Source organism: Schistocerca cancellata, chromosome 10 (assembly GCF_023864275.1).
Source record: "Schistocerca cancellata isolate TAMUIC-IGC-003103 chromosome 10, iqSchCanc2.1, whole genome shotgun sequence".
In the NCBI taxonomy this organism is placed as follows: domain Eukaryota; kingdom Metazoa; phylum Arthropoda; class Insecta; order Orthoptera; family Acrididae; genus Schistocerca; species Schistocerca cancellata.
Genome location: NC_064635.1, coordinates 139965917 through 140110095, shown reverse-complemented (window position 1 = coordinate 140110095; position 144179 = coordinate 139965917). Strand labels below are relative to the sequence as shown.

General features: G+C 41.2%; 1 protein-coding gene across 1 annotated transcript; it reads left to right on the top strand.

The window, feature by feature from the left end:
• Positions 1 to 47097: 47097 nt before the first annotated feature.
• On the top strand, positions 47098 to 136117 carry LOC126106387 (uncharacterized). Its single transcript, XM_049912653.1, has 8 exons — positions 47098 to 47205; positions 55037 to 55407; positions 91431 to 91599; positions 103860 to 104179; positions 113698 to 113886; positions 118248 to 118421; positions 129267 to 129491; positions 135705 to 136117. Exons 2-8 carry the CDS (start codon positions 55040 to 55042, stop codon positions 135874 to 135876), a joined length of 1617 nt encoding a protein of 538 aa, XP_049768610.1. The 5' UTR covers positions 47098 to 47205; positions 55037 to 55039; the 3' UTR covers positions 135877 to 136117.
• Positions 136118 to 144179: the final 8062 nt, after the last annotated feature.

The window sequence follows — 144179 nt, the reverse complement described above, 5'->3', positions numbered from 1 at the left end:
ATTCGCAGATAGGCACAACAGAAAGATTTTCACACTTAAAGCTTTCAGCCAATGCCCTTTGCCAATGTAAGAGGAACACAGGAAAGAAGAGACAAAGCTTTAAGTGTGAAAATCTTTTTGTTGTGTCTATCTGTGACTCAGCATCTCTACTATATGGTGAGTAGCAACTTTCCTTCTAAGAAATTGTTTTTAGTATTGCATTTTATGTGAGTTATGTTAACATATTTTATTTCAATTCAGAGATGCTGCTGTTGACTTAAATGATTGCACTGTCAAATGACCTCATTTCTACTACATTTTGCAAGTATATTTTCCAACATACTAACTGAAAATCAACTTACAAATCAATTCATTCAATAAATCATTCATTCATCATGTTCCATAGATCTCATCCTTCAAGGATATGGAATGAGGGGGGAAAAAAGAGAAAATCATATAAAATTAATCTGTGTACTGAATAACAATAAGTGGCCACTCTGCTACTTGATGCTATGCTCATTCTATATGAATTTAATCTAGTACAGTGGAAAATAACTCAAACAGTTGTTGCCTGCTAAGTTCTTTTCTATTGGTGGTTCAATATTTACTCAATTACTCTAATTTTTCAGAGAAAACAATTACTCACATCTGTAGCAACTGAGCTTCTATAACAGTACATCACTAACTGCCATGAAGCTTTACATCAAACACTACCAGGCAGATACCATAGCTTTTCAATTACTGAATCTAGATACTCAGACAATTTGTAGAAAGAGGGGCAAATCAGCTACATTTTTAATTTTCTTTTGAACTGATATGGATTCCCAACTCCTCACTTTATTTGGACTGCAGCTTGTTGAACATCTTAGCACCGTGGTACATTGCTCCTCGCTGAACCCTAAACCAGTCCTTATAGAAACTATTTCTGTCTGAAACCAATTGTGGTACAATAAGAGATGGTCAGCAGAGTTCTAACATTGCACACTGCTTATTATTCCCTTATCCCTTTAAACAGTTGAAACATAACCCCATCAGCATTAACTACATGCTTCTCAAAGTGCTCCTACCTGGGACTGCTTCATCTCCGAGATGGAGTCAGTTTGACAAGCAGTTACTCAAGAATGTATAAGTTACACATTCCTGAAAGTACTGTGTATCAATAAACTGCTTACACTAGTTTACTTCGCGTCATTGAAAGTATGGCATCTTGGCTCACACTTATAACTGCATGCACAAGTCCACCAGTTCACCTATACTTGTTCTGTTAACTGCCAGAATGTTGCACCAATACAGCATTGATCAATCATGTTTTGTAAAACCTTTTATGTTAAGTACTTACATGTTTTCTGTTGCTTTGAGGCAAGTTACTGAAATGTTTGCTCATTATGTTCAATTGTATGACATAATTTTGTTTAATATAATTAGAAACTTGCTGCACATCAAGCCATATTCACTAACAAGTTTTTAAATTGAGCTTCTGGACTACAGCAGTGTTAATCTGTGGACAAGAGAAATTTGTGATGTGGACCTCATATTGTTAACACGGAGGGGTAACCGAGTGTTTATCACTGGATACACTATGAAAGCATGCACTGTACCTACTTAATAATAGAATGGAGAATGGAAGCAGTTGTAAAATTTTCATTACTGTTTTTGTTCTTCAAATCCATGCCCTTTACTTGCACCCCTGAAATATAGTAACCACTATTCAGCAGTTTATTTTCTTCTTCCTCCAGTGCCTACCTATTACCAACGTTGATGGCCATCGATACCATACCACTTTTGCTTGCATGAAAAAGTTTCCCACTTGTATGTGAAGTTCGTGTCCTCAAATTTCTGATTCAAGATGACGTTCTTTTTTGAGGTGTCTATCATTGAAGAATGTTTTACAGATTTGATATCTGGTACCACTTCTCATTACACAGTTGAGACATTGTGGTTTTCTGCATTTTGATGTGTCCTCATTAGTTCCATGCAAGTAGGAGTTGTGGAGGAAATAAGCACAATTACTCAAACCTACTGAAACTATGTTTCTTAACCACCAAACATGCCTGGTATATCCAGTGTACATAACAGAGAGTGTAGTATGAGATTTTTACACATTGCTTTGTTGTCAGGTGGATAACTTCCAGATACATGCAAATATATTCTATGACAACATTTTTTGCATTTTTGACACTGTATGAAAAGATGATAAAAAATACTGCGAACTGAAGCTATAACACAGATGGAAATTTCTAGAGCCCAGAGCCATGTGGCATTTTTAGTTGCAAAGAGGACAGCAGTCAAAGGAGAAATAGTTTCAAGGTTTGCGCCAAACTCTTCTGTGTGCACTTGCTAGTACTAAACAATGCACATGACATTTTCTGGCTTTCTTCAAACTGATACACATGTCTGTGAGGTGGGGCACAGTGTGAGTTCAGTTTGTGTACATCATAATGAGTAGGTTCTGGGTGGCAGTATTGTGAAACATTATTCATCTTGAATTATCTTCCTTTAAATATATTCCTTATTATTATTGTACTCTTCTGTATACTTGAAACAATTATTCACAGGATTGGATAACTGTGTACATTTATTACATACACTTATACATCATGCTGCTGTGTGGATATCTCACTACAGCTTTCAATACTAGAACCAAGTTTTGGTGTATAGTTATCACTGCGAATCCTCATTCAAAGACAACCCTTTCATCATCTGCACGGACTTGGAAGCTCTGTGCTGTACCTACTGTGATGCAAGGCATCTGCTGACAAACTTCAAACGTCGCATGTTGTTCTCTCACAGTAACGTGTTTCCCTTAAGCGAGGGCAGTGTTGGGTTTAGGCACCTGCCCTCCCCTGACAGTTGCTGCGTATGATCCCAACGGGAGTAGTGATGACAAAATATCATCATTTTCATTTGCCTTGGATGTTCACAGTGTCAGACAAAGTGGTCTTTCAGTTTAGCGAGTGACCACAGGAAAATGTCCACAGTTTTGTGAAGGTATATCATGTTCTTTATTGCAAAATTAAAATAAAAGTAATTAATCACCATAACCAAACTTTGTCGTGTGCCGTGGACGAAAGCCGATACTCATCTGTCAGTTGAAATACACAGATCTGCCACTGAACTGTATCAAACTTATTAAACTCTATTTCAAGACAAAAGTATTAAACAAAAAGAACTAAGGGGCCTATTTCCAAAGATTACTTATTCTGCACAATTAAAAATTTATTTACTTGCAAGATAGAATACGGTATCCAGAGAGATCATTTTATAAGAAATTAGTGTTTTTGACAGTTCTTCATTCTTCTGCATCATACAACTGTTCAAATGTTCACAAAAAGAAAGGACATAAAGAACTCGAAAAGTGTACTTAAGAGATTAATTTCAGTGTCAAGATGTCCTGCACCTTATAGCAATGAAGTTCATTACTTGCATGATCACTGAAGCTCCAAAACCCAATATTCAATATAAATACATAAGGAGAGAATGAATATTGAATCAGCTGACAGAAACATGGTACACTTCATAACTTCCTGCCGGGTTAAAATTGTCTGCCAGATTGCTACTCGAACCCTCATCCCGCCCTTTCCCTATCTGGGTATGACTTGTGATTCGAGACCTCCCCTCACAGCTTCACTCCCTCCAGCACTTCATCTCCTAATTTTCAGATTTCACAGAAGCACTCCTGTATAATTTCTGAGACTGGAAAGGTTTCTATCATGTGGCTAAGCCATTTCTCTGCAACATTCTTTCTTTCAGGGCTGCTAGTCCCACAAAGTATGCAGGGCAGTTTGTGGACTTGCAAAGTAGGGACAAGTCCTGTTGGAAGTGAATTTGTAAGTACAGGTCGTGAATTGTGCCCAGGGAGCTCTGTCGGTAATGGCACTGCCCACAAAAGGTGAGGTTCTGGGTTCGAGTTCAGCTCTGGTGCACAGTTTTAATCTGTCAGAAAGTTCCAAAACAGCACAGACTCTGTAGAAAATTTTCTGTGTTTCGAATGCAACAAACTGCAATTAAAACTCAAGCTTTCAAAGAGTCACACAGTCTTCTTTGTCTGCTGCACAATCACGGCCCAGTGGGGGAGGGATGGGCTTACTGACGCATTACCAATTTTCCGCATTTGTGCATGTGACTCCTGCTCTCTAGGTGATGTCACGCTACTGATAACAGAAGGTATAAAAGGGCAGTGCATTGGCAGAGCTGTCATTTGTACTATGGTGATTGGCATGAAAAGTTTTCCAAAATGGTTATGGCCGTACGACAGGAATTAACAGACTCAGAACGTGGAAGGATACTTGGAGCTAGACAAGTGGGTCATTCCATTTTGGAAATCAGGATAATCTATATTCCATGAGCCATAACGTCAAGAGCGTGCTGAGAATACCAAATTTCAGAAATTACCTCTCACTGTGGAAAACACAGTGGCTGACAGCGTTCACTTAATGACCAACAGTAGTGGCATTTGCACAGAATTATCAGTGCTAACAGACCACCAGCACCGTGAGAAACAACCACAGAAAACAATGTGGGACATATAAAAAATATACCCGTTACGACAGTGTGGCCAAGTTTGGCATTAATGGGCTATGTCAGTAGAAAACCAACGTGAGTACCTTCTGCTAACAGCACATCATCACCTGCAGCACCTCTCTGGACTTTCGACCATGTCAGCTGGACCCTAAATGACTGGCAAATTGTGACCTGGTCAGATGAGTCTCAATTTCAGCTGGTACTAGCTGATGGTATGGTTTGAGTGTGGGCAAATCCATGAAGCCATGGACCAAGGTTGTCTCTGAGGCACTGTGCACGCTAGTGGTAGTTTCATAATGGTTTGAGCTGTGTTTACAGGGAATGGACGGCACCTCTGGTACAACTGGACCAACCATTGACTGCAAACGGTTATGTTTGGTTACTTGGAGACCATCTGAATCCATTCATGGACTTCACTTCCCAAACAAAAAATGTCATCTCACCACACCACAATTGTTCACAATGGTTTGAAGAACATTCTGGACAATTCAAATTATTTATTTAGCTGCCGAGATCATCCAGCACCAATCACACTGAACACACATGGGTCGTAATCAATAGGTCAGTCTGTGCACAAAATCCTACACTGGAAGCACACTCGCAATTATGGATGGCTGCAGAGACAGAATATCTCAATATTTCTGCAAAGGGCTTCCAATAAGTTGAGTCTATGCCTCATTGAATTTCTGCATTGCACCAGGCATAAGGAGGTCTGACACCATATTAGCAGGTTCCCCTGACATTTCTCACATCAGTGTCAAGTGTGTTAATGCAGGGCTGAGGATAATGCCTATGGTGGCTGACTTGGGGCCCACTGCATTGGTACCAGATGGTCTACTGACAGGTGGCACTAGATTAGGCTGGGCCTACAACTGAACAGGACTGCATGGGGACGATGGTTGAGCTAATTAGACAGAGTATAGTAGATTGGGCTCGCACCACACGTTGCCACTGTTTGGAGGACTATGTCTTTTTTATAATAAACCAACACAGCTGTTGTCCCTGCTTAAAAAATTTCCCCAATAATGTAAAAACTACTAATTAGCTCACAAATGATAGGATCTACCACAGCAAAAAGCTTGCTTATTATGCTTCAGAGTCAGAAAGAAGACACAAGGGTAAGTAACACTGGAATTCAAGTGGCTCTAACAGTCTTTCCTCAAAATATTCGGTCAACAAAAAAATAAAATACTGCTATTTAAAATTGAACTTCAGTCCTTAAAATGTACAATAACTTCCATCACATAGCAAGAGATACAGAAATCCAACAAGTAATGTCATCCTCACATGAAAGGATATGCTCTTACTAATACTTTCTTGAAGGGGAGAGGATCATGCATGTACCTCAAAATGGGTTCACAGACATGACCTTACCAGTGTTAGTGATGAGAGACATCTTAAAATATCAGTTATCAAAGCAATAGATATTTGTGTTTCCAAAAAAAGTAGTAATCATACTCTGTATGAACTCATCACCTAATGGAAATACAGACACGATTTATCATAAGTTAACTGAGACTGTCGACAAAGTGCCATTTCCCAGGGGTGTGGAGGCATACAGGTGCATTTCCAGTAACAGATTGGTTAACAGCACAACGAGGGTGACAGAAAACTCAGCACCAGTAAACAATCATGCTGTTACAAGCATAGACAGAGAACACTGTGTTGTACATGTATCTTTTGGGTCACCAGTCTTCTGACTGGTTTGATACAGCCTGCCATAAATTCCTCTCCTGTGCCAACCTCCTCAGCTCAGAGTGACACTTGCAATCTATGTCCTCAGTTATTTCCTGGATGTTTTCAAATCTCTGTTTTCCCTTACAGTTTTTAGTCTTTACAGCTCCCTGTAGTATCAAGGAAGTTGTTTTACGATGGCTTAACAGATGTCTTACCATTCTGTCCCTTCTACTTGTCAGTGTTTTCTGTACTCCCTCCTTCGCCAATTCTCCAGAGAACCTCCTCATTCTTACCTAATCAGTCCACCCAATTTTTAAGATTCTTCTGTAGCACCACATCTCAAGTGCTTCTATCTCTTCTATTCCAGTTTCCCCACAGTCCATGTTTCAATACCAAACAGTGCTGTTCTCCAAATGTTTGTTCTCAGATATTTCTTCCTCAAATGAAGACCCAAGTTTGATACTGTACTATGATCACTTAAAGGTACTGGTAAAATAGCTTCTTTGAAGCAACTGTCAGACATAAGATTAATGCAAAAATATTTTCCATGGTCTCACAAACCACCTGTGGATACTTACTGGTTAAGAGGTTAAAGTGATCTTCATTTCTAGTATTGAGTGTGAGTAGGCCAGGGCACACATTTTGTTTCAATGTTGACAACTGTCACCCAAACATACTATTAAAAAAAAATTATTTATCTGCTGCAAACTGTACATTGTAAATCACAAGTGTGCTACTGCCATCACCAGCAGTCAACATGCAGCTACTGAAAGGCAAAAATCAACACACAGTGTTGCAATCATGTGATAAAGTGACACCTGTCACCCACACAATTGATTTAAGGTTTAACATCAACAAGTGTGGGTGGATGAGCTAAAGTTCCTTGTGCATAATACCTAATTTTCACAGAAACATTTTATAAATAAATAATAGGATTGTTCAATATTTAAGTTTACACTACATGCCACTTAGAAAATTTTGTCATTCTTAGTTAACTGTGCACAGCTAATCTGGCTACAATGGCGTTTCGAAAATTGTTAAACTAATTTGGTTTCGGATTCTCAACTCTAATGTTTCGGTGTTGTAATTATTGGAACTGTGGGGGGATATGTTAGTTTGTAAACTACTGGCACTGACTTCAGAATAGTGATACATCAATGTCAAGTTAGTTTAAGTCCTTGTTCAACATTTACATTAAATTCAATTAGTGTAAACTTGCCGGCTGTTATCTTACCATGGGCTATAACAGCAAACCATCTAGAAATACTTTATACCGCCTTGTACAAGTATTCACTGCGCTGGAAAATGGGGTTTCTGCTAACATATACGTCATAGTTTGCAGTAATAATTTCCCCTCAATCACCAAGCTGTGTACAGCCCGCCTCCCATTCCCACCCACGTAATAAAGTTGACACTTTTGGCACCGTGGTTGATGAGAGCGACTGATAGGTAATGCCTGTAAGGTCGTTCTCATTAGCCACCGCGCCGAGTGTCAACTGTGTTTGTTCGTGTAGAACGAATTCGATGGTTGTAGCAAAAGGCTGAGAGTCAATCACGATTTAGACCAAAGTGGTCGACTGACATTAAAGACCTGTGTAAGGTGGTGTAATTTTGATGCAGTTATCTTTCGCATAAATTATCTATTTTCTTGGCACACAAAAGTGCATTGTGTTTTCTCGAGAAATGTCAGTAATCTTGCTTTATTGTTTTATGAACAAAACGATCTATATGATATTTTTATTTAACTGTTATTACAGTGACATCATGATCTAGACAGTTTGACATTAGTAACGCGAGCAATGGAGAATGTGATTGGAATTCAGTCAGCCCATGTCCAAGTATATCAGCTGGACGTGAAAACATAGATATACTTCTCAAAGCATATTTTTTACTGCACAGTTGTTTGTGAAAGCATTCAATTAGGTATACTACAAATCGTTGTGCTGACTACGAAGGTACTTTTTAGCGTCTGACACTTCGACCATAGATATTATATGGTCGAAGGTCTGATATGACAAGTGATACACGCTACCGCGAAAAAGTGAACTAGTGAAGGGCTGACGTAGTGCCTGATTGCATGTATGTGCAACGTCGCGTGAAGCGTGGTGTAGCAGGCGAATAGCGGCTGTCAGTGCAGTTCCACACCGGCCGCTAGAGGCGATGTGCTTTCACGTGTATAACGTGAATCACTGCTGTCAAATAGTTTCGTGCTCCGCCGCCAGGGGCGCTTGCATTTTATTGTTTTCACTGTGCTCGCGCCTTCTCAATGCGCTATGGTTATTCCTGTTCTCCATGTTTTTATGTTCTGTACCGCCGCATTGGGTTACAATTCAATTAACTCCCCACTCTCATTGCGCAAGGAATTTCCTTTTAAGCATAATCGTGTGGCGTCAGATCAATCAGTATTATTAAGCCGATCAGTGGTCATCCCGGCATGGTCCTCTAGCTGAAGGAACTGTACTATATCCGTTTTTTCTGTTGCGCTCAGGAGATGTCGGAAGAACGCACCTATCGAGAGTAGCGGTCCGTCTGCCGCCGTTTTGGCCCGATAATCCTGTCTCATGCTTTGCGTAAGTGGAAGCAAGTTTTTATGGTGCCAGAATTACGGCCGATACCACGAAAATTGACTCGCTGTAAGCCAGATGGACCACCTTTCGCGACCGACGTGCAAGACCTCATCACTGTTTCCCAAGCGGCGGATTCCCACGACAAACTCAAAGCGGAAGTAATACATACAGTCGCTGCTCTCCAGAAAGATCGAATTCGCCAAGTTCTTACGCGAGAAGACGTCGGCGATTGTAAGCTGCTTCAATATCTGAGGCATCTGTGCAGTAAAGTTGACACTATCACCATTCCAGATATCTTACTATGTACTCTGGGGACCATTAGATTACTGCTGCAAATTAAGGCAGTTGTGGAATCACAGACTAACATGCCATTGGCCGTTGTGGCCGAGTTGGCACACCGAATACGGGAAGTCATCACATCTGCCCAGATTAGGGCGTTGCGACGCAAAGGAGCAGTAAAACAGCCCCAGCTACGGTCGCACACGCGATTACAAGTCGCTCGCAGCAAACTTGGCATGATATGCGCACAGGATCGCGCATTGTTGTCACAAGGCGGCACCAAAACCAACAGTGGGCGTTACCGCAAACGTTCGAGGAGCCGATCTTCAAGCAACTCTACGTCTTCGCAAGGTGAGTAACCTGTGTGTTGATACCACCGTTGATTTGGAGAGAATGTCCGAAAATGTACTTCACTGTGCTTCCACCCAAATGCCGGCGGTGGTCGGTAATAGGAGCAACTGGCTGCCAATCACCAACCAGACACCTGTTCATTAGCGACGGAAGTTCTGGCCTGAAATTCCTCGTGGACACAGGTTCTGACCTCAGTATCCTGCTACCGTCTTCGTTGCATTGCTATAGGCCACCAACTGCCTTCCAAGAGTGGCCAATAATTCGACTATTGCGACCTGTGGAACCCATTGAATGGAGCTGAACATAGGTCTACGTCCGTTCATGTGGAATTTCACTGATGCAGACATCACGAATGCAATCATCAGTGTAGATCTCCTGACACATTACAACTTCTTTCCGGATGTGACGAACACCCGATTTGTGGACAGTGTTACTGGTTAAATGTCACTGGTTTTCATATCAATACAATCATCCATAGCGCAAAGCTCGTGCCGGCACCTGAGGACGAATTTCCGAATTTGACCAGTCCTCCCGGTGCACTTAAAGAGATTTTGCACAATACGATGCATCAGACTGAGACAAGGATCGACCACCAGTGTCGTGCCGACCTACGCATTTAGTACCGAGTAGTGAAAGCTGAATTTGACAGTATGCTGTAAGGGGGCATTATTAGACTGTCAAACAATCCATGGCCCACTGCCCTACATCTGGTGCTGGAAAAAGGTGGGGTTTGGCTCTGTGCAGAGATTATAGTGCACTGAATTAGAGAACAATGTCCGACCAATATCCTGTGCCATTACCAAAAGACGAAAACTACGCGTTACACGATGTGACAATTTTCAGCGTCTTAGATGGTGCTAAGGCCTGTGGCTAAATAGGACACTCCAATTATAACACTATTCGGCTTGTTGTACGTATATGACCATCGAATTACGAAACCTAGTGCAGATGTGGCAAAGATTCATCAACTCTGGTCCTCAAGGCCTCTGGTTCTGTTTTGCATAGCTGTACAATGTGCTCGTGTTCTCGAAAACTGAGGAACAACACTGACAACATCGACAGGAGGTGGTGCTTAAGAATTTGGAGCGTTATGGAGTCGTGTTGAACGTCACCAAGTGTGTTTTCGTACAATCTGAAACCACCTTCTTGGGACATAGAATGTATGATGTGGGCTTCCTACCTCTGAAAGAGAAGGTTGACGCAATTTTACAATTATCTAGGCCAACCAAAATCAAAGAGTTGCATCGATTCCTTGGTATGCTGAATTTTTATCATTGCCACTTACCACATGCAGCAGAATTGCAGGAACCATTGACTGCGGCACTGACTAGTCCTAAGACGAAAAGCAGCTCCCCAATGCAGTGAACTGAGGCAACATCTCCCGCATCTGAGGCCACGAAACAGAGCATGCTCATCCTAAGCTCGCACTTCTAGTTCACCCTCAGCTCGACCCACCTCTTCTGTTAGTAGTGGATATAAGCCAGGCAGCTATCAGTACACCGCTACAGCTGTGGTCAGACACTTCATGGATTCCAATAGCTTACTTTTCTCGAAAACTGTCACCATCTCATAGAAAGTGCAGTGCCTATGACTGGAAGGTTCTGGCTGTGTGTGAAGCAGTGAAGTACTTCCACCCTCAAGTCGATGCACGAGTGTTCACGACATTCACAGACCATAAACTGCTGACTTTTGCATTCAAGCAGGACAATGCCAATTGCTCTCCTCGCCAGTTCAACTCTCACAGTTCATAGCTCAGTTCACTACTGACATCAAACACATCTCAGGAATCGAGAATTTTGTGGCTGACTGTCTTTCACATCTCAGCAATTCCATAAGTCCTATAGACTTTTCTTCACTGGGTCGACCACAACAAGAAGACAAAGACCTCTAGACATTCGTCGACAACGACACGTTAGCATTACAATTGCACATCATTGACATTCCAGAAGAATGTGTCAGGCTCTACTGTGAAGTCCCTAGGGGTGACTTCTCCTGTTCCTTGCACAAGCTTTCAGAAGACAAACTTTCCACAGCACCCACAACTTGCTCCATACAGGAGTACGTCCCACATTTCGACTCGTCTCATAACGTTTTGTGTAGCTAGACATGAAAAACGACTGTCAACAATGGACAAGGACATGTCTGCAAAGCCAAAGCTGTAAAGTGTCTTGCCACTTACATGCTCCGATCAGTTTTTCCAGATACAACTGTATGTTTCGTCCATGTACATCTGTATGTTGTGGGACCCCCTTCTCCATCAAATGACCAATGTTACTTTTTCACAATGATAGATCGTTTTACCCACTGGCCAGAGGCATTTCCAATTGATTATATTACTGCCAAAACGTTAAACTCTACCTTTGCATCAGTGTGGTTAGTGAGATTTGGGTGCTCACAGCATATCACTGACGACTATGGACGGCAGTTTGAGTCAGACTTGTTCACGCAACTTGACAAGTTTTGTGGGTAATGTCCACCAGTTACCATCCTGCTAGCAACGACATGGTCGAACACTGGAATCATCCCTTGAAGGGGGCACTCATGTGCCATCAAAACACATGGAGTTCGGCTCCTCTGATGGTTCTACATGATCTATGAACAACTTATAAACTCTTCAGTCACAGAGTTAGTCAATGGAGGGATACTGTGTCTGTGTGGTGAATTCGTCGATGCCAATACACTGCAAAGCTCCTTGCAAGACCAGCTGGTTTTATTACAACAGCTGTGAAACTACGTCTCACAGGTCCATCATTTAAGGGCTTCATGCACAGCATATCACTTTGTTAAGTATGTCAGCACCTGGATCACTGTCACATGTCATGCTCCACACCAGAGGCGTCTGATCACTCTTAAAACTTCTGTACAACGGGCTGTACCACAATTTACAGAGAAATACAAAGATTATGGACATATTGGTGAATGTAAAGTCAAAGAACAGTCAAGCGTGTGTACACTTCTCAAGAGGTATCCCTGTCTGCTACCCAGTATTGTACTGTATTGTATGTTAACCGGGGACCTAGAAACGATGGAGAGGCTGTGTCCCCGCCGCAGCCACAGTGGTCCACAACCCCACAATGACTACCACAGTCCACTTCACCCCTCTGCCGCCCCACACCGAACCCAGGGTTATTGTGCAAAAGGTCCCTGGTGGACCCCCCCCCCTCCCCCGGGAATGCCTCACACCAGACGAGTGTAACCCCTATGTTTGCGTGGTAGAGTAATGGTGGTGTACACGTATGTGGAGAACTTGTTTGTGCAGCAATCGCTGACATAGTATAACTGAGACAGAATAAGGGGAACCAGTCCGCATTCGCTGAGGCAGATGGAATACCAACTAAAAACCATCCACAGACTGGCCAGTTCACCGGACCTCGACACAAATCCGTCGGGCGGATTCGTGCCGGGGACCAGGTGCACCTTCCTACCCAGAAAGCCGTGTGATAGACTGCATGGCCAACCGGGTGGGCCGCTACCCAGTGCAGACGTCTGTCTGAACAAGATGCCAAGCTGCAAGCATCACGCTGTGCCCTCTTCCCTGCCCGTTTCCTCAATACCAATGCTCTACTTCCATCAAGGCGGCTGATATAGTAACCAACATGACAGCTGCTATGCACTAGTGTATGTATGTGCAGTGTTGCATTGTGTCGAAGCTGAAGTGCGGCTGTCAAGGTAGTTCCGTGCTGGTAGCAGAGGTGCTGTGCTTTCACATGTAACAAGTGGATCACAGCAGTCAAAAGAATTCTGCACCTGGACACCATGGCTGCTGGATTTTTAATTTTTCGTGTGTGCTTGTGCCATCTCCATGTGTGATGTTTATTGCTGTTTTTATATTCCATGTTTTTATATTTCATGTTCTGTACTGTCGCTCTAGATTAAAATGCAATTAGCCTCCTTTTCTCATTGTATAAAGAGTTTCCTGTCAAGCATAATCCCTTAGCATTGGATGCATAAGTGTTATTAACTCAATCAGACAGATTTATGCTGATTCCTATATGGAGAACAAGTTTTGACAGTGGCGGAAATGGTGATAAAATTAGAACGTTGACGAGATTTTGGCAAAATTATTTGTTAGATTGAGGAAGGAGGAGAAAGTAAAAATCATGACAGTTGCTTTGAAAAATATGATTCCAAATTTATTGATAGATTTCATTTGTTGAAGGATGACTCAGTTTGTCTTTTCGATTTCGTCCATGAGAAACTCAAGCGTTGACTGAAAGGTGAGAATATTTCACTGTTACCTAGTATGTACTGCATATATAGTGATACACATTTGATATCAGTACTGTGCGAATAATATACTGTTATGTTATTTATATAAACTAAGTGACAAAATGATAATTCGTCCCAAATTAGTTTCATTTATCTGGCATCTGTTAAAGTTGCTGCAGTATTAGAAAAAAACTACTTTCTTTTATTCAGCACATGAATTCAAAATAGAACCAATCAAATCAAGAAACCATTCCAGTCTTGAGTGGTACGTGTATTAACATATTTTTCAGTATTATACAAGAATATTATGATTTCTTAATGCAACAAAAATTTTATTCTATCCTAATGTCCCAAGTTCACTCAGTCACATCTACAGCAAACAGTACTGTTCACTCTCATATCCAATAAGAGCAACAACTTTCCATCATTTAGTGGATGCTTCAGAGCAACAAAATTATCTCCAACATAGTATTATTTCCATAAACATTTGAATTATTTGTGCTCATCCAAGCCAAGTTTAACACAGAAAAATCAACAGGAAAGCCAGTACGTTTTCTATCCTATAGATATAGCTGTTGTGTTCCCCAGTTATTTGTGTTATCCACACAATCAAAGCCATATTTATCATAAAAACGGTATTACCTGTGTTCTGTAAGAGTATAGGTACTTGTCACTCAGGTAACAATAATCTTTAGTTATTGAATCTACATAATTACAAAAGTGGAAGGAGTGTCTGGTGAGTTACGTTTTTAAATTTCTCTTGAATTGTCACACAAATTGTACCATGCCATTCTTTTCTTTCTTTCAGAAATGACTCTATTCCACCAATGAACCAGCTTCTGCTGACAATCAGATATTTGCCTCTGGTGATTTTCTTCTGCATATTGGAGACTTCATTGTTAGGATTATTAAAAATATGTGTATAACACTGCACAACAAGCATAAGAGACAGTTTTGCTACTTATTTTAGTTCTCTGATGTAATTCAATAAAAATAAAATAAATGTATGTGTATAGATTAATATATTTTATTCTGAAAGTTTTTGTTTTAATTGTTATTTTCTGATCCCAGTTTTCACCTTTACACCCAGGGACTCCTCAACTGTTGTCACCTCCACTGAACAGGAATTCTATTCCAGGAGTAACTAACCGGGGGATAAAATTGCATCATGCAAAATGTTGCCCAAGTTAACGTGTGGCTAGGAAATTCCTCAATTAACTATCCCTGATTTATCCCAAGATTGTGCAATTGGCCCTTATCTAGATGTTACAGTGAACTAATAAAAAAGAAATATATCCACACTTTAAAGTTTTGTTGAAAAATGATGTTGTGACGGGTCGTATACCATACTTATGGATGAGAGCACTGAGATTTTTGTGTCAGTTACAGTAAAAGTCTGCACCGACAAAAACAAGGAAGGAGAGAAATTGCAATGTCCAGTAGCAGGAATCCAAAATTATCTGTACATCAAAGTCTAAAATTAATATAACACGTTATTTCTAAAACTGAAATAAACTTAACTTCTCTTGATTCCTGTGCTTCCTACATACAAGTACTTTGGACTGTCAAAGTACTTGTATGTAGGAAGCATGTCTTGCGAGTAGTAATAGACTGTTATTACTACTCGCAAGACACAGGCTAAGTAACGTCTTCCTATTACTCAGTACTGATGCTCTTGGAGACTGCGACTGAACTGGTGCTGACGAACGATGGATGACTGGTTAAGGGGAGCCGGAGGTGGTCAAATCCAAAAAATTACGATTTTCTTTTTTGCTACCGAAAATTAATTGGAACATTCCTCTTTAATGTAAACTTTGAATTATTGTTCTACTCCCCCTAGAAGTGGAGTTATTACCATTTTCCCCCACGCCTGCAGAGGAAATGGGCGGCCGCTGAATGCATCTAACACCCTCTCGTGACTTCCTGGCGAACTGCTTGGGATTTTCTCGGCCTGTTACGCATACAGCGCCTTATGTTACGCATACAGCGAGTGTGCAAGGGTTGGCTACATTGTTTTCTGTGACAAATGAAGCGCTAAGAGCGCGGAACATCGTCTCTTTGCTGTTTACCGTTTCGAATTAGTTCAGTGTTGCGCCTGTTGTTGGTGGTATTATACTTCTTGTGCAAAACGTAGTTCTGGTTACGATGCCACGTTTTAGTAATCATGTATATAAGAAGAGGAAGAACGTAGGGAAAAGAAAATTAACACTAATACCAAGTTGCGATACTACAATTACTTAAACAGTGCGTTCTTCTGCTAAGCAACACATGGCCGGCCATAGCCCTGTGACATCTTCAAGCAAATACTACCTTGGGGATGGTGACTCCAAAGGTTTCAAGACTATAGAGGAACTGAAACCATATGGAAATGAATTTGTAGTTGAAAAGTTGGAATGCATTGGGCATGTGCAAAAGCGTATGGGTGCACGGCTTCGAAGGCTCAAACAAACTTTGGGTTCAAGTAAGCTCAGTGATAGAAAGACAATAGGAGGGAGAGGCAGGCTTACTGATGAGGTGATTGAACGTCTACAGAGATACTATGGGTATGCTATAAGGCAAAATACTAGTAATGTTAGTGACATGCGAAAAGCAGTCTGGGCATTGTTCCTTCATACTGCCTCTTCCAATGAATACCATCAACACAGCCTGTGCCCAAAAGATTCCTGGTGCAAATATAATGCAAGAAAGGACTATGATCACAAACATGGTTTGCCAGCAGCTGTGATAAATGCAATAAAACCAGTTTTTCATGACTTAGCACAGCCAGAATTGTTACACAAATGTCTACACAGAAAGACGCAGAATCCTAATGAGAGCGTAAACAATTTGATTTGGAAAGTGATTCCTCAAAGAGTGTTTGTAAGCATAAAAACACTGCACTTTGGCATTTATGATGCAATAGCAACCTACAACCAAGGGGACAGTGTGAAGTTCTGAAGGCATTAGGATTTACAGCTGGGGTGAACACTGTACGAGCATTAAGAAATATTGACAGAGGAAGGATAAGAGGAGCAGAAAGAAGAGAAAGGCATATGAAGTATGATGGAACAACAGGCCAGAAAAGAAGACAGAAGAGGAAGCTTTTGGAGGATGAAGAAGAAGACCCTGATAATCCATCCTATAGTGCAGGAATGTATTGAGAAACTTTGATAGCCATTTCCCGTAAATTAGAATTTTTCGAATATAAGGAACATTTTCTCAAAATCCACTCAAGCTAAAGAGATAAAATTTTTATACAGCACTCCTAGTGGTCAAACATTGTAACACAGCCATTTGGCAATATGTTCAGTAGTTTCATTTCAGTTTAATTATAAAGCAATTATTTGTAAAAAAATTTGGTTCATAAATAAAAAAAATAATTGGAAGGAAACTAGAAAAGATACTCCAAAATCCCTCTGTCATAACTGCAATACTAAACCACTCTACATGTAAAAAAAAATTCAAATTTTTCTATTTGGTAGTTTATTCATAAATGTTCCTCAAACTTAGTGATTTTAACATGGGCAGCATAGGCACCTCCGGCTCCCCTTAAGTCAGCGTTGACAGGGGGCGATGAACTCTGTCGTCCTGGAGATGTGGCGCTGCCCACTCTCTCCACTGACGTGAAATTCAGAGCCTTCTTTATGCCGTTTCATGGTGCTGCACTGGTCGGTGTGCAGTCGATGCTTTAGGACGGCGCAGAGATTATTATTACAAAACAGTGTGGTGTTTCTGTTTTGTATTTCTCAGAAAACAGAGGGTGTGTAGTTTCAACATTTTCGAAGCTGTTAGAGACTGACTGAAAAAAAGAATTGTTGAAGGCGTGAAAGTTACATCTGCAGACTTTGAACTGAATTTGCAGAAAATACGTGCTATAGACACAGATAATGCATCTGTTGTGATCGGCAGAGTCAAGAGAGTTTATGCTTTCCTTAAATGGGAAATTTCACATGTAGTCCTATACGACGTCCTTGTCACTCCATCCAGTTGGCCCTCTCTCACTCTTGTAAAGAAGAATTACCAGTCCATTTAAAATTCATTTTTTGAAAAACACAAAATTACTTTCACCGCACCTCTATAAGGCAAAAGATCTACAATGATCTGCATAATACATTGCTTGATGATGATACCTTGGAGATAACTGCAAATCATCAGTACACAATGGATCTCAATCGAGCCCCTGTGTGAAAGTGTAATTAATCAGTGAGAGGCTCTAACAGAGTACTTCAGTGAAGCTTCAGTGAATGAACCCCTCAGACACTAATAAAATTTATAAAGACAATAACATCAATTATATTTCTCCAACCAATTCTGTGAGAGTGCAATGCAGTAGTAGGCACTCCAGTCTAGATCTGCCGACACCACCAAATTGTTGCAAGGTCTCACTGTTTTTATAGGAACACTTGCACAAATGAGGTGAAAAGGACTGCTTTTTGCAAATGTTAAGAACTTCCTTAATCGCAAGCCACATTTTCATTCCACTTTTCAGTAAGCAGGAATTTGTGGACCAGCGGTAGAATGATTGGCTATACTGATATGCAAATTCGGAAAATTTGCATTAACTTTGTTGTACACCTTGTTGCCAGTAAGCTCCAATACTGAAGAATGTTGAAGTGCTACGCAAGGTATCATCTAGCCCTAGAAAACGGTTTAAGACGATAAAAGGACAGCATCACGTCATTAGCTTTGGAAAAAGGTATCACACTGGCCATCCTGTCTGACTTAGAACTCCAGCGTCAGAAAATCAACTTTGTGGAGTGGGAGGATTGCACAGACACAGCTGGATTTTCGTTTGAAGCATCAAAATATGAGGCTGCAAGTAAACAGAAGCCTTTTAGTGAACTTTGCAATTTGTCAAAGATACTTGCAGTACTTGTTTGGTGGACAGCAGAAGTAGAGAGGTGCTTTAATGAAATGACTATTGCTAACCGTTCGTGTAGGATCAGAATGGGGAATGCCATACTCCATTCTACTCCAACAATTTGTGGTGGCCTTCAGCACCTGGGAATGTGCTGCCACAACTCTCAGTTTGCAGATGAAGTTCTGAAGAAAGAGGGAAGGTATGATATAATTGAGTAACATCCTAAATTTATAAATATTCCAAGTTTTCTATACAACCATGCTTTACAAAAGATATATTGTTTATTCATGGGCATCATTCAAGCCTAGGGCGAGAGTAATGGGGTTAGTAGTGACAACGAAGGACCCTCTCCATTAACACACCCCATGGAAGAAGAAGTGAGTGAGCCTGAAATATCTGACATTCAAAAGCAGCGAATTGTCCCATTCTAAATTCACGTGTCTACTTAGGAAAAATATTATCGTGATATGGAAGTGTTAATGTTCAGTACTCTAAAGGTAGACATATTTTGCAAATAAATGAACAGAATGCCTCTATATACAGGGTGTTACGAAAAGGTACGGCCAAACTTTCAGGAAACATTCCACACACACAAATAAAGAAAAGATGTTATGTGGACATGTGTCCAGAAACACTTAATTTCCATGTTAGAGCTCATTTTAGTTTCGTCAGTATGTACTGTACTTCCTCGATCACTGCCATGATTTCAACTACATCTACATCTATACTCCGCAGGCCACCCAACGGTGTGTGGCGGAGGGCACTTTACGTGCCACTGTCATTACCTCCCTTTCCTGTTCCAGTCGCGTATGGTTCGCGGGAAGAACGACTGTCTGAAAGCCTCCGTGCGCGCTCTAATCTCTCTAATTTTACATTTGTGATCTCCTCGGGAGGTATAAGTAGGGGGAAGCAATATATTCCATACCTCATCCAGAAACGCACCCTCTCGAAACCTGGCGAGCAAGCTACACCGCGATGCAGAGCGCCTCTCTTGCAGAGTCTGCCACTTGAGTGTGTTAAACATCTCCGTAACGCTATCACGGTTACCAAATAACCCTGTGACGAAACGCGCCGCTCTCCTTTGGATCTTCTCTATCTCCTCCGTCAACCCGATCTGGTACGGATTCCACACTGATGCGCAATACTCAAATATAGGTCGAACGAGTGTTTTGTAAGCCACCTCCTTTGTTGATGGACTACATTTTCTAAGGACTCTCCCAATGAATCTCAACCTGGTACCCGCCTTACCAACAATTAATTTTATATGATCATTCCACTTCAAATCTTTCCGCACACATACTCCCAGATATTTTACAGAAGTAACTGCTACCAGTGTTTGTTCTGCTATCATATAATCATACAATAAAGGATCCTTCTTTCTACGTATTCGCAATACATTACATTTGTCTATGTTAAGGGTCAGTTGCCACTCCCTGCACCAAGTGCCTATCCGCTGCAGATCTTTCTGCATTTCGCTACAATTTCCTAATGCTGCAACTTTTGTGTATTTTACAGCATCATCCGTGAAAAGCCGCATGGAACTTCCGACACTATCTACTAGGTCATTTATATATATTGTGAAAAGCAATGGTCCCATAACACTCCCCTGTGGCTCGCCAGAGGTTACTTTAACGTCTGTAGACGTCTCTCCATTGGTAACAACATGCTGTGTTCTGTTTGCTAAAAACTCTTCAATCCAGCCACACAGCCGGTCTGATATTCCGTAGGCTCTTACTTTGTTTATCAAGTGACAGTGCGGAACTGTATCGAACGCCTTCCGGAAGTCAAGGAAAATAGCATCTACCTGGGAGCCTGTATCTAATATTTTCTGGGTCTCATGAATAAATAAAGCTAGTTGGGTCTCACACGATCGCTGTTTCCGGAATCCATGTTGATTCCTACATAGTAGATATCGGGTTTCCAAAAACGACATGATACTCGAGCAAAAAACATGTTCTAAAATTCTACAACAGATCGACGTCAGAGATATAGGTCTATAGTTTCGCGCATCTGCTCGACGACCCTTCTTGAAGACTGGGACTACCTGTGCTCTTTTCCCATCATTTGGAACCTTCCGTTCCTCTAGAGACTTGCGGTACACAGCTGTTAGAAGGGGGGCAAGTTCTTTCGCGTACTCTGTGTAGAATCGAATTGGTATCCCGTCAGGTCCAGTGGACTTTCCTCTGTTGAGTGATTCCAGTTGCTTTTCTATTCCTTGGACACTTATTTCGATGTCAGCCATTTTTTCGTTTGTGCGAGGATTTAGAGAAGGAACTGCAGTGCGGTCTTCCTCTGTGAAACAGCTTTGGAAAAAGGTGTTTAGTATTTCAGTTTTACGCGTGTCATCCTCTGTTTCAATGCCTTCATCATCCCGGAGTGTCTGGATATGCTGTTTCGATCCACTTACTGATTTAACGTAAGACCAGAACTTCCTAGGATTTTCTGTCAAGTCGGTACACAGAATTTTACTTTCGAATTCACTGAACGCTTCACGCATAGCCCTCCTTACGCTAACTTTGACATCGTTTAGCTTATGTTTGTCTGAGAGGTTTTGGCTGCGTTTAAACTTGGATTGAAGCTCTCTTTGCTTTCGCAGTAGTTTCCTAACTTTGTTGTTGTACCACGGTGGGTTTTTCCCGTCCCTCACAGTTTTACTCGGCACGTACCTGTCTAAAACGCATTTTACGATTGCCTTGAACTTTTTCCATAAACACTCAACATTGTCAGTGTCGGAACAGAAATTTTCGTTTTGATCTGTTAGGTAGTCTGAAATCTGCCTTCTATTACTCTTGCTAAACAGATAAACCTTCTTCCCTTTTTTTATATTCCTATTTACTTCCATATTCAGGGATGCTGCAACGGCCTTATGATCACTGATTCCCTATTCTGCGCTTACAGAGTCGAAAAGTTCGGGTCTGTTTGTTATCAGTAGGTCCAAGATGTTATCTCCACGAGTCGGTTCTCTGTTTAATTGCTCGAGGTAATTTTCGGATAGTGCACTCAGTATAATGTCACTCGATGCTCTGTCCTTACCACCCGTCCTAAACATCTGAGTGTCCCAGTCTATATCTGGTAAATTGAAATCTCCACCTAAGACTATAACATGCTGAGAAAATTTATGTGAAATGTATTCCAAATTTTCTCTCAGTTGTTCTGCCACTAATGCTGCTGAGTCGGGAGGTCGGTAAAAGGAGCCAATTATTAACCTAGCTCGGTTGTTGAGTGTAACCTCCACCCATAATAATTCACAGGAACTATCCACTTCTACTTCACTACAGGATAAAATACTACTAACAGCGACGAACACTCCACCACAGGTTGCATGCAATCTATCCTTTCTAAACACCATCTGTACCTTTGTAAAAATTTCGGCAGAATTTATCTCTGGCTTCAGCCAGCTTTCTGTACCTATAACGATTTCAGCTTCGGTGCTTTCTATCAGCGCTTGAAGTTCCGGTACTTTACCAACGCAGCTTCGACAGTTTACAATTACAATACCGATTGCTGCTTGGTCCCCGCATGTCCTGACTTTGCCCCCCACCCGTTGAGGCTGTTGCCCTTTCTGTACTTGCCCAAGGCCATCTAACCTAAAAAACCACCCAGCCCACGCCACACAACCCCTGCTACCCGTGTAGCCGCTTGTTGCGTGTAGTGGACTCCTGACCTATCCAGCGGAACCCGAAACCCCACCACCCTATGGCGCAAGTCGAGGAATCTGCAGCCCACACAGTCGCAGAAGCGTCTCAGCCTCTGATTCAGACCCTCCACTCGGCTCTGTACCAAAGGTCCGCAGTCAGTCCTGTCGACGATGCTGCAGATGGTGAGCTCTGCTTTCATCCCGCTAGCGAGACTGGCAGTCTTCACCCAATCAGATAGCCGCCGGATGCCAGAGAGGATTTCCTCTGATCCATAGCGACACACATCATTGGTGCCGACATGAGCGACCACCTGCAGATGGGTGCACCTTGTACCCTTCATGGCATCCGGAAGGACCCTTTCCACATCTGGAATGACTCCCCCCGGTATGCACACGGAGTGCACATTGGTTTTCTTCCCCTCTCTTGCTGCCATATCCCTAAGGGGCCCCATTACGCGCCTGACGTTGGAGCTCCCAACTACCAGTAAGCCCACCCTCTGCGACCGCCCGGATCTTGCAGACTGAGGGGCAACCTCTGGAACAGGACAAGCAGCCATGTCAGGCCGAAGATCAGTATCAGCCTGAGACAGAGCCTGAAACTGGTTCGTCAGACAAACTGGAGAGGCCTTCCGTTCAGCCCTCCGGAATGTCTTTCGCCCCCTGCCACACCTTGAGACGACCTCCCACTCTACCACAGGTGAGGGATCAGCCTCAATGCGGGCAGTATCCTGGGCAACCACAGTCGTAGTCCGATCGGGGGATGTGTGGGACGAGCTGGCCGTCCCCGACAAACCCCCATCCGGCCCCCACAGTGTTGCCCATTGGCAACAGCCTCAAGCTGTGTGACCGAAGCCAACACTGCCTGAAGCTAGGAGCGAAGGGATGCCAACTCAGCCTGCATCCGAACACAGCAGTTGCAGTCCCTATCCATGCTAAAAACTGTTGTGCAAAGAACGTCTGAACTAATCTACAGAGAGCGCAAACAAATCGACACAAAATTTAAACGGTTATTAAAATACAAGATTGCCTAGTAAATGCAGTAATGCTGCTACTTGCGCACTGCTGACACACTGCTCGGCGGCGGAAGGAGACTACGCAATTTTATACTATTCGGGTACTAAAACGCGATGCTACAACTCTCAAATACTATAATACGCCCGAAATTTATGAATTTAACAATGCAAGTACCAAAAACACGCAAAGAAATTAAGAATTAAACTATGTAACAAATGAGTGAGCTAGGAGTATACGACTTGCTGCTGCAGCTGCTTATCCAACGGCGGCAGGGAGCACACTCACTGTGACCAACCGACACTGGCCGTTCAAAACAAAAACAGAAGACAGACGACTACGTGAATTTACACTACTCAGGTACTAAAACGCGATGCTACAACTCTCAAATACTATAATACGCCCGAAATTTATGAATTAAACAATGTAAGTACCAAAAACACGCAAAGAAATTAAGAATTAAACTATGTAACAAATGAGTGAGCTAGGAGTATACGACTTGCTGCTGCAGCTGCTTATCCAACAGTGGCAGGGATACTCTACCTGTACTGCTAGAACATGTGCCTTTACAAGTATGACACAACGTGTGGTTCATGCACAATGGAGCTCCTGCACATTTCAGTCGAAGTGTTCGTACGCTTCTCAACAACATTTTCGGTGACCGATGGATTGGCAGAGGCGGACCAATTCCATGGCCTCCACGCTCTCCTGACCTCAACCCTCTTGACTTTCAGTTATGGGAGCATTTGCAAGGTTTCGTCTACGCAACCCCGGTACAAAATGTAGGTACTCTTCATGATCGTATTGTGGACAGATGTGATACAATACGCCATTCTCCAGGGCTGCATCAGCGCATCAGGGATTCCATGCAATGGAGAGTGGATGCATGTATCCTCGCTAACTGAGGAGATTTTGAAATTTCCTGTACCAAAGTGTTTAAAGTCACGCCGGTTCATTATGTTGCTGTGTGTTTCCATTCCATGATTAACGTGATTTGAAGCGAAGTAATAAAATGAGCTCTAACATGGAAAGTAAGCGTTTCCGGAAACATGTCCACATAACATATTTTCTTTCTTTGTGTGTGAGGAATGTTTCCTGAAAGTTTGGCCGTACCTTTTTGTAACACCCTGTATATAGCGAGCGAGGTGGCGCAGTGGTTACCACACTGGACTCACATTCGGGAGGACGACAGTTCAATCCTGCATCCGGCCATCCTGATTTAGGTTTTCTGTGATTTCCCTAAATCGCTCCAGGCAAATGCCGGGATGGTTCCTTTGAAAGGGCACGGCCGACTTCCTTCCCCGTCCTTTCCTAATCCGATGAGACCGATGACCTCACAGTTTGGTCTCTTCCTCCAAAAATAAAGGGAAAAATTCCACGCGGGAAAAATATATTTAAAAACAAAGATGATGTGACTTACTGTACGAAAGTGCTGGCAGGGGTCGATAGATACACAAACAAACACATACATACACACAAAATTCAAGCTTTCGCAACCAACGGTTGCTTCGTCAGGAAAGAGAGAAGGGGAGGGAAAGACGATAGGATGTGGATTTTAAGGGAGAGGGTAAGGAGTCATTCCAATCCCGGGAGCAGAAAGACTTACCTTAGGGGGAAAAAAGGACAGGTATATCCTCGCACACACACACACACACACACACACACACACACACACACACAGTGTGTGCTGCATTGAAAGTTTTGATCATTTACCCACTGATATAAAATGTCTGAAAGACAACAATGCAAAATCCCTCCTATTTTGCAGAAGATCGTCTGTTACTGTAATGTGTAAATGGTGATGGGTAGGAATTATGACTGTCTTTAATTAAAAAACGTAAAAACTAATAAATGATGAGCAGGGAGGCACATTTACAAAAAAAAGGTTAATATATAATGACACATTTGATATGGTTACAATTTATTGTGCAAATGATACACAGAACATTAAAATAACTATTAGAATTTCATAAAGCATCATATAGGCTTGTACACTCTGCAAACATCAAAGTGAAATTCAAAAATAAAATCGAGCGGACGATCATAGTAGGCTTTCATTCCTATAGTACTAGGTTTGGTTATTTCTGAAAAACTGACAGAGTTACTGCCGAGAAATATTAAGGAAAAAGAAGTCAATACTAAATGAATACACTTATGTACATGTTACAGCAAAATATCTATTTTATGGTGTCTTAACCGTTTTAGACCATTTCGTTAATCACATTTGTAACATTCCACAAAGCCAGAAGATGCTTAAGAAAAAATATCTTTCTTTACACTGTAAATTGCTATTATTGACCACACACTGAATGACATATCATAGGTTAGATTTTAAACTGAGAAGATGGGTAAATGACAGTAATACGATAGCATGCCTTGTTTCTTTCCTCACTGCACACTTTTATGAGCTAACAAAGAACATGTAGATCAGTCTTTTTGCAAATGTAAACATTAAAAATGTTGTGCATACGAGTTGAAAATGTAACGAACACGAAGCAGCCAATACGCAAATCGTTAAATTTTTATATATCGGTATCACACTTTCAGGCCCTGTAGCACAACAAGCAGAGAAAAAAGGAGGTCCCTAGGCTATATTTATAATGTGCTGTAGCATTTAAACTGCATATTTGCGCAGAAAGCAAGTATAAATATGAAATCCAATAGATATGGCACGATAGTTTCGGAAACTGAGAAATTGAGCCTGTGGTTAACGATTGTGCATTTGTCTTCTAATTACATTATTATTAATATCAGCCAGCTACGCTGCTCTTTAAATGGTTTTTATTTTATAAATCACTCATGATGAACTCATCTCAGCATATTGCCCCTACCAAGTTCTCTACGATAGTCTTAGTGTAACGGTCTGTAATTTTGATCAGGAAAGTTATATACAGTTTTTTGGAGTTTGTACCTTACATGTATCATCGTTGCTGCCCTTTTTTAAATAGAATTACTAGTTTTTCCTTAAATGAATGTGGGAGATATCTACACTCCTGGAAATTGAAATAAGAACACCGTGAATTCATTGTCCCAGGAAGGGGAAACTTTATTGACACATTCCTGGGGTCAGATACATCACATGATCACACTGACAGAACCACAGGCACATAGACACAGGCAACAGAGCATGCACAATGTCGGCACTAGTACAGTGTATATCCACCTTTCGCAGCAATGCAGGCTGCTATTCTCCCATGGAGACGATCGTAGAGATGCTGGATGTAGTCCTGTGGAACGGCTTGCCATGCCATTTCCACCTGGCGCCTCAGTTGGACCAGCGTTCGTGCTGGACGTGCAGACCGCGTGAGACGACGCCTCATCCAGTCCCAAACATGCTCAATGGGGGACAGATCCGGAGATCTTGCTGGCCAGGGTAGTTGACTTACACCTTCTAGAGCACGTTGGGTGGCACGGGATACATGCGGACGTGCATTGTCCTGTTGGAACAGCAAGTTCCCTTGCCGGTCTAGGAATGGTAGAACGATGGGTTCGATGACGGTTTGGATGTACCGTGCACTATTCAGTGTCCCCTCGACGATCACCAGTGGTGTACGGCCAGTGTAGGAGATCGCTCCCCACACCATGATGCCGGGTGTTGGCCCTGTGTGCCTCGGTCGTATGCAGTCCTGATTGTGGCGCTCACCTGCACGGCGCCAAACACGCATACGACCATCATTGGCACCAAGGCGGAAGCGACTCTCATCGCTGAAGACGACACGTTTCCATTCGTCCCTCCATTCACGCCTGTCGCGACACCACTGGAGGCGGGCTGCACGATGTTGGGGCGTGAGCGGAAGACGGCCTAACGGTGTGCGGGACCGTAGCCCAGCTTCATGGAGACGGTTGCGAATGGTCCTCGCCGATACCCCAGAAGCAACAGTGTCCCTAATTTGCTGGGAAGTGGCGGTGCGGTCCCCTACGGCACTGCGTAGGATCCTACGGTCTTGGCGTGCATCCGTGCGTCGCTGCGGTCCGGTCCCAGGTCGACGGGCACGTGCACCTTCCGCCGACCACTGGCGACAACATCGATGTACTGTGGAGACCTCACGCCCCACGTGTTGAGCAATTCGGCGGTACGTCCACCCGGCCTCCCGCATGCCCACTATACGCCCTCGCTCAAAGTCCGTCAACTGCACATACGGTTCACGTCCACGCTGTCGCGGCATGCTACCAGTGTTTAAAGACTGCGATGGAGCTCCGTATGCCGCGGCAAACTGGCTGACACTGACGGCGGCGGTGCACAAATGCTGCGCAGCTAGCGCCATTCGACGGCCAACACCGCGGTTCCTGGTGTGTCCGCTGTGCCGTGCGTGTGATCATTGCTTGTACAGCCCTCTCGCAGTGTCCGGAGCAGGTATGGTGGGTCTGACACACAAGTGTCAATGTGTTCTTTTTTCCATTTCCAGGAGTGTATTTGACAGTAGTCGGTTTATCATGTATGCTACTTTTCTGTTGATAGCTTGGATGTCAGTGGATCAGCGATATTACATATTTACATAGTTACCATTATAAGTAAGTGATTTGTGAGAATTTGTTGATTGTTATCATTTTTAAAGGTTTGGTTCTAATTATATATTTGCCTGGAACTCGTTTGATAAATTCTAAAGTTCGATTCCACCCATCAGCTATGACCATAAGGAAAAGATGCTGCATATCATCAGTCTATGAAAGGAATGGATCATAATCGTAAACAAGCAAATATAGTATGCGATAAAATAATTAATGCGATTATTATTTACACACGAATTACATGTAAACGAGTTGAAAATACCGGAAATAAATAAGAACAGGAGTGTAAGAAATTTGTGTCTAATTAGAATTATTATCGTAATTTATTTCTCTGCCCAACAACAGATTCTACAGACCCCAATACCCCTCCATAGTACTGGTACATGCTCCCATCTTGTAATCTTTAAACTGAATATTGTCATTCATGACCAAATGATGATAACCGCTTTCACTCAACCCCTTGTATGAAGCAAACCCATCTGACATGAGTATGGAACCTTCTTCCACATATTCTTCCATTAAAGATGTCAACACTTCCTTTGTACAATCTGGTACGACCCTAAATACAACATCAAACACAATCCCATCCAGAAATTACTACTCCAAAAACCCAAAGCCCAAGAACCTCATGCCCCCTTTTGTACTTTCTCTTTCCAAAATGTGACTCGTCTACTTCAACTGTAACCCCTGCTTCCCCCCTTATGAATCCCCTATACTTTATAAATTCCTTGCAGACTTCTAACTTCTCTACTAAATGAAAGCCAGCCAAATACTACCACACGAAACCCCTGCTTCGTGCAAAACAGATTTGCAAGACTATTGATAGCAAAAATAGTAGATTAACATGACTATTACTTCCTGATTTGATTCAGCCTCAGTCCTTCGAACCACGTCCCCCTGCGTTTGGATCTCCAAATATTACTTTTTCTGCGCCTTCACATATATTCATTGGAAGTTTGTGATAATGTAACCTTTGTCAAACCATATAAATTCCACAAATACTACACTTGCAAAATTCTGCAATAACGCCCAATGATTGCAAAAATCTTATAGTTGATTTTCGGTCAGTCATTTTCTGAAGGTGAATTTTTGCTGTAAACACAACTGACTCATACGTAACAAAAAGCAATTGCGTGAGAAATCAAGATCTTATAAATCACGACTACTTTCATTGACAGAAGATGCTGAAAACAAATTACGATTTGAAAGCAAAACAATCTACATCGAATTTATAATATACGCATGTAACAAGGAAATCCAGAGAAATCATTTAACGTTCATTGACACCATGGAGGTTAAGAATAAAGGGAGACGCCGTGACGTCACAGCTGCGAAGCCATCTCAATCCGACCAAAACATTGCTGCTGTAAGCTTGTGTGCAAAGGCTTGTCGCTCGCTTTTGGAAGGATTTTGCGCTATTATCGTGACTTGTGTGGTGTTCGGATGTACAAATCGTTCTGATTGTGATGCAAAATCAAAGGGAATAACATTTCATGTGCAAGCTGTCTCGTTAAGTGTGATTTTACAACTTCATTGTGAATGAACGTGTGCGGAAATATAGAAGCGTCCGATCTTACCCGTCGGCTTTGACCCATGACGTCACAAATACCGCGGAAACGACTATAAACAATTCCAATATGGCGGATATAAAAACATCGCATACGTATTGTAAACACTGAAATACACAAGTTTCACAAAAAGCCTAATGACTGTAACGGGACAAGCGTGGGAAATTAGGGGTTTTTGGGTGCGGAGAAACTAAATATACAGAAATGTAGCCACCGACCGCCATTCAAAACCACGCAAAACAACGAAATAAATCAACATCACAAAACTGACCAAATACCAAAAAACACATTCCTATCCATAATCGGACACTTCCCTTAACCTATATAGCTCAACAGAACCTACCGATCACATCCCCCAATAGAAAACTAAGAAACGAAAGCTTCCCTTACACCTACATACATCGGCACTTATGCAGTTTAGCAGGTACGGAAAAAATTTTTCATTTTTTTTCAAAATTTGATCATCATGTGTCGTTATGCGGTGGGGGGAGTCTGCAGTGCCCCCCCATCCCCCCACAGGCTTCATTAGTGTTAAATCAATATTTTCGAATCATAGGCGGCCGCTGCCGCGGCCGCATTCCAAAAAAAAACTCCCAACCTAACCTCAACTGGGCTACGCTACAGATCAATATGTTCATCAAATTGCTTCATATTACGTATACATGTTCATTAGTGTCAAATCAATATTTTCGAATCATAGGCGGCCGCTGCCGCGGCCGCATTCCAAAAAAAAAACTCCCAACCTAACCTCAAGTGGGCTACGCTACAGATCAATATGTTCATCAAATTGCTTCATATTACGTATACATGTTCATTAGTGTCAAATCAATATTTTCGAATCATAGGCGGCCGCTGCCGCGGCCGCATTCCAAAAAAAAACTCCCAACCTAACCTCGTATTCAGGGCTACGCTACAGATCAATGTGTAGGTCCCTTACGTCACGGGTCAAAGCCGACGCGTGAGATCGGATGTTTCCAACCTATACCCAATACACAAAACATACATAAATAACCAAAAAAAAAAACGGAACTTACCTCAAAAAAGTTCCAGCTCCACAAACTAGATTGGCCACCACAATCACACACAAATGCACACACGCACGCACGCACACACACACACACACACACACACACACACACACACATACAAAAACACACACACACACACCAACGAAAAAATACTGAACTAAAATAAAAACCCAACCCACCCAAACGTCAACCCCCTCCCCCACAACTCCAAAATACAACACACAAACACTATACAACAAAATAAACCACCCACCCACCTACCCAGCCCACCCTAACTAACCACTTTCGGTCTATACATTTTACCCACAGCCCTTAAAAAAACCCGAAGAATGCAATAGCCCTCTGGGACACTCTTCCGCCAACAGTACTCATCTAAATGAGACTGAAGGTTGGAAGAGCGCCTCTTCCCCCTCCCAAGAACTGACTTAACCGCTCCCCACATCCCCTCAATTGTGTTAGTGCAAGCCCCAGTATCATAATTCTTAAACTCTAGACTGTGGTTCACTACTAAATGATTAAATCCCCTCTCACCCAACCCCCTATATGAAGAAAACGCATCTGAAACTACTGTGGACCCCGGCTCTACATACTCCTCAATTAACCCCACTAATTCAGGCTTCGACCTCCCCTCCACAACCCTAAAAACACATTCAGTACCCCCACCCCCCTGAACAACAGCCCCCCACACCCAAAGACCAGCCACAGACTTCCCCCTCCCATACTTCCTTTTACCAAACTGCGACTCATCCACCTCCACAACCACCCCATGCCCACCCAACTTACCCCTGTACTTAATAAATTCGGAACACACCTCACGACAAAAGGAATACCAGTCTAAAACAGTCCTCTCACTCACACCAGTCTCAAACGCGCAAAAACTCTGCCCGCAACTATAACAAAAATAATACGTAATAAGCACAATCTCACGCATGGCCAATCTAGACTTCTCGAACCAGGTACCACGCCTTACAGAACGCCATACGCCATCTTTCCGGCAACACCACATGTATCCGTCCCTGGTCCGAGAGTCCGGAACTTTAACCAATTTCATAGGTTCACGGCACACACCGCACTTCACGACCTCGGCAATTAAGCCAAATAGCTGAAGAAATTTAATCAGCTCTAAAGCTGTCTCCCCCATCATCGCCTTCAACCGAACACTGTTAAGGCGGTCTTTCATATCCATTCCTGAACAAAAAACCACAACCAAATACACTCAATAACAAACTCACCCGACGTACAGCAATGAGCATTAAATTAACCATTAACTCACTAATAGAAATTCCGCTTCAAATCCAACACCTGAGCAACAGAAAACTGACCCCACCACACGAAACAAACGAAACAAACGAAAACCATGAACACACCACCAGAGAGCACGACAAACAAAAACAAGACATCTACAAACACGCCACAATCGCAAATCAAACTCCGCGCCGTAATGACGTCACACACCACAACACGCTTACGTCACGGGTCAAAGCCGACGGGTAAGATCGGACGCTTCTGTTGACCCACGTGTGCTACATCGGTACTTGTACTATAGCGTGTTTTTCTCCCGTATGATTTTAGATTTCCTAAAAATGAAAGTCGGAAAGCTCTGTGAGAGAATGCCGTGAGGAGGAAGAATTGGCGTGCGTCTAAATGGAGCACTATATTTTCTCAGCATTTCTGAGAAGAGGACATAGACCGAACTTCCCTTTCAACAGTAAGGCTCCGAGAAAATGCTGTACCATCAGTTTTCCCTACACACCCAAAACATTTGCAAAAGGTACGTTAATTCAAAGAATTCAATTCTTAGTTTTCAAGTTCACGTTTCAGTATAATACGTACGTATCGTCAATAATCGAAGTGTTGTGTAACTCACTTTGTCTTCATCATGTACCAAATTAAAAGCTAACACTACATTAACTGGCGTAAAGTATAGGCCTAAACAGGACACTCTGTAGAGTTGCCATTCTATGTACCATATTTCAGTAAATATTGGTGGTATGACACAGTGTTTCCCAGTAGTGTAACGTAACTGAAATGTCCCAGTACGTATTACAAACAAGATTTATTTATGGGGCTTTGGAGGGAGGGTATAGCTAACTTAGTTTTCAGTTTCTATTATTTAGTTTGTGATACACGTTTATTACTGAATTAACAAAATTGTATCGTTTGCATTGAAGACTATCTATTCGTAATATTACATTAAAAACTATTTTTAATCAGAAGAAACGCGGAATTTCGCCTTTACAAGATTTTATTTTAAACAAAAACTTTGAAACAACCAATCTGATGACGTTACATGCGTATATGGTGCAATTAGCGACTGTAATACACGCAGCGCTGTAGCACACTGGCAATGTTTTGGTCACAGTGTCATGGCAGCGAGCCACGCCCCCATGGCTTCAAAACGTAGTACGACTGGGATACGTAGCGCCATCTCCCCTTATTCTTACCTCCATGATTGACGCAAATCTGCGCCACAAACAAAATAACATCACACATTATGTCATTAGTCAAAGCCGACAGATGGAATCGGACACTAGAACTGACTCAAATTCGTTTTTGTGTTTGTTGAGCTTTATTTATATTTTTAATTTTTTCGTAATAATTTTGTTATTGAAACTTCCTGGCAGATTAAAACTGTGTGCCCGACCGAGACTCAAACTCGGGACCTTTGCCTTTCGTGGGCAAGTGCTCTACCAACTGAGCTACCGAAGCACGACTCACGCCCGGTCTCACAGCTTTACTTCTGTGAAGTTTGGAAAGTAGGAGACGAGATACTGGCAGAAGTAAAGCTGTGAGACCCGGTGTGAGTCGTGCTTTGGTAGCTCAGTTGGTAGAGCACTTGCCCGCGAAAGGCAAAGGTTCCGAGTTCAAGTCTCGGTCGGGCACACAGTTTTAATCTGCCAGGAAGTTTCATATCAGCGCACACTCCGCTGCAGAGTGAAAATCTCATTCTGGAATTTTGTTATTGTCTATGATTTGTGGTGTTTTCTTGGTGTTATGTGTTTGAATTATACTCTCCAGGTTTTACATTGTGTTTTTCTGTTTGTAGATGTTGAAAAAATGTGGATGGGTTGTTTTCCTTTCTGTGGTGTGCTCGTTATATCTGATGAAGTTTTTACCAGTTTGCCGTATGTAGAATTTGTGGCAAAATGACCTCAAGCACAAAAAGTAGGTGGAATGGATAAAGTAATAAATATGACTCCCTAAATAACACATATCCATTGTACTAGCGATAACAACATTAAGAGAATATAAAAACCGTAACATCAAGAAAGCACTGTAAATCATAGAAAATATCAAAATTATTACCAAAAAATAAAAATGTAACAAAAAATTCAACAAAGCTGAAACTAATTGCAGATAAAAACGTAATTGAAAACAAATCTATAAAAATGATAACAAACAACCGAATTTCCACAAATCACTTATTTATAATGTTTCTAAAAAATGGCAGGACAAGACAGCAACGATAATACATGTAAGGTACAAACACCAAACAAATGTATTATATCTTTTCTGATCATAATTACACATCATTATATTAAGACCTGGCTGATATTCACAATAATCATGCCATTAGAAGACATATTTTGCACTGCGGGCCCCAGAGAACAAAAGAAGTGCTCAGGACATGTGATCCAGTTAGATTATTACAGTGAGCACAGTAGACGTGATCTGTTCAGCCAATTACAACGTGACTATGTCCTAGCGCGTGCACAGAAATTAATACACATACAGTACACGAATAAGTACAGCGACGGCTTTATAGATAATTTTGATTGTCCTTGTTTTGTTGGTCAGAGATGTGGCTAGACTTGGTTGTAACATGATATCTTAAATCGATTCCAATGAAACAGTGACATTGCTCCTTTTATTCTGAATATGTCGTTGTTTCCATATCGCGAAATCCGAGGTTATTGTGCCGCTTGCGCCTAACAACAGAACTTAACAGTAAGTGGGGTGGGATGGAGGGGACATTGTGACATTGTTGCTAAACCATCGCAAATTTTATATTAAAAGGAAGTCATAAGTTATAGTTTATGCATTAGTTAATTACAATTATAAGGTCTCCAGTGATATGTCACATACAAAAAAAAAAAAAAAAAATACAAAATGCCCTGGTTTACACCCTACACTGACAACTGTACTGCTCAAAATGTTGGCAGGAACCACGAATTGGTACCAACTGCAATCGTAGATTCTAGGAGCGTTTGGTAATCTAGGGTTAAATTCCTGGGAGTGAAAAGCAGTGACTTTTATATTCTTTGTTGTTACAAATGCTTGGCTGTCATTCTACGAAAAGGTAGTGATTTCCAAGTGTGAGGGAAACCTTTTATCGGCTTTAAATGGCAGAAAAAATCTGGTTGTGGTGACAGAGCGATCTGTAGCGTAGCCAGAGCTCTAGGCTAGATTTGAATGCGACAGTTTTGTTGCGACTTGTTGAAGCCAACGAATGTGATGGAAAAAATGTGACAGTGGTGACAGACTGATTTGTAGCGCAGCCAGAGGTCTAAGTTAGGGTGGAATACGACAGTTTGGTAGCGAGTTGGTGGAGCGAAAATTGGGCAAAGGAAACACAACAAAAGCAGTGAAATCGCAGGAAATTCGGTGTTCAGAGGAATTCTGCGAGGATCGAAAAAAGTCCCCTTCAACCCACTGAATTGCGGACCAAGGGAATTTTGTTTAGAACAATAAAACGAAAAAACCTTCTTGGGGCGAAGATCATTAGTGAATGCTTCAGTTCATACAACACTGGGATAACGATAATTAGTAACTGCTCGGATCATACAACGCAGTAGTTACTGAAGGTTTTCAGCACCTTAGAGTGAACAGCAGTATGAACTTCATATATACGAATGATCTTTCCGTTCACTCACACAATGTGGACAGAATGTGGCGGTTCGTGAGAGTTGCCACCCCGCGATATTTGCGGGTTACCTTGCTGGATGTTCCATCGAGGACATTGCCAGAAAGAAATATTACATCTGTTTTTTGGTGAAGCGGATAGAGTGTACGCACCCGACGGTACTGTGATAGAATATTTCTTTCAAAGAATGTTGCAAGCAAGATTAGCGACTACAATTTCGCGCATTTCGGTGAAATTATAAGTATTGCTTGGTACAGTGTATTTGTACATTACTATGTAATATATACGTTGTTCGTATAGTAAAAGACAGATTGCTACATATGGTAAAGAAGGCAGGTTACGCTGGAGACAGACACAATTGACAGATACTTACACGTACCAGTCTACAACTGAACGTCTCTTCATCATGGTAAGTAGGCATCTGTCGTTTCCTACATTGTCGGTATTTTTACCTGCAGTTTTCACTGTATGTTTTACTTTATTCCTCTTTCGTGCTTCTGTGTTCACGCATGTGTTCATGTGATGATCTGATTGGATAATAGCATAACGTGTAATGTGCTCTAATTTTGTTTTCTGATTGGCTAAGCAGATCGTACAGCGCAATCTCGATTTCACTAATTCCGAAGCTATCTTGCCATATTTGGTGGATTTCGTGTTTATACTTACTTATTGCGCAAATATGCAGTTTCATTGCTACAGCATATCTGTCCTAGAGACGTCCTTTTTTTCTCAGTTTGTTGTGCAATAGTGTCTGAAAGTGCGACACCGATATATAAAAATTCTACCACGCAGACGTGCATGATTTTCGGAGTTCCAGCTTCATTTGCTATCGATAAAAATGTGGGAAAAGTGGAATAAATTACATTTGCAAAAGCATCCTTTTCACGTCACATCCTTCTCTTCCTTGGTATCGAAGTATATCGACCAAAACAACTTACATTAAAGAGGCCAAATGTATCGTATTACTAGAGCAAAATACACATTCAGCAGCAGAAAAACGTTCTAAATTGCCATTCTTGCACTATGTTATTCACATAAGCAATGTAATTTTTAGTATTTAAAACAGCCGTTGCGTGCATACGGCAGAAATAATTGAGAAGAAGCAATCGGAACATTATTCTGCTAACGTTTTGGGCCATTTAAGATGGCGGTTGGCTCCGCCTACTCTGGCTGATTAACTGTTGTAGTTTATGTAGGTTAACGCAGCTAAATGACAGGTAACACGATTTAAGGGACAAATTAAATTTTTGTTTTATTCGCACAACACGTATTAATACATCTGACTACCAAATTATATTCCGTTGCCCCAACAACAAACACAAAACATGTATATTCCACCGAGTCTAACGCACTCTGCACATCATATCTTGTGCGCCACTATGCATGCTGGAAAATGTTTGTTCACATATCCCCAACACTCCCCCTTGAACAAATATTTTTCAGCTACTCAGCACTATACATCCCAAGTTAAACCATAATGTTTCACCAGCTTCTGAAATTTGTCCTTACTGAGAGGCTTGGTTAGGAGGTCAGATAACATTTCTTCCATGCATAGATAACTGAGTATTATATTCCCCTGTTCCACATGATGCCTTACAAAGTGATGCCTTATGTCAATATATTTGGATCTTACACTGGTGATATTATTTTTTGCTAGTTTAATAGCTTCCATATTGCCACAGAATATTACAGTTGGCTTCATTGTATGAGGAGATTCTATTTCACTCATCACTGTATGGATCCAAAGACCTTCTTGGATAGTGGAGGACAAGGCCATATACTCAGCTTCTACAGTACTCAAAGCAACAGTTCTTTGTCTCTTACATGACCATGATATCAATCTTCCCTTTAGTCTAAAACAGCTTCCAGTGATGGAGTGTCTGCTTTCCAACTCATTTTCCCAGTCTGCATCACTGTATCCTTTCAAATTTACATTTCCAGTTTTAAAATATTTTAACTTATAATCAGCAGTTCCATTTAAATATCTGAATATTCTGTTGACTGCCATCCAGTGCTTTTCTCTCAGATCACTGCAAAACTTGCTTAATGCATTTGTGGCAAATGCAATGTCTAGTCTGGAAGTCTGTGCTAAGTACAGCTTCCTACAGCTTCCAAATAGGGTACACTTTCCTTACATTTCTTGTCATAATCAGTTATTAACAGTTTTGCATTGTTTCCCATAGGAGTAGAAATAGGTTTACAATTTTCCATATTGAACTTTTCTAAGATCTTCCTTGTGTACAGAGACTGATCAATCCATAATTCTTCTCTGTTGGCACTTCTTAGAATCTTCATGCCTAAGTATGGATTAATTTCCCCTAAATCATGCATATTAAATTCTGACCATAACTGTTCTTTAAAAAAGTCCATCCGGCTTTCACTATTGGTTAAAATAAAAAAAAAATCATCTACCCATATGGCCATGATTGCAATTTCTTCATTGCTCCTTTTATGATATATACTGGGATCTGCCTTTGACTGTAACATGCCTAGTTTTATCAAACTATTATGCAAACATTTATTGCAGCAATGACCACTCTGCTTTAATCCATATATGTCTTTCTTCAAATGCCAAATTCTCCTTTTCCCTTGATAAGGTCGCTTAACTTCATCAGATGGAATCACATATATTTCCTCTTCCAGTCTTCCATTCAGGTAGGCTGTTTTCACATCTATTTGATGAATTAATATGTCTTCATTTACAGCCAGAGCTAAAAGGTATCTTAATGATGAATACTTCACCACTGGTGAGAAAGTTTCATTGTAATCTATTCCTTATTTCTGGGAACATCCTTTAACTACCAATCTGGCTTTGAATTTTGGTATTGAACTCTCACGATTTTTAATACTAAACACCCATCTTGTTCTTAGTGGCTTTTTATTTTCAGGCATGTCAACCCATTCATATGGATCATTATCCACAAAAGATTGCAGTTCCTTTTCAATAGCTTTTTTCCAATCTTGAGCATTTGAACTTGCTAAAGCTTCCTCAACTGTGACTGTTTCCTTGCTGATTGTTTGGGCTACATACATTTCATAATCTGGATATTCTTTCGGTTTTTCTATATGTGAAGACCGCCTAAAACTGACTTCCTCTGTTGAATCTTTTTCCTCAATTTGATTCTCGGGTAGCACTCAGCTTCCTCTTTATTCTCATCTTCCTCTGTTTCAGTTTCCATCTCTGTTTCAGCACTATCACACATTATGCTTGGCTGCATTACTGTGTCATTTTGACTACTTTCCTTTATTTTAGGTCTATAATCCTCCAAAAATACTACATCACTACTACTTATTATCTTCTTATTCACAGGATTACAAAATCTGTAGCCTTTTGAATCCTCACAGTAGCCAACAAAAATATGTTTTTGAGATTTTGCACCCCACTTTCCTCTTAATGATTTTGGAATCTGAACCATGGCTTTACATCCAAAGACCTTTAAGTCCTTTAGATCCGGTTTCTTCCCAGTCCATACTTCATAAGGTGTCTTGTGTCTCACAGCTTTGGTAGGTGATCTGTTAATTAAATTCACTGCTGTTGACACAGCCGCTGCCCAAAAACACTTAGGTAGTTCAGCATCGCTTAACATACTTCTTGCCTTTTCTACAATTGTTCTGTTGGCTCGTTCTGCAACTCCATTCTGAGAAGGACTGTAGCGAATGGTAGTCTGATGCCTAATACTCATTCCATTCAACTATTCCTTAAACCATCTGTTTACATATTCTGATCCATTGTCTGATCTAATGATTTTAATTTTCTTCCCAGTCTGTCTTTCGACCATTTTGCAATAAACAACAAATACGTCACTCACTTGATCCTTGCTACTTATAAAATAAATATGCACGTATCTAGATAAATCATCTATGAACGTCAGGAAATAGAAACTACCTCCTAAGGATTCATTCTCCATAGGTCCACAGAGATCTAAATGTATGAGTTGCAATACTTCAGTATATCTGCTTTGATTCTATCTAAATGGCAATCTAGCCTGCTTCCCTTGCAAACACACCTCACATTGAACATTATTCATTGCATAATTTTCCACCCCAGTTGCCGTATTCGTCAGTAAAGGCATACTTTTCCTATTCAAATGTCCAAGTCTCCTATGCCACAAGAAACCTTTTGCAGCATAAACAGAGTGATTTCCTGTTTCAGCAGTATTTTGAACTGTATTCACTTTGTAAATACCTCTAACATTACTTGCAGTAGCTAAAATGTCACCACAAGAGTCTATCACTTTGGCTCCCTCTGTATCATACAAACCAGACGGAGCTTTGGCAATGTGCACAGATGCTCCTGAATCTAGGAACCATTGTGCATGATCGTCACTCGCTTCATTAAAAGAGTAAAAAACAGAAAATGCGTTACCTTTATCGGTAGTCTTTCTCTCAGGACTACTAGAATTAACTTACTTCTTTTCTTTTATACTTAACTTTTCGTTACACTTTGAAGCAATATGTCCAATTTTCTGGCATCTGAAACATCTTATTGGCTTCTTCTTCTTCTTGTACTTGGAGTATAAAGCCGACGCTGTTTCTTTTTCTGAAGCATTAGAATCTAGTTCATTCTTCACGTCCTGTAGAATCTTTACCTTAACACTATCTGCTGTAATGGATATTCCCGAACTTTCCAAACCCATAATCATTGGCGAATATTTCTCAGGTAGTCCAGCTAAGAATATAGTTCCACACCATTCATCCGCAATTTCAAAACCAATATTCCTCAGACGATTGGAGATTGAAATTATTTTATTCACATATTCATCGACGCTTTTACACTTATTCAACCTTGTGGTTATCAGCTCACGAAGTACTCCTACTTTTCTGGTTAAACCACCATCTTCAAATGCGTTTTTCAGTTTGTCCCACAGCTCTTTTGCTGACGTAGCCTTTTCTATGTGACCATAATTCACTGGATCAATCAAAAGGATTAGTTTTGAATTCGCCTTACGATCCTTAGTAGCAAAACATGATTTCGTAGGTGCCAATTTACTGTTTACGACATTCCATAAGCCATCCATGTGTAAATACCCCTCAACGGCAAATTTCCAGGTCGCGTAATTTTCGCGCCCTACAAGCCGCTCTATTTGCGGAATCTGTGTTGTACCCATTGTACAGTTACTTCCTTCTTCGTATAGCGTACACCATCCAAGTTTATACGAACTTCCGCGCACCTTATGCGCAAATACACGTCACCTTAAAGCTTATTATTTCTTTAATCCAGTACCTGGGCCCATAACATCTTGTATTTTATGCAGGTTAACGCAGCTAAATGACAGGTGACACGATTTAAGGGACAAAATAAATTTATGTTTTATTCGCACAACACATATTAATACATCTGACCACCAAATTATATTCCGTTGCCCCAACAACAAACACGAAACATCTATATTCCATACAGTCTAATGCACTCTGCTCATCATATCTTGTGCGCCACTATGCACGCTGGAAAATGTTTGTTCACAAATGCCCAACATAAACAACGTGCGATCGCGTAGAAGCTGTCCCCTTCTTATTTTACATCCATAACAGAACTGCTACACGTATTTTGTCTAACGCTTGGTTTTGAAAGCTGGTTAGCCGAAATACGTGTGGCAGAGTTTGCGACACTGATTAGCTCTGTAGTCTGTATCAAGGTTTGCAGTTCCAAAAGATATTAACTTTTGACGTGCCTGGAGGTAACGTGTGTCTCGCGGGCCCCGAGGAATCGCTTCACGACGTCATGAAGGCTAAAAGCATAACAGCGCTTCCTGGTGACTAGTCCTGTAAACAGCTCTGTTGACGTAAGTGACGTCACACGTTGGCCACAGTGTTTATACAGACTTGCTTTCAGCTGTTTTGGAACGTCAAATCTATCCATATTGTTTGAATGCGAATAATCTAGGATTGTGGTGACATAATAATCCGCAGCTTAGTCAAAGTTACATATTAGAGTCTTACGTGATTGATTGAAGCCAACTGATTACAAATTATTGATCGAAAGGCATAGTGATTTATAGCAAAACACATATTACGCATTGAGGACACTGTATGTTTTTAACGCGTTAACTGCAGCTTACTAATGTAGGCTAACTGCCACAGACGTTTGCAGCACTAATTCGTCTTTGAACCCATACCAGCAGTAGCAAATGCGGAAAAACGAATCAAATATGGTTAAGGGATACGTAGTGGAACGCCCATTGCATTTTTCCAGTTTGTGTACGATATCTGTACGTAATATGCATCAAAACACGTCGGATGCTTGTTCATTTTCTAATATATGTTTTTTGGGGACGACCTAGTAGTTTTATTTTTTTATTATTATGAGAAATGCGTTAAATGTGGGAAAGTGCATTTAAATATGCCGCAAACAAATGTTAGCCAAAGCTACACGTCTGTCTGTTTCCACAACCTTTATTTCTCATTCGCTGTGTTCCACAACTGTCAACGAAATTATCGTTTTTCAACCCAATGTAGACCTCAGACTATGCTACAAATAAACTTATTACTCCAGCCAAGGTTTCTAGGGAAAAGGGGGGGAGGTGGCGAAATCCAGTATAGTGCTCTAGCCCAGTGTGTGTTACCCATATGCTTAAATTTTGATCGTTGTTTTTCTGTAAACAAACAGCTATATGCCAATCACAACTTCCCGTATGTAATTTCTCAAAAATCCAGTCTATGTGATCTTTCCATAAAAAAAGCTCAATGAGGGAATATTAATAGATCTAAACAATACTGACATCTCCAAATTCCAAGACTGCTAAAGATGCAAGTCACTGATTGCCAGAGTGTATCAGTGGGACAAAACATTTTAAGTAACTCATGAAGCTGTAGGTTAGTTCAACTATTACTTGTTAATGTAGTAGGCAGTCACAATTTTCTTACATATTTTGATGTATATACATACTACACAAGCAACCAAATGGTATCTGGTGGAGGGTACTTTGTACCACTACAAATCATTTTCTTTCCCATTCCACTCGCAAATAGAGAGAGGGAAGAAAGGCTATCTACCATACGAGCCCTGGTTTCTCATGACTTCTAAATTTTCTCAATAGTGTTATACAAAAGAACATTGTTTTCCCTCCAGGGATTCTCACACGAATTTGCCAAGCATCTTCATAATACTTGCACATAGTTTGAAACTACTGGTAACCTATCTAGCATCCAGCCTTTGAGTTGCTTCAGTGTGTTGCTTAAATCTGACCTGGATCTCAAACATTGGAGCAGTACTCGTGAATGTGTCACATAAGTGTTCTATACGGGTGGTCTAAGTGATGTTCCCCTCATTTCCAGTCACAAAACATATTCATCTTCCCAGAGGAAGGAAGTAATGACCCTGAAAGCTAGAAATGTTTTTTTATTCAAGTGCTGTTTTTCTCTCATACTTCGTACAAAGAATTTCATAATTTTATAATGAGTACTGTCAGCCCTACATATAATGGTAACATTAAAATCCTGTTCATTTGAACCTCAGTGGTAACCAGCATATGCATCCTTGAGTCGAAACATTACATTTAATTATAATTATAGAAGGAGAGGCTAATAAAATATTTTTTTCCTTTGTATTTTTTTAATATCTTAGGATTTTCAGTTTTCTGCCTGATGTCTAGCAGCAACCTGTTAAAGGCTTTCGATCAGAATGTGAAATTCCATTTTGAATCTTAGGCAGGGATGTATAGTCCACAAGGACATTGTTTTTACTTCCAGTATTTTGCAAGTTCATTTCACTTAACAGAGTAAAATTACCCCTATTAGGAACAACAAATACTATTACGGAGTAAATATGTTGAATATAAGTGAAAGACTCCGAAGGGCCCTGAGGAGACTTCTGTAAGAAGGTGCGCTATTGATTTTACACAATAATTTTACTCACATGGACAAAAAGTTCTGTTAACTTGCCATATCAGATTTGAATAAAATTGCAAGCTTTTCATAACTGCCTCCATCACCAGTAATGGTACTGTTATGGTGTACTGTAGCAGCACATTAAAAGTGTTTCAATTAAATTGATTCTACATTATTTCTCTTCCCCATGTCCTTAACATTAATGCTACCAAGTTATGTTGTTGTACGTTAATTAGTTTCCATGTTATAACATGCCTAATATAGAAAGCTTAACTGTAACCGAGCAGTAGTTTTCTTTGGTGACAATATTAGTTCCAGTGCACAACTGAATTTCAAAATCTGTCTTGTGGGGTTAAAATCCATTACTGCTGCTATCTTGTGCTGACAATGATATGACTTTCATAGAAATACTGAATTATTTCATTTGTAATACAGTTTTATAGTTTTTGTAGTTGCTCATGATCTTTACACTTGCATGCAATGGGTGTAGCATCAGCATACAGAACTATCCTTGAATTTGGGGAGCAGTATTTTATCATTTACATAAATCAACAAAAGAAAGTATCCCAGTACAAAGTCCTGAGTACCCTGTATTACATATCAGTAATGTTAGACCTGTGTGTGCCACTCGCCATTCTTAAGAGTGAAAACTGATTTGTGTTAGATAAGGTTTTATTAAACTGTGAAGAATTATCAGCATAATTACCCAGCCGTTTTCCCAGAGTATTTACTATCTCTCTCTACAAGCAATTGATAGAGATTAGCTGAAAAAAATATCTGTACTTTCAGATGTAGGTCTATCTAAAATTGTTTTCTTTCCCATTTATAGCTTATCGCAGAAAGTTCAGTAACACCTTCAACACTTAAGGAATTACATCTTTGAGCACCAATTATTGCCATTTTTTTGCAACATCACCATAAGGTTTGATATCACTACCGAAAGATGGGCAGAAATTTTTTATTAATAGGTGCATAATAAGATTCTTTTTTGGTATACCAGTGCTCACTAATGACTGAAACATCTGGTTTATTAAAACGTGCTATTATGTCCAAATCATTGTGCTCATTTCCTAGGCTCGTAAAGTTTTGGAGGATGATTTTGGTTTGCAGGTTGCATTGTCACCACTTTTTTTTTTAACCATAAATACCCTCATTAAGCAAATCAGATATACTTGTCAAACTGGGAAGAGGACTCAAAAAGGCCACACATGTACAAAATAATAATAAAAGGAAAGATTCCAAAAGAGTTCGTGACAGCAAAACGTGAAACTTAATTGTTTTTTGATATATTTCTTACTCATATCCTTCATTTAAAAACTTAAGAAGGCTGTTAGTTTAGTGTCTTCAAGGCATAATGCTGTTTCATTGAGAATCAGAACAATCAAGCCTGAGATAGCAGTGTACTATGATGCTACCTGTGAAGAAATTAATGCATTGTATGTGAAGTGCACAGTTTAGTCTACCCAACAGGTGTTCCAGAAGATGGACCTGCACTGTTGTATACCACCATGAATATTTGTGTGGTATATACATTAGTGATATATTCATCACTGACAGAAAATTGAATAATCACATTTTTGCTTCAAGTTTCTGAAATGGCAGTTGATATCTGAAGAGACAGCTATCAACCCACACTTTCAGCATGAGGTAGGACTAGCAATTACCAGAATTCTGAAATGTGGATCTTGTAAACCTAGAATTGCTCTAGGAACGTAAGATGTGACACGCGTCCCAGATCAAAGATGAGAAAATAAAAGGTTGCTGTATTAGTTATAGCACACAAATAAGCAGTGACTAAGAAGTGTTCAAAGCTATGTAGACTTGTTTAATTCGTGGTTTAAGTAACTCACATTATTTCATTGCTGTGTTTCCTGCTGCCATCCATACCAGAATGTCAACTACTACTTTGTTACTTTAAAATCTTCAACATGTTGACTGTGGCTGACACGAAGGTCAATAAGGGCTACTAGCCACGAGCTTTTAAGTGTCAGCCGCAGTGAATGTGCAAAACAAGAAAATTTTTTCAATTTAATTTAAAGTCCTATTCAGCTTCCTTTTTCAGGCGTGTTTATTTTTAAATATTAAAACTGATGAGAGTTTCATTACAAGACCCCTAATTTTGAAATCTGGATGACATCATCCCAGCACTGCAACAAAATGTGCACCATACATAACAGGTTCAATGCAATCTCTCCTCTCCACAAATTTGCACCTCGGATGTGTTATATGTCATATAATACTACAGTTAATTTTCCATATATCTGAGCAAAACGAGTTATTGTGTGTCCATGTTTATCTCATCTAGGCATTGCATCTTTCCCTTAACTTTTGTGTGCTTTACATGAAAAGTTTTCTGTGTAAATTACCTATTCTACATCTACAGCTAATGCTTGTGTAACCCAGTGTGCCATTCAGGTGGGTCTACTTGTGTGTCAATATAATTGTCAGGTTTGGTTTGAAAGGGTTTCTTGAAATATATTCCCACATAACTTTTTAAGTATCTATTCTCAGTTGCAAAATATATTACACACTGTCAGTGCAGTTTCAATGCAAAAATTTTAAATCAAGCTAGGGAATATACCAATAACACAGTTCCAGCATGCCTCAGAAATTTAATTTTAGTTGCTTCAACCAATGACAATTACGGACCAAGTCTTGCACTGCCCTGTTTTGCGTATTAACCCGTTGGCTGACATGAAGGTGCTGGTGGTCACAGCAGATCGCTCTGCTGGGGCCAGCAGGTATCAGCAATTTTACACTTTAATCTTACTGAGGAAAAATATTTACTTATATTTGATATCCTTTACCATTTCCAGGCGATTTTTCGGTTTGCGGTATTTTTATTTAAATATCTTACAAAACCAAATGATTAAATGACTACAAAGTTATTCATGAATTCAGTTTTAGATACATATTTAACATAAGATATTTAACTGTGTAAAGGATAATTCCTGAAACAGTAATTAGCATTCTAGCTGTATCTTTTTAGCCAAGGCTGTACAGATGCACATACTTCACACTAGTTCCTAAATGACTGCTTAACACATTGACTACCATGCTGCAGACAGCAGAGCAGCACACTTAATGCTGTATGCCACACCTGGTGGTGAAACATCAATCACTAATCATGTCAGGGCCAAGAAATGCAGAAGATAACCTCTCAGGGAGTACTATAATCTCATAATGTAAAATTATAACCAAAAAGGCCATTTCCAATTATGTCTACCAAGCAAATTATGCTTTGAATCAGTGATTTCTTTTTCCATAACTGACTAGTGAACACACATACCAGAGGATGGTGGATATTTATACTTTGCCTGTGAGAAGGAGCTATGCACATAGTCCAATTTACGTTGAAATTATCACCTGGGTATTTTAATTAAATTTGGTCTACTATAAGCAACATGATAAAGGAATCAAAAGAAAGACACACACAGAATTAATTTCTTTATTAACAATGCTCGGATTTCCACATCACCATAGAGGTACCAAGCTGGATGCGTTACTCGTTTTTTTACATGGCGAGTTTCCCCAGTAGGCCTATAAACCATGAAACAGACAAAAAATGCTACTTCTCGTTGTCTTCTCTTCCTTGGACTTTCACTTCAGAAACTCTGAAACAAACACATTACACCACTCACAAATCTGGATTCAGTCACTGCAATTCGTATCTATTTTACTGTCAAAAATACTGACTATGATCAATGATTAATTGTGAACATTCAAAAGTTTTCAAATTTGCCGGTTACTGAAGTTAGAATACAGTTACTACACAATTTTGATCAGGAACAAGTTACGATGATTGCAACTTAAATACCGAAGCCATTTGTTATGAGAATACGCCGTTACCACCAATAATCCACATAGATGCATTGAAAGAAATTTTACTGAGTAACATAATGCATCAGAATACTATAGGCACAAAGAATGAAATTTCTGTAGATTTACCATATTTTACTTTTCTTGCGCATGATAAGATTGCTAACGGAAGTTACTTACCGTCCATTGTCTGGAATATAAACTATCCTTTTCCTCTGCAAACATGTGCTTTTGCAGCAAGTATTATCAATTTTTTTCCGTGATTGAAAAGCTTCAACGCACACAAATCCCGCCATCATACACAAATCCACACGGCGTCAGTATGTCATGTTCAAAGAATATCCGCGTTTCGAAATCTACCAGCGATATTGGCTAGCATGAGAGAGACGTCATGCCATGATATGACGTCATGATTCCTCAGGGCCCGCGAGACACAACAAGGGGAACTTATTTCTGCGAAAATATGACGTATGTGATAAAACGAACTTCATTTTCCAGCACAGTGAAAAATTTTGCAAGGTGGCGCAACGTATTTGTAGACAGTTTCAAGTTATATTCCGTCGTAAGATAGTAGTCGGCTAGTGTGTACTGATAAGTTTAATGTGAATGTTGAACGAGATGTCGCACCATAGTTACATTAAATACAACGCCTGAACACTGAAAGGTTAGCTGACAATCCGAAACTAGTTTCAGAATTTTCATAATGTTGTGGTAGTCACATTAGCGCCGTCTTAGTTAAGTAACAATGCTGCGAGGAGGCATATAGTATAAACTTAAATCCAGTCCTGTTAGTTATTTAAAAATGTTTCCATAAAAATTGGGTATTATGCATAGGAAACTTTGACGCATTTTCCCAAACTTTCAGATGTCAAACCCTAAATCAAGGTAACAGGTGTAACGTTACCACCAGTTTATAACACTGTGTGTTGGGTTTTGGGGTCATGCCTTTCGGAAGCTGAATGTTTGCCGTTGGTGCTTGTTGGGTCGGCAGTAGCACGCTTCTGTTTACCGTCTATAGTTAGCAAGAAATAAATTCTCTTAGTAGTAGTAGTATGTTTGGGTGACATTTCTCAACACTAAAATAAAATGTTAACTCCGATGTACTCGCACTCAGAACTAGAAACGAACATAACTTTATTCTCCTTAAGCTATAGATGTACACTATATGAAGCAACCCTTCTTATGCAGGGCTGACGCTTGCCAACAGTATGCAAATTTCAGTGACATCTCTCACCAGTGCAAAATTTATGGGCAGCCAAAGGATAAAATTGACTGTCAGCCCACACTAGTCACTAGATAAGTGTCTCAGTGTTGCACATACCAATGAAAATTTTATATGTGCCTTACAGTTGTATCTTAATGTCACTTAATAACATTGCGTAGCATAAATTTTTGTTTCATCCAGAGAGAGAGAGAGAGGATGTATGTAAAAAATGGAGTAGGCTAGGTTCCTAGCACTTAAGATCGTAAAATAGTATGTGGAACAACTCTTTCTAAAGATCGATAAAGCAGCTGCTGACAGCTTTTATAAGGTTACGCAAATATAACTGGAGCATCACTGTTCATGGAAAGTTAAATGATGAATTTCTGTCGGATAGTTCTGATCATGAACATGAGGCATTAGTAAATTCCCTGTGAGGATTAAAGGATATAGTGCAAAAGCCATAGAAGGAAGGATAGATTAGGATTTAATGTCCTGTTTACATTGGGGTCATTGAAACGAAGCACACTTTCTGAAAGTTTTAAGGATGGACAAGGAATTTGGCTGTGACCTTCCTAAGGAACCATCCCAGCATTTTTCTGGACTGATTTAAGAAAAACAGAAAAAACACCCATACAGGATTTGTATTTAGACTCACAAAGTCCATGGTTTATCTGACTGTGATGGGCAAATGTAAACTGTAAAATATGTCTAATAGCTAAGTATAGATCACCGAATGAAAATCTGATACCCCAGGATCATGAACAGTGATGCAATCATGGTTGTTGGAGAGAAATTACACATACCAGTATATTGAATGGATTATTCCTATGGTTGAAGCCTATTGTTTAAGAAGAGACCACTACCTGGTTCTGTGGCAATGCTGTAGCGTGTAATTCAAACTCTATTACCATCAGTATTCTGAACTCCTCCAACCTATTTTTTTTTTATGTGAAACAGACGTAATGCAAAAAAATAAAAATACGAAATGTGACTGCAGCAGTGGTGAATATTATTAAGTAATAAACCATCAAACCTAGCTGTCCTAATGAACTTCAGTGTTCAAAAAATAGCTCTGACAGAAATCATGGCACTTTCAAATCATTTGCCACCAACTTCAGTTAGTACTTCTTCAGTGTGGTGGCAAACAGAGCACCCACTAATAAACAACAAAATACAGATGCATTGGGTTTACTCCTGCAGACACTGCATGTATTGCCAGCAAATTTTAGTTTAAAAGATACAACCCTTAAAGTGACTGCAGAGTTCACCAGATCCCAAATGGTTTTAATTATGCTGACTCTGATGGTGTTTGGAACAGAATATTGAAAATCTTATCCCGACTTCGCAGGATTGCCCGTAGGCTATCTTCATTATCAGTCGGTGACTTGGGGCGACACTGGCACTGTAAACACATCTAAAAGTTATGGCCACTGATAAATTTTGTTATTCTCAAGATTAAAAAACTGTTATAGAAGTGATAATTGTTTGGAAGTTTTGTTTTAATGCCTCCTTGGGTGTAAAAATGTTAACATGTGTATTCACAGGGAATAGTTTGAATTTTAGGGGAAAAAAGAAGAAGAAAAGGTAAGTACTTGCTGCAGTATTCTTGTAAACAGCATTCAGTGACAACAATAGCTTTTTGCATTACTATATTGAACTTGCCACATGTAATTGCAAGGTGTAGGTATGATAAAAAACAATGTGCATAGGCCTATATTATTCCAGTTTTCACAGACACCGTCAATCTGTCTTGTGTTAGTACATATCCTGCTGAATGAAATCAAAGTTTATTAATCATTACCCAGGGATCTTAACCAAAATTACCAGGCAGCTTAGCATATTACACACAGTATTTGAGCCTCAGAGTGCATCGTTTGTGAACAGCTGACAGATTATCCTAAAACGTGCACGATAAATATGAAGCAGGTTCCTGAAGAGAGCATAGTAAATAAACTGCATTAATCAATGTGACTGACATCAAACATACTGTCGACAGATGTGAAGCAACCATTTTAACACTTTGATTGCCAACTGCATAAAATATAACTTCACAAAATTTTATCTGTGTGCCACATTAACCCATGTGAGAGTCCACAGCATGCTTTGTATACATGCAAAGAGTAGCTGGCTTTGTTACCATGGTAAACATCTACGAGTAAACTCTCAGTTAAGTCTTGGTTTAATTAAACAGTGGTGAAATAAACTTACATAATATTAGTTAAAGCACTTTTTAGCTAAACAATAATGAAATAAACTTTTGTTGTCTCTCTGTTGCCACAGACAGGTGTTAACCCACAGTAACAATCCATTTGAAACACTAAACAGCACAGTTGCATCAGATCCCAGCCAACCACTCATTCAGTTATTAATTATGTCGTAGACAACCGCCAAATTGTGGGATTGTGCTGTTAGCTCATAACCTGGATCATTTTCTTGAACAGAATGTACATTTTTTCTCATGTAGCTCATTATTTATTTTACATTACTGCTGTTCATTTGGGCATATGACAACACAATTTATCACTTTGTTAGCTGAACCAAATGAAGGAATAGGCATGGGCTTGCCATTGCAAAACAACAATGAAATAGTGCAAAACATTTTTATTTATGGTTGGCATACTTTGTACATACTGGTCGAAAGTTAAGTAAATACAATTCGCAGATATATTTTCATTTAAAAGCTCTGTGAAATGAAATTGCCGAAGGCCTCGATAACCCCAAAATGCCATGACAGCTGGTCTGCTGCTTGACTTCAGGAAAGTCTTTGATGCTGTTCACTTCAGTGTATTACTTATGAAAATAAAACAGTTGAGTTTATGAAAGACTGCAATACTGTGGTTTGACGAATGTCAGTAAATCATCAGTGAGTCAGAGAAGATGTCATGGGAACATGCTCACTGAATTCCTCAGGGTTCCGTTCTTGTTGCATTTCTTTCCGTAGTGTGCATCAATCACTTTGTATCTGTGCAACATTATTGTAATTACTACTTCTGTGCTGACAACATCTAGTAATATCTTTAGGCAGTCATAAGAACATTGTTGATGGTCTATCAATTACGAAACATTACTGTTATTTATTTTTGCAGTGGGCACAAAACTTTTCCGTAAACTAAATGCTAAGAAGTTGCAGGCAGTCCTCATATGACAACAAAAGTTTGTTAAGTGATTACTCCAATAATCTTTGATAGCCAGTCACCGTATGCAAAACAGTAAAAGTTCTTGACATAATCTTTGATGAGCATCTGCATCAAGAAGAGCAAACTATCACCCTGTGCAAGACATCATTTTCTTGTCTACGGTAGTCTGGCTGGGTTTCCCTTATGGAACAGATGTATTCCATGGTAAGGGAGGAATTTCCTATACCTGCTGTTATTTACTTGTTTTTATTGGTCATTGCTGCTGATGTGGATACTTTCTAAAATGATTGCTCAGAGTTGAGTTTAAGTATTGTACAGAACTTAAGGAATTTCACATCTGCAGTGTTTTCTGTATAAACTTTAGCCTAGATTTGGTCTAAGGGTGCTCTTGAAAAATGTTGATTTTGGCTTGAAAAGATGATCTTTTGTACCAGTGTAGTCTGATGGGCTTATGCGAGACAGCTTTTATTTGTATTAATTGCCAAAAATGATCAGTGTGCAAAATGTTCTACATGTACAACACAGCGTCTGCTCTCTCTCCTTGTAACTTACAACAGCACAATTGAGTACTGGTGCTGAGTTCTGCCACCCTTTTTGTGCTGTTGACCAATGTGTTACTGGAAATGTAACAGAACTATGAAGAATGTATGAGACTGCTACTGCTTCCATTCACAATGTGTGCATTTATATTTATGCCTTCACATTCATACTTGGGCATTGGAACATAGTTCCAGTATCTGATAGTTCGATACCTGAAATTTGGAAATGTCTCTCATTACTAACACCGGTAAGGTCATGTCTAAGTTTAAACTATGAACCCTTTCAAGAAAGTCATATAATAAGCACTTATCCTTTCATGTGAGGATGACATTACTTGTTGGATTTCTGTATCTCTTGCTCTGTAGTGCAAGTTATTGTATGTTTTAAGGACTGCTGTACAATTTTTTTTTTTTTTTTTTTTTTTTTTTTTTTTTTTTTTTTTCTGAACATTTTGAGGAAAGATTGTTAGAGCCATATGAATTCCATTGTTACTTATCCTTGTTTATTGTTTCTGACCCTGAAGCGTAATAAGCAAGCTTTCTGCTGTGATACAATCTATCTTTTGTGAACCGATTAATAGTTTTTACATTAATGGGCAAATTTTTTAAGCAGGGGCAGCAGCTGTATGGGTTTATTATAAAAATACATAGTCCTCAAACAGTGATATGTGTGGCCCTAGCCCCACCTACTATGCTCTGCCTAATTAGCCCAACCATCATCCCCATGCAGTCCTGTTCAGCTGTAGTCCCATTCTCATGAGGTACCACCTGTCAGCAGGCCAGCTGGTACCAATGCAGTGGGCCCAAAGTCAGCCACCATAGAAGTTATCCTCTGCCCTGCATTAACACATTTTACACTGATGTGAGAAAAATCAGGGGATCTGCTAATATGGTGTCGGACCTCCTTATGCCCAGAGCAATGCAGAAACTCAATGAGGAAAAGGCTCAAGTTTTTGAAAGCCCCATGCAGAAAAATTGAGCCATTCTGTCTCTGCAGCCATCCATAATTGCGAGATTGTTGCCGGTGTAGGCTTTTGTGTGCAAACTGACGTATTGATTATGTCCTGTATATGTTCAGTGGGGTTGGTGCTGGATGATCCCGGTGGCCAAACGATTAACTTGAACTGTCCAGAATGTTCTTCAAACGATTGCGAATAATTGTGGCTTGGTGACATGACATTGTTATTTGGGAAATAAAGTCCATGAATAGATGCAGATGATCTCCAGGTAACCAGAAATAACTGTTTGCAGTCAATGGTTGGTCCAGTTGCACCAGAAGAGCCAGTCCATTCTCTGTAAACACAGCCCAAACAATTATAAAGCCACCACTAGCTTGCACAGTGCCTTGGAGACACTCTTAGTCCATGGCTTCATAGAGTTTGCTCCATGCTCAAATCATACCATCAGCTAGTACCAGCTCAAATTGGGACTCATCTGACCAGATCACAATTTACCAGTCATCTAGGGTCCTACTGATATCATCGCAAGCCCAGGGAGGTACTGCAGGTGATGATGTACTGTTAGCAAACTCACTCATGTTGGTTTTCTGCTGACATAGCCCATTAATGCCAAATTTGGCCACACTGTTATAAGGGGTATGTTCATTGTACATCCCACATTCATTTCTGCGATTGTTTCAAGCAGTGTTGCTGATCTTTTAGCATCGATAATTCTGTCCAAATACCACAACTTTTGGTTTTTAAGTGAATGCTGTTGGCCACTGTGTTTTCCACGGTGAGAGGTAATTTCTGAAATTTGGTATTCTCAGCATGCTCTTGACATTGTGGATCTTAGAATATAGATTTCCCTGATGATTTCCAAAATGGAATGACTCTCACGTCTAGCTCCAAGTACCCTTCCGCGTTCTGAGTCTGTTTATTCCTGTGGTATGGCCATAACCACTTTGGAAACCTTTTCACGTGAATCACCTTAGTACAAATGACAGCTCTGCCAATGCACTGCCCTTTTCGCAGCACTGGAACAGTTCAGCAAAGTGCACAGTGGCACCACTATTTCTGTTTTCTTCTTGCTGTGTCATCTCCAAGCATTCCCTATTATTTCTCATTCTTTCTCTGTTACTGAATTCCTACAGTGCTGCTGCCGTAAATTTGTTAGTCATTATTGACATTTTACAAGAACATAATCAGAAAAACCAACACAATGTTAATAAGACTGGAATTTCTGGAATTCCATATAATCATTATTATTACTATTTTTATATACTGATCACGTGTTACACGTATTGTATTGCTAACACATGTTGTGACTGGATGACTGTTCAGATAGTAGTGAGGGCATGAAGGCCCCAGCCTAGCCTGGTGTGAAAAATACATTAGTGAATAAATATGTAAATGAAATAAGGGCAAGAGTCCTGGCATATTTTGTGTATTTTCTCCTCCTTGCTATCTTAAGAGATTATCTTATGGGATGGTATTTCTGAAGTAAATATAGTATGTTTTCAGCAGATGCTAACAGTAAGATTATGGTGTGGAGTAGATAACCTCACATCTGCAGAAGCCTATTGAAGGAAGTTGGAATTATTGCACTCACTTCCCAGTGTATTCACTCATTAACAGCTGTTTGTAACATTAAATACAAATTTTAGCAGAAATGAGATTTACAGTACAAAAATAATTTTCATCTAGAGTTTGCTTCCTGATATAGGATTCATGCCATGTTTGCACTGGTGGTGGAGAATCATCAAGTCCCCATCTAACACAAGGGAATAAATTGGAAATAGCAACAAATTCAAAAGAAAATTACAAGTACACCGTATTCATCACATTTTTTTTATAATGTGGGATAGAATGTTCCAGTTGCTGTACGGCAAGCAGTAATGACTGTAAAGGTGCATGATAAGAAGTATTGTAAATCTGACTGATTATTTATGGATTAGATGACTATATTCCTCAGAAATGCTGGTGTAATGTGATAACTGTTAAGCTAGAGATATTTGTCTATAAATAAGGAGGCAGCAGCTTCTTTCAGAGTAGAGCTTTCTTGCTAATTTATGTAATCAAATGTAGCTGGTGTCAGCATGAACAGCAGTAAACAGGGAAGTGATAGTCTGCTGTTAACAGTAAACAGATTAAGTTTCTACAATTTCCTTGTCTTTTGTTGGTATGTACCCTGACTCATTCCACATATGTGGAAGTTCACCTTTTTTGATGAGATCTACAGAACACAATGAATGAATGAACTGAATGCCCAGGATCATAGTCTCACAGCAAATATTAACCAAGCTTTTATGTTTTGTAAGTAGATCAACTTTGGAGATAAATTATGCTTTCACCGTTAAGTCCTTGATGTATGACAGGAAGAAAAATGGTGTCTTCTACAATGGTAATCAGTAACGCTGCATATTTGTTTTGAACGGATTAAACACCACCTCATTTGCAACTGTGCTTGTTCGTACATTTTAAATATGAAGGTATTTGACACATTTGTGAAATATGTTTTGGTTGTTACAGGTCATGGCCATGAGCTCTCCTGGTATACCTTTGAGAACATCAGAGGATGCCGATACAGTTTTTAACAGCAGTGTCTTTCCCACATCTACTGCAGATGGGGATAACATATCAGGTGTGCCACTGGTTTCAGACCTCGAACTGAATGACAGAAGACATTCAGAAGGAGATGGTCCTTTACGAGCAGCCAGCAGCACTTCGAAACAGGGCTGCAGAGGCACCACTGTAGATGACCTGCCAGATGAACTGATGCTGGAGATTTTCTCGTATGTGAGCTTCAGTGAAAACATTAAAGTTTTACAGAACGTGTGTACTCGCTGGAGAATTCTGGCCCAGGATGCTCATTTGTGGCTTCACGAGAAGTACATTGTTAGGTAAGAAGCTACGATTCAGTGTCACTTGCAGACAGCGCTGAGGAGTTCAGAATGAGCCTTGTGCAGCTGAGTCTGTGCTATGACATTGAGGTCTTTTGTGGTGGCATCTCTGTATCAAATCACCTCACTGTTCAGACTGCATCAGATTGGAGTTAAAATTTGAGTTTTAAAGATTGACACTGTCTTCTTTGTCAGGAGAGGACTCTCTGCTGAGAGCAATGTCCACTTCCTTTATTGCATTTGTTCTGAACTCCTCTTCGGCTGGGTGATGTCTCCCAGAGAACAGGAGTCGTGTGCGCAAATGCAGGAAATTGGTAATGTGGCGGTGCACCTACCTTCAACAGGCCGTGATTAAGGAACTGACAAAGAAGACTGTGTGACTTTTTGGAAGCTCAAGTTGTAACTCCAATTTGGTGCAGTCTGAGCACCGAGAAGATTTTCTAGAGAGTCTGTCTTGTTTTGGAGCTTCCTGGCAGATTAAAACTATGCACCAGAATTGAACCCAGAACCTCACTTTTGTGGGCAGTTCCCTTACCGACTGAGCTACCGGGACATCTCTCATAACCTGTCCCTACAACTTCACTGTGAACAAGACCTTTCCCAACCGGTGTCCATAACATCACTTCCAACAGGACTTCTCCCCTAATATGCAAGTCCACAAAACTGCCCTGCATGTCCCACAGAAGTGTCTTAGCCACAGGATAGGGGGAATGTTTCCGGTCCCAAAAGTTATGTAGCAGGGCTATTGTGAACTCTGGAAATTAGGAGATGAGATGCTGGTGAGACTAAAGCTGTGAGGGGCAAGTCGAGAGCCACGAGTCGTGCCTAGATGGGAAAGACTGGGACAATGGTTCGAGTAGCAATGAGGCAGAAAATTTTAATCTGGCAGGAGGTTTAAAAATTAAGGTTAACATGTTTCCATCAACTGAATAAACATTAATTCTCTAGTTATGTGTTTATATTGAATTAATATTGGTTTTTGGAGCATCAGTGATCATGTATATAATTAACTACTCCACTGCTATAAGCTGTGCAGGGTATCTCAACACTGAGATTAATATCTCTGAAATAAATTGTTGTACGTTCTTTGTGTTCTTTCTGTTAGTGGGCATTTGACCTGTTGTTTGATGTAGAAGAAAGAAAATTTCTGAAAAAGACTTTTTTCTTATAATGTGGTCTTTTTGGATAACTATATCTGAAAAAGTTCAGATCACTCATTTTATATAAGTTCCAGTACAGAGAATTGCTATCAGAAATGTTAATATAGTTCAGTGACAGATTTGTATGTTTCAATTGACAGGTGAGTATCGGCTTTTCCCCATTGCACACAACAAAGTTTGTTTACAATGAATATGTTTTTTTATTTAATTTTGCAATAAAGAACTCAAGATTGTTGTTGTTGTGGTCTTCAGTCCTGAGACTGGTTTGATGCAGCTCTCCATGCTACTCTATCCTGTGCAAGCTACTTCATCTCCCAGTACCTACTGCAGCCTACATCCTTCTGAATCTGCTTAGTGTATTCATCTCTTGGTCTCCCTCTATGAGTTTTACCCTCCACACTGCCCTCCAATACTAAAGTGGTGATCCCTTGATGCCTCAGAACATGTCCTACCAACCGATCCCGTCTTCTAGTCATGTTGTGCCTCAACCTCCTCTTCTCCCCAATTCTGTTCAATACCTCCTCATTAGTTATGTGACCTACCCATCTAATCTTCAGCATTCTTCTGTAGCACCACATTTTGAAAGCTTCTATTCTTTTCTTGTCTGAACTATTTATCATCCATTTTTCACTTCCATACACTCTGTACAAATACTCTCAGAAATGACTTCCTGACACTTAAATCTATACTTGATGTTAACAAATTTTTCTTCTTCAGAAACACTTTCCTTGCCATTGTCAGTCTACATTTTATATCCTCTCTACTTCGACCATCATCAGTTATCTTGCTCCCCAAACAGCAAAACTCCTTTACTACTTTAAGTGTCTCATTCCCTAATCTAATTCCCTCAGCATCACCCGAGTTAACTCGACTACATTCCATTATCCTCATTTTGCTTTTGTTGATGTTCATCTTATATATCCTCCTTTCAAGACGCTGTCCATTCCATTCAACTGCTCTTCCAAGTCCTTTGCTGTCTCTGACAGAATTACAATGTCATCGGCTAACCTTAAAGTTTTTATTTCTTCTCCATGGATTTTAATACCTACTCCAAATTTTTCTTTTGTTTCCTTTATTGCTTGCTCAATATACAGATTGAATAATATCGGGGAGAGGCTACAACCCTGTCTCACTCCCTTCCCAACCACTGCTTCCCTTTCATATCCCTCGACTCTTATAACTGCCGTCTGGTTTCTGTACAAATTGTAAATAGCCTTTCGCTCTGTGTATTTTGAAAGAGAGTATTCCAGTCAACATTGTCGAAAGCTTTCTCTAAGTCTACAAATGCTAGAAACGTTGGTTTGCCTTTTCTTAATCTAGCTTCTAAGATAAGTCGTAGGGTCAGTATTGCCTCACGTGTTCCAATATTTCTACGGAATCCAAACTGATCTTTCCCGAGGTCAGCTTCTACCAGTTTTTCCATTCATCTGTAAAGAATTTGCATTAGTATTTTGAAGCTGTGACTTATTAAACTGATAGTTCAGTAATTTTCACATCTGTCAACACCTGCTTTCTTTGGGATTGGAATTATTATATTCTTCTTGAAGTCTGAGGGTATTTTGCCTGTCTCATACATTTTGCTCACCAGATGGTAGAGTTTTGTCAGGACTAGCTCTCCCAAGGCTGTCAGGAGTTCTAATGGAATGTTGTCTACTCCTGGGGCCTTATTTCGACATAGATTTTTCAGTGCTCTGTCAGACTCTTCACGCAGTACCATATCTCCCATTTCATCTTAATCTACATCCTCTTCCATTTCCTCGAGTACCTCTATATATACTCCTTCCACCTTTCTGCTTTCTCTTCTTTGCTTAGAACTGGGCTTCCATCTGAGGTCTTGATATTCATGCAAGTGGTTCTCTTTTCTCCAAAGGTCTCTCTAATTTTCCTGTAGGCAGTCTCTATCTTATCCCTTGTGAGATAAGCCTCTACATCCTTACATTTGTCCTCTAGCCATGCCTGCTTAGCCATTTTGCACTTCCTGTCAATCTCATTTTTGAGACGATTGTATTCCTTTTTGCCTGTTTCATTTACTGCATTTTTATATTTTCTCCTTTCGTCAATTAAATTCAATATTTCTTCTGTCACCCAAGGATTTCTACTAGCCTTTGTCTTTTTACCTACTTTATCCTCTGCTGCCTTCAGTACTTCATCCCTCAAAGCTACCTATTCTTCTTCTACTGTATTTCTTTCCCCCATTCTTGTCAACTGTTTCCCTATGCTCTCCCTGAAACTCTGTACAACCTCTGGTTTAGATAGTTTATCCAGGTCCCATCTCCTTAAATTCCCACCTTTTTGCAGTTTCGTCAGTTTTAATCTACAGTTCATAACCAATAGATTGTGGTCAGAGTCCACATCTGCCCCTGGAAATGTCTTACAATTTAAAACCTGGTTCCTAAATCTCCGTCTTACCATTATATAATCTATCTGAAACCTTCCAGTATCTCCAGGCTTCTTCCATGTATACAACCTTCTTTTATGATTCTTGAACCATGTGTTAGCTATGATTAAGTTATGCTCTGTGCAAAATTCTACCAGGCCGCTTCCTCTTTCATTTCTTAACCCCATTCCATATTCACCTACTACGCTTCCTTCTCTTCCTTTTCCTACTATTAAATTCCAGTCACCCATGACTATTAAATTTTCATTTCCCTTCACTATCTGAAGAATTTGTTTTATCTCATCATACGTTTCTTCAATTTCTTCATCATCTGCAGAGCTAGTAGGCATATAAACTTGTAGTACTGTAGTAGGCTTGGGCTTTGTGTCTATCTTGGCCAGAATAATGTGTTCACTATGCTGTTTGTAGTAGCTTACCCACACTCCTATTTTTTATTCATTATTAAACCTACTCCTGCATTACCCTATTTGATTTTGTATTTATAACCCTGTATTCACCTGACCAAAAGTCTTGTTCCTCGTGCCATCGAACTTCACTAATTCCCCCTATATCTAACTTTAACCTATCCTTTTCCCTTTTTAAATTTTCTAACCTACCTGCCCGATTAATGCTTCTGACATTCCACGCTACGATCCGTAGAACGCCTGTTTTCTTTCTCCTGATAACGACGTCCTCTTGAGTAGTCCCCACCCGGAGATCCGAATGGGGGACTATTTTACCTCTGGAATATTTTACCCAAGAGGATGTCATCATCATTTAACAATACAGTAAAGTTGCATGCTCTTGGGAAAAATTACAGCTGTAGTTTCTCCTTGCTTTCAGCCGTTCAGAGTACCAGCACAGCAAGGCCATTTTGGTTAGTGTTACAAGGCCAGATCAGTCAATCATCCAGACTGTTGCCCCTGCAACTACTGAAAGGGCTGCTACCAGTCTTCAGGAATCACACGTTTGTCTGGCCTCTCAACAGATACCCCTCCGTTGTGGTTGCACCTACGGTACGGCTATCTGTACCGCTGAGGCACGCAAGCCTCCCCACCAACGGCAAGGTCTATGGATCATGGGGCCGTCACTAAACAGTAGATATTTTGCTGCCGTCACTTTCTGTTGACTGAAAGATCACTTTGTCTGACACTGCAAAGGTCTGAGTTGAATGAAAATGGTGATACTTTATCATTACTACTTCCATACAGACTGTATCTGAAATCATCAGGGAAGTGCAGGTGTTAAGTCCCTGCACTCCCAGGAAAAACACATTACTCTGAGAGCACAGTGAGCGATGTCTGAAGTCAGTAGACGCCTTTACATCACAGCAAGCAAGGCACAGACACAGACATCGTAAGTAGTTTCTCCGAATAAGAGATATCCAATATCGCCAATGAAAACTATATGCAAAAATTTGCCTTTACTATTGAAAGCTGTACTGAGATGTACACAGAGCAGCAGGTCGTGGAAGTTCATGTAATAAATGTACAGTGTTATTCAATCCTGTGAATAATTATTCCAACCATACGGAAAGTTACAATAATAATAATAAGGAATATATTTAAAAGTAAGATACTTGAAGTAGAGTAATGTTTCACAATCTTGCCACCCAGAACCCTCTCTTTATGATATTCACAAACTGAACTCGCATTTTTCCCCACCTCACAGACAGGTGTATAGGTCTGAAGAAAGCCAGAAAACGTACTGTACACCGTCTAGTAGTAGCAACTGTACCTACACGAATTCGGTATGAAACCTTGGAACTATTTCACTGTTAATGGCTGTCCTTGTAATTGAAAATTCGACATGTCTACACATTCTAAAAGTTTCCATTAATGTTATGACTTCAATTTACAGTGTTTTTATTGTTTCCAGACAAAAAATGCAAAAAAAGTGGATACAGAATATATTTGCATTCATTTGAAAGTTACCCAGCTGAAAACAATATAATGACTAAAAACTACACACAGTCAATTATGTGCGTTGGAGGTGAGAGTTATGTGTTATAAAGTCCTAGTATCAGTATGTTTGGTGAGCAATAAACAGTTTCAGTAGGTTTGAGTAACTGAGCTTTGTTTCCATCACCTCTTTCACTTTCATGAAACTAATGAGGGCACAGCGGAATGCAGAAAACCACACTGTCTGAACTACGTAATGAGAATTGGAAGCTGGTATAAACTTCTACAGAATGTTCTTCAAGGAGTGACACCTGGTAAAAGATCATCATCTTGGCTCAGATACATAGTGGCATGGGTTTCTTGTATGACTTGGCAACTTTTTTGAGCAGGTAGAAGTGATGTAGTTATGGCGGTCACTGGTATCCAGAATAGGTAGGCACTGGAAGAAGAAAAAAATGGCCAGAGAAAGAATGGTTACAATATGACAAGGGGGTGCTAGTAAAGGGCATGGCTTTGAAGAAAAAAAGAAAGCTGTTATGATAGTTTCATAGCTGCTTTCGTTCCTCATTCCATTATTAAGTAGGTATACTGCATGCTTCAAGTGTGTATCCAGTTATACACATTCGGTTACCCCTTCTTGTGGACACTTTGAGGTCCATATCTCAAATTTCCCTTGTCTGTTATCTCCTAACCACAGACTCATACTGATATAGTCCAGATGCTCTATTTAAATACTTGTCAGTGAATGGGGTTGATGTGCAGCAAGTTTTAAATGGTGTTAAAAATTATGTTATACAATTGAACATTACTGTAACTTGCCTCAAAGCAACAAGGAACAATCAAGTTTTTAACATAAAGAGTTCTACAAAGCATGATTGATCAAGGATGTACTGTTGCAAAACTTTAACATGTAACAGGACAACTGAAGGAGTTTCTTTGTGCAGTGATAAGTGCAATCTTTGATGCCATAATTTCAGTAACGAGAAATAATTTGGTGCAAGCATTTTACCCATACACATTGTTTCTTGGGAGTGGATAAATTTTACATTCTTGAGTAACCAGTTGCCGAACTTACTCCATCTCAGAGAGGCAGAAGTCCTAAGTGGAAGTACATCACAATGCACATAGTTAATGCTGCTATGCTTGTTTCAGCCATTTAAAGTCGTAAGTAAGCAGTGTGTAGTGCCAGAACTCGGCTGCACATCTTCTATTGGACTGCAGTTGGTTTCAGACAGAAATACTTCCCATGTAGACTTTGCTTCCTCATCTAGTATTCAGAAAGGAGTCACATGCCCCGGTGGTAAGACGTTTGATAAGCTCCAGTCCAGCATACAGCCAGTAGTTGGGAGTCCTTACCAGTTCAAAAGAACATTAAAAACATACCTCATTAGTCAACCCGCGTCTGTGGCCGATGTCACTAACGCACTCAACACGGGGGTAAGCTGGTTCAAATTCTGGTGCTGGAAAAAATGTTCACTGCCAGTATTTGGTCCAGAATGGGAGGAGAGGTGTTGGTGTAAAGTTTATGATTACCATACTTTGTGCCAACATCCTGATTTAAACACCAAACCTCTCCCCACAGTGTCTCATAGAGTGAGGCCATGTGATACTATTGACGGTGATGTGTCGGTCGGATAGGGACATTAAGCTCAGCAGCTCCCTTGCTGCGATTTGCGAGGAGCAGGCTGTGTTACAAATAAATAAACAATCAGCAATGTACCTCATTAACCACTCTTCCTACAGATCATCGTAACACTCTGCCATCCGGCGGCACCAGAGTGGTGTCATGCACGAAATAGTGGTCAATGGCCGGCGACACCACAGTGGTATCGTGAGCATAGTATTGTGCACTGGTCAGTGACAGCACTTCAGTACCTTTTGCATTCAGTTGGTGTTTCGTTTAGGTAGCAAGAAGTTCTACATATTAACAAGTTTTTTGTTTTTAGAAGTACTTGTGCCCTTTCATCATGGCAGACAAAAGAGACAATACGATTATTTATGATTAATGCGCCGACGTCTTGTCTGACGTTCGCACAACTTGGCCAGTTGGAAAGAAGACATTGGACATCTAAAAATTAAAGTGAAGTGGAATTGCCAGAAGAGAGTGAAATACGTCCAAGAAGAATTCAGCGAATACTACGGTTGTTAACTGATTCAGATGAATCAGATGAAGAAGACAGTGCACAATGGTCAGACTTTGATTTATTGAGGACCAATAATAAATTTGAAGGATCTCTGGGTCCAAACATATTTCCGAAAGATACATAGAGCATCAAGGATATTGTAGAATTGTATATTGGTAATGATCTATTTGAATATATTAGCAACGTAACCAACAAGTACTACAGTCAAAATTGCAACAGAAGGAAACTGGATAAAAAATTATGCCGAATTTGTTGATTGTGAAAAAAACAAGGATAGATGATTATTGGCCAACAAATCCATTGATAGACACACCGATATTTCGCAAAACAGTGTCCCGGGTCCAATTCAGACAAATATTATCATTTTTACATTTTTATGACAACAACAATAAACTGGATGATGCCGACTGGCTTTTCAAAGTGCAATTCGTAATTGATTTTTTTTCCAGAAAGTGTAAAGAAACTAAAGTCAAAACATCTGAATTGATGAAGGGATGGCACTGTGGCGTGGATGGTTAAATTTTAAAGTTTACAATCCGTTGAAAATTATGAAATATCGCATACTCATTCGGATGCTGTGTAGTTTGAGTATGTGATACATTTACTCATTCGAGATATATTCCGGCGCTGGACAGCCTTTAGCAAAAACAGTAATGGAAGAATTTACTCCTTCCTATAGAAAGTGGCATCACCTCTACATGGGTTATTATAACAGTGAAGAACTTGCAGAGAAGTTACTTGAAAAGAAAATTTGAGTTTGTGGAATGATATTGCTAAGTAGAGGATTTCCGGAAAAAGTAAAGCGCTCAAAGGTCAATATGTTTTATGCTTGTCATCTACGGGAAGGAGAAGTACTCGCGCAGGTATGGAGAGCTTCAAAAACTAAAATGATCTGAATGACCTCTACAGTACATAATGCCACTTTGACACTCAAAGAAAATGTAGAAAAACCAATTACTCAATTAAAAAAACCTGAAAGTATATTAGACTACAACAAATACATGAAAGGAGTAGATCGGGCAGAACAATATTTGAGTTATTACTCTATACAGAAAAACTATAAAATGGTCAAAAAAGGTTTGCATGTACCTCTTTAATTGCACATTATTTGATGCATTCTGTACATGTCAGTATTTCAATATGGAATGCAAGAGTCTCTGATTTTACAATTTTTTATTGAAAGTGTCTGATTCATGGATAAAAGACCATGTACCCACTTCTGAGCAAAACGTGGAGGTTGCCACTACATCACGTACATCCCATCATGATCTGGTTGACAGACTTTCTGGTCACATAAAGCAACACCAACTAATATTTATTTCCGAAACGAAGAAACTGCCATGTATGTTCCAAAAACAAAAAAAGAACAACAAACAAACTTAATCTGCACGTCTTGTGCAGTTGCGTTACATCTTGGAGACTGTTTTGCTGCATATCATACGAAAGAGAAATATTAAGTACCAAAGACAATGCAAATAAACAAATATATGAATCAAACAAATTTTGTATTTATTTACATATGTAAATCTTCGAAATTTCATGAAAGTGGGGGAACAGGGTTGATAATTTATGAGATTAGTAAAACTTAACTATTTATACTCTCCTGATAACGTCAAGAACAGCCAACGACAAGCCAAGTAATCCGAATTAGCGCTGCCAGTGTCAAGCGAATATATTCGTACGAGATGTGCGGATGGCAAAGTGTTAATATCTAGATTCAATGATTGGAAAGTTCTATTATCTACATGGCCATGTTTGTTGTAAAGTTTCATGACAAGTAGTAATGTACTGTAAAAAAGACTCTGTTGCTACAAATGTGGGTAACTGTTTTCTTTGAAAATTACCAGTGAATCAGGTAAATATTCAGGTAGCAATAGGAGATAAATGACAGCTACTTGTTATAACTGAGTAGGCAACAGCCATAGTAGTGGCTTTCTTTACAATTTATTTGATTAAATTCACTTTGCATAATCATGTGTAGCATTAAGTAGCTGAATAGCAGCTTAAAGTTATTCGTTCACAGATTGGTTTTCTCTGATTTTTTGTTGTCTGTCTCTTTTTTTCCCCCTTGTTCCTCATTCCTGAAGGTTAAACTTCATGGTAAGATGCACAGAATGTAATGGATGAATGATTTATTCAATGAAATGACCTACATGTTGATTTTCAAGTGGTATGTTTTGAAAACTCACTTGCAAAATGTAGAAGAAATGAAGTCATTTTACCATGCAGTTAGTTAAGCCATCAGCAGCGTAACTGATTTGAAATAAAACGGATTAACATAACTCACATAGTATGCAATACTAAAAACCAGTTAGTTGTAGGAGATACATTGGAAGGACCCTGTAATGTACCAAGGAATAGGCAAGAACTTGTTTATGAAGTGTTCGATAACAGACTATTGCATGTTATATTTGTTGACATAAAGTAAATGATTCATTTAGAACTGGCAATAGTTAACGTAAACATTTCTTTCAGTTATTATTTTGCACAATACATAAGTAAAATACTTTCTGGAAAAAGTTTTGTCATCACATCATTTATATTTAAAATGAAAAACCAAAAAGAATGCTGTTCTAACGTCAAGTTGAAGAAATATTTTGTAGGACGACACAATACATGTAAGTCACAGAGCAAGTAAACAAGGTAAGACGAATGTACACTGTAACAGTCAAATAAGCACTGAGTCCAAGTCTAGCGGCCGCTGGCTGGCTGGCCGCTTAGGTGGCGCGGCTGCTGCATCGCTGGCATACAGAGCCGCATGTAGAGGATGCACATAACTGCGCGGCGGCACTTTGAAAGATCGGCGAGTCACAAGAAATGCTTCATTTAACTGTTTTACATTCCAAATTATGTTTATAGAAACTGCAAATTTTGCAGTTGAAAATGTTCACTTAAAATATATTGCAAATAGAAATGTACTATTCATGGTTACATGAATGAAATATGATAACTAAACAATGGAAAATCCAGGGGCTGTGACATGCATGACGCCATGACGGGCACAAAAATCTGCAAATTCGGAAGAGGCAAATTGCGGACCATTATCAGTAACAAGAGTAGAGGGAAGGCCTTCCAAAGAGAAAATGCGAGCTAGAGCATTTGTGGTTGCCGCGGTGGTAGGTGACGTGCAACGGACAATGAAAGGAAAGTTAGAGTAGGCGTCAATTACGAGTAGCCAATAACTACCTAAAAAGGTCCCGCGAAGTCAGCATGAATACGCTCCCAGGGCTTCTCAGGCGGAGGCCACGGTGACAAAGATGACTTCGGGGTGCCGGCCTGTGACGCACAAGGGCCGCAGGCAGCGACCATGTGTGCAATTTCAGAGTCGATGACGGGCAAGTACACATGACGGCGCGCCAGAGATTTTGTGCGAGAGACACCCCAGTGCCCTTGGTGAAGGAGGCGCAAGACTGAAGCACGCAAAGACGCAGGTACCACAACACGCGGCGAAGCATTGTCGATGGAAAGGAGGATAACACCATCCCTAGCTGTGAGGCGGTAGCGCAAAACATAGTAGTTCTGCAATGGATCCGAAGTCTTAGTGGACGGGCAATCTGGCCAACCCTTCTGAATACAGCGTAAGACCCAGAAGAGGGTAGGATCAGAACCCGTAGCAGCCGTCAGCCGGTCCCCGGTGATGGGGAACCTGTCCACAACCCGTTGTTCGGCAACATCCAGGTGGAAACACAAAAGTTCGTCCGTATCGAATGCCAGATCAAGACCCATGGGAAGGCGAGACAGTGCATCAGCATTCGCATGTTGAGCTGTCGGCCAGAAATGAATCTCATAATTGAAAGGAGACAAGTAAAGAGCCCAACGCTGAAGGTGGTGTGCAGCCTTGTCGGGAAGCGACGTTGATGGATGAAACAAGGAAACAAGTGGTTTGTGGTCCGTAACAAGATGAAATTTGGATCCATAAAGAAAAACACCAATCTTATGAAGAGCATAAATAATGGCCAAAGCTTCTTTTTCAATTTGAGAATATTTTCGTTGGGCATCCGTGATTGTTTTGGAGGCATAAGCAATGGGTTGTTCAGAATCGTCAGAAAAACAGTGCGCAAGGACTGCACCAACCCCGTATTGAGAGGAGTCCGAGGCAAGAACAAGATGTTGGCCAGGTTGATAAGTAGCCAGGCAAGGGGCCTGTTTCAGCATAGTCTTCAATTTCTGGAAAGCCGCATTGCATGACATGGACCAGTGAAAGGACACGTTTTTATGCAACAGGGGATGCAACGGCTGAGCCACCGAAGCCGCAGACAGTAAAAACCTGTGATAGTATGCTATTTTCACCAAGAAGGCCTGCAGTTCCTTAACAGATGTAGGGCAAGGAAGGGCATCGATCGCTGCGACAGTTTGCTGAAGCGGACGAATACCATCCCGAGAGAGTTGAAACCCCAAGTACATGATAGATGCCTGAAAAAATTTTGATTTCTGAAGATTACACTTAAGACCGGCAGTCTGTAAGACATGAAAAAGTGTGTGGAGATTCTGAAGATGTTCTTCAGTGGTGGAGCCAGTGACAACAATGTCGTCCATGTAATTGATACACCCAGGGACAGGGAGCAATAATTGTTCCAAGAATCGCTGAAAGAGAGCAGGGGTGCTGGCAACCCCAAATGGCAATCGTTGACATTGATAGAGGCCGAAAGGCGTGTTAAGGACCAGAAACTGCCGGGAAGCAGTGTCGAGAGGAAGTTGATAAGCTTCTGACAGGCCAAGTTTAGAAAAATACTGGCCTCCAGCAAGTTTAGTGAACAGTTCTTCAGGTCAGTGCATAGGGTAAGTGCCGAAGAAGCATTGAGCATTTACAGTGGCTTTGAAATTGCCACAGAGACGAATATCACCATTGGGTTTAGCAATGACAATGACAGGAGAGGACCACTCACTGGAAGTGACAGGAAGTAAGACCCCTGAGGCAGTGAGACGATCCAGCTCCCATTTGACCCGATCACGAAGGGCCACAGGAATGGGCTGAGCCCGAATAAACTTAGGCCGAGCAGTGGGTTTGAGCATGATATGAGCTTCAAAGTCATTTGCCCGGCCTAACCCAGGAGAAAAAAAGGGAAGAAAATGTCGTCGACAAGGAATCCAATTGAGCATAAGGAATAGCATCAGAGATGATATTTACAGTGTCATCTATGGAGAACCCAAAAACGCAAAAGGCATCGAAACCAAAAAGATTCTCTTCATTACTCTGGTCAACCACAAATATGGGAACAGTGCGAATGATGGATTTGTAAGATACCTCAGCATTAAATTGTCTCAAGAGAGAAATCTTCTGTTTATTGTACGTCCGTAATTGCCGAGTGACAGGTGATAAGATGGGAGAAGCCAACTGAAGATACGTCTGAGAATTGATGATAGTGGCAGCAGAACCAGTATCCACCTGCATGCGAAAATCCCGACCAAGGATTTGGACAGTGAAGAATAACGTCCCTGAAAGGGAAGAAGTACCATTGACAGCCAACACAGAAGCAGAATCAGCGTCACGTTCATGAACGTCGGGTATGCGGTCAGATTTGCAAACGGATGACACACATGACCCTTCTTTTGACATTTGTAACACATGGCCCAACGTTGTGGACAATCTTCTCGTCATTGTTGCGTAAAACACCGCAGACATGAAGGAAGTTGCCATAGGTTTTGCTGCAGTTTCTTAGAGGTTTGTTTACGGTTAGGCCGAGGCTGTGCTTGGGAGCGTACTGCGGCCACGTCGGCTGGCAGGGACACGCCGCACGCTTCGTCAACAGCGCACAGAGGTTGTACTTCCCCGACGTCACCCCACGCCTCTATTTGTGCCCCAGCGGCGCGAGAAATTTCAAAAGACTGAGCGATGGATAGGACTTCATCTAGAGTCGGATTTGCCAACTGAAGGGCACGTTGCCTAACTTCTTTGTCGGGCGCCAATCGGATAATAGCATGCCGTACCATGGAATCGGCTTAGGATTCTTTGTGAACTTCAGTAACAAATTGACACTTTCTACTGAGGCCGTGAAGTTCAGCAGCCCAAGCGCGATAGGATTGATTCGGATGTTTTTGACAACGATAAAAGGCAACACGAGAGGCTACCACATGCGTTTGCTTTTGAAAATAGACGGACAGAAGTGAGCACATTTCAGCAAAGGACAAAGACGCAGGATCTTTCGAAGGAGCCAATTGCGACAACAACTGATACATTTGAGGTGAAATCCAGGAAAGGAACAGAGGACTTACATGTTTGTTCATCCGCGACATGAAATGCCAAGAAGTGCTGCCAAAGACGTTTTTCGTAATCAGACCATTCTTCCATCGTCTCATCATAAGGAGATATAGACGACGACGAGAGACGCCCCGCATTTGATGTCGTGACAAAATCACGAATTGCAGAAGTGAGAAGCATTTGCTGTTCAATGAGACCTTGCAAAGGTTGCTTTAAAGTAGCCATGACAAACAGTTGGTCATCAACGAAAAAGAAAAATCCCATCCTCGTCGCCAATTGTTATAACACCAAGCTGAACAAATATATTTGTAGGACGACACAGTACATGTAAGTCACAGAGCAGGTAAACAAGGTAAGACAAATGCTTTATTTAACTGTTTTACATTCCAAATTGTGTTTATAGAAACTGCAAATTTTGCAGTTGAAAATGTTCACGTAAAATATATTGCAAATAGAAATGTACTATTCATGGTTACATGAATGAAATATGATAACTAAACAATGGAATATCCAGGATGGAATGTGACAATATTATGAAAAGGACAGTTGCTACTCACCATATATAGTGATGATGCCGAGTCGCAGATAGGCCTAATAAAAACACTGTAAGAAATGTCCAAAATCTCACTTTCTGACAGCCTTTTTATTGTGCCTATCTGTGACTCAGCATATCTGCTACATAGGGAGTAGCAACTATCCTTTTTGTAGTATTTTTAAAAATATGATAATGATTCTGATGAAAAACATGTTGTTAAAAGAAAATTCATAAGCACCATAATGTAAAGAAATTGGCAATATCTCTGTCTTGAATCTATAATTAAATAATAACTTTTGTACTAAAATATTAAAATCATGGAGTCTCATCCCATGGGGCTAACGTCTCGTTTGTGAGTACGATCTTGGCCACCACGGGTGTCCTGGCCTTGCAGCACTACTTCCCTTTCTGTGCTGCAAGTCTATCCTGCTACTAAACTCTTTCCTTCTTTACCTTTCCATTGGTTGGTCTTCATGGTGCTGAATGCATTTGAATCTGTTTCGTGTTATGCACACTCATTATCTTACCTTCTGGCCTTCTACACCTTTTTGTTATTAACTATATAGTCGCCTTGCTTGGTTTGACTGATACTTCTCTAAATTTTACTGCAGAGTGGTTCATAGAGGAAAGATTATCTTGTGCAGGATACATTCCATCTCTCTCTCTCTCTCTCTCTCTCTCTCTCTCTCTCTCTCTCTCTCTGCACCTTTCTTTCTTGCAACAGTACTATGCTCAAAATGCCACATGGTAGCCATTCTGTTGTAGAGAAGGGGGTTCGTCAAGTACCGGTACGGCACTAGTCCCCTCATCAGGCAGCGATCACATTGTTGATGCCTGAGCTGGATATTCGCTGTTGTTGTTGTTGTGGTCTTCAGTCCTGAGACTGGTTTGATGCAGTTCTCCATGCTACTCTATCCTGTGCAAGCTTCTTCATCTCCCAGTACCTACTGCAACCTACATCCTTCTGAATCTGCTTAGTGTATTGATCTCTTGGTCTCCCTCTACGATTTTTACCCTCCACGCAGCCCTCCAATGCTAAATTTGTGATCCCTCGATGCCTCAGAATATGTCCTACCAACCGATCCCTTCTTCTAGTCAAGTTGTGCCACAAACTTCTCTTCTCCCCAATCCTATTCAATACCTCCTCATTAGTTACGTGATCTACCCACCTTATCTTCAGCATTCTTCTGTAGCACCACATTTCGAAAGCTTCTATTCTCTTCTTGTCCAAACTAGTTATCGTCCATGTCTCACTTCCATACATGCCTACACTCCATACAAATACTTTCAGAAACGACTTCCTGACACCTAAATCTATATTCGATGTTAACAAATTTCTCTTCTTGAGAAACGCTTTCCTTGCCATTGCCAGTCTACATTTTATATCCTCTCTACTTCGACCATCATCGGTTATTTTACTCCCTAAATAGCTAAACTCCTTTACTACTTTGAGTGTCTCATTTCCTAATCTAATTCCCTCAGCCTCACCCGACTTAATTTGACTACATTCCATTATCCTCGTTTTGTTTTTGTTGATGTTCATCTTATATCCTCCTTTCAAGACACTGTCCATTCCGTTCAACTGCTCTTCCAAGTCCTTTGCTGTCTCTGACAGAATTACAATGTCATCGGCGAACCTCAAAGTTTTTACTTCTTCTCCATGAATTTTAATACCTACTCCAAATTTTTCTTTTGTTTCCTCTACTGCTTGCTCAATATACAGATTGAATAACATGGGGGAGAGGCTACAACCCTGTCTCACTCCTTTCCCAACCACTGCTTCCCTTTCATGCCCCTCAACTCTTATAACTGCCATCTGGTTTCTGTACAAATTGTAAATAGCCTTTCGCTCCCTGTATTTTACCCCTGCCACCTTCAGAATTTGAATGAGAGTATTCCAGTCAACATTGTCAAAAGCTTTCTCTAAGTCTACAAATGCTAGAAATGTAGGTTTGCCTTTTCTTAATCTTTCTTCCAAGATAAGTCGTAAGGTCAGTATTGCCTCACGTGTTCCAACATTTCTACGGAATCCAAACTGATCTTCCCTGAGGTCGGCTTCTACCAGTTTTTCCATTCGTCTGTAAAGAATTCGCGTTAGTATTTTGCAGCTGTGACTTATTAAACTGATAGTTCGGTAACTTTCACATCTGTCAACACCTGCTTTCTTTGGGATTGGAATTATTATATTCTTCTTAAAGTCTGAGGGTATTTCGCCTGTCTCATACATCGTGCTCACCAGATGGTAGAGTTTTGTCATGACTGGCTCTCCCGAGGCCATCAGTAGTTCTAATGGAATGTTGTCTACTCCCGGGGCCTTGTTTTGACTCAGGTCTTTCAGTGCTCTGTCAAACTCTTCACGCAGTATCTTATCTCCCATTTCATCTTCATCTACATCCTCTTCCATTTCCATAATATTGTCCTCAAGTACATCGCCCTTGTATAAACCCTCTATATACTCCTTCCACCTATCTGCTTTCCCTTCTTTGCTTAGAACTGGGTTGCCATCTGAGCTCTTGATATTCATACAAGTGGTTCTCTTCTCTCCAAAGGTCTTTTTAATTTTCCTGTAGGCAGTATCTATCTTACCCCTAGTGAGACAAGCCTCTACATCCTTACATTTGTCCTCTAGCCATCCCTGCTTAGCCATTTTGCACTTCCTGTCGATTTCATTTTTGAGACGTTTGTATTCCTTTTTGCCTGCTTCATTTACTGCATTTTTATATTTTCTCCTTTCATCAATTAAATTCAATATTTCTTCTGTTACCCAAGGATTTCTATTAGCCCGCGTCTTTTTACCTACTTGATCGTCTGCTGCCTTCACCACTTCATCCCTCAGAGCTACCCATTCTTCTTCTACTGTATTTCTTTCCCCCATTCCTGTCAATTGTTCCCTAATGCTCTCCCTGAAACCCTCTACAACCTCTGGTTCTTTCAGTTTATCCAGGTCCCATCTCCTTAAATTCCCACCTTTTTGCAGTTTCTTCAGTTTCAATCTGCAGTTCATAACCAATAGATTGTGGTCAGAATCTACATCTGCCCCTGGAAATGTCTTACAATTTAAAACCTGGTTCCTAAATCTCTGTCTTACCATTATATAATCTATCTGAAACCTGTCAGTATCTTCAGGCTTCTTCCATGTATACAGCCTCCTTTCATGATTCTTGAACCAAGTGTTAGCTATGATTAAGTTATGCTCTGTGCAAAATTCTACCAGACGGCTTCCTCTTTCATTTCTTAGCCCCAATCCATATTCACCTACTATGTTTCCTTCTCTCCCTTTTCCTACTGACGAATTCCAGTCACCCATGACTATTAAATTTTCGTCTCCCTTCACTACCTGAATAATTTCTTTTATCTCGTCATACATTTCATCTATTTCTTCATCATCTGCAGAGCTAGTTGGCATATAAACTTGTACTACTGTAGTAGGCATGGGCTTTGTGTCTATCTTGGCCACAATAATGCGCTCACTATGCTGTTTGTAGTAGCTAACCCTCACTCCTATTTTTTTATTCATTATTAAACCTACTCCTGCATTACCCCTATTTGATTTTGTATTTATAACCCTGTAATCACCTGACAAAAAGTCTTGTTCCTCCTGCCACCGAACTTCACTAATTCCCACTATATCTAACTTTAACCTATCCATCTCCCTTTTTAAATTTTCTAACCTACCTGCCCGATTAAGTGATCTGACATTCCACGCTCCGATCCGTAGAACGCCAGTTTTCTTTCTCCTGATAACGACGTCTTCTTGAGTAGTCCCCGCCCGGAGATCCGAATGGGGGACTATTTTACCTCCGGAATATTTTACCCAAGAGGACGCCATCATCATTTAATCATACAGTAGAGCTGCATGTCCTCGGGAAAAATTACGGCTGTAGTTTCCCCTTGCTTTTAGCCGTTCGCAGTACCAGCACAGCAAGGCCGTTTTGGTTAATGTTACAAGGCCAGATCAGTCAATCATCCAGACTGTTGCCCCTGCAACTACTGAAAAGGCTGCTGCCCCTCTTCAGGAACCACATGTTTGTCTGGCCTCTCAACAGATACCCCTCCATTGTGGTTGCACCTACGGTACGGCCATCTGTATCGCTGAGGCACGCAAGCCTCCCCACCAACGGCAAGGTCCATGGTTCATGGGGGGGGGGATATTCGCTATGCAAGCACAATAAATATGTGCCCATCACAGCTGGGACACGAGGACTCCAGCTAATGGTTTACTGGTCAGTTGACATTTTTTGTGGTTGGATGGTTCATGTGAGGAGACACTGTTCAGAGTTGGTGGTACAATGGTGGAAGATTCGCACATGAAGTGAATTAAACTTTCTTCCGCTGGTGGGTGTGTGGCCCCTGCAGTTTCTTCTGAAGATAAGACATATCACATTGTGGAGAGGTATGACCCCAAAAATGTTCCCTGCCCTGGCTATGCCATGGGAGGAACATACTGGTTAATACTTGGTTTGTTCTAGGACAGACAGGGATTCTTTTTCAACTACAAAGCCTTTGTTCTTCATTGAACATCTGGAGGACAGGCAGGTTTGGGGGAGATGGCAGCAATTTCAAAAATGAAAAGTGACTGTTCTGCTGGAAATGGCCACCCTGCTCAGTCACTGTAGCTGCTTGCCAACGACAAGCTGGGTGATACTGTCACTATAGCCCCCCCCCCCCCCCCCCCCCATAAAAGTCAGAATATGATACAGGGTATCCTCCTTTTACAGACTGATGACGAGTTGCGTGCTAATTTGGAGCTACGAGTGTGCATTTTTTTCCGTCATGTCCAGCAGGGACCAAAAGATAACAGAGTGAATACTGGACGCTTCAGTTTGGCCTTTGAAGGCAACTTGATGCCTGAGAATGTTAAGGTGATGGCATACTGCTGTGATGTCAAACCTTGTATTCCTCTTCTTGTGCAGTGCTACAAAGGTGTGATACAGAAACAAGTCTTCACATTGCAATGCCAGCCCACTCTCTTGGGATCCTGGCCATCCCCTGCACACAAGAGCTCATTGTGCCCCTCCCCCACCCTCACTCCCTACTTGTATCAACCGGGGGGAGCACCATTGCCTCCATTCTCCAGACTGCACAGTTTTCAGATGTAAAAAGAAAAACCAAGAATACAAGATCTCGATTACCTCAAAAGGCCAAGTAGAAATACCATCATATATATCCCTTTTGTATGAGAATAATTCACGCTACTGTTACAGCAGTGTCGTCCACTTGAGGGCCTAGGGGCCTACCGTATTTACTCGAATCTAAGCCGCACTCGAATCTAAGCCACACCAGAAAAATGAGACTCGAAATAAAGGAAAAAAAAAAAAAAAAAAAAAAAAATTCCCGAATCTAAGCCACACCTGAAATTTGAGACTCGAAATTCAAGGGGAGAGAAAAGTTTTAGGCCGCACCTCCAAATCGAAACAAAGTTGGTCCATTGTAATACAAGACACAATTTAGGTCAAATGAATGACAATACAGCTGCAGTAGTTTGGTTCGAGTCGTAAGCTTAGCAGTTAAGCTTTACCAGGTAGTCATTGCTATGCGTCAGGCTCTCCGTCCGTATTTATACGGGTACCCTTCCTTTTTCACGTGCTTCGTCTGGTTTGAATCGATTGCTTATTTTGCTTTGATCTGATAAGTGCCATTTTCTTTGTTATCGGTGTTTACGTCAGTCACTCTAAGCTGAAAATGCATTACTGTACAGTGTCATGCATTGTCTGTCGCATTCTGGTAGTGCATGTTTACGGCCTCTCGCCGCTCGCGGTATGGCTTGCTTTTGTGCGCGCTACCGCCGCTTACAATTAAAAAAAAAGAGAGGAATCGTCTCATTAGCGAAACAATGGCAAGAGACTGCTATTTGTTGTTACTTACACTGCTGCTTTCTTTGATAATGATCAACAAGAACCAAATAATAGACTGTGTATTATAGAACATGTTCTGAACGAGAGTTAGGCGAAAATTTTTCTCCGTTTGAAAATCTTTGCGCCCACTTCTTTAGTACATCAAATTCTGCACAGAAATTAGAGTCATCTTAGATTTAAAAATCTAGTCAGTTGCCATGCTTCATTTCTGACTGTATCACTATTAGGCATAAGAATAATACGAATATAAACATGATACGATACGTATATTCTTCCGCGTTTGCTATTGTCTCACTCAAGTTTCGTAGTTTATTAGGCAGACAGGATTTAAATGAGATAGCAGCAAACACGAAAGAATACATGGCAAACTGTTTATATTCGTATTATTCTTATGGTGAAGAGAATACTGCATGTGATTCACATTTCATCAGGTTCCTATTAGCAACCATCTATTCTCACAGGTAGGAAAAAATTCAGAACGTAGAGTTGGCCATATTGACAAACATCCCAAACAGTCTTGCCAGTCTTAAATTGTGCTACATTTGAAGATGAACAATACGGAATTTGTATTTGCTTCGTTGGATAATGTATGAAAATGCAATGGTCGAAACTCGGGGCGGAGAAAAAAAGCTCGTCTTTCACCTTTTTTTTAAATTTATTTACTGACGCAGAGGTTTTGGCACCCGTATTTATCTTTGTGCCTATAAAGCATGCCTGTGTAGCGCTACATATATTCGACGGCAGAAGTTAGTTGTGGCGGCACCTACCAACATTTTTCTGAACTTCCGCTTGCTTTGCACTCGATTCTAAGCCGCAGGTTTTTTGGATTACAAAAACCGGAAAAAAAGTGCAGCTTAGATTCGAGTAAATACGGTAGGTTAGAACCTGGTGGTTGGAGGTCTCCTACTGCTTCCTCCACACCCCCTTTGGGAGCATCAATTCCCTATCCACCAGGGACATCAGTCCCTAACTTCCAGCCAGAGAAACAATGCCCTCCTCTGGCACTCTTTAAGAGGAAGGGGTCCCTCAGGTTGTTCCCTTCCCGAAACTCTACTGACCTGCAGCCACATGCCAGCTGGTGGCTGAAGGAGTCACAGGCTGCAGGTCATAGGACTTGATGTTCCTCCTCCATCCCAGAAACTGGGGCAGACAAGCTCTCACAAAAGCTAAGGACTAAAAGTACAAGAAGTAGTCCTCCAGAATCATTCAGAACAGATGTGTTATTGATGGAGTATCTGATACTTATAGTGTAATCCTCCAGTGGAGCTCTAGCAGTTTTTCCACCAGTTGGCTCAGCTACATCATCGTTTGTGTGCCTCCCCTGCTTTTTCCATTGCTTTCCAGGAAACATATTTCCCAGCAATGCGGACCACTATTCTCCTCAGCTGTCCCCTACTCCACATGACTGTCAGGGCTATTTCAAGAACCTCACTGACTACGAAAGAACATCGCATGGTGTTTGCACATATGTTCTGGACTCTTCCTACAGCAAACGCATGCCACTCATCACTATTTTGGAGATTGGTTGGTTGTGTGAAGACATTTCTGGAATTGACCAACTGTACTGTGTATGTCCCTTCCGATGAAGTGGGCCAGAACACGTTGTCTGCCCTGTGTCCTCATCTCATCCCACTATTCCTAATATTGGGTGATTTCAATGCCCGTAACCCTTTGTGGGCTGGAAATATGACTGCTGACTGCTGTAAAGCTATCAAAAACTTGCTCACAGAGCTTGATTGTTGCGTCTTGAATTCTGATGTTCTCACACTCTTCAGTGTGGCGTTTGGGTCTTATTTGACCATTGACCTTTCCATTTTCACCCTAGGTCTTCTCCCATCCATTTATTGGAGAGTTCATGATGATGACATGTGCAACAATAATCATTTTCCGATCGGTTTGACCCTCCCTCGGTATCACTTGCCTGAGCGTCCAACCAGACAGACTCTTGCCAAAGCTGATTGGGATGTTTGCTTTTTGCACCCCACCACGTGGAAATATCAATGTGTTTGTCCAGAGAATTACTGCAGCTGCTCTGTCGGCAGTTGATTCACCGATCCCCTCTTCCTTGGGATGCTCCATCGGAAGACAGTACTGTGGCAGACCCCCAAAATTGTTATGGCCATTAGGGATTAGGTTTCCCAATGCCAAAAGCAACATCTGTTGATGGAGCATCTCATTGCCTCTAAATGGCTCCACAACCAGGTCTGCCGCCTCATAAACGACAGGAACGAGAATTCTGGGAGTGATATATTACTACCTTTAGACACTGTACCCCTCCTCTGCCATTTTTGGTGAAGATTTGGTGCCTGTATGGACACTAGTACCCTGTGTGTGTACTCAGTATCTTTGTGAATGGTGATGTCTACACAGATGCAGACACTGTTGCAGAATGTTCTGCCTTTCATTATGCTCAATCCTTTGTGTCTTGAGAGTTACCAGTTTGCATTTCATGTCTTCAAGCAGTGGGTAGGGTGACTTCCTTCACCAATTACTACACGCCATCTAGAACAATAAACATTTCATTCACTAAGTGAGAATTCCTCACTATCCTAGCCCTTTGCTCTGCACGTTGCCTGGACATATGGTGAGCCGATGACCTACGTTGAGTCTCGTGACCCTTGCGCAGTTTTTGTCAAGGCTGTTCTACTGCCGCAATTTGGTCTGCCAGGATTCTGCTATTTGGTCAGCTTTTGCTCGGCACCAACTTCTCGTTGCAGTTTTGTTTGACTTGCATAGAGCTTATGATACCACATTGCGTCACCACATCCTCACAACCCCCCCATGATTGTGGTCTCTGGGGCCAATTCCCAATTTTTATCCGTTCTTGTCTCGCTGTACTTTCCAGGTTAAAGTTGGTGCTTCCCACAGTAGTCACTATATACAAGAGAATAGTGTTAATAGAGACCTGTATCAAGTGTTCCCCTTTTTTTGGGGCCGTCAATGGTCTAGCTGCAACTGTGGAATCAGCAGTGTTGCCTTCCATATGCTGATGACTTTTGCATCTCCTATTGCTCCTCAGTTGTGAGTAGTGCAGATCACTGACTGCAGGGTGTCATATGAAAAGTGCAGTCATAGGCTCTCACCCGCAGCTGTGAGTTTTTCACTGCGAGAACATGTCATTCACTTCTGTCACCATTGTATTGTCCATCCCCAACCAGGCGTCTACCTCCAGGACCAATTACTGAATGTGGTGGAGTCTTATCGGTTTTTGAGAGTGGTCTTCAACTCTCGGTTGACAAGGCTTCCTCATCTTTGTCAACTTAAGCAAACGTGTTGGTCACACCTTAATATCCCCCCAGGGGGTCCACAACTCTTTTGTGGATACATGCCTAGTGAGCACGGGACCCCGAGCTAATGTGGCCCTCCTTCCTTTCCGGGCTGCATACCTTCCTTTTCCGCATCCTTGCCTATCCCCCGTCTTCGCCCCCCCTCCCCTCACCTCTGGCTCTTTCCTTCCCTTTCTCCCCCTCTGGGAGTATGGTTTGTGCCTATGTCCGGAGACGGGACGCTTGTAAATGTAACGCATTCTTCGCCTTTTCTCTTTCCCCTTTTCTGCACTGCGGCGTTTGAGACCTCTCTTCTTTCCTTTCCCTTTCTTTGTTTTTCCCTTTCTCTTTCTTCCTCCCTGTGCGTGTCTGAAGGCCGACCCACGCATTTTTGTGCGTAGCCGGTGACGGGGTAACGCGTAATTCCCCGCCCCGGGTAGACAGGTAGGACACATACGTACCCCATGGTAACGGCCAGGCCCAGGGAGGGGTGATTGCCTGAGATGATATCTTCCGAAAGTGCCTATTGGTCCCTCTGTCCGTTTGTCGGGAGGTGTGACCTGAGGTGTGAACAATCACCTAAGGCGGGAGTGCCCTCAGAGAGGGCCCCCACAAGGGAGGAGCGCACCATCGGAGACGCCGGTAATCATGGGGGATTCTTCCGCAATGGTTTCCTCACCTTCCACTATGTCTGCTCACAAGCGTAAGTTCACTGAGTCAGCCACAGACAGTTCTTCCATCGTTGCCACAGTTCCTTGTTGTTTCTCGGTCTGACGAAGGTCACGACTTCTCCACGGTCAACCCTTCCTTATTCAGAAAGGTGTCGACACAATTGCAGGTCCTGTAAAGTCTTGTTCCAGATTACGGAATGGCACCTTGTTGTTAGAAACAGTCAGTGCCCTCCAGGCACAAAAATTGCTGCGTGCTTCACTGCTCCACACCTTCCCTGTCCGGGTTGAAGCGCACTGCACTTTAAATTCCTCGCGTGGAGTCGTTTATACACGCTCCCTCGATGGATTGTCTGACGAAGAAATTCAGCACCACCTGTCTGACCAGGGTGTAACGGCTGTTCATAGAGTTATGAAAAGGGTTGACACAAACATCATTCCAACCCGCACTGTCTTCTTGACATTTGACAAAGTTCAACTCCCATCGAAAATCAAAGCAGGCTATGAGATAATTTCTGTTCGCCCTTACATCCCAAACCCTATGCGTTGCTATCGGTGTCAGTGGTTCAATCACACCAGCCAGTCCTGTTCCAATCCGGCCAAATGTGTTACGTGTGGCAAGGATGCCCATGAGGGTGCTTGTCTACCTCCATCCCCTCGCTGCATCAACTGTATGGGTGACCACGCTGCTTCCTCTCGAGATTGCCCCATTTTTAAAGACGAAAAGCTCATCCAGGAAATCAGAGTGAAGGAAAAGGTGTCGACCTTTGCTGCTCGAAAATTATTCGCCAGTCGACAACCCACCGTGCCTCAGACAGGAAAATACAGCACTGTCCTTGCTTCTCCTTGGCCAACAAAGGAGGCGGCCACGCAGACTTGTGATCTCACCTTTAGTGCCACAGTCGTCAGATCGGCCAGCGCTAAGATCGCCCGTTCAACCTCTCCACTTTCGCCTGCTCACTCTAAGGCTCACCCTTCATCGGGTTCTGCTAAATCTCGAGCCCAAAAGTCAGACACCAAGACTTTGAAAAAAGAGCATACTCGTGAAGATTTTTTACGTACCCCAACTTCACAACCATCGGTTCCTCCTTCATCTAAACATCATATTTCCAAGAAGGCTACTAAGAAACCCAGTCCATCTCCTTCTCCACCAAGGCGTGTCCCATCTACAGCGCCACCTGGCGGAAATCACCCTCGGCAGTCTTCTGTGTCACTGAGGCGCACTGCTGGCGGCCGATCAACTGGCTGATCACTGGTGGCAGGAGCTGCTCCTGAACAACCTATGGATCAGAATCTTCTGCCTTCGGCTGAATGCCATTCCATGCTGTCGGTCGCAAGCTCTGAGCAGTCGTTGAGTTGACGGCAACCTTGGTCACATTCCTCGATTTTCTGTTCACCCTATGTCCATTATCCACTGGATAATGCATTCGAGCCAATCGGGATGAATTGTCGATCCTCTTACGATCCTACTTGCCGGTCATCTTCTGTCTTCAGGAAACAAAGCTGCGTCCCCATGACCGCTTTGTTCTCCCCCATTTTCAGTCCGTCCGATTTGATCTCCCCGCTTTTGAAGGCACTCCAGCCCATGGAGGACTCATGATTCTTCTCCATGATACTCTCCATTATCACCCAATCCACTTAAACACTTCCTTCCAAGCTGTCGCTGTCCGTCTTTCCCTTTCTGGATATACCTTTTCTCTTTGTACTGTATACATTCCATCGTCCACACCAATGGCACGAGCTGATCTTCATCTTCTTGGTCAGCTTCCACCCCCCTATGTGCTGGTTGGGGACTTCAATGCCCACCACCCGCTTTGGGGATCTACACATCCTTGTCCACGTGGCTCACTATTGCTAGACGTCTTCCACCAAGCGGATCTAGTTTGCCTCAACACTGGGGTCCCTACATTTTTGTCTGCCTCCACGACAAATTTCTCTCATTTGGACCTTCCGGTCGGTACTGTTCCGCTAGCTCGGCACTTCGAATGGTTCGCCGTTGATGATACACACTTGAGTGACCACTCTCCATGTATCCTTAGACTGCAGCCTCAATTGCCATATATGCGCCCGTGACGCTGGAAGTTTGCCCAAGCCGATTGGACACTTTTTTCATCTCTAGCGACATTCGATGACCGTCACTTTCCCAGTGTCGATGATGAGGTCACACATATTACCGACGTTATTCTTACAGCTGCGGAACATTCAATACCACGCACTTCCGAATTGCCCCGGCGCCCCCCAGTTCCTTGGTGGAACGAGGCTTGCCGTGACGCAATACGTGAGCGGCAACGTGCTCTTCGCGTTTTCCGCCACCTTCCTACTTTGGCCAACTGTATCCGCTACAAGCAGTTCCGTGCGTGATGCCGTCGCGTCATCCGCGATAGCAAGAAGGCAAGCTGGAAATTCTTTATTAGCTCATTTAACACCTTCACTCCCTCCTCGGAAGTTTGGAGTTGGCTTCGACGGTTCTCAGGCGCGCCTGGTTTCTCCCCGGTCTCTGGGCTCACTGTCGTGCATGATACATTAGTGGACCCCGTCGCAATTTCTAACTCATTGGGTCAGCACTTTGCTGAGATTTCGAGCTCTTCAAATTACCCACCAGCGTTTCTCCCGAAGAAACATGCAGCGGAAGTGCGACCTCTTGCTTTCTCCTCTCAAAATCGCGAAAGCTACAATACTGTTTTCTCCATGCGGGAACTCCAACATGCACTCTCTTCTTCTCGCTTCTCCGTCCCAGGACCGGATGGTATCCACGTCCAAATGTTGTTGCATTTATCAACCCATAGTCTGCGTTACCTCCTTCGCCTTTATAATCGAATTTGGACCGACAGTACTTTTCCCAGACGATGGCGGGAAGCTATCGTCGTTCCTGTTCCGAAACCTGGAAAGGACAAACATCTCCCCTCTAGCTATCGCCCCATTTCACTCACGAGTAGTGTATGTAAGGTTTTGGAGCATATGGTGAATTGCCGTTTGGCTTGGTGGCTGGAGTCCCGCAGTCTTTTAACACCTGCCCAATGCGGATTCCGAAAGCATTGTTCTTCAGTTGACCATCTTGTTGCTCTCTCCACTTATATCATGAACAATTTTCTCCGGAAATGCCAAACAGTAGCAATATTTTTTGATCTGGAGAGAGAGGAGGACAGGCATCCTCCGCGCACTGTTCTCTTGAGGCTTTCGAGGTCGGCTCCCCCTTTTTCTTCACGAATTTATGGCAGAGCGCACATTTAGAGTGTGGGTGAACACTACTCTCTCCCGTACTTTCTCCCAAGAAAACGGGGTACCCCAGGGCTCCGTGCTGAGTGTTGTACTGTTTGCCATTGCCATAAATCCAATTATGGATTGTCTCCTTCCTGATGTCTCGGGCTCCCTCTTTGTGGACGATTTTGCGATCTACTACAGCTCTCAATGGACCAGCCTTCTTGAACGACGTCTTCAAGGATGTCTCGATCGCCTTCACTCTTGGAGCATCGAAACCAGCTTCCGTTTTTCTTCAAGTAAGACCGTTTGTGTTAATTTTTGGCGATGTAAGGAGTTTCTTCCACCCTCCTTACATCTAGGACCTGTCAACCTTCCGTTTTCGGACGTCGCTAAATTATTGGGTCTTATGTTTGACAGAAAACTGTGCTGGTCCTCCCACGTTTCCTATCTTTCGGCTCGCTGTCTGCGATCCCTCAACACCCTCTGTGTCCTGAATGGTACCTCCTGGGGAGCGGACCGAGTGGTCCTTCTCCGCCTCTATCGCGCCTTAGTGCGCTCGAAATTGGACTATGGAAGCATAGTCTACACCTCTGCTCGGCCGTCTATTCTTCGGCGTCTCGACTCTATCCACCACCGTGGATTACGTTTAGTGTCTGGAGCTTTTTACACCAGTCCTGTGGAAAGCCTTTATGCTGAGACTGCTGAACCTCCGCTGTCCAATCGGCAAGCAGTCCTTCTGAGTTGTTATGCTAGCTATCTGCATTCCATGCCTGCTAATCCAGCCCATGACATTTTTTTCAACGCCTCCTTTGATGTAGGGTATGCAGGCCACCCCTCCTCCCTACTACCACCGGGAGTCCGCTTCCATCAACTGCTCCATTCTCTTTCCTTCCGCTTCCCTAAAACCTTCTTGACAACTTGGGGTACAGCACCGCCTTGGCTCCGTCCCCGGATCTGCCTGCTCCGTGACCTTTGTCAGTTTCCCAAGGATGGTACCCCTTCACTTGTTTATCGTCGGGCATTTTCTGCTGTATGTGCACAAATGAAGGAAGCCACATTTATTTACACTGATGGCTCAAAAACATCGTTTGGTGTAGGGAGTGCCTATATTGTTGGCAACACCCCAAATCAATTTCGGCTTCGCGACCAGTGTTCGGTTTATACTGCGGAGCTTTACGCTGTTCTCCAGGCTGTCTGCTACATCCGCCGCCATCAGCGGATACAGTATGTTATCTGTTCAGATTCTCTCAGCTCTCTCCTCAGTCTCCAAGCTCTTTACCCTGTCCACCCTCTGGTCCACCGGATTCAGGACTGTCTGCACTTGCTCCACCTGGGGGGCGTCTCGGTGGTGTTCCTCTGGCTCCTGGGACGCGTTGGTATCTGTGGAAATGAGGTGGCCGATATAGCGGCCGAGGCTGCAGTCTCTCTTCTTCGGCCAGCTATTCAATCGATTCCCTTCGCCGATCTATGGAGCATTTTATGTCGTCGTGTTGTTCTTTTATGGCACGCACATTGGTCAACACTTCCCCATAATAAATTGCAGGACGTGAAAGCTCTTCCTTGTGCTTGGACCTCTTCCTCCCGAACGCGTCGTCGGGAGGAGGTAATTTTAACTAGACTCCGGATAGGGCACTGTCTTTTTAGCCATCGACATCTTTTAAGCGGTGATCCTCCCCCACTCTGTCCCCACTGCTCTGAGCTGTGGACGGTAAGAGACCTTTTAATTGAGTGCCCCTATTTTACTCCATTACGCGCCCGTCTACAGCTGTCGCCTGATATTTCTTCCGTTTTAGCAGATGACGCGCGCTCGGCCGATCGCGTTCTCGAGTTTTTTAGTGCCAGTGAAATGACGTCAGTCATTTGAAGCTTTTTTTGGTTACAACCAACCCCTTTCTGTAGTGGATTTTTAAGCCTTCCTTCTGCTTTTAGTTTCTCCAATTTTTTGAGTTTCGTTCCCATTGCTGCTGGTTTCCATTTTCGGTCTTTTACTGTTTCCTAAGTCGCGGACCAGGCGCTAATGACCATAGCAGTTCTGCGCCCTAAAAAAAAAAAAAAAGAAAAAAAACACCTTAATATTCTTCACTGTCTCAACATCATCATCACCTGTGGTGCAGACCACTCTATAGTTTTGCTGCTCTATAAATCTCTGATCCTGTTGTATCTCAGTTATGGGATCCTGGTGTACAGATCAGCATTGTCTCCAGCGTTGCAAATGCTGGACCCAATACACCATTATGGGGTCTGATATGTGACAGGTTCCTTTCGTACTGGCCCTGTGAACAGCCTACTCACAGAGGCTGGAGTCCCTCCCCTACAGATCAGGCACCAACAACTGCTGCTCAACTATGCAGTACACATTCGCTATGCCCCTGAGCATCTGAACTAGTGTCTCCTCTTCCTAGTAGGGAGCTCTATCTCCCACAACAGAGGACAAGGTCGGAAGGCACAAGTGCAGTTTGCATTCAAAGTTTCTACTCTGAACTCCATCTGTCCCCACTGTCATCTCTTGTTGTTGTTGTTGTTGTTGTGGTCTTCAGTCCTGAGACTGGTTTGATGCAGCTCTCCATGCTACTCTATCCTGTGCAAGCTTCTTCATCTCCCAGTACCTACTGCAACCTACATCCTCCTGAATCTGCTTAGTGTATTCATCTCTTGGTCTCCCTCTATGATTTTTACCCTCCACGCTGCCCTCCAATACTAAATTGGTGATCCCTTGATGCCTCAGAACATGTCCTACCAACTGATACCTTCTTCTGGTCAAGTTGTGTCACAAACTTCTCTTCTCCCCAATCCTATTCAATACTTCCTCATTAGTTATGTGATCTACCCATCTAATCTTCTGCATTCTTCTGTAGCACCACATTTTGAAAGCTTCTATTCTCTTCTTGTCCAAACTAGTTATCGTCCATGTTTCACTTCTATACATGGCTACACTCCATACAAACACTTTCAGAAATGACTTCCTCACACTTAAATCTATACTCGATGTTAACAAATTTCTCTTCTTCAGAAACGCTTTCCTTGCCATTGCCAGTCTACATTTTATATCCTCTCTACTTCGACCATCATCAGTTATTTTGCTCCCCAAATAGCAAAACTCCTTTACTACTTTAAGTGTCTCATTTCCTAATCTAATTTCCTCAGCATCACCCGACTTAATTCGACTACTTTCCATTATCCTCGTTTTGCTTTTGTTGATGTTCATCTTATATCCTCCTTTCAAGACACTGTCCATTCCATTCAGCTGCTCTTCCAAGTCCTTTGCTGTCTCTGACAGAATTACAATGTCATCGGTGAACCTCAAAGTTTTTATTTCTTCTCCATGGATTTTAAAACCTACTCCGAATTTTTCTTTTGTTTCCTTTACTGCTTGCTCAATATACAGATTGAATAACATGGGGGAGAGGCTACAACCCTGTCTTACTCCCTTCCCAACCACTGCTTCCCTTTCATGTCCCTCAGCTCTTATAACTGCCAGCTTTTTTCTGTACAAATTGTAAATAGCCTTTCGCTCCTTGTGTTTTACCCCTTCCACCTTTAGAATTTGAAAGAGAGTATTCCAGTCAACATTGTCAAAAGCTTTCTCTAAGTCTACAAATGCTAGAAACGTAGGTTTGCCTTTCCTTAACCTTACTTCTAAGATAAGTCGTAAGGTCAGTATTGCCTCACGTGTTCCAGTGTTTCTATGGAATCCAAACTGATCTTCCCTGAGGTCAGTTTCTCTTATCAGGAAGAAATCACACGTGCCCCGACTGAAAGTAGATATGGTTTTTCGCTGCCTGTTCCTGGATGCCCTTGACTCAGTTCCTGACTCATACATCGTATACACTGACAGCTCTATGGTCAGCAGGTGAACCATTTTTCCTCCCACAGGTGATAAGCAGTTAACTATGCTCCTTGCCAAATGAATGCAGTGTATTCACTGCAAAATTGGTGGCCATTGCTTGAGTCCTTAGCTACCTTTGTTCTTACACTGCAAACTCATTCTTAATTGGCAGAGACTTCTTGAGTAGTCTTCAGGCTGTTGACCAGTGTTACACTCGACATCCTTTGATTGTGACTATCTGGGATCTCCTTTATGACCTCCACAATAATGGATGGCAGGTGATCTATGTATGGACAACTTGTCACACTAGGATCCAAGGGAAATCGGTCTACTCTATGCTGACAATTGTTGGAGGCTTTGTGTTGTTGTGCCTGTTCGGTTCACTATACAATCAAACAACTCGTATTAATGAGTTTTATTACAACTAATCAAATACAATACTTAACTTTGGCAATTACACAGATGTGTTGCAAGCAAAAGGTGACATATGAAATAATTAGTCTTTGCAGTGACTGTTGACCTCTAACTGAGAAAAGTCTTTCCTGAACTGCTATCAAAGTGTCTATCGTTGACGCTGCTATTCAAGTCACTAATCTTGAAGCTGCTTCTGAAGTTGGCTGCACCAGTCAGGAGCAGTGGTTATGTCCTCTTTACGTAGCGGACACTGCTATCGCATTGTTGTCCTGGAAGGGAGGTCAGTCAGTGTGAGATTGGCTAACTTCTTCTCACAGACTTCTCTTTGTCATTCCCGACTGGCATGCTGGTGCTTGACTTTATGTCGTAACATTCCTCTCCCCCACCCCCCCCCACACCCCCCCCCCAAGTGACGGACCATCTTCATATATGGAACACAGCAGCAGGAGAGGAGGCAGGAGTGTGGATACTCTGATGGACTGGAAGCTGTGGCTGCAAGGAACATCAGACTTCCGGTTGTACCCCACCATCTGGCCTTCGCTCTGGTGGAAATATCGCCTGGAAAATGCCCAGAAGGGTATCTCCTATCTCCTGAGGCCCATACCAGAATGTAGAAGGTGTTGGCCGCTGCAGCATGGGTGGATCCAGCTCCATTGGTAGGACAAGAGGAGGCAGAGGAGGGGAAGACTCCCTCCCCATGGGGTCATCCCACGGTGTCGTGATAACACCCTCTGGTGGCTGTTGTAGCCATGCTATCCTTGGGATCCATGAATCTAGAGGAAGACATACAGAAGGATCACCGTGCACATGACCGTGTGGCAAATTTAATTGTGATGTCGGCGCTGCAATCTGTCTGGGCCTGAAATGAGATACGTGCATGCACCAAGTCAACAAAGGATCTTGCCACCGTGTGCGGCTGCTAAAAACCCTGGAAAACACAATATAATGCAGCATGAAGTGATGCTTGCTATTGATGTAGATAAAAGGGGCAACGATACATGGTGGTAGAAAAAAATACATAATTTTTCGCATTTTTCCCACCACCATGGATCCTTGCTCCTTCCATCTGCGTCAATACAGAAAGGTTTCCTTATCCCTAGCCAGAACACAATCCCACATACTGTTCCTGCATTGCTGCTTGGCTCATGGAATCCTCCCAAATGGTCTTACCATGAAATCACCCATCTCCAGCTGCCAGCCCTCCTTCCTCAATAACCTCCACCTGTTCATATTCTGCCAATCCTTAGCCCTCACCTACATAGGCCTGCAAAACCATAGCAACCAAGCCCAAACTTTCTTGCTATATCTTCTCTCTGTCCACAGAATTCTCCTGCTATGCAATTCCAGATTCCTGGAACCCATAACACATACTGAAACTTTTGCCCTGCTGGAACTTGAGCAACATGCACAACGCCACCTCAGAAAGCTCTCCACTCTGCTCACTTCCTACTCTCATCTTGGAGTACCACAGTCCACCCCCTCCACAACAACCTCCAAACTTCCTCCACGTCCCCTCATAGCTGACAAACCCTGTCCCACAGACCTGCTACATTTATCCTGCACTCCAAAACTCTCTCCCACCACCATTGTTTTGAACTGCAAAGATTACCCGGCAGAAGGACTCCACCAGCTGTCAGATACTTCCACGTACAAACCTTGCCACAGTGACCCCATTCCAGTAAGCCAGCAGGACCTCCAGTCACTCCTCAAATCCTCAGGCCCATCCCTAAACCTCTCCCCAGAGTCCATCTCTCTGCTCACCCTTACCACTCCCTGCTTCTGCATACTTCCTGAAGTCCATAAACCCAATCAACCTGGATGGCCCATTGTGGCCGATTACTGTGCCCCCACTGCTGTCATAGACCAACACCTTCAATCTCTATATAAGATACCAGTCATTTCCTCCACTAACTCTTCACAGTTCCTGTCCGTTTACCACATAGTGCTCTACTCGTCACTATTGCTGCCACCTCCCTTTACATTTACATCCCTAATGCCCATGGCCTTACCGCTATTGAACACTACCTTTCCCAACGCCCGATGGATTCCAAATCAGCAACCTCCTTCCTAGTGGCCATGACCAACTATATCCTCACCCACTTTTCCTTTGGAGGCATTACCTACAAACAAATCCAGGGTACAGCTATTGGCACCTGCATAGCACCATCCTATGCCAACCTATTCACGGGCCATCTAGAGGAATCCTTCCTAAAAACCCAAAATCGTAAACTCCTCATCTGGTTCAGATTTTATTAATGACATCTTTGTAATCTGGATCGATGGTGAGGATACCCTATCCACATTCCTCCAGAATCTCAATAACTTCTCTCCCATTTGCTACATGTGGTCCTACTCAACCCATTAAGACACCTTCTTAGATATTGACCTCCACCTCAAAGATGGCTACATCAGTACTTCCAGCCATATCAAACCTACTAACCACCAGCAACACCTTTGCATTGACGGCTGCCACCCGTTCCATACCAAGAAGTCCCATCTATACAGCCTAGCCACCGACGGTCGTCACATCTTCAGTGACGAGCAGTCACTCTCGAAATGTTCCGAGGGTCTTACTTAAGCCTTTACAAGCCGTAATTATCCTCCCAACCTTAAAAAAAAAAAAATCATCTTCCCTGCCTTGTCTTTCCAGTCTCCCACCAACTCCCAACGCCCCACTGTTCAGCCACAGAGAAGCATTCCCCTCGTAACTCAGCACCACCCAGGACTGTAGCAACTGAATTAAATTCTCTGCCAGGGTTCTGACTGCCTCTCATCATTGCCCTGAAGTGAGAAATGTCCTGCCCATGATCCTTCCCACCCCTCGCATCAGGCCGTTCACATACATCACCTATCCCATCAAAGGCAGGGCTACATGTGAAACCAGTCATATGGTCTCCAAGGTAAGCTGCACCCACTGTGCTGCATTCTATGTGGGCATGGCAACCAACAAGTTGTCTGTCTGCATGAATGGTCACCGACAAACTGTGTCCAAGAAGCACGTGGACCACCCTGTTGCTGAGCACACTGCCAAACATGACATCCTTCATTTCAATGACTGCTTCACAGCCTATGCCATATGGATCCTTCCCCCAAAAACCAGCTTTCGTGAATTGTGCAGGTGAGAACTTCCCTGCAAGATATCTTACTTTCCCATAATCCTCAAGGCCTCGACCTTTGTTAGTCATTGTCTTCTCCCATCCGGCCCCTACTCTGTTCCCATTCCAGCACTACACAGCCCTCATTCCATCAAGGCACCCAGTCTTTTTACTTCTCTCCTTTTCCACTATTCCCCCCCTCCCCCCTCCTCCGCTGCCCACCATCTAACCTACCGACAGCACATAGCGGCCCTACCCTCTTTCCACCTCATCTCTGCGTGCTCCCCAATGCCACCCCTACCCTACTATCCCTACCCCTCCCCACCCCAGCCTCCTCCTTACCCCCACCCAGTTGCCACTCCCAACCTGCACTTATGCTGATGCTCGCAGTGTGGCCTCAGTTGCCTGAGACTGCAGTCATGTGTATGTAAGTTGCATTTGTGAGAGTGTGTATGTGTGAATCTGTTGTCTTAAGTTTTTTGAATGCCTTACTGGCCGAAGCTATTATTTGTGACAGTCCCTTTATTGTGCCTTTCTGCGACTCAGCATCTCCGCTATATGGTGAATAGCAACTTTCCTTTTCACAATATTGTTACATTCCATCCTGGATTTTCCATTGTTTAATAGCATTGTCAGTTATTTAAAAGGAAAAAAAAATCTTCAAATATTTAGACCTAATGTTACATGTTTAGTATGTCACCACTAAATATGATCCAGTTTGAACAGTGGATGCTTGGAGTTATTTTTGTATACTGGCTTTGTCCAGTGTATTTCCTGCTGTTGACTGGTTTTTAGTACTGAAAAATATGTAGTTATGTTTATTTTAGTTTAATTTCATGTTGCCTTTGGATAATTGTATGTTAGAATGATCTTATGTAGACTACATTTTGCTGGTGAATTTTTTAAAGATACCATTTGAAAATGGACTGGTAGCTGTGAAACAAATTGTGGTACAAGAAAGAAAATTAGATCATGTGGAATTTTAGCACTGTGTCTACATCACCAGCTATGGTTATCTCAAAATGACAAGAGTTGGTTGTAATAAGCACTGAATAACTAGTGAAAAACATCTTTTATAGAGAATATGTGAAAGTGTTTCCAGATATCTTTTTTTGTGAGACTGCTTTCTGAATTAGGTTGTGAAAGGAACAAAGTTGTTAACCAAAGTATGCTTGTATGGTCATCAGGTCACCTGAACCACTATGCATGGGTTAACTATGCTTCAAAGTCAAGATATCTCAATTTCCCACTCGTACTGTAGTGGACAGGCAGTGGACACAACTGTGTTAATAATGCTATATTTGAAGTTACAGGATTTTATTGCTGAAAATGTTCTGCTTGTGAAAATTAAACTGAAGTAATATCTTCTGCTCTCCATGCAGACAGGAAACGAGTGAAGAGGAGGCTATTGCGACATTTACTGCTGCACCACAGCTCCGAACTGTGATTCTGGACAAAGAAGTCTCATCCAGGGTCTTTGAGGCTCTATCCAGAAGCTGCCCACACCTGACCACTTTGGAGATGGATTTTTTTCAGGTGCTGACTTTCTCGGTAAGTATCCCGTATCTGTGCTGGAGAGATCCCTGCTACGGAAGAAGTATCGCACACTATGAGTGGTGTCTGAAAAGTAATTAAATTATTTTTTCTTATTATGCTCCTGCCAGTCTCAGCTAAGCTCCCTCCTATCTTGACCAATTTGAACTAAATCAGATATCTTGGGTGGCGTCATAACTTTGCAATGCTGTGTAGCTCACAAGGGGATTGTATGAACTTCCCTCACTGATATGATTCATATTGGCAGGCTGTGTAGGGCAAGAGTAGGACTCCAACATATGTAAATAGCAAGATGCAACTGTTTATGAGGAAATGGAATTTGAACATTTTACGTGTGCTTATATAATTCATATGGATTGTATGCCAAGCAGGTAAGTGTGTAGTTTCATTGGTGCAAGGTCCATGCAGCAAATATCGGTTCCGGCACTCTTTTTACATTCCCACATAATTCTAACAAGACATATATGGGGTATGGCATGAAATTGTGTGATGACCGAGAACAGCTTACAAATGTTATGCAATCAGTTGAACAAGCAACAAGGGAAGAAGCAACAGCAGAAGAACCAACATCAACAGAAGAAACAACAGCAGAAGAATCAATAGGAGCTACGCATAACAAGAGAAAAACTTCACCACCATGCCATCTTAAGGATTTTTTAGTAGAAACTGGGAGGAAAAAAGAAACATTAAGATAAGTAATCGACAAAAAGTTGTGTCGGCCAGTTTAGAGTAGATAATTTTGATGACATCACTTTTGGAATAGCAAATAATAATTATGCATTTGAATATTGGAGGTTTATCAAGTAATGGCTTAGAAATATTTCTAGAGAGAACAAAATGGTCTGTAAAGCTTATTTGCTTAAGTGAACATCGGCTTAAAGATGAAAATATAAATTTATTGAACAAATTTACAGATTATGAAGTATCGGGTAGCTTTTGTAAAGGCAATGGGTATGATGGTTCATGTAATCTGGTTCATGCATCAGTAAAATACCAAATTAAGCAAAACTTCAATAATTTAAATGAAGAACACACATTTGAGAGTTGCTGCACAGAATTAAGGACTATAGCATGCTGATATTCAGCATATATTGTACCCCTGGTTACTCAGTGTCCTGCAGTTTTCTGGTCAAACTTGAAAATTTACTCCACCAACTCAAAACTGAAAAAAATGACACCATAACACCATCAAAACTGAAAAGTTGTGTAAAAAAATTGTTGTTTGTGCTGATTTTAATATAGATGTGATAAAAAATGACAATTTGCCTTTAAGATGCAGGAGCTGATGTCCACACATGGTTTTATTCTGAAATTTGTAGAAATGACAAGGGTAACTGCTTCATCGGCATCCTGCATAGATAACATTGCTAGTAGCTTAAACTACAGAGTAACAGAAAAAAGTATACTAAGCTTAGGGATCTCAGACCACAGTGCTCTATTGGTGCCATTACCCCGTGTTAGCCCAAAGCACACAAATAAGAAAATCAGAAATTTTAGACAAGAAAATATAGAAATGTTCATCAATAAAATCAGCCTCATCTCATGGCCATTTACTGCCAAGTCCTCAGTAAATGAAAATTTCAATAACTTTTTGGAGGCCTTCTTGATGGTGTGCAATGAATGCTTTCCTTTTATAACTATAAAAACTGACACACCTAACAAGGGTTCATGGATAACAAGGGGTATTCAGATTTCAAGCTTGAGGAAAAGAGAACTTCATATGGAGGTGAAAGTCAATCGAGACCCAGAATTCTTAAATTATGTAAGGCAATATGAGAAAATCTTTGATAAAGTTGCCAGACAATTGGCAAATAATAATTACATTTCAAATGCTAAAAACAAGGCTAAAGCAATATGAACCACTGTAAAGAATGAAATAGGTATCAAAAAAGGTAGACAATGGAAACTTGAACTGGTGGTTGAAGGTGAGACTGTTATGGACCCTACACAAATCTGTGAAGTGTTTAACAGCCACTTCATAAATCCATGAAAAACTGATGAACTTTCACTGCCAAATGTGTAACTGTTTCCAGTTTATGTAACCCCACTAAATTTAAATTCACCCATGTATCCTATTCTGAAGTAGCTGATATAAAGTTCTTAAAGAATTTAAATTCTGTAGGCTGGGATGAAATTCCTACAAAAATAATAAAGGCAGTCACCTATAGTATTGCACTTCCTCTGTCCCTTATAATGAATCAATCTTTCAAGGAAGGATATTTTCCTGATAGACTGAAGTATGCTGAAATACAACCCATTTACAAACTGGCAGACATGAAGAAGTGAGTAATTATCGACCAATCTCATTGTTATCAATATTTTCCAAAGTATTTGAAAAAGCTACATGTAACCACACAGTTAACTATAATAATCTGCATAATATTATCCAGAAGAATCAGGTTGGTTTCCAAGGAGGACACTGCACTGAGCAAGCCATTAATGAACTTATTACAAACATTAGTAGTAGTCTAGATAAAAATATGAATGTATTGGGCATCTTTTGTGACCTAAGTAAAGCCTTTGACACAGTAGATCACAAACAACTACTACGCAAGCTACAGGCGTATGGTTGTAGTGAAAGGTTGCTGAGATGGATGTCATTTTAACCATTAAACAGGAAACAAAGAACAGTAATAGAAGAAACTGGTAAGAGATTCTTCTCAAGTTGGAAAAAGACAGAACAAGGTGTGCCACAAAGATCTGTCCTTGGGCCAATATTGTTCTTGTATTATATAAATGACCTGCCGACTAACATAAATTCAGACACTATTCTTTATGTGGATGACTCTACAGCAATAGTCTGTTGCAAGAAAAGTGAAAATTTAAATAGTCATCTTCAGCAGTCTCTGGCTGAAATTGAGGCCTGGGTGAGTAATAATGGTCTGGAATTAAATCTGACAAAGACATAAATCATTCACTTGGCCACAAAACAAGCTGTACAGGATATACTAGAAATACCATATGAGGACAATCACTTAGCCACCACAAACTGTACCAAATTTCTAAGCGTAATGTTGAACAAGAGTTTATTATGGACAGACCATGTACGAGGGGCATTTGAAAAGTCCATGCAAAGTCCGAGAGATGGCACCACCTGTGCGCATCAATGTAATGTTTAGTTAGTAGCATCTTTGGAAAAAAATGCACACCAAGTTTCAGCCATATTGGTCTATCTCTTTGTATTTGGCATTCATGTGAATGATGGAAGTTGAGTGATTCTAAAAATGGACGAAAAAGAATTTCGTGTGGTGATTAAACATTACTTTATGAAAGGCAAAACACCTCAGGAGACTAAAGAGAAGCTTGATAAACATTTCGGTGACTCTGCATCTTCGATTAGAACAGTTTATAAGTGGTTTCAAAATTTTCGGAGTGGCCATATGGACACAAGTGATGCTGAACACTGGACGCCCTGTGGAGATTACAACTCCGTAAATCATTGATAAAATCCATGATATGGTGATGGATGACAGAAGAGTTAAGGTGTGTGAGATTGCTAGTGCTTTGGGCATCTTGAGTGAATGGGTACATAATATTTTGCATAAACATTTGGACATGAGAAAGCTGTCCATGAGATGGGTTCCACGATTGCTCGCGCTTCACCAAAAACTGAATCATGTGAAGTGTTGCAAGGATGGTTTGCAGCTGTTCAGGAAGAATCTGTGGGACTTTAAGCATCGTTTCCTCACTGTGGATGAAACACGGATACATTACTATACTCCTGAGACCAGACAACAATCTAAACAATGGGTTACCAAGGGAGAATTTGCACACAAAAAGGCGAAGACCATTCCTTCGGCTTGAAAGGTTATGGCGACTGTCTTTTGGGATTTGCAAGGGATAATCCTCATCAACTGTCTAGAAAAGGGTAAAACTATTACAAGTGCATATTATTCATCGTTATTGGACCGTTTGAAAACCAAGCTGCAAGAAAAATGCCGGCGATTTGACTGCAAAAAAGTCCTTTTCCATCACGACAGTGCAACAGCACACACCTCAGCACCCGTTGAGGTCACAAAATTATTGGAAATAGGATTCCAACTCATTTCACATCCCCCCCCCATTCTCCAGACTTGGCTCCCTTGGACTACTATTTGTTCCGCAATTTGAAGAAATGGCTGGCGGGACAAAGATTTTGTTCAAACAAGGAGGTGATTGTAGCAACTAATAGGTATTTTGCAGACTTGGATAATTCCTATTATTCAGAAGGGATCAACAAATTAGAACAGTGTTGGAAAAAGTGTGTAAGTCTAAAAGGAGACCATGTCAAAAAATACAAAAAGGTTTACCCCAAACACGTAAGTAGTTTTTATTTTTGCATAGACTTTTCAAACACTCCTCGTAGATGTCATGTATCACCGTCTAAATACTCTAATATTGCAGTGAATGTTATAAGCAGCATAATAGAAAGACCAAGCCCTTGATCTTATGACTGTTCCTGGCATCTACACTCCTGGAAATGGAAAAAAGAACACATTGCCACCGGTGTGTCAGACCCACCATACTTGCTCCGGACACTGCGAGAGGGCTGTACAAGCAATGATCACACGCATGGCACAGCGGACACACCAGGAACCGCGGTGTTGGACGTCGAATGGCGCTAGCTGCGCAGCATTTGTGCACCGCCGCCGTCGGTGTCAGCCAGTTTGCCGTGGCATACGGAGCTCCATCGCAGTCTTTAACACTGGTAGCATGCCGCGACAGCGTGGACGTGAACCGTATGTGCAGTTGACGGACTTTGAGCGAGGGCGTATAGTGGGCATTCGGGAGGCCGGGTGGACGTACCACCGAATTGCTCAACACGTGGGGCGTCAGGTCTCCACAGTACATCGATGTTGTCGCCAGTGGTCGGCGGAAGGTGCACGTGCCCGTCGACCTGGGACCGGACCGCTGCGACGCACGGATGCACGCCAAGACCGCAGGATCCCACGCAGTGCCGTAGGGGACCGCACCGCCACTTCCCAGCAAATTAGGGACACTGTTGCTCCTGGGGTATCGGCGAGGACCATTCGCAACCGTCTCCATGAAGCCGGGCTACGGTCCCGCACACTGTTAGGCCGTCTTCCACTCACGCCCCAACATCGTGCAGCCCGCCTCCAGTGGTGTCGCGACAGGTGTGAATGGAGGGACGAATGGAGACGTGTCGTCTTCAGCAATGAGAGTCGCTTCTGCCTTGGTGCCAATGATGGTCGTATGCGTGTTTGGCACCGTGCAGGTGAGCGCCACAATCAGGACTGCATACGACCGAGGCACACAGGGCCAACACTCGGCATCATGGTGTGGGGAGCGATCTCCTACACTGGCCGTACACCACTGGTGATCGTCGAGGGGACACTGAATAGTTCACGGTACATCCAAACCGTCATCGAACCCATCGTTCTACCATTCCTAGACCGGCAAGGGAACTTGCTGTTCCAACAGGACAATGCACGTCCGCATGTATCCCGTGCCACCCAACGTGCTCTAGAAGGTGTAAGTCAACTACCCTGGCCAGCAAGATCTCCGGATCTGTCCCCCATTGAGCATGTTTGGGACTGGATGAAGCGTCGTCCCACGCGGTCTGCACGTCCAGCACGAACGCTGGTCCAACTGAGGCGCCAGGTGGAAATGACATGGCAAGCCGTTCCACAGGACTACATCCACCATCTCTACGATCGTCTCCATGGGAGAATAGCAGCCTGCATTGCTGCGAAAGGTGGATATACACTGTACTAGTGCCGACATTGTGCATGCTCTGTTGCCTGTGTCTATGTGCCTGTGGTTCTGTCAGTGTGATCATGTGATGTATCTGACCCCAGGAATGTGTCAATAAAGTTTCCCCTTCCTGGGACAATGAATTCACGGTGTTCTTATTTCAATTTCCAGGAGTGTATATCTATGAGACAATTAAGTTTTCTAAACGAAACCCACAACTTTTTGAGGATAACCTGTTTAAGCATGATCATAAAACAAGAAACAAATATCAGTATAAGTTACCAACTCATAGGCTAAAACTGTTGGAGAAAACACCTTACTATATGGGTATGAGGCTGGGAAATAAAGTCTGTGAAAAATTTAAAAATTATGAACCAGAAGAATTTGGACATCATTTAAAAAAACTATGTAAGTAAATATTATTACAGTGTAGAATAATTTATGAGTGACTGTCACAAATAACTGTGCCTAATGTTACATTTTATTGTCATGCTAAAAAAGTACTTTAAGTAAATATTTATTCTTAATTTTACTTTATTTTCAACATGATTATTTTAAATCATTTTGTGGTGCTTAAAATTACGAAATACCTGTAATTATTCTGTATACTTACAATTAGAAAGTAGCTTTAAACTGACAAGTCACTTATGTCCTAATCATCTGATTGTATATGACATGTGTTGTGACAGTAAAGTTTCTATTCTATTCTATTCTATTCTGTTCTATAGACACACTGGAAAAACCATGCACTTGCAAAGATTCAGCATTCATTACAGGTGCTGTCTCTCAATATATTTAATGTGTGCCATGTTTTTACAATCAGTATTCTCCTGATTCATACAGTGCTCCATACATTACACATTATACTTGCCACACATGTGGATAAAACATTATAATTAAAATGACTATACTGATTTGATTGAAAGTTGAGTATCCAATTTTTTTGCAGTCTTATTATGAAATTTTTTTTTCTTTTTTCAGCATAAAGATTATGAAAATAATAAATGAATTATTCAGTAATGATAGATTGTACAGTCATAATTATGTGGGAAGAAAAAAAATGCAGGTGGGGATATTCCATCTGTGGACCTCGTGACCCCAAAACTAACCACTTAACAAGCTCGGCTGTCGACTTCATGAGTACTATCGGCCATAGAAAATATATAAATATGTATAAAATGTTCAAACTTGATTTTCTCAAAAATGGTTGAGAGTTCTGTCTTCATATTTACGTATGCTGAAATTGTAGTCATGCCCTATACATCCCATAAGAATCAAATAGGTGAGGGAAATTCGTACGGTCTCTTGTCTGTCAGTATTAGACTTTGAGACCATCAGTGTTGTTGTTTCTGTGAACCTCTTTACAGTGTACATGTTGGCACACACAGTGGCGTTTACAGGTGTCACGATGAGTTCTGTACCAAATTCAAATCCCTTTTTTATTCAGAATTGTCTTGATCACATCAGTCAGTGTTAAGAGTTTATTGGATTTGATGCTTATGAGACATTCCTAGAGTTAAAAAATACAGAAAAGGTGAGATGCAAAGTTAATGTTAAATTAAAAAAAATTAATAGTACAAGGCAAAGAAGGGAATAAAAATATACTCAGTACCTTATCCCGAAAGTTACATGTGTCTTATATGCCTATATCAGTCAGTTGACATCAAGTTGTACAGCTTCTTATACGTTGTACTTGTCAGGCAGAACAGTTATCTTCTTAGAAAGTCACTTATAAGTATGGAAAAACCTATAACACTCATTATTTTAATGTAATCCACTACAGTTTTCAGTATTTGAAGAAACTACAATGAATTATGAATAGTAGACCACTCATCTGATAAAGAGTGATTATCTTATAGGTTTTTTAAACATTCAGATTTTTAAGTAATTGTTCCAGATGTCGGACTAAAGTACAGTTGAGGCTCTTCTACGTACGTAACTGTTCCATTTTATAAGGCAAAGCAGCTGATATCCAGTGACTGAGGTGGGTGTCAGGTGACTGTTCGGCATGCTACTTTTGTAAACAGGTACTGGCTATGTTTTTACTTCCCTCTTTATCTTGCATTTTGTAATTTTCTTATATTTAATAATAACTTTTGAATTTTTTCATCAAGTCAAAAATCCAGTGAGATAGAGACAACTGTAAATGAAATTGTGAGTCCAAAAGTATTTTCAAAAATAGATTGGGTGCACCAATTTGACAGTGTCAAATTTCACTCAGATTGAAGTATGGTGAGCTATGACAAAACTACAAGGACTCTGCATCGTGAAATTCTCAAGTTTTTAGGTGATAAATATCGTTTCAGTGGGTCCAGGAAGACGTCAGTGATCAGTCCCACACTATAGTCTCCTGCCAACAAAAGTGATGAAACTTTCAAACAATGTCTGTCAAATGAGTGTGCAGATCATAGAAGAGGCTCTCGGTGTTCCGAAAACTACTATGCGCGACACAGTTAGTCGCAATTTGAACTTGCAGAAAATTTGCGCTGAGTCAGTCACCAAACTCCGACTGACTTCCCTGAGAATGACGGTACAATGATGGTGAGAAAAATATTGAAACACATTTTTTTTTTGTGGGGGGGGGGGGGGGTCACTCGGATGCAACCACGAGACTGGACACCTAAGTTAGGACAGCCCCCCTGAAAGACTCCTCACCTTGAGGAGCCGAGAATGAGTGGGTCAAAACTGAAGATTCTACTAGTCATCCTTTTCCACAGTGGTGGGAATGTTTGCAAAGATTTTTTTTGCCTGAGGATAGAGAGGTAGGCCTGTCCTACCACATAGATGTGCTCATGAGGTTAAGGAAAAAGGCTGTCCAAACATAAAGTGACATCCACAATGCCCATCAGTTGCATGGTGGCAATGCTCAAACCTGCTAGTCGTGGCCAGCTGCAACTCAGCTATGCTGTCACACCTGTCATCCTATCCGGCAGAGGCAGACATTTTCCAATTTCTTGTTCCTGAGAATTGATTCAGTCTGAATGGAATTAGTTTTGAGACAACTGAAACAATCCAACCTCTGTTTTGGACAGTTGAGCTATATTAACACAGACTGTAGAAGTTGTTTATTGCCAACATTATAGTCTGACAGTGTTGTCCGGCAACATTGTGGCCACATGTGAGAAGTAGCAATTTGTGGATGTGTTCTTAATTAAGTAAATTAACTGCCAGATGTATGCCTTTTCTAGAATGCTGAAGTTCTATTTTGAATAGTTTGAATAGATCACTTAAAAGCAATTAATCCAAAAATTGGTGAAGCTGATACAAATATGAAAGTTATACCAGTTACAGCCGAACTGGCGCTCATCCTCCATTTTTCTGCTGGCGGTGATTCGTACTAAAATTTTACATACTTCTCTGAAGTGCCATTCTCATTGGTAGGCTTCCTGGCTTGAGGCATTTGCAATGCTTTTGGTGGAAGGAATCAAGGAATTCATTGAACCACGAATTTGAAGATGCAATATGGATGCATGATTTTACAACCGCACACTCAGATAAACTAAATGAATTTTTCCAAGGGAAAGAACAGTCAATAACTACTATGCATCACCAGGTGGAGGCATTTGAAATAAAATAAGTGTATAAAGTTGGGAATCATAAATAACAGTTATGGGCATTTTTCCTTTCGTGCAGAAAAGCAGCAATAAAAATTCTCTCAAAGATTTACATATAATATGTGACCTGATAGAGGAATTGAACAGTAGATTTTGAGACTTCGAAGACAATAAAGTAAGTTTCAATCTCTTTTGTTCCTCTCTCTGCATAAGTGCAGACTAAGTCTCCAACAAGGATTTACATATGGCTTGTGTACATTTTCAGTGTCACTCAGATTTTGAAGTATATGTACCTCTATTGGAATTCTATCAAAAGTATGTCACCAAGGAAAAATACTGTGGACTTATTAGCCGTGCTCTGTCTGTTTTGCATCACTTTTTTCTAGTCACTGACACACATTAGGAGAATTGATTTAGAGTTGTGTCAAACCAGGTATTGGAAGCCGTGTTCAATAGAAGCAGTGCCAGGCCCTCCTTTTAATCTTTTAGTGTGTGTGTGTGTGTGTGTGTGTGTGTGTGTGTGTGTGTGTGTGTGTGTTTTTTCTAATGTTCTGATGACGTAAAGTGTGAGTGTGAGTGTGGGTTATACTGATATATTTCCCCAATCCACATTCCACTTCTTTACGAGGTGACTCACTTCGAATTTTGCAGCCCCTCTTATTTACGAGATAATCAGCTGCTGGAAAATCTCTTGACTTCTTTGTTGAATAGCGCTAGGTACAGTAACTTTTAAGCCTCTTTCTACTTATAAAATGAGAAGACATGCAAACTTTCCTTTTCGTCAGTTAACAATGTATTCGACTTTGAATATTTAGAGTTTGAATATTTAGAGTTTCCCTTGAGAATTTAAGGTTTTACTCTGGGCATTTAATTGAGAATTTACTGACCTTAGAGTCGCATTCTGAGCTTTGATTAAATTTACCAACTCAGCCCAGTCAGGCACCTCTTTGCTAATTTTCATGGCCATAGCTGGGTCTTGAGTTTCCCCAACCTGTTTTAGATTTTACATACTTTTGTTTGCTTTAGCTCTGGTAAGCATTTAAAACTAACTTTAAATATGATAACTACACAAATAAAGTTCACTCAAAAGTATCTTGTACCACTTCGTACTGAAGTAATGAAGTTTTGTTTTACGCTCACCCGGCGTAGAATTCTCGTAGCATCGGTGAGGGGATGTGGCGGCAGGTCAGCACCGGTGAACATCAGCTGGTGCCGATGGTGTCGGATGTATGTTGGTTTTTCGTGTGTGCATCTCTGCGACATGTGAGAGCTCTATAATCCCTGCACTGGATCTTCTTGGTTGAAGCGTTCTATGTGTATTTCTTCTTAGACAAATACGTTGAATTCTTCTTTGCTGTTTTATCGTTGTGAATTTTTCATGTCTTCACTAATTTTCATTCAAATTTTGCTCCATTAGATACTTGTACATATTCCAATGTGTCAGATTAAATTCCTTGTCGTATTATGTTTGGATGCTATGGCAACACACAACAGCTTCTTTTCTCGTTTTTTCAGTCCTTTCACACAGGTTCTGATGTCTTAAAGTGTGAAAATAGACATACAAACTTTCCTTTTCATCAGTTAATGATGTATTTGACTTTCGTGCACAATATAATTCACACTTTTAACTTACATATGTAACTTTCTGTAAGTACCTCGTACCGTCGAACATTAGAAACAAATTGAGTTACAGTTAAAAGAAAGTTGGCTTGACTACCATGACTTTCTTTACCCTGTGGCGCATAGTGTCCACTACAGTGGACAGCTGTTAATAGTCACTTCTTTGACATTTTCAATCAGTCCTGAGACTGCAAATGCACACTGTTCAGTGATGCACACTGTTCAGTGCAGTGGGCACTCCGTACTGGTGTTGTGTCCTGCATGCATTTGCAGCCTCATGACTGATTGAAACTGCCAGAGAATTGACCATTAAAAGTTGTCTACTGCAGAGAAATTCGTGCACCACAGTATTAAAATGAATCAGAAAATAAGTCTTGCCTCTACCAGGGCTGAGTCAGTTTTCTACAAGAGTACTATTTCAACTGTTTTTGTTTCACATAACAATAGTCAATGACACAATAAGCACAGAGTAGCATAAAAACTACACGGTACTTCCTTACACACACACACACACACACACACACACACACACACACACACACACACACACACACACTAAAAGATCTATGCATTGTCCGACAGGTACTTGTCGGTGCCATTTGACTGCCATGTCTTCTTTCTTCCCGCAGCTGATTTTAAACCTGCACGCACAAACATGTGACGTACAGTAGATAGGATTTTATCATCCCACAACCATATCTAGAATATCGTGTGTTCGAGATGGTAGAATACTGAGTGGTTCTAGAATTTACACAGAAATTGTCAAATCACTACAGTGTTAACCATGCAACCCATGTGCCGGTTGCTGTAAATGGGTTAGGTTGGCCCCAGTGGTTTAACACTATCCAAAAAAAGAGGGAATTTGCTAAAATAAATTCTTGAGATGATACAGCTTATTTTCACACTTCACCAGTAAAATATTTACCTTCATAATTAGCAGTAGTATATATTTGCAGGTACAAATCTGTTGCTGCCATTATGTGTTTTTAGATTTTTGAGTGAGGCATGTGATAAACAACCTTTCAGAAACAAATGGTAATTAATTAATACAACACAATTGCTTAGTAAATCAGTTTTCTTCTCCATTTATATTCTCCACCCTCCCCTCTCCCATCCCATCAGTCAGATGACAGTACTGCAGTGTGACCAAAGAGTCTGCCACACATAGCAGAGACAGTTACATCTGCAGATGCAGTCCGTCTAATTTTGGAATTCTGGAGCAGTTTTGTCACCCATTTTATCCTTCCCCCAGTCTGATGAGTTGATTTGTGAGGATTTGCAGAATTGATGTACTGTATTTAAGAGATGGAATTTTTTTTTTTTTCTGTACTCATACCAGTTCTCCAAATTATGTACAGCATATTATGAGGCTGCTTCACTTTGATTCAGGAAGCTGACAACCTGTTTGTTGGCTGTAGAGAGATCCGCACACTGTCCATTTCCGTGAGGGGTCTCTGGGCGAACTTGAGGTTGTTGGACGCCGTGGCACGGCTGGCACACCTGCGAGTGCTGCACATACAGCATGTTGAAATTGCGGACGAGGTGATTCCGCTGCACATTTTAGCTGAGGGCTGCCCACATATATGTGACTTGCGCCTCGGTGGCAGTTGTGGCCTATGCTACCGGATTCGAGATGCCGAGTATTTCATCAGTTCCCATAAATGTGTGCTCAAGCGCCTGCGTACCAGGTTGACATCAGTTGAGGGCAGGTGAGTCTAAAAGTCGTGACACTCATTCTTTGAGTGCTGTGTTCCCACTTCTGCTGTGCCTGCTCTTACTGTTCCTCAGTTTGCTCGCTACAGGCGGGTCCTCTTTCTGGCATCTGACCTGCCCTTCCTTTTTGAGCTTCACCAAACTGTTCCACCCCCCTTCCTGAGGAACTGTTGGTTTCAAAAGCTAGGAAGTGTATCAGTTGTACATCTATGTGCTTGTTATCAGCAGTACTGATTTCACATCTTGAAGGTAAGTGCTGCCCAGCAATTGGGTATCACAAACAAATCAGCTTTTTTTTAAAAAAAAAATATTCTTTGATAAAATCATATTTTATACCAAGGTAACTTACAGTGAAATCAGATGTAGCCTGGAGCGTGTATTGCTTCTGTGTCCAATGTTTTGTAAAGTATTTATTATAGTCCTTGATACCTGTCTCAGCAGGATAATTTACAAATTTCAGTTTAAGAACTATATGTAGAGTATAATCAAAATGCTCATTTCTGTGCCAGTGCAAAGGACCTTTCTTGAAGAAATTGTCACCTAAATCAAATCTGGTGAATTTCAGAAGATTAATTAGGATAAGAGATGACTTAAGTCAATAGAATTGAAGACTGATATCATCTACTGTTAATTATTTTTCAATTTTCATAGAGTCACACGAGAGATATTATGTTTGGCAGTCTGCTATGTACAAAAATTTGAAAGAACTTGGAAATCCAAGCACAATGGTTTGTCTTCAGAAGGGACACTGAATTATGCTTTGACACACACAGTGATAAAGAAAATAGAAAAATAACAAACTGTGTTCTCCTCTTGTGGTCTTAATTTAAATTTATCACAGGTATTTTTCAACAATAAACTGTTTTTGCCACTGTCAATGATGAGTAGACTTGATATCACAGAAAGATATGGACTCCATGAGATGGTGTCTTTGAGAAAAGAGACTACAGTTGATACCAAAATTTCAGTTTAATTGTCTCTCGTCTGCTCAAAAATTCTGAATAAAAATTGATGATTTCAGAGATATCTGAATATTCCATCACCTTTGTGTGCTAAATTTCAGTTTTTTAGTAATTAACATTGATACTGGAACAAGTGTTGTGAAATTTCTTCAAGTTTGGTAAATTGGGACCTATGTATCTACTATTCATATTGTCCTAAAAAAAATGCTTATGCGCTTGAATTCAGACATGCATTGTGTAAAAGGCAAGAAGTGTTTTTACAAAAAGTTTTCATTTAAAACTCACACACCTCCAAAATTGTTGGTATTTTTTGTTAATTATTTTTATTTTTTTGGCTACTCTCTTCTGAAGTAAGTTAAATAACTGAAATATGTGCAAAATTGCTGGAATTGACTGAGTAGTAGATATTATTTTTATTTTGAAATGCATTTAAGCAATGGAAAAACCCCATAGAAGAGGCCTTTAGCCCCACAGTTATGATTCAGCACTCAAAGACAACAGTGAACATGACTGTTTGATTTTCCCTTTACATTCACAAATAGCCAAAGTGAAATTTATGCATGATACAGTCATTTCCAGTGAAGTCATATAATTATAATTGCTATGAATCACTGCTTCTAATGCACAATTGTTGGCACAAATAAGTTTTACCATGCCCATCCCCTGTATGGGGGTGATAAATATACAAAATTTTAGCAATTTTTATCTCTGTTTTTCCATTTTATTGCACTCCAAAGTTTAGAAGTTTTGTTGTTTTCACCATTGTGTTGCCACAAAATGACACTTTAACATTTGGAAAATAAATTAAATTTCTCTTTTCTCAAATGAAATGACACAATTTCGGAGACTGTACAGGTCTCATAGAGAGATGATTTTTATTTAACTTTTTTTATTTACCATCCAGTCTATGTGAAATTATGTGGTTATATACTCTCTAGACTGTTGATTGTAAAGAAGAATCTCATACTTTTAAATACAAGTATCAACATAGGAAAAAATGCATACTTCCTGTTTTCTACTCTAGTTTGCATAAAACAAGGCTGACCATTACATCAGATAGACTGCTTCTGTGAGAATGTAAAATTAATAACTGAAGATTCGAGGGTCAGCTTAGTGCTCTTCATTGCCACACACACTATGGTCTCCCACTGATGACTTCTTGGCCATGAAGATGCTGTTATGCCCCACGCACTAACTTCAGTCTGTTCGGAAAACTGTCTCCAGAGCCACAAACATTCAACTATGCTCCATTATTTATTTATTCGTCCTTAGACTGTAGCACAACAGTATTAGACTTTTAAGGTACATTACAGAAATAGCGTATACTAAGCATGTAAAATGTAGGATGGGATTAGATGAGGATGTGGCATGGAGTTGGTCAGTGGAACCAGCATTCACTTTAGCAGCTTTGGAAAACCTTAGAAAATCCAAGTCGGAATACTTTCGACCTAATTGAAATTTTAAGTGATTAAACCTTTGAAAGATATAGCTTCAACCACCAATAATGTTTTTTAAACAGTACTACATACGTTAGACATATTTTTTGTGGATAGAGCACAGACACTTCTCCCAATTGGTGTTTTAGGATGACCAGCAACAAAAAACACTGAGGGATGGGAACCTCTCATTTGGGCCAATGGAATGATGGCAGTGGTCCTCAAGGAGGCATAAACTGAACAGTTATGGAAACTTCTGCTTTCAGGAAGTCTCTGGATGCTGAGGACCATTTTGCACAGGCAGAATTTGTCTGATTCTCTTCTGAAATAAAATAAAACTGAACTTTGGTGATGATAACATATTAAAACTGAAACTAAATCGAACAATGGAAAATCCAGGATGGAATGTAACAATACCAGAGAAGGAAAGTTGCTACTCACCATGAGTCACGATAGGCACAACAAAAATATTCACACAATTATAGTTTTTGGCCATTAAGGCTTTTTTCAGCAGTAGACACACACACACACACACACACACACACACACACACACACACACACACACACACTCATGCAAATGCAACTTGCACACACATCTGCTGTCTCAGAGAGCTGAAACCACACTGCGAGCAGCAGCACCAGTGCATGATTGGAGTGGCAATTGGGTGGGGGTAAGGAGGAAGCTGGGGCGGGGAGGGGGAGGGATAGTATGGTGGTTGTGAAGGCTTCAGTGACCGTAAGTATCCTCCCATCCTTGTACAAAAACAAATCTGTCGTGCCTTATCTCTCCAGTCTCTCAGGATGGGAGGATAATTACGGTCACTGAAGCCTTCACTACCACCTACCACCTCCCAAAGTCCCACACACAGTCCTGCCACAGAGGATCATTCCCCTCGTAACTCAGTAGCATCCAGGACTGGAGCAACTGAATTACATTCTCTGCCCCCTCCCCCCGTACCGTAATATTCCGCCATCCACCGAACCTACACAGTATACTCGTCCATCCTTACACAACCCCTGCTCCCAATCCCTTACCTCTTGGCTCATACCCCTGTAATAGACCTGGATGCAAGACCTGTCCCATACATCCTCCTACCACCACCTACTCCAGTCCGGTCACTAACATCACCTATCCCATCAAAGGCAGGGCTATCTGTGAAACCAGTCATGTGATTTACAAGCTAAGCTGCAACCACTGTGCTGCATTCCATGTAGCAATGACAATCAAAAGCTGTCTGTCCACATGAACGGCCACCAACAAACTGGCCAAAACACAAGTGGACCACCCTGTTGCTGAACATGCTGCCAAACATGATATCCGTCATCTCAATGACTGCTTCACAGCCTGTGCCATATGGATCCTTCCCACCAACACCAGTTTTTCTGCATTGCGCAGGTGAGAACTTTCGCTGCAATGCATCCTACATTCCCGTAACCCCCAGGCCTCAACCTTCGTTAGTCACTGTCCTCACCCATCCAGCCCCCTCCCTGTTCCCATTCCAGCGCTAAACAGCCGTCATTTCACCACCACACCAAGTCTTTTAATTTCTTTTTATTTCTCTCCTTTCTGCTACTTACCCCCTCCCCCCTCTACACCTTCCTTCCTGCCCTCCATATAAACTGCAACACTTCACTGTCTGCCACTCCCACCATATTATCCCTCCCCTTCCGTTCCCCAGCCTCCTCCTTACCCCCCACCCAGTCGCCACTCCCATCATGCACTGGCGCTGCTGCTCGCAGTGTGGTTTCAGCTGTCTGGGAATGCAGACGTGTGTGTGTGTGTGTGTGTGTGTGTGTGTGTGTGTGTGTGTGTGTGTGTGTGTGTGTCTGTTTACTGCTGACAAAGGCCTCAATGGCCGAAAGCTATAATTGTGTGAATCTTTTTGTTGTGCCTTTGCAACTCAGCATCTCTGCTATATGGTCAGTATCAACTTTCCTTCTCTGGTATTGTAAAACTGATACTATCCTGATGAAGATAGCATTTGAATTTTTAGGGATCTTTGTAAAATTTCCTTCTGTGCTATCTTTCAGCTGTTCTTCTCTTGTCTTTCTAAAATGAATTTGTTTTATTGTCCTCCAGAGCCATTACCAAAACAGTCGATTTTTTAATATTCTTAAGAATTTTTTATATTCAATAATGTGGCAACACTTGTACCTGACTATTCTCTAGGTGTATTACAATCTTTTGATTCCTTCCTATCCAGTCAACACTTAAAACACGTTTTCTGGTTTGGATTCATTGATGATATTTCCACGACTTTGGTTCGTGGCAGGAAAACCGTTGCTCTTTCCTCCATTTCTTAAACATATACTCCCAAATCCATTTCACCTGATCCTTCTCAACCCAACAAGTCATTTTCTTAGATGTCAATCTCCACCTCTCAGATGGCTCCATAAAGTCTTCTGTTCATGTCGAGTGCACAAACCACTAGCGATACCTCTGCTATGTAAACTGTCAGTGATTCCATGTAAAGAGTGTCTTCTTTACAATCTCACTGCATCTGCAGAGGAAAGCAAGAGTTGACTAAATATAATGATGACATTACCTACTTTACGTGATCAGGCCCAGAGGATCGTGCACAGCTACGAGCCTCCTGTTCCACTGGATTCTGTCACTAATCACCATCTGTGATGATCTGCAGCATGCCCTATACATTCCATCTCTCCACCTTTCTTTTCTCTTCCTAGTGGTTTTCTTCCACAGGAAGTAAAATCCATGGATTTAAAAGGCCATCAGTATTTATCTACCTGAGCAACATGTCCTGTCAATACTAGCTGCTTGCTTCTCATCAGGCCTACAGTATTTGGTTTATGTAGATTTATCACCTCATAATGTAGCCCAATCTTCCATTCTCAATGGTCTTGTCTTATGTTAGACCATAGATCTCCCTTAAGACTTTTTACTGGAAAATGAGGAGATTATTTAAGTCTTTTTTTTCTATATATTCCAAGTTTCACAACTCTACAGACCTACAGGTTATGTCAGTGTTTTGTACACATGGAATTTGAAATTCCTTTAGAGACTATGTGATTTGAAAAGCAGACACAGATTGAAGTACAATCAGTTTGCGGCTCGGATCCTCACTTTGATTTCTGCCTCACACAATGTGTCATCCATAAATATTATCCCCAGATATTTAAAATTATGAACCTTTTTGTATGATTGATAGTGACTGCCAGAGGCTGGAGTGGGTATCTTGAACAGATATGGGTCGAGCTCATCACCAGATACTCTTTCTTCAATTTATTCACAAGGAGATCTGTTCTACCCACTTTCACTCCCACACTGTTGCTCAACCACATCAGTTCTTCCTTGGATGTGGACGACAAGGCCACATCGTTGTCAATCGGAGGTGTGTGATTTTCTCACCCTCTAGCTCGATCGCTTCGGGTTTGTGTGGAAAGCCTCCCTCATTATTTTTTTCAAACATTGGGTTGAAGACTATTGGTGACAGACCATCTCTTTGTCTCAACCCTGTTTTTATGTAAAAGCTCTCCACAGCTTGGTTCCTGAGCTTCACTTTGCCTTTGGAATCAATGAGACAAGCATGAAGCAGGCCGATGAGTTTCTTGGGTATTGAAAATTTGGTTAGGCAACTCAAAAGGCTCTCCCAGTGCGTGCAGTATATGCCTTTGTAAAAGGTATGAAGAGCACATCTAGGTTTTCACCATATCCCAACATCTTGTTGGTGAGCCACCGCAGCACATAAATGTTGTTGACATTTTGAACAGCCCTTTCTGAAATCCCAATCACCTCTTCTGCAAACAGCTGGATTTTATCCAGTATACAGGTGGACAAGATCTTACAGGAGATATCCAGAAGGGCAATACCTCTGTAGATGGTGCAGTCCATTTTGTCACTTTTCTTGCATATAGAGCAGATGACTGTTGTCTTCCAGGTTTGTGGGATCTCCTCCAAACTCCAGATCCTCTTGATTAACTGGTGAAGTTTGTTCTCTCTCCTCCAGCTTGAATGACTTCTGCTTGGATTCCATCTTCTCCTGAACTTTTATTCTTCTTCAGCTTAATTATCTGAATCTTTATTGCCTCCAATGAAGGCAGTCTGTATTTCATCCAGGAATCGAAATAATGTCAGAATGTAGAAATTCAAACATATCTTTTAGGTTCATCACAGTTGAGGAGCTCCCCAAAATATTGTTTCCGAACGACAGCAGTGGTCAAATCATTGGTGAGTTTTGGCAGCTCTGGTACGCCTTCTTGAAGAAGTTGGCTTTACAGTACATCTTTTACACCTCTTTCCCCAACAAATCTTGTTGAGCCTCCACTTTCCTTGACACATATTCTCTTTGTTCTCCTCAGAGTCGCTCAAGTATTTCACGATACTCCTTCAAACTGTGCTTTGCCTTAAATAAAATCTGTGCCTTATAGCTAGCTTTCGTCAACTTCTCTTCATAATGACTTAAAACATTCGTTCCCAAACCAAATATTCTTGCGCCTTATCCACTTCTTGATGACTGTATTTGCCACCTCTTTCTGCATAACTTCAAAGCTTTCTCTACAGCTGTCAAGGTTCATTTCCCCTTTCTTAAAAATGTGAAAGGATGGAGGTCAGGGAGTGGGAAGAAAGGGTGTTGTGAGACACACTTTATCTGGTTTGTTGACCTAGACCTGTCCAGCTCGGAAGACCCTCCCAGTAGCTATGTCACCATTGGTGTAGCCCTTAGTGTCACACGAACATGCAAACCTCTCAACCTGGATGAATAGTACTGCTTTAAGGCGGTATCTCGTGGAGAGGTACTGATAATCATACCAGAGCTTTTATTGACAGACATATTCTATCCAGTTCATCCATAAAGAGATCTCCAGTGCCATATCCTCTGGTGACACCAGTAAAGGTGTTAACCAGCCAATGACCAGCACTCCTCTGATCACCCAGTGTCTCCCTCACCCTGAAAAGCACAACCCACCCACTTAAAGGCTTCAGCTACCTCTTGTTGTATGCTGAGATGACAGATACCCTACCTGTATCACACGAAGTTATGTTCTGCGGCCACCGAGCTTACAGAATATCCTTGTTCATACTGCTGCCAGTTGTTCAACCCAAGGTCACTCCCTCCTGGTCATCAGAGGGGCAGTACTGTACCAAAGACTGCACACCACTTCCTACCACAACCCACTCACAGGCATTTCCTACCCTGTAAAATGTGTGGCCCAGTGTGAAGCAGCCATGTTATATATCAGCTATGCTGCAATTACTGTATACACCATTCTGTGTGCACATTACAAGCAACCAGCTGTCGACTCAAATGAATCGCCACAACTAAACTGTGGCAAACTGCAAACTTGACCATCCAGGTGATAAACATGTTGTGCAGCAAAACACAAATGTCTGCAACAGCTGCTTCACACTCTACGAACTATTTAGGTACTCCCTTTCGGCATGAGTTTCTCTGAATTGTGTGGGTGGAAATTGTGTCTCAAGCCTATCCTGTGTTCTCGTAATCTCCATGGTCTAAACCTCCACTAATCTGTTCTCACCGCATCAATTACATTTTCCCTCATTTCTCCCATCCACACCACTCCTTGCCCATCCAGAACACATAGTGCCTTCTTTCACTTTTCAACCCCTCTCCACTTCCCCATGCTACCTACCTACCTACCTACCTTCCCTCCCTCCCTCCCTCCCTACCTCCCTCCCTCCCTCCCTCCCTCCCTCCCTCCCTCCCTCCCTCCCTCCCCCCCCCCCCTACCTATCTCTGTCCCTCCCTTCTTTCTTCCGACAGAATTATGGTGTCATTAGCAGACCACAGAGTTTTTATTTCTCCTCACTGCACTTTGGTTCACTTTCCAATTTTTCTTTGTTTTCTTCACTAATCACTCAGCGTACAGAGTGAATCAAATTGTGATAGAGTACATCCCAGTCTCACTCCCTTCTTGACCACTCTTTCCATTCATGTCCTTAGACTCTCATAGCAGTAGTATGGTTTCTGTATAAATTGCAGAGCATATTTTGCTTCTTATACACAGTGGCACACATAAAACTGGCCCCTGCACTGAACGGAATATGAATGAAGAAAATTGACGTACATCATCGCTTTCTTACATTTTTATTGTACAGTTTCATTATTAAATATGTAATTAATAGTTTAAGTAGCAGATTTACTTTTATTAGTTTAATAAGCATATTTTAGAAAGGAATTTAAAGTCTGTGTTCAAAATGTTCTCCACCAACATCCAAGCAAAGTTGTGCATGTCGAAGCATTTTAAGGAAAACACTTTTCAGTACTCTTTGAGGAATGTTCAAAATTTCTTCACATATGTTGTTTTTTAATGTGTCAAGTGTTCTGGGATTGTTGCGGTAGACTCTAGCCTTTAGAAATCCCCAGAGGTATTAGTCACCTGGTGACAAGTCATGAGATCAGGGTGGCCACAAGCCCTTACTAATGGTCCTCTCTTCTGTAAAATCTGTATGTATATGAGCTAAGGACAAATCTGACATATGAGAAGTTGACCCATCTTGCTGGAAATATGCACAACATTTTTTGTTTGGAGTTAAGAGCCGAAAATTCATTGTAGAGTTGCAAGTAAACATGTGTGTTGACTGTTTCGTGAAGAACAATGGCCCGATAATTCTGTTACCAGATACAGCACACAGTACACCAATTTTTAAATCATGTAACAGCTTTTGCAGTATGCTGTGGGGATTCTCTGTAGCCCAGTATCTTGTGTTTTGCGAATTAACGCAACCTGGCAGATGAAACCGAGCTCCATCTGTCGAAAAAAGGAGGAACGGATCAAGATGTCCCCCAGCGACATTTTCCAGCAACCAATTACAGTAATGTGTATGCTTACACTTGTCCGCTTCTTTTATTTGCTGAACAACACTCACACGGTAAGGTTTCATTTTTAAGCCACGAAGGATGCAGTGACATGACCTGCGAGACATTCCACGTTGCTGTTTTAATCATTTTGTTGACTTGTAGGGACTTCTTTCAGTGTGTCCTGTCATGTTTGCCACAACTTCATGTGTACGTACAGTCGGTGCCTTATTTCCCTTTTAAATTAAGTTGTAGTGAATTTGACTGAGTTGTGTTGCAGGATTTAGCTGTACACATCATCAGCATGTAAAGCCCTATTGTGCTCTTCTCCACAGGAGTATTGCTCCACTGCTGCCTGCTTGCGCCGAGATGCTGGAGCACCTCGAGCTGATAGACTATGACGAGATCAGTGTCGAGGAAGCCACGGAAACACTCACTGCCCTGGGGAAACTCCACAACCTGCGCTGTCTTCACTTCGGTACCACTAAATGGGAAGTTCGACATTTGGTTCCTGCTGTGTTTAAGTGAGTTGCATCAGATTAAATATTACACTTTTCTTTTAAAGTGGTGCTTGTACATGCCCACAATTACACAGTGACCATTACAGAAAGATCTGTTAGTTCTGCCATGCACGGTGTTAGTACACCACTATAGGACCACATCACACAGGTTGGTGATGTTACCAGTGTGTCTAAAATTGACCATCCATTAACGTGGTCCTGTCTAGGAGATTGTGGACTCAGAGATTGAGGGCAGAGGGAAGAAAAAGCTCCGATATTCACTCTGAGGAAAAACCTCTGTGAGAGTACAGACAGACATTTGTGCAAGTGGTGTGCCACTCACTACAGCTCATACTCTGTGCTGAGGTACATTAGTAATTGCTACTGTAGTTGTCAGCACCTGCAAAGTATATTGGTTTCTGGAGGGGGGGAAAGGGGTCAAATTAGAAAGACCAGTCTAGTTGTAAGTTGTAAGTCTTGCTTCTTATTGTATTAGTCACGTAGGGGCTGTTTGAATGGCTGTGCAGGGGGCTACCCAAGAGTTTTGAGCTCCACTGGGTGGAGCTTAGGCTGTAAATGCTCTCTCTCCCACCCCCCTTTGTGTATGTGTGCACAGGCATGCATGCGCACTGGTGTATGGGCACGTGCATTTCGTTTCTTACAGTGGCGAGGTGAGTGTAAGTGAAAAGCACCAGCTGTGAAATTTTGCTTCCTTCTCAAGAAAAAATGCTTTAAAAGCTCTTGTGAAATCAAAGAAAATCACAAAGGTGACACTGTTTGGGAAACTCGAATGTACCAGTGGTTTCCTCATTTCAAAGATGGTGAAATATTGATTGAGGGCACATCTCATTCTAGATATCTTGCAGCCTCCTTTTCTTACAGTCCAGCAAAATGAGTATCAAGTGGAAGTGTGCCGTGCTTTGACAGAATGTCACTGGACTGTCACAGAATTTTTTTCTGAAATAGTTACCCGTAATGGTGCTCAATACTAGGATAATGGCCTGGAACCTAAACAGCAATTAAGCTGATAGATGTCAGTGTTGCCTCCCGCAGTGGGCTCACAACAGTGCTCTTCCCTGTAGTAATTACACACACAAATAAGTACACTACTGGCCATTAAAATTGCTACACCAAGAAGAAATGCAGATGATAAACGGGTATTCATTGGACAAATATATTATACTAGAACTGACTTGTGATTACATTTTCATGCAATTTGGGTGCATAGATCCTGAGAAATCAGTACCCAGAACAACTTCGTCTGGCCGTATAACGGCCTTGATACACCTGGGCAGTGAGTCAAACAGACCTTTGATGGTGTGTGCAGGTGCAGTTGCCCATGCAGCTTAAACACGATACCACAGTTCATCAAGAGTAGTGATTGGCGTATTATGACGAGCCAGTTGCTCGCCCACCATTGACCAGATGTTTTCGAATGGTGAGAGATCTGGAGAATGTGCTGGCCAGGGCAGCAGCCGAACATTTTCTGTATCCTGAAAGGCCCGTACAGGACCTGCAACATGCAATCATGCATTATCCTGCTGAAATGTAGGGTTTCGCAGGGATCAAATTAGGGGTAGAGCCACGGGTCGTAACACATCTGAAATGGAACGTCCACTGTTCAAAGTGCCATCAATGCAAACAACAGGTGACCGAGACGTGTAACCGATGCCACCCCATACCATCATGCCAGGTGATATGCCAGTATGGCGATGATGAATACACGCTTCCAATGTGCGTTCACAGTGATGTCACCAAACACGGAGCAACCATCATGGTGCTGTAAACAGAACCTGGATTCATCCAAAAAAATGACGTTTTGCCATTCGTGCACCCAGGTCGTCATTGAGTACTCCATCGCAGGTGCTCCTGTCTGTGATGCAGTGTCAAGGATAACCGCAGCCATGGTCTGCAAGCTGATAGTCCATGCTGCTGCAAACATCGTCAAACTGTTCGTGCAGATGGTTGTTGTCTTGCGAATATCCCCATATGTTGACTCAGGGATCAAGACATGGCTGCACAATCTGTTACAGCCATGCGGATAAGATGCCTGTCATCTCGACTGCTAGTGATACGAGGCCATTGGGATCCAGCACAGCGTTCCATATTACCCTCCTGAACCCACTGATTCCATATTCTGCTAACAGTCATTGGATCTCGACCAATGCGAGCAGCAATGTTGCGATACGATAAACGGCAATCACGATAGGGTACAATTTGACCTTTATCAAAGTCAGAAACGTGATGGTACACATTTCTCCTCCTTACACGAGGCATCAAACAATGTTTCACCACGCAATGCCGGGCACCTGCTGTTTGTGTATGAGAAATCGATTGGAAACTTTCCTTATGTCAGCATGTTGTAGGTGTCGCCACCGGCGCCAACCTTGTGTGAATGGTGTGAAAAGCTAATCATTTGCATATTACAGCATCTTCTTCCTGTTGGTTAACTTTCGCATCTGTAGCATGTCGTCCTCATGGTGTAGCAATTTTAATGGCCAGTAGTGTACGTGCCTAAACTGTAAATCACTGTAATGAGAAAGAAATGTAGAAGTTCCATTCACAGGCCAAGTGTGATGCCAGGCTGAATCCAATACAATGCAAAGAGTCCTGAGAGCAGAGTTGAGTTAACACGAGGACACAGAATAACAGAATGTAGTTGTGTGCACTCTGTTCTGGGATTATATTCGGTACATTGCTCTTGAGTCTCTCGAGGTTGCACTTTCTGTCATATGCACATGTTGACCCTGATTTGTCTGATGTCTGATCATGCCACTGGGCACCAGAGCAGGCGAGTTGAATAGTGACAGTAGTGGCTGTGGAAGAGCTGATACATTATGAGAGGTGTCATAGGATTATTGCAGTCCTGTCCACCCACGTTAACAGAGTGGTCAGTGTGGCAGGGTTCGATTCCTGGCTGGGACAGGAGATTTTCTCCGCTCAGGGACTGGGTGTTGTGTTGTCATCATCATCATTTCATCCCCATCTCTGACATGCAAATCGCCCAATGTGGCGTCGAATGCAATATGTACTTGCCCTCGGCGAACCCAACCTCCCCAAATGGGGGACTCCTGGCCCACAATGCCATGCGCTCATTTCCATTTACTGCAGTCCTCTCACCTCGGAGGGGTGACTGACGTGATGCAACCTCAGCATCCCTCCTCACAGCATGGGATGGTGCTCAGTACCAGCCACGAGGACAGTAACAGCAACTGGCTGGGACGGCTCCTTTGAACCACGAGGTGCCCCAGCCCGATACAGCAGCTCATCTGTACCTGTTCTGAGGGCTGTTAAAAATGATGGATGAGGGTGTTTTGTATTAGGTCTTGCCTTATCTGGGTGAACTGCTGCAAACCATATGCATTCTTCTCTTCATCCTGAAGTATTCTTTACTTTGTCCTCTAAGGATAACATGATTTTCAAATTTAGTAACAATAATGTCAGCTGCACCAATTCTCCTGATATTCATTTCCTCCAATATTGACAGTGTGAAAGCTCCCGGATCAAATCCTAGCCTATGTAGGGTCCGTAGTCTGCCAAAATTAGCACAGTTAGAAACTAAACAAGTATAATATGCTGCAACTTCATTAGCTGTTGTGAAAACAAATGTTGTCTTGGGGCATGGTTGTTCTATCAGAGAGTTTTAACTTTCATTAGGATTTTTATTTTTTCCATGTTCATACTTTTGTTTAAGTTCCGCATCTGCCAAACACCAAAATACTTCCCACATTGTGATACATAAAACTAGAAAGAAAAAAAAAAACACCACATGAATAAATAATAAGAAATATGGAACAACAGAGGGGTGTAGCCCTGTGCAAGCTCTTGTTAATGATTATTTTTATCACACATAGGGGTGCAATTGGAACGTAATATTCAGGAATTGAAATTTCACTACCATGTAGTAACTGAAAGTGCAATAAAATTTTTTTCACAGTTTTGGTCGCTTTCTCATACGTCCACCATCCAATGACTCCCCCTCCCCCCCCCCCCCCTTCCATCATAATACATAGTAAAGGCATATGCAAGGCTTAACTTGGCATCCCCTTAGAGCAGAACCAGTTTTTTTAATAAGTACTGCATTTAACATTTTCATTGATTTATCACCAGTAGCATTATCAGACATTAATGTCTCTCTGCTTATTTACATGTAATATGTTACATTTATTTACATTCAGTAATATCTTCCTGTCCCTATACACATCACCAATCCTTTGCAGTCTTCCTGTATTGTGCTACTACGTTCTGGGCCTGTGACCTCCCTACAGATGACTGTATTTTTTGAGAAAAGCATCACAGAGATTCCGACATTATGCATTAGATAGTCTGTGTATATTGCATTTTTTACTATAATTGTAGTACACAGCGGTTTGTCACCCCTTTAGGAATGGACGATTGCAGAAACTACAGCAGCTTCAGCTGAGTTACATTGTGGAGGAGAAGACGTTGTGTGCTGTGGCAGAACACTGCCCTGATCTGCAAGAACTTGAACTGCTCAGATGCGAGGGACACACAGATGCTCTTTTTGAGCCACTCCGCCGACTCAAAAAGCTGGAAACGTAAGTGTGAGCAACATGATAGTGTGTTTGTTCTGCAATAGATGCTTGTAACTTAGTTACCTGTCTCTTATTATACCGTCGACTTCTGTCCATGAGAGGTAGGTGAAAACCAGCACACACAAAAAGGCTGTACAGAAAGAACTTCACGCATTGGTGTCAGTTTAAGCTACAGGCACCCACAGTCGTGGCCTAAAGTGTTGCTTATTTCTAAAAGTTGATGCACGTCAGGTACACTGCAGTGTGCAAACTCACCTGTCTTTCATTCACTGCGCAAGTTCTTCACATTGCAGTGGGACATGTGTACACTTTAAATGAAATTACAGGATGGGGAAGAGGTCAGTTAGCCAGAAAATAGATACCCAATGTGACTAATAAAAACAATGTTTTGTTGAGGCCCTGTGTCCTCAACTAAGCTAGTATTCTGACTGCTACCCTGAGCGTGTAAGCTTGAGTGTCTGTGTGGATGCACATGTTATGTGTGTACTCTTACTGTAAAATGATCAAGATGCTCAGAAGCTAGTGTTAACCATTTTATGTTATATGTTTGTGTGTGTCGTCTACAGGTTGTGATATTCTGCTCCTTCCTTATTGTGATATTGGATGGCAATGTAAAGTAAGTATGCTGAGGAGCTACGACTTCCTGTTATTCGATCCAGTTACCACTGAAAGTTAAAAGTGCACTCCAGCATGCAATTATAGAAATAAATAAATGCTTCTCATAAACTATGTATCATACACTCTCATTTATAATGATCGTCCATAACAAAGTTGGTTCATTATGCGGACCTTCACAGATACATTGATATGGACTATGACCACAAATGGTCTGTCTTAGTTAACAGATTCCAAATAACATGCAGATAACAGGTTTTCTCTTCTCCCCACGGTGTCATAGGCACTGTCATAGCCACTCTTCTTCTGTGGCTCACACCACATCCCGAAGGCAGGACACGATGTCGTGGAATAAGCCGCCAAACTGGCAAGTACCACTGAGAAGTAACCGACCGCTTTCTCTAAGAGTGATGGGTTATTCCCTCTATTTAGTGCAAATGGAAAAGACCAATCTTTATTGTGAACTTGGTTAAAGTTGTACACTACAGTAAAGTATGAAGTGTTATGTATACAGTGGGGGTGAAATACAGCACATTAATTTATTTCTTCATAATTAGTGTTTGAGATTTATAGCTGTCATCAACTTCACATCTTGTAGAAAAGAGCCTGCTACCTCCAGATACAACAACATGGCCAGGCCAATAGAATAGATAACTAATAGTGACCACAGAAACCTTTACATATCCACCTCCGTACACCTGAACAACGGCAGACACATCACCTTCCACTGCAAATGGGTTTAAAATGTCTGTCGTCATCCCAGATTGCAGATATGCTGTGCTCGTCAATCTTGTGATACGTGAGCATACATAAAACAAACATCCAAACAGCAGGCTATACTAATTCTTTGCCTAACTAAATTTTTTATAGTGGTGAACATCATTTGCGGTTCAGTGAATGAATGCTTGTGCAACTCATCCCTCACCAAAGTCACATATTACACCATCAGGTAACTGGTTGCCTTTCCGATATTTCACATATTTTTCCATTCAGGAATTTCTATTATTGGTATGCACATGTATCACATTCCAAATCAAAAATATATATGCTTCACATTAGAATCTGATGAGCCTTCATGGAACCACTATTTCTGAGTAAATGTCTCCCCAAATTGATCACTACAAACTAACGACACCAGTGGAAGATAAGCCAACAGGCAGTCATTACACCCACACATTCAGAGATGCCTGTACGAAATATGTTGCCAGAAGGGACTTTATCATGTTTCCCCACTCAGTTGTGCCCGTAAGGCCAACTGCCATTATCTACCACAATATACACTGCAAAATTGTGTCCATAGCTCTATGTACCAATGTAGTTAAGAGACGTGATGCAGTAGACTGACATCAGCATACATGGTTTTAATTTGTGACGTCAGATAAACTGCCAATTCAGCTTAGAGCATCAGTGAGATTGTACTGCCTCAAGTGACACTGTCTACTCTCAGCCAAAGCCCGTCATGGTTTGCCTTAAGCAACAAGTGATGTCAGATACATCACTCTGCATAACAGCCATAATTAAAATACTTTTATTAACCCCAGTGGTGATTAATGCTTACAGTTAGTTAGAGCAACTCTAGCAAAACTTTTAGGAAGTATTTTTCTTATTGTAACAATATTTTTACTGACAATTTCATGCCTCTCCCCTCCAATGGCAGGAATAAGTATATTCTGCTGTTGCCAAGGGACAGCTCTTCTCTCAAACTGCACCTTACTTTTTAGTTTCACAGAAAGAATTCCTACGTGAACCTTCCAGAGCATTCGAGATGCCCTTCGCCCCTCTTTGGAACAAAGCTTTCTCCAACTTTTAGTGCCCTCACTTCCGCCACAGCCATTCTGTGTAACAGTAGTCAAACTCAATTGCTTTGCACCCTTTCAGATTCTGCTGCTAAGCCTGATAATGTTCAGAAATTAGTGTAGGCAGGCCAAATTACATGTCACTGCCTCATTTCATCCCACCTCCATTGGTTTTAAATCTAATATGATATTGAAGATCAGTAAACCAGAACCAACTTTCTATACAAACTTAAAGCTTTGGAATGACCACAATACCTTATCGTCAGTTTTTAAATCATTTATAATTTTACGTTCTTCCTTAGGTTTGTATGAATTCAAGTAGCATTCTCATATTATTGTCATTACTGACAGTAAAGAATTATTCAGTGCTATTCTAGACAAATTGTTATACCAGTATTTCCAGACATTCTTATCATTAATCTAAATTGTCCACAACCTCCTTGTCATATCAGATAATGTCAGTGGTGAATCAAGGGGGGCAGGATGCAGACTCCCCACCCCCACCCCCCGGGGTCCCCCATTACACCCCAGAAATACCCCTTGGAAAAAAAGATTCTTTGCAACATAGCTTTCACAATTTACAGTCTTAAAAATTTTCTCACTATTGCACTTGGTTCGTCAGTCATACTTGTAACTCAACAACAACTGTGGTGGAATCTGATCAAAAGAACTCAGACAAAATTTAGGTCAAATGAAAAGGTTATTAGTGGCACCAAAGTTAGTGTCTGGAGACTCATTGGTGACACAGTAACTCAAACTTAGTGAAGTAGAGCAAAAGCAGAAATGATAAACTGCAGTTTAGAATGTCTTTCATAAAGGAAATAACAGGAGGACTCTCTCAGTTCAATTGCCACACTCATGCCAAGAAGATTAATGTGAATGTTAGGGTAAGTGCCATCAAGAAACAGCTGAAATTGCTAGCATCGAACGAATTCCAGGGCCATTGGAATCCCTGATTCTAAACAGAATTTGTGTATGAGATAGTCCCTCCTTTAGTGTAATCTACTGTAGATCAGTCAAACAAGAAGCGGCCCGTTACTTAGAAGAAAGCACAGGTGATCGGTGGCAGAATTGATTCGTGAAGCTGCCATCTGATATCTATAACATCCGCCTATTGCAGAATTTTAGAACATGTTTTCCACTCAAATCTAAAGAGTTATCTGGAACAGAATGATCTTCCGTGCCGACAAGCGTGAATGCCAGAAATATCGGTGTTGCGAAACCTATGTTATGTTTTCCCATGCGACACTTGGAAAGCCACTGATTGATGCATTCAGGTGGATACCGCACGTCTTGACTTTGAAAACCATTTGACTCAGTACTACCTTGATGCTTATTAATCCATTGGCTTATACAGCTAGTTCACAGCCAGGTGCAGGTTTCAAGTGCGTTATTACATTGCTGGCTGTTAAGACGGTCTGAGGAGCTATAGCTGCCTCTTAGTGTTTCTTCTTTTCTGTCAACAGATGGTATGACGTACCTTCCGGGCTGTTGTGGACACCTTTGAAAAACTGAAAAACTGATCTGTTTACTGACGTATAACACACTCGTTTTCTTTTGATTTTTGCGTTATAAGCAATTTTCACCAGCTGTGAAGTAGCATGCAATGCTGTACTGTAAATAGTTTCTCTCAGATGAGGAAATTGAAAGTCTGTTGAAAAAAGTGACAGCGATGTAAATGATACTAGTGATGACAATGAGGCAAATGAAACAGATAGTAACAGAGACGTTGCAGCAACAGGTGTGAGTGTTGCTAGAGAACATAAGGTAGAAAAATGGAAATGGGAATGAATCAGGATAAACCTTCTAAAATTTCATTTTTTTGGTTCTAGTGACAGTAGTCCTAGCGGTCAGAGACAACTCGCTCAAAAACTAATGCCATTAGATATGTACAGAAAAATGTTTCATATGTCTTTCTGGGATAATGTAACAGTAGAAGCAAATAGATATGCAACAGATTGTTATTAAAAAAATGTCCTACTTGGAAATCAAACACTGCTTGGTTTCCAGATGAAATTGAAGCATATTTTACTTTATGTATTCTTATGGCACAGGTGCAGAAACCAAGACTCTGGTCATACTGGTCCTTAAAAAAAATCGATTCACACTGCTTTCTTTTCTGATGTCATGCCATGTAGGAGATTCTTAAATATTTCTATGTTCATTCATGTTGTAAATAATGAAAATGTTGACCCTGCAAACTGAACAAGTTTCAGCCTCTTATTGACCACCTCAAACCAAATTTCTGAAGTGTTTATTATCCTGAAGAAGATATTGCAATTGATGAAAGCCTCATGAAACTCAGAGGTAGACTCTGCTATGTCCAATTCAGTCCCCAAAAAAGGGGCGTATTTCTGAATAAAAGTCTTCAAAATATGAGTGTCAGATACTGGCTATTGTTCAGGATTTCATATTTATCCTGAGAAAAAAAGAAAGAAAGAAAAAAACCTGAGTCAAGCAATAAAGAAATCTTGATTAGAGAAGCTGTTGTTATGGACCTCATGCAACTATATATGGACAATGGTCATACAGTATATGTTGACAACTGTTACACTTCCTGGTTTCCCAGTAATTGTTTGCGAGGCTTACTGAAAGAGGCACAAATGCCATAGGAACAGTTAGATCTACTAGGTGAAATATGGCAGACCAGTTCCAAAAATGTAAACTACAAAAGGAGAGGCTCTCGTGTTATTTTCACACGAGCTCATGACTCTGAAGTGGATAGATAAAAAAGAAGTAAATATTCTATGAACTATCCATACAGATGTCAGTATAACAGCAACAGGAAAAACTGACAGGAAAACCAAAACCCCAGTCCATAAGACCCAAGCAGTTATACATTTGAATGCAGTGACAGACAGGATCAGCAATTTGTCATCTCTCTTCTCTCCCATGAGAAAATATGCCAAAGCATAGAAGATAATTTTCTTTTACCTGATGGACATTGGAATTTTCAATTGATATATCCTACTAAACTAAGTGATAGGAAAAAAAAATCATGTGTCAATAAGTTTAGAATTCAACTGAGGACATAATAGAGCAGGTCACTCTACCAGATTATCCTAGACATGGATGGCCTCATTGGAATTTCCAATTACACTGGAAGTGCAAATTGGGTTACCCCCCCCCCCCCCCCTTCCCCTCCCAGTGCCATTACGAAAACAACCTCTGGAAACTGTGTAGTGTGCAAAGTAAGGAAGACGAAAAGTGACACATGGTATGAGTGTGAGACATGTCTAGTGGTGTTGCATGTGCCTGAACTCGGGACCTTTGCATTTCATTGGCAAGTGCTCTATCAATAGACCACACAGTTTTAATCTGCTAGAAAGTTTCCTATCTCTAGTAGTTATGAAAATACAAGATGTGATAAAAAAGGAATGGGAATTTTTCAATTTCATGGGCTTTTTGCATCTGATTGTCAATTTTTTATCTTATTGGTACATATATTCCTGATGTATGTTTGCATTTTCATCCGTTTTGAATATTCAGTTTATTATTGACAGTCAAAAAGGTTATATGTGTTTTCAAGTGCTGGGTGAATTTTTACTTTTAAAATCGGTGGCTCAAAGAATTTGCATTAAATTGTGCTTGAGAAATGGAATAAAGTGCAGCACCACATTTCAAATGAATAAGACAAGAGTGAGCGATATAAATGTTTCAAAGGGGGTCTAGAAGACAACGATCACCTTGGACATCCTACCACTTCAGTTACTAATGACAATGTGGAAGAGGTAAGAAAATGGTTCTGGAAAATTGCTGAATCACCATCAGATGATGCTGTGATTCCTTTGGCTCATGCCAAGCAGTTTCTTTCAGATGTTTTGCACACGAAACATGTAGCAGCAAAGTTTGTTTCGAAATTGTTGAATTTCAACTAAAATCAGCATCATGTGGACATCACCCAGGAACTGATGAATTGAGTTACAACAGTCCAGAACTTCTAATGGTGTTTATAACAGGTGATAAGACACGTGTACATGGGTATGACATTGAAGCCAAGATGCAGTCATTCCAACTGCCATGAGTTCATGCCTTAGAGTCATATGGTCAATAAGGAATACTACCTGGAAGTTATGCAACATTTGCATCATGAGATACGAAGAAAACAACCACAATTGTGACAAAACCACTCACGGAAATTTCATCACGATAATACTCCCTGCTCACACTTCAGTGTTTGTTCTAGATTTTTTCAAAAAACAAAACCATTGTGTTGCCTCAGCCACTGTATTTGCCCCCTGCAACTTCTTGCTATTCTCTGGGCAGAAGAGAAACTTGAAAGAATTTCATTTTGCTACCATTGATGAATTAAAAACAGAATCACTGAAGGAGCTGAAGATCATAATGAAAAGAGTTTCAGAAGTGCTTCCAAGATTGGCAAAACTGCTGCCACAGCTATATTGTGTCTGAGGGGGAATTACTTAGAAGGGGACAAAGTTGAAGTTTATGAATAAATAAAGATTATTTAAGGAAAGTGAAAATTCCCATTACTTTTTGATCACACATGGTAGACCGCAAATGAAATATTGTTGATACGCAGTGGAAAAAGCAATGGACCAAGGACTTAACTTTGGAGGCCAGCAGAGAGCCACACCGAGAGTGGTGGCACAGTGGTTAGCACTCTGGACTTGCATTTGGGAGGACAATGTTTCAAACCCAAGTTTGATCCAGATTTAAGTTTCCCTAAATCGCTTCAGGCTAATGCCCTAGTGATCTCGAAAGGGCGCGACCAATTTCCTTCCCCATCCTTGACACAGTCTGAGCTTGTGCTTTGTCACTAATGACCTCGATGTTGACGGAACATTAAACCCAGCCACATTCCAACGATGACATCTTGACACATGTTTTTCAGGTAGCTGTTGAACTAATGTATTTGACTGTTTAAGCCTTTACATTCACTATTTGTTCATTCATTAAAAATCAGATGGACATCCAAGCTGCCAGACATAACAAAACTTGGCTCATTGTCACATATGTGGGTTTACAATTATATAAAGTGTTGCCAATAAAGGCATATGTGTGTTCAAAACCGCTACATAAAAGTGGCTTAGAGAAAAGATGTTTTACACAGTATGAGAATTCATAAGTTTTCTGAAGATTTTGTTAAGCAGGTACGGTGTCATGTCCAGACACAGAATAGAGAAAAGACATGGGTTTAAGGTCCATCTGCAATTTCCAAATGGTAAGGAGCAAATGCAGAAAGACAAATTCCTAGTGAAGACAGGACGACAACTCGGATCGGTGCCAAACACTGTCACAGGGCATCTACGAGAGACGTGGATTTTGGGACTTGACAGGATGCTTGCAGCAGGAGACTCATGGAATTCAGGCGTCTGATCAATACTATTTATTTGTGATCAGTCCTAGTAATATGCTGAAAACTAATCCTAAACATTTTTAAAGAATCGTGGTGGTGCACCATTTCTCCCTTCCTATAATCGACCCACCAATTCACCTGCATTTAATGAGCTTTGTCCAATCTGGCAAGTCATTCTACACCTCCAGGGTGCCTCTGACCAACCACATTTAGATTCCTCCCCTACCCCTACTTGGTAGGCAGGGATCCTTCTGGATTTTACATTAACAAACTCCAGTTTAGTATCAACAGCATTCAGCTGAAAGCTAAATGTCACTGCCACTCCTATTATGCCCAGCAAAAACAGTGTTTTACATCACTCGGCCCCGCCTTCTGCCCTCCTCTGGGTGGGGACCGCTGTAGTAGCACTCTAACCTCTGTAAACCCACAGACGTGGCAGTTCTCAGGACCAAGTATTGAGCTCGCTGCCTCTGCTAAGTTGTGCCTTTTCGTGACCATCTTCTACAGTGATGCCTTACGACAACATCTAGGTGGTGGATGGAATTACCAGTTAATTCTCTGAAGTGAAACTTCTCCGGTGGGACAGCATTAAGAGCATCTGCAATTTGCACAGCTCTAGTGTTACTGTTTATCACTGGTAAATTAAATGCTACCGCTTTTGCGTGCTCTCTCTGCATTGTGTCTCTGATTTCCTACCTCGGGATGCCCTTGACGGCTCCAGATAGCCTTAAGTCGAACAACCTTACAAGTCGTTATGTCATCAGTATATGATGGCGGCTTGTAATAAAATGGTCTGAGGTGGAACCACTCCAGAGGATGTATTAAAATATATTTCTCAATAACGAATTACAGAATTTAAATCACCAGGACATATTTTGTATATTTACCACATGGGTGTAAATAAGGACAGTAAATGTTTTTGGGACTGTTGACATCAAGTGACATTTTTCAAACCTGTAGTAGCCAAGCCATAAAGATGTTGCATAAGTCCTATGTAGTACAGCTCTTACAGGCGTTGTGAAGGGTCTGTTCATTCTGCCTAAGGGTCTCGTACCATCACTGTACATACTGCTGCTTACGACGAAAGGGAACAGAGTGACTAAACCTTTGTTATTGAAGCTCTGGCTCTGTATTTTTTTATTGTGCTTTGACGGGTCATTAACCAATATTTAATATTAAACACAAAACAGTTTTTTGTTCTTTTTTTGTTCCTGAAATTGGCTCTTGTATCCACTGCTGGAAAGACATGCTAAGTTAGAAATGGCGTCCTACATTTCACTTGAATTTGGTAGCATAAGTGGTACGATCCAGTGAGATTTCCACGAGTAATTAGAGGAAATAAGCATGCAAAACGTGTGCCATCACCTGTAGTTACCAACAATTTCCTCACTTCCTGATGGCATTTGAGGGATGAAGTGTGTTATTAGGAAGTTTCTTTTTGTAATGCATCATTCCAATCTAAACATCATTCGAGGGGGCAAAAAAATAAAAAAAAAAATAAAAATTGTCTGTGCAAGGGTATAATAAGCAATATCAACAGATCCATGCACAGTAGCATGTTTGGTCACTGATGTCACACTTCCTGATGCTTCAGTACAACAAAAAAAAAGTATTAAAAAGATGCCTTCTCCAGAGATCTTTAATGTGGTGTATCACTTAAACTGCATATTTTTGCAATACATAAGTGTTAATTTGAAAACCAACAGATACAGTACATTTGCTTCACAAAGGCTTCAGTCAACATGGGGGCTGCTCAGTTTGCTTCTGTCAGCCAAACACAGCACAGAATCCTTGACAACATATTACATAACTGTTTCATATTGTGAACTCATAAAGGCCACAGGTTGAACATGGACAAAAAAACATTAAACATTCCTGACTTGGAACTGAAAACACGAAAAACATTAAGTATGCAACAAACCTAATATACACCACATCAAAAAATTTCTGAAAAATGTGTTTGTCATGATAAAATGTCAAAAAATGTGGCTTTGGTGGCTTAACATGATACCTATAGATCTTATCTTGGAGTTAGCTTTTGGTGTCATTTAGTGGTTGATTACAAGAAGGAAAGGAGATACAGTCTGTAAGCTCTTTAGAGATTCACGGCACCATAGTCCTGCTTGTTAGACGTCGCAGCCTTCCCCTGTATGGAAACCAATAGTGGAATCTGATCTTGAGTACTAATGCTGTTTCATTTATATTGTTCATGCATGTGAGCAGACATTGAATGTGTCATACATTGTATATTGGACAACTAGTGTCATGTGATATTTACAACTGCTCCATATTATAGACTGTTGTACCTATATTGGTAATAGTAGTAGATAACTTGTGTATGTACAAGGTATTTATAATTAAACTTTCACTACTTGAGAGGGCCCCATGAAAAAATGACTGATCATAGGATGATGAAACTTTGTGCAAACATTTGTTAAGGACATGCAGAAGACAAATAGCAAATAAACCACTGCAGGAACCATCTTAATTTCTATGTGAGAGGGTAACATTCCTTAATTGCATACCTTATTTGGTTCCATGTTACAAACTTGCACAGTGCGATGACCATCTGCATCCACAACAGCCTGGAAGTTTGTGCAGATACCATTTCATAATTGTTCACAGCACTTTTCAAATGGTGGACCGTGGAATGTTCAGGTGTCGTCACATTGCTTGTGCACGTCGCATCCAGCATTCTCAACCACGGCAACATAACTTCTTCAACAGTTTGTGCCACAGTTGGCTGTTGGCTTCTCCAATGAGCAATTCACAAATCACCAGTTAATTTGAACATCTGAATCACTGGCTCAAGTAGCGAAAGATTAATTATAACCACCCTGTGTCTTACTGTATCCTTTTCACAATGCACATGTGTGTGCGCGGTCCACATGTGCACAGAAAATGATGATCTTTAGTGCATTTAAATGCTTAATGATGGATTATAAATAGGTAAAATATTGCTGTTTTTAGAATGTTATTTGATTTAACGATGACCTGAACTATTGACGACAGCTTCCTATTACATTATCCTAAAAATCTTAATAGACCAACTAAAAAACACTTCTTCTCAAATATTTACTGTTATCAACCTTACAGCAAGATAATTTTGCTATGTTTCAGATTGAAAATTAATTATTGTCAATGTCTTGGTGGAAAAGCAATGTCATACATAGCTAAGCTGCCAGCATTGAATGCTTTGGAATTCAGTTACATTAAATTTTATAAGTTAAAACCCAGTGTAAAATGCATCCTTGAAATGTCAGAGCTGCGCAGACTTTTCCTCAGGGAATGTATCTGCTGGGCCATACCATTTGACAAGTTTCCTGGCAGACTGGTGAACCTCAGGTAACACTATATTCATACTAGTGCAGTAGTCTAGGCAATAGGTATTTGTGTGTGTGTGTGTGTGTGTGTGTGTGTGTGTGTGTGTGTGTGTGTGTGTGTGTGTGAGAGAGAGAGAGAGAGAGAGAGAGAGAGAGAGAGGGGGGGGGGGGGGGGGGGCTGCAAATGGAATAAGCTGTCAGAAGGGCTATCCAGAAAGTAACATCTGCCTTTTATGTAATGTGAAATTGCTGGGGAAACACTGACTCATACAGTACATCATTGTGTACCATTCCTCGAAGTTAGCAATTTGGTATGAGCAGCAGAGTTGAAAACGGTTCCAGATATAAAATTCATTGTGTAATACTGTTATAGGTGGCAAAAATCTGTTGAGACTTATGAAATTTGTGCTGTATACTGACCAAATGTGAAGTGTGAAGGTATTCCAGGCTATTGGCGTCTTCAGTTTGAATATGGAAGGTCGAATGGTCTCAGTGATTTAGAAAGTGGCTCTCCGACTGTAGTCAGAAAATATTCGTAAAAAAATAACACTCAACATGAACAATGGAAAATCCAAAATTCAATCATGCAGGACATGTTAAAGACCTCTCCTTCTCCCAGTCCCTACAGTGGAAACATTTTTTTGCCACCAACCCTACTATCAGTCAGACTTATCCAAAGACCAATGTTAAACTGTCTGATTCAGTTCACTCCTCCATCCAACTGTGATCCACTCCTACTGCCCCCATATCACCTCCTGTTAACTTTTCAGAATTTCTTAAACTTGAACTATGCCTCACCATTGTTCCCCAAATCCCTCAACATGCAAACTAACCTTACATCTGCAGAAAGAACCACAGCGCACCAACTAAAAACTGATCCCAACCTTATGATCCTACCTGTGGACAAAGTCACCACCACTGTTGAACCACAAGGATTACTTGGCAGAAGGACTCTGCCAGCTTTCAGATACATCCATCTACAAACCTTGCCATAGTCACCTTATTCCGGAAAACCAGCAGAATTTCCAGTCTCTACTCAAATCCTTAGGCCCATCACAGAACTTCTCCCCAGAGTCCACCACTCTGCATACCCCCACCACTCCCTGCACTCCTATCTTCTTCATGCTTCCTAAAATCCATAAACCCAACCAACCAGGACACCCCATTGTCGCCAATTACTGTGCCTCCAGTTTGCCCCAATGGCTGAACAGACAGCACATTGGAATGCCATGCAAGGGGGCCCAGGTTCGATTCCTGGCTGGGGTGGGAGATTTTCTCCCCTCACGGACTGGGTGTCATGCTGTACTCGCCATCATTTCATCCCCATTTTCAATGCACAAGTTGCCCAATGTGGCGTCACACTCAATAAGACTTGCACTAGGCGGCCAAACTTCCCGCCTGGGAACTCCCGGCCACTGACACCAATCTCTCATTTTCACTGTGCTCCCACTGAGAGAATCTCTGCTCTCATAGACCAACACCTTCAACCTATTACCTGGAACCTACCAGCTCATATAAAAGATACTGACCATTTCCTCCACCGAGTCTCCACAGTTCCTGTCCCTTTGCTACATAGTGCCCTGCTCATCACTATTGATGCCACCTCCCTTTACACTAACATTCCTAATGCCCATGGCCTTACCACTGTTGAACACTGTCTTTCCCAATGCCTGATGGACTCCAAACCAACAACCTCCTTTTAAGTTGCCATGACCAACTATATCCTTACCCACAATTACTTCTGCTTTGAAGGCATTACCTACAAATAAATACAGGGTACGGCTATGGACACCCACATGGCACCATCCTATGCCAACCTATTCATGGGCCATCTAGAGGAATCCTTCCTAAACCCCCAGAATCCTAAACCCCTCGCCGGCCGAAGTGGCCGTGCGGTTAAAGGCGCTGCAGTCTGGAACCGCAAGACCGCTACAGTCGCAGGTTCGAATCCTGCCTCGGGCATGGATGTTTGTGATGTCCTTAGGTTAGTTAGGTTTAACTAGTTCAAAGTTCTAGGGGACTAATGACCTCAGAAGTTGAGTCCCATAGTGCTCAGAGCCAACCTAAACCCCTCACCTGGTTCAGATTCATTGATGACATCTTTGCGATCTGGATCGAGAGTGCAGATACGCTATCTACTTTTCTCCAGAACCTCAACAGCTTTTCCCCCATTTGCTTCACCTGGTTCTACCGTATTTATTTGAATCTAAGCCGCACTCGAATCTAAGCAGAGACTTGAAATCAAGGAAAAAAATTTTTTCCGAATCTAAGCCGCACCTGAAATTTGAGACTCGAAATTCTAAGGGAGAGAAAAGTTTTAGGCCGCACATCCAAATCGAAACAAAGTTGGTCCACTGTAATATGAGACACAATTTAGGTCGAATGAATGACGATACAGCTACAGTAGTTTGGTTCGAGTCTTAAGTATAGCAGTTAAGCTTTACCATATTGCTATGCGTCAGGTGCTCCGTCCGTATTTATACGGGTACCATTCCTTTTTCACGTGCTTCGTGTGGTTTGAATTGACTGCTTATTTTTCTTTGATCTGGTAAGTGCCGTTCTCTTTGTTATAGATGTTTACGTCACTCTTAAGCTGAAAATGCATAACTGTACTGTGTCATGCATTGTTTGTCGCATTCTGATAGTGAGTGTTTACAACCTGTCGCCGCTCGCGGCATGGCTTGCTTTTGTACACGCTACCGCTGCTTACTATATATATATATATATATATATATATATATATATATATATATATAAAAAAAAAAAAAAGCGGAATCGTCTCATTAGCGAAACAATGGCAAGAGACTGCTTGCTATTTGCTGTTACTTACACTGCTGCTTTCTTTGATAATGATCAACATGAACTAAATAATAGACTGCGTATGATAGAAGATCTTTTGAACGAGAGTTTAGCGAAAATTTTTCTCCGGTTGAAAATCTTCGCAGACGCCTCTGTAGTACATTACATTCTGCACAGAAATTAGTCATCTTAGATTTAAAAATCTTGTCAATTGCCGTACTTCATGTCTGACTGTATCACTAGTAGGCATAAGAACAATACGAATATAAACATGACATGATATGTATATTATTCCGCGTTCGCTGTTGTCTCACTCTAGTTTCGTAGTTTATTAGGCAGACAGGATTTAAATGAGATAGCAGCAAACACGAAAGAATACATGGCAAAATGTGTATATTCATACGGTATTATTCTTATGGTGAAAAGAATACTGCATGCGATTCACAATTCATAAAAGTTCTTATTAGCAACGATCTCGTCACAAGTAGGAAAAAATTCAAAACGTAGAGTTGGCCATATCGACAAACATCCCAAACAATCTTGCCAGTCGGATTTTCGTAGTAAGTTGAAATTCTGCTACATTCGAAGATGAACAATATGGAATTTGTATTTACTTCGTTGGATAATGTATGAAAATGTAGTGGTCGAAACTCGGGGCGGTGAAAAAAAGCTCGTCTTCCACCTTTTTTTACTGACGCAGAGGTTTTGTTGCCAGTATTTATCTTTGTGCCTGCAAAGCGGCCTGTGTAGCGCTACATAATTCGATGGCAGAAGTTAGTTGTGGTGACACCTACCAACATTTTTCAGAACTTCCGCTTACTTTGCACTCAATTCTAAGCACAGGCGGGTTTTTGGATTACAAAAACCAGAAAAAAAAGTGCAGCTTAGGTTCAAGTAAATACGGTACTCGACCCAAAAAACCACCATCTTAGATGTTGACCTCCACCTCAAAGATGGCAACATCAGTACATTTGTCCATATGAAACCTACTAAACTCATGCAATAAATTCACTTTGACAGCTTCCATCCATTCCATACCAAGAAGTCCTTTCCATACAGCCTAGCCACACGTGGTCATCACATCTGCAGTGACGAGTGTTCCTCTCGAAATATACTGTGGCCTTCACAGACCGTAATTATCCTCCCAACCTGGTACAAAAACATATCTTCCATGTCTTATGTTTCCAGTCTCCCACAGCCCCCCGAAGTCTCATCGTCTGACCACAGAGGAGAGTTTCCCTCATAACTCAGTACGTCCTGGAATAGGAGCAGCTGAATTACATTCTCCACCAGGGTTTCAACTACCTCTCATCGTGCCCTGAAATGAGAAATGTGCTGCCCGCTATCCTTCCCATACCTCCCACAGTGGTAGTCCACCATCTACTGAACCTACACAATATACTTGTCCATCCTCATACAACCTCTGCTGCCAACCCCTTACCTCATGGCTCATATCCCTATAATAGACCTAGATGTAAGATGTGTCCCATACATCCTCCCACCACCACCTACTCCAGTCCAGTTACAAACATCACCTATCCCATCAAAGGCAGGGCTACCTGTGAAACCAGTCATGTAATCTACAGCCTCAGCTACAACCACTGTGCTGCATTCTATGTGAGTGTGACAACCAACAAGCTGTCTGTAAGCATGAATGGCTACCAACAAACTGTCTCCAAGAATCGAGGGGACCACCCTGTTGCTGAGCACGCTGTCCAACACGGAATCCTTCATTCAATGACTGCTTCGTAGCCTTTGTCATAGGGATCCTTGCCACCAACACTAGCTTTTCTGAATTGCGCAGGTGGGAACTCTCACTGCAGTATATCTTATGTTCCCATAACCCTCCTGGCCCCAGCCTTCATAAGTCATTTTTCTCACCCTTCCCTGTTCCCATTCTAGCACTATACAGCTCTCAGCCCACCAACACACCAAGTCTTTTTACTTCTGCACTTTTTTGCAACCCCCACCCCCACCCCCACCCCCACCTCTCCCTTGCCCACTGTCTAATTTCCCAACTGCACCTAGCTGCCCTACCCTCTCTCCACCTCATTGTTGTTCATTCCCAACAGCAATTCACAGTCCCCCATCCCTACCCTCCTATCCCTCCCCCTCCCCGCCCTAGCATCCTCCTTACCCCCACCCAGTTGCCACTCCCATCATGCACTGCTGCTGCTGCTCACAGTCTGTCTTCAGCTGCCAGAGGTGTGTGTGTGTGTGTGTGTGTGTGTGTGTGTGTGTGTGTGTGTGTGTGAGGCCTTGTTGGCCAAAAGCTTATATTGTGACAGTAATTTTGTTTGTGCCTATCTGTGGCTCTGCATCTCCACTATGTGGTGAGTAGCAACTTTCATGGAGAGGAAAAAAAAGAAAAAAAAATATGTGGATTGGGATTTCCCAATTTGTTGACTGTTAGGCAATTTCCACAGTTTTTGCAGAAGTGTTTTACAGGAGATGCAAGTAGGTTACCAGAAGTTCTGTGGTCATTAAAGTCGAAAATTCTGTCTAAGAACAACAGCAGTCAACAGATGACAGCTTCTCTGGACTCTCTTTATCATTAAAATTCAAAAAGAGAAGTCTTACAAAACAAAGCAGTGGCCAGTAGTGAGAGACGAGTAGTCATTGCCAACATGGTGACAACATGGCAGACAGTCATGTGTGATCATATCACCTAGGGGCACAGCAAAAAAAGCTCATTAAACTGTCAGTTGGAGAGGTTACGGGTACTGTCTTTTGTGAAATCAGAGGAATCTTGTTCATGAATTTTATAAAAAGTATAAGGACTCTTAATTCTAATGTCTGCTGTGACTCATTAGGAGATATGAGAATAACCATTCAAAATAAGTGCAGTGGTCTCTCAAGTACTGGTGTCTCAGTTTAGGATAACAGTTCTTGGCTGTACTCTGCCTGACAAATGTGAGAATTGTTGCATCAGTTCAAACAGGACACTTTGGAACATGCTCCCTACAGTCAGACTTAGCTGTGACTGATTTCTACCTCTTCTCGAACTTAGAAAAGAGACTCGGCTAGAATGAATAACTTGAAGAAGCTGTAACAGGTCGATTGTAATATTTTAACTAGCTCAATTTCATGCAGAGACAATCCGTCAGTTCATTAAGAGATGGTGATTATGTATAGAAGTAAGGTGCTGTTTCAGATGGTTTTAGTAAATGTGTTTTAACAAGTCCAGTATTTTGTTTATAGCCTCAAGAAGACTTCTTTGATAGCTTTCACATTTGATACAGCACAACATGTTCCTCAATAATAAGTGCTCCCCTGCCTCATGTTGTACACAGCACGAATAAAATTTTTGTAGAAGCCGTAATCTGTCTTGTCTCCTTTAACCAGTGGAAGCTTTGGCTGAGTGTATTTATATTATACAGAATAAAAACTAACTGTGACAGTTCTTGATAATTATCATGTCTCTTGTCTTGTACAGAGAGCTGGAGATAGACTACTGTGATGGAGACCAAGACGTGCTGGACAGAATTAGTGCCCAGATGCCAGACCTGAGGGTGAAGGGCACCCTCGGGGCACTCATCACAGATGATAGTTACGAAGAGGGTGACTACGTCACGGATGATAGTTACGAAGAGGGTGACTACGAGTGACACCATTTCCAGCGTCTGCGCACACTCGGCACCTGGAGCTGGGGAGCTGTGGGACTGGCACACTGCTGGAAGCTGCACTGGTGTTCCAAAGACCCTGACTACAAAACTCAGCCTGTGCTCCATTTTTTTAGTGTTGTCAGCTTCAGCAGGGTATTGGATGCCTGAAATAAGGAACGGCAAAGGGGAACAAAAGACAATATAACAATGGTGAAGATTTTAGTAACTGCAGATGTGTCAAGTGCCTCAGTTTTGTTTAAAATTATTCTATTTACTGAGTGACTGTGTGTTATTGGAAATTCTACCGGCACAAATAAAAATTAGTTTTTGGAGTATTATGAGTGGCAGCCAATCTTTTTAATACTGTGTGGCTGAAAAATTTCCCTACATAATTCTAGATTCGAGTTTTTGATTATGTAGTGACGTCTGCCTACATTCACTAAATGATGTGATGATCACACTAAAAGGAAACTTGTGATTTTTTTTATTATTTAAAAGACAAATAATTGTTTTCTTCCTTAAGGATTTTGTTGTGAGGTGACATTATTCAAAGCAACAAAGAAAATATATTTGAATTTAAACGTAATAACAGTTGCCAAGGATGTACAGGCATGTGTTTGTGGTATGATTTGGTAGAGGGAAAGGGTTTGCACTCCGAGGCTGTGAGTGAAGGACCTCAAAGGATTAACTGTCTTCAGAGTCCCGTCTTGCCATATAAACTGTGATTTTTCCTAAATTGTAAAATCCTGTAGTTTCTGGAAAAGATTCCTACAAGAGTGCCTCAGTTTTTATTTTATTTATTTATTTTTTAAATGGCTGTAGGTGATGTATTTCTCCATCTCTAATAGTTTTGCCCTCCTTACCAGGATGAACTGCAATCAGTGTTTCTTCAGGTTTCCAGAATATCACCCATTGAGATAAAAATTTCCAATCTCTTTCCAGCCTCCATTGCCAGTTCAGACTTTCTGTGACAACTGTATTTTGCCTTCTTACTTCAGTTACCGTTGTGTGGTTTTACACAGCTCTCCAACCTAGTCTGCCCTCTGCTTTTCTCTTCATAACTGTATAACTTGTGTGCCCTACATCCCCTTGAAGCTGTTAATTGTAGTCAAGCTTTGTTTTTCTCCAAAATATTAATACATTTCTCAGAAAAGTTTTTCATGCTGTTACTAGTTTGTGTTTTATACTCTCTTTGTTTCTGACAGTGTCAGTTATTTTGCTGGACAAATACTAAAATTCATCTGCTGCTGGGTGACCAGTAGCAAATGGATCATTTTCAAATAAGCAGTAGTATGTTAATATTTAAGAAAAGGAAAATGTTATTTATTCAGTATCAGAAGTTAATGTTTGCTGTTATGTATATGGTCACTTACAAAAACTGTCATCCAAGTGGCAGCCAAACCGAAAGTTACTTATAAGTCAGGTCAACAGGCATTTGTCAATAAAATCTGTGTTGGCCATCCGAACTACTATAATTGTGAAGACCGAGACAGATCGCCAATTGTACGAGATTCGACCTCCGGTGTGCCAGGAACAAATAAACATTTATTAAGAAAATAAATGCAGAATAGATAATTGATAAGACCTGAGGCCAGTTAGCACTAGAGAATAGTTGACAAGGACTGTCTATAACCGCCAAGAAGTTATTGTTATGTAAGACATTCAGAAATTGTCATACGGTACACAGAGAATGAAACAAAATCCAGTGCCTCTCACAGCTGGCATGCGAAGTCTTCGACAGCTGGTGCAAACACAGCAGCTGACAATAAATGACCATCTTGGTTGCTGTCAGCCCCTCAGGAGGAGTATCTCAAAAAGTATTAACCCCGTAGCCCATGAAAGGTTAGATACTTACACAGTATAATTATTGAAGAAATGACATCAGATCCCTCCAACCCTAGTTGACTGGGTATAGTAACTGGAGTGGACCCATCTATAATTGTTATGTTCGACAGTGAAATCAATGCTGATGGCTGTTTTCCTGTTTTTTATTTACCGATTGGATTAATATTCACAGTATCATAAAAATTTAAGTTTCCTAACATTTATTGTGGCATAATTATTTGTAGACAGAAATACCATAAATGTTGGTGGACTTCGCATGTACTTTGTAGATTCAGTTAATGTAATGCAACACCATTGAAAAAGTTATTTAAGTCAGATCTGTGGTGAAAATTTTCGAATTTTAAGTTAGTTGTCTTTATGTCAGTACGAGCGTGTTTATGAGCACCGAATAAATCTTTGTTTAAGCTATATTCAAAAGCCATTTATTCCTAACATTAAGTTCTTGAGTTTTGTTCTTGGAAGTAAAGGAAAAGTGTGGTAGAAGATGCCAGTGAGGTCTCGTCACTCACAAAAGCAAAGTTGTGCAATGGGGAGGTGGGGAAACCTGAAGAATACAAGGAAATACACCCCTGCAATTGGTTGATTCCTTCAATGTTTAGCAGCAGCATTGGGGTGACAATTGGTTAATTCCATCAATGTTTGCCAGGAGCATTGAGGCAGAGGTGACAGGAGGTGAGGGTACTAGTGCTGCAATTGCACGGTTTCTACATTTATATATGTAACCATTTTCATCCATCACTATCACTTATTTTTTATTTCTGACATTCTGTTTTATGTTGTACCTAAGACTGTTAAGATAACTTTGCTGTGGTGAGTGGTGTTGTGGAAGAGACAAAATAGTTCAGGTGCAGATCATTTCTTTCCCTTACGTATCAGTAATTTTGTGTGACAACGAAATCATGATCTCCATGCCTGTAACTTCCAGCAGGATGGTGTCGGGAGTGATTTGTTTACTTTTTCGTCCAGGCATTTTTGTACAGTGATGGACGTTTACCATTGCCAAAGGTTGGCGTTCAGTAACATTATGGCTGCTGTTACGTTACTTTCTCAGGAGTATGAGAGGTCACTATTTATGAAATTAAAGTAAGTGTGCTACTGCAACTGTTAGCATGTCAAGAAAAAACAGTCAAGATGCTCTGATTGTAGACCATCTGTACTGTATGCGCTGAAATGCTTGTACCGCTCCTGGATGCCATTCTTGACATCCTTCTTGGCTTACCCGTACCTGCTTTCTACAAATTAGCCTTAGTAAATTTTCTAAATATCTCTTAGAAAGCAGCTTTTGAAAATGACACACAATCTGGTTCAGGCCTGTTTGTCAGATTGCACTGAAAGATAACTGTTCTGAAACCAGTGTATTAAAAGTTTCACAGTGAATGAATTGTTCAGTAGAGAACCACCCCAGTTTCTCTGAAAGCAATGACTTTGTAAAAGTTTCATGAGCAAGTCCAAATGAAGACATTCTAATTTTGTTTTATTATGTGGCTGTAGTTAGTTATATATTCCATAGATAATTTGAATGATCCCTTTAGTCAAAATGGTGTAGAATGTGTCAGTACACAGGATATGTAACTCATACATGATTAGTGTTAACAGTAATAAACATTTTCTAGCCATATTCATGTAACTACACTTAAGAACTAAGTTCTTTTAATAGTCTACCATCTGCCAGTTCTTGAAAGAAAATTTTACGGTAGGATAGAAGGAGCTGTCCAGAAGAAATGAGTTTAGATTAGTAGATTAATTATTTGAGTAGCTCAGTAACAAGCTTCTGCGAGTTGAAGTTTCTCTTTATGTGTAGCCTTACAAATATGGATCATTCTACCCTGCCTATTGACTCATCTTCATGTGTTACAAGTGATATCAGTTGTTAGAATGACTATATGTTGTACGGACTGAACATAGTGGTTTTTTCTCCAAATTAGTTTTACACCGAAGGTTTTCAGCACAACGGGGACTGGAGGTATTACGTCAATGCATTGTTTGTGTGTCATATAAACTGTACAATTCCCTTTGTGTTTCCTGTGCCCATTTGTTACCTTCTGTCACCTAGGGTTAGAGATCTAACTTGTAAGATGCAGTGATCACTGCAGGCAGCACCTCTGCAGCATCAACTGATCAAAGTTGTTACGATCTTCGGTAAATTTTTGAGGAGACTGTGTTGTGCAAGATAATAGACAGACCGAAATATTTGATATTTGGCTTTCTAGTGATGTGTTACTTACGGTGTTAAGTTTTATTAGTGGACTGCAATTTTTGGTCAGTGCTTACATATTACAGTTCAGGAGAAATACCAATTAAGTATTTTTAATGCAGTCATTTCCCTGTGACAGTTTCCAAAATGGCCACTAGTGAAAGTGTAAAATATTTTCACATAATAATGGACATTCAGTAATTCTCATCATTCTGCCTGAACAATATATCTTAGCTGAATTAATGAACAGAAGCTACTAACAGGTGGCAAGCATGATTTCCCAAAACAACTACAGTTTTTGTTTCCTTCAAACATATGTTGTCAGCACCACAAGTGCACAGAGTTTTCATAAACATTGTCATACAACATTTTATTGCACTTAGTTCCCTGCACTGGTTAAAAAAATCATAGGAACTGGGAGTACTTGTCAAGTATTGTGGTTTGTTCTCAGTGTGGAAACTTCGCGTACTCTGAAAGTGAGCAACATTTAAAACGAGTTTAAAAACTTATAAACAAAACAAAAGAGCTTTGTCAACATGCCTCAAGGCACAAGGATTCTGTTATGAGATGTATTCTAGTGTTATTATTATTGGATTGGTTGAGGGAAGAGACCAAACAGTGAGGTCATCGGTCTCATTATTATTATTATTATTTTACATTTAAGGCCATGGCCTTGGTATTACACAAGAAACTGGCTGCTAAAAATGCAATAGATCTCAGAATTGACAGTGGAATGATGTTCTTGGATGAACACTTGAATTTAACATTTTTTGTGAAGTGTGAATATTGCCATCAAGGTAGTAACTGGAAAAATGTGAAGAGGACTGTGTATATTTAGCATTGGGATGAAAAAGTTTTTTCCCCTACTTTCTGTAATCTTACAGGTACATATTTGTCCAAAAAACAAACTTATTGTAAGGATCTGATACAAATTGCCATTTCTGGAAAGAAACCAAACCAGATAAATCAATAGTGAGTATACTGGAAGAGCTGCATGTACTGTTAGTATAGGCTCATCCTTTGGAGAAGAAAATTTTCAGCTGTTTTGGGGGAATAAGGATAGGTATTGTCTGTTGACAACAGAAGGGCCTGGAATATCTATCTCCCCCACCCCCACTCCCTCTTTCCGTTCCCCTCATCTGAGTCTCCAGGTATATTTAGTGATCTTTTCTTTTGTATGTATTACATTGTGTGTGTGTGTGTGTGTGTGTGTGTGTGTGTGTGTGTGTGTGTGTGTGTGTGTGTGTATAAATGTAGATGGCCATTGTCAGAGTAAGTGAAATTCTTGTGTTTATCACCGCATTGTCCATCCGTCATTGGTGTTTTCATTATTTCTTTTCATTTGTGGATATGGACATTATTAACTGATGTTTGCTGCCCATTTTCCATTCACATATTTCTACCAGTGGCAAGCAGTAAAGCAATTATGATGTAGAGCTGCTTACTTGCTGCCTAGTGCCAGCTGAGGTGTACCAGTACTCTCGTGTACATGCGCCACTGTGGTCTCCTGCACACCAGTGTGTGCTGTTTCACATAAACTGCTGTTCCACAGTGCTGTTACTGCTGGTAGGCAAGACACTGGAAGTCAGAATCGTTCATGTTGGAGGGGGGGGGGGGGGTCACCTGGCTGTTTCTGTCACTCCTCTAATCTTCCTCCTGGAGGTAAGAGGCAGTTTCATCAATAAGCTGGCATCTCAAACTTCTATCTGTCTGCCACACTCATCCTGGTAATCTGCCACTGCTGACTTCTAGTGTTGTCGTAGTCGGGTATATCTTTCATGTTCAGATATCCGTATGCTAATGGGTTGCCCCATCTCACCTACATACATGAGTTTGCACTCACATCTGGTTTCATAAACTCTGGCAGCATTGTAGCTTGTCAACTGAATCTTTTGTTGAGCCAAGAACATCATCTGTTCTGTAGCTGCTTCGAAAAACCAGCTAGATACCTGCTCAGGAGAAAATTTTGGCCACATGTTCAGTGACCCCCTGAACATGTGGTGGTAGTACGATGTTTCGTGCTTCCTTCTGGATTTCATTATTGCCTTCATGCTTTGCCACCATAGTTTTATCTAGCAGTCTCAAACTATCGGCTCCAAAAAATCTACCTGAGGGTTTGGGGTTCAGCCTTCAAATGTTCTTCAGTGTTTATCCTGTGAGCGCTCTTGGTTAAAGTGTGCAGGTTAGATTTCTTCTGCATATGGTGATGGTGGGAGGAGGCATTTAGGTACCTTTCAGTGCTGGTGGCCTTTCTATATACTCTATGGCCAAGTTTACCCCATGGCTTTCAGTCAACTTACAAATTAAGGAAAGGCAGCACCCCATTCTCTTCTATCTCTGTAGTGAACCATTGACCTTCCCGTCAGTGGAGTGGCTTTCATGCCTCAGCAATACAGATAGCTGTACCATAGGTACAATCGCAATGGAGGGATATCTGTTGAGAGGCCAGACAGATGTAGCAGCTTTTCCAGTAGTTGCAGGGGCAAGAGTCTTGATGATTGACTGATGTGGCTAATTTTTCCCAAAGGCATGGACCTCTACTGTATGCTTAAATGATGACTGCATCCATTTGGGTAAAATATTCCACATGTGAAATGGTCCCCCATTTGGATCTCCAGGCGGAGACTACTCACGAGGATGCCTTCATCAGGAAAAACAAAATTGGCATTCTGTGGAACAGTGTGTGGAATGTTACACCCCTTTATCAGGCAGGTAGGCTAAAAAAATTTAATAAGGAAATGGATTGGTTGAAGTTAGGTATAGTGTGAATTAGTGAAGTTTGGTGGCAGGAGGAATAGGACTTGCGGTCATGTGAATACAGGTTTATAAGTACAAAATTAAATAGGGGCAAAGCAATTAACAGTGAGTACGAAAACAGGAATGCAGGTAAGCTACTATGAACAACATAGTGAATGAAATAATGCAGCCAAGATCCACATGAAGCCAACACCCACCACAGTTGTACAACTTTATATGCCAACTAGTTCCGCAGATGATGAAAAGATTGAAGAAATGTATGGCAAATTAAAAGAAATTATTCTGATGGTTAAGTGAGACAAAAATTTGATAGTGGTGAGAGACTGAAATTAGATAGTAGGAAAAGGAACAGAAGAAAACCAGTAGGTGAATATGGACTGGGGGAAAGTAATGAAAGAGGAAGCCACCTGGGAGAGTTTTGCACAGTGCATAATTAAATCATTGCTAAATTTCTTTTAAGAATCATAAAAGAAGGTTGTATACATGCCTGGAGACACCGGAAGGCTGCAGATTGATTACATAGTGGTAAGACAAAGACATAAGAACCAAATTTTGAATTGAGAGATATTTCCAGGTTTGGATGTGGATTTGGACGACAAATTATTGGTTATGAACTGTAGATTAAAACTGGAAAACTGACAAACAGCACAGCAAAAAGTGAAAATAAACTGAAAATGTTTCTCTTTGACAACTCCTCCTATTCTGCAGATTATCTATTACTGTAATGGGTAAATGGTGATGGGCAAGAATTACTGACTAATGTATGTCTGTCTTTAGTTAGGAAATGAAAAAACTAATAAATGATGAGCACGGAGACATATTTACAAAAGGGTGATGTCAATATACAAGACTCAGTAAACATTATTATGGTTTATCGTGCAATGGGTACTTTGAACATGAAACTCACTAACTATTGGTATATCATGTAGCATTGTTTAGGCTTATATACTTTGAAATACTCAGAATGAAACTCAAAAGTAAAATCAAGCAGACGATCAAAGTAGGCATACATTCCAACTGAACTAGATTTGGGTACTCTTGAAAAACTCACAATGTTACTAGTGAGAGTTACTGGGGGGAAAAAAGGCAAATACGCTACTGTTGGAAAGGTAGGCCTACATCTTACACAGGTTAGACTATCATTACTAAAAAAAACTTAGGCCTACTTAGAAACATGTTAAAGCAAAATATCCATTTTACGGGGTCTTAGGCGATTTAGATCATTCCCTTACTTGCATTTATAGCATTTCACAATTCTGGAAGATGTTTAAAAAATGTCTTTTTTTACCATGTAAAATGCTATACTTGGCCACACACTGAATCATGCCCCATATGTAAGATTTCAAAGTGAGAAGACATCTAAACTCCAGTGAGACTAATGCCTGACAATATAAAACAAGAACAATATTATGCAGGAAGGTACATATCTATGCAATTGTTTCTTTGAAATTTCAGTAATCATTCACTTTGAAATAATGAACGCAACACAAGTCACCATCAAGATATATAA

Bases quoted from the DNA above. Each gene is read 5' to 3' on its own strand.
- LOC126106387 (XM_049912653.1), top strand. From the start codon at position 55,040: ATGGCCATGAGCTCTCCTGGTATACCTTTGAGAACATCAGAGGATGCC. The intron at 113,887-118,247 runs GTGAGTTGCATC...TCACCCCTTTAG, and splicing joins TTGGTTCCTGCTGTGTTTAA to GAATGGACGATTGCAGAAAC. The intron at 129,492-135,704 runs GTAACACTATAT...TGTCTTGTACAG, and splicing joins GGCAGACTGGTGAACCTCAG to AGAGCTGGAGATAGACTACT.